General features: G+C 45.6%; 2 protein-coding genes and 1 pseudogene across 2 annotated transcripts; 1 reads left to right on the forward strand and 2 right to left on the reverse strand.

The window, feature by feature from the left end:
• Positions 1 to 6,068: 6,068 nt before the first annotated feature.
• mRpS31 (mitochondrial ribosomal protein S31) lies at positions 6,069 to 24,876 on the reverse strand. The gene is made up of 8 exons (XM_077632718.1): positions 24,795 to 24,876; positions 24,431 to 24,644; positions 21,562 to 21,659; positions 19,757 to 19,930; positions 16,216 to 16,419; positions 13,172 to 13,245; positions 8,714 to 8,860; positions 6,069 to 7,238 (listed from the first exon to the last, which is right to left on the reverse strand). Exons 1-8 carry the CDS (start codon positions 24,836 to 24,838, stop codon positions 6,949 to 6,951), a joined length of 1,245 nt encoding a protein of 414 aa, XP_077488844.1. The 5' UTR covers positions 24,839 to 24,876; the 3' UTR covers positions 6,069 to 6,948.
• A 198-nt stretch (positions 24,877 to 25,074) lies between these two features.
• spel1 (DNA mismatch repair protein spel1) lies at positions 25,075 to 110,705 on the forward strand. Its single transcript, XM_077632719.1, has 26 exons — positions 25,075 to 25,259; positions 26,000 to 26,049; positions 28,144 to 28,179; positions 30,622 to 30,709; positions 35,834 to 35,979; positions 37,684 to 37,794; positions 40,803 to 40,889; positions 41,551 to 41,671; positions 44,377 to 44,463; positions 51,122 to 51,180; positions 51,291 to 51,411; positions 56,160 to 56,279; positions 58,280 to 58,416; positions 60,873 to 60,992; positions 67,525 to 67,639; positions 70,435 to 70,490; positions 71,724 to 71,813; positions 85,560 to 85,731; positions 88,052 to 88,180; positions 93,506 to 93,601; positions 97,790 to 97,854; positions 98,035 to 98,202; positions 100,454 to 100,545; positions 100,982 to 101,136; positions 108,624 to 108,691; positions 110,578 to 110,705. Exons 1-26 carry the CDS (start codon positions 25,226 to 25,228, stop codon positions 110,647 to 110,649), a joined length of 2,595 nt encoding a protein of 864 aa, XP_077488845.1. The 5' UTR covers positions 25,075 to 25,225; the 3' UTR covers positions 110,650 to 110,705.
• LOC144096829 (uncharacterized) lies at positions 30,992 to 35,328 on the reverse strand (annotated as a pseudogene).
• Positions 110,706 to 144,179: the final 33,474 nt, after the last annotated feature.

A 144,179-nucleotide genomic window follows, 5' to 3' on the forward strand; every position in this document is an offset into this window, starting at 1 on the left:
GGGTCGTCGCCGCCCCTCTGAAATAAAGGTGGCTGCTGTGCGAGACTTCCCGCAACCGCGCACGAAGACCGATATTCGGTCGTTCTTAGGTGTCGCCGGCTACTATCAGAGGTACATCCCCAGGTACTCCGATATCGCGGCTCCCCTGACGGATGCTCTAAGAAAAACAGAGCCCCAAACAGTCGTCTGCAGCGAGACAAAGGAAAGAGCTTTTAGCGCCCTAAAGAGCGGCCTAACAAGCCAACCTGTGCTACGATCGCCAGACTACACAAAAGGGTTCGTTGTTCAGTGCGATGCTAGTGAGCGAGGCATGGGCGTTGTACTGTGCCAACGGGAAAATGGAGAAGTGGAACACCCCGTCCTGTATGCTAGTCGTAAGCTGACCTGTCGTGAGCAGGCGTACAGCGCCACCGAGAAAGAGTGTGCGTGTCTCGTGTGGGCCGTTCAGAAATTGTCATGCTACCTAGCCGGCTCGAGGTTTATCATTGAGACGGATCACTGCCCTCTCCAATGGCTGCAGACCATCTCTCCCAAAAATGGCCGCCTCCTGCGCTGGAGCCTCGCTTTGCAACAATATTCCTTTGAGGTGCGTTACAAAAAGGGGAGTCTCAACGGTAACGCCGACGGCTTAAGTCGAAGCCCCTAACGTAGGAATCCGCCTCAAAGTTGTTTGTTACTGATGTTTTCTTCCTGAGGCAGGATTTTTAACATATTGCTTTTGTTTAGTGTTTCTAAGTGATTATGTGCTTTCTAGTGCAATTTTCCAATTTGTGGACGCGTTCTGAGTGCTGCTTGACTACTGTAAGGAACTAGGCAGTAGTATAAAAGGGGAAAGAGCCTGGCAGAGCTTAGTGAGGGTTGTCTCGTGCTTGCTGACTGAGCGGTTGCGTTTCGGCGTAGTTCTAACGCTTGCTGGGAACGAGCACAAAAATGGCAACTCTCCCGAAGTCACTTTGCAGTGTCCTGTGTGATCCTGAACTTGAGAACGAGGCCTTCTCTGTGCGCTACGCTCAAGCAACGTCGAGGGACGACCGGTTTCGTTTACGAGCATCATCGAGCGACATCCCTCCGGACAGCGGATGCAGTCCCCTGACCATCGGGATCTCCTTCTCCCGGCGGGGCGGTCTGTTACGTTTCGCCTACAACGCGCGGTATAGCCGGCGCGGATGCAACGGACGCCGGGGCTTCGTTCAAAGTGGCGGTCATTTTGGGCCCGTTCATCGCTGCCGCAACGCCTCCCGCCAAACGCGTCCAGGCAGGTTTCAATGCCACGTGTCGTCGTGTGTGCGTGTGTGTGTGTGTGTGTGTGCATGTTGGTGCCCACGCTTGTCAAAGCGCGGCAGCCGGGGAGAGGAGCTCCCCAACTAGGAGGCGAGGAGGTCTGACCGGCGCCGGCCCGGCGGACGCGCCCGTCACATCTGTACATGTCCGTGCGTCGCCGTCTTGTGCGACTCATCCCAAGCCGTTCCTTCTTGCCCTCGACTCCGAGGGTATAAAAAGACAGCTGCGCCGGACGCCAGGAGAGACTTCGATTTCTTCCTTCGAGTAACGTGGTCGCCCTGACCAGCTGCTCTTTTGAGATGCCAGAATAAACAAGTTGTTCTGTTGCCAGTCGACTCATCCTTTGCCAGGACCTTCGGATGTTTCCAGTTGTGCCCCAGGCCGCCAGGCCAACGCTACCCTTGGGGCTTGCAACCCTTTTGCAACACCGCATACGAGACTTCTTTAAATCAGCCCCTAACTTATTTCTAAATTTCCTAAACTTTTTTAATGTCTCTCGATGATACGAACTTTTCAAAGAGTTCATTACGGGCTTTTATTCTGCGCAGCAGGTCTTCAGTTATCCACGGCTTTCTTCCTTTCTTGCTCTTTTTGTGTAACACCAAAGGAAATGCAGTGTCGTAAAGTTTAATCATTCGTTCAAGAAACTGGTTATAAAACGAATTCGGATCTTTCAACCGTTTAATAATGTTCCAGTCTACTAATGCTACTAAATGTCGAAAAATAAGTAATGTTGTTTTGTGTAATGTTCCGCCTCGAAATAACTGGATCGATTTTCTGGTTTCGGCATGAGGAAAAATTCGGGAGAAGGCAAAACTGTGCCATGTGATCACTGATATCAGTCATTAAAACGCCAGCTTCTAATTCATTTTTTCCATATGAAGTGGTTAGCGCATCCACCTTCCTTCAATGCAGGAGGTGCTAGGTTCGATCCCCAGTGCCAGTGTCGCCGGGTGTCCACCAGTTTTCTAATGAGTAGATTTTTCTCGGCCTGGTTCTTGGCTCTTCTGGGGTGAAATGCAAGGGAAAAGTGTCTTTGGCCAATCCCCCCCCCCCCCCCCAGCGTAGCAGTGGCCTAGTGGTTAGTGCATCCATCTCGCATGCAGGAGGTGCTGGGCTCGGTGCCCATTGTCGCAAGGTACCCACCGGTTTCGAACATGCACGCGCTTTCCTCTAGCCTGGCACTCGGCTCTTATGGGGTAAATTGCTTGGGAAAAGAGTCCTCAGTCAACCCCGCCCCCACTGCCTTCTCCTCCAGCGCAGAAGTGACCTAGTGGTCAGTGCATCCACCTGGCCTGCGGGAGGTGCTGGGCCTCATCCCCAATGCAGTCGAAAATACCTCGTGCCATGGCGCTCTTTGGCCATAGACGCCCTTGCACCATAAGAAGCCATAATCATCATGATCACTTCTAAACAGGAGTGCAGTGCTGCAGATCAGGTCCTTTACAGCGCAGTGCTTGATGACCTTCTGTATGCCTCTATATAAGTCGAATACTCCCAGTGATTCACACTTGCATCTGTGTAGTCACCAAATATGCACCACCAGCAGCCATTCTTGCCTACACTTAGAAGCGGCGCATAGGAACAATGTGTTGGTTCTTCAGAGCTGTATCATTGAAGCAAAATACCCAATTGTGCTAGATTTTTTGTATTGCACTTTGTATGAGGTGGTACGCTTCGTAGAGTTTCCCCACAGGATAACGTGGATGTGAGAACGCTTAAAAATAGCCACATTTTAACGCGATAGCATTAAAGGCACCGTTGTCCAGAAAACCCAGCGACGGCATTGAAAGCGAAAAATCATGAGCATGACACTGGCAGGTGCTGCCCAGAGAGCAACTTAGGAGGCAGGTGGGCCACATTGGTCACGTGACCTTGCGCCATCATCACAACCTGCCCATCGAATAGTGAGCAAACCACCCGCAATGGCAGTTAAATTAAGGTCGCTCAGGAAGAGCAACGTGGGTTGCACAAGGCCCACCAGTGGGAGCACCTGCCATTGCGGTGCAGTAGCACATCACTGAACTGCTGAACCATTGCGCCAGGAGGGGTATGAGGAATTCCAAGGATCTATGAAAGTAGAGAATGACTTTCTGCACATATGGGAATTAACCCATTACGCTATCGCGTTGTACATTTAAGGCGGTGCGTAAGTGTCCCCCCCAATTTTTGCAGCAATTCTTGTGTTATACTTATCATTTATGATGCTAATCAGTGCGGATAAGTTTTCACTTCATTTAGATAAGTTGTGATGTGAAATAAAATGTGAAATTTGTTCTGTATAAGCATAAACAAAATACATACTGTGTGGACGAATGTTTTTCATGTGTAATTCATCCAATCCTGCTTTTTAGGAAACAAAGATATTTCACTTTTTGTCCTGTAATGCATTACTGCTCTACGCCTTGTAACTTTTTAAGTTTGAAATTTATAATCTTGCATGTAGTCTTGTAACATGAAATACGCAAGCTATTACTGTTGACTTTGAGGGGATGGAGCGTTTTCAAGCAGTGTTCAAACAGCATTTTCGCCACCTTACCTTTTCACCTCTTCTGTGAAATACAAAAATTTCAGATTCTGATTTGAAGTGATTTGCTGTCAAAATGCCATCTTGGCAGAAGGTTGTATAAAAGTCTATTCAAGGCACGACTGGTACAGATACTGCAGCATTTCCCTAGCTCATTTCATTTCAGGCTCGTCATTTTATCGCTAGAAAGGCCACCTTAAGCCAGAACCAGCCAAACACAGCACTCTGGGTGCATCTGCAGTGAACTAGAAGCAGTATTGGGTAGTGGAAAAAGCAAAGGCCTGGGCACCCAAGCCACCTGAAGCCAAGAGCGTAGACTGTCTCTAGAGGCGCTGGCATGCTCTTCTCAAGGAGATGGAAGCACATGCATAGCTAGCTGTCCGTGCCTTGCTACTGGTGGTGGATTGTTGTTAGTGCTACAAATCAGCGTGCTTCTGTGTTTTTCCGAGTGAAGTTTCTGAAAGTGCCGCATGCGACTGTTTCTACATCCTGTCTGCATCTACTGCTGTTGGTCTGAGAGTTACGGTTGCAAGTGCCCTGTCGTGCCTCACCTATTTGATAAAGGATGTCCGCTACAGGTACCTGATAACCTCAAAGCTAAATCAGGACAAAGTCGAAAATCTATTCAGTACAGTACGACAATCAAGCGGTTGCAATCAACAGTTTATCATCACCGTGCCTTGCTTAAAAGGGCTCTGAAACACCTTCCGAGGAGAGCACATTAACTGACTTAATCACTGCACTGTGTTGCCATGAAAACCAGAGCGAAATAATATTCTCCTACACGCAGCAGACGACCCACAATCAGGCGTCAAAGTTGGCGAGCCCTTCCCTGCGACTTTTTCACACTCGCACTCTCCTCCGATCCCCGCAACTGCGTAGACATGGTGAGAGGTGGCCATTGGTTAGATTCTTTCAGACGTCAGGCAGCTACCGTGGCCGCGGCCAATAAACCGCTTAGCTCCGGCGGGTCGGGTAGCTCTGTTCCCAGAGGGTGGGTCGGTGAAGGAGCGCCTACATTGCAGCGTGCAAAAAGTGACGAGGGGAGAGGGAAAGGCGCGAAGACGCTGAAATTCAAATTTTAACTACCCATAACTCAGCTTCCACAAAGCACATTTAAAAAATCCTTGCTGGACACTATTCGTGAAGCGGCATGCTTCAATATCCCAGGCATGCCACAACTTTATTAGAGCCCCCTTCACAGCCCCTTTAAGCTTCTATGAACTTGCAAGATCTGTTACGAACGGAAATGCTGGGCCTGAGAAATGCTACATTATGCCCTGAGGGCATTTCTGTAGGGTTTTCTTTTACAAAGAAGTGATATGTGATCATGTAAAACAATTGTACAACTGGCAAGCAAAAATGTCAAATCATGGCAAATTGTCAAGGCAAAAGAAGAAAAGATTGTAAAATGAACAGTTGCAGCAAAAGTATGTGATGGGAAGGTAAGAACATAGATAATGCTCCAGCAGTATAGTAGGTAGCTAAAAAATTAAATAAATAAAAGAAACAGGAACACAATTTTCACACTGGAGCTCGTAGGCGCTGCACCAACAGAACCGGAAAACTGTCGTCGGCGGCTGCAACGAAACATTCAGGCACTCGATTATATTGGTTTATTATACATGCAGGAGAAAAATGAAGATTGATAAACTACATATGTGCGGCCAGCTATTTCACATATTTTGAAACTCTGCTGTTTTGCCGAGATAAATGTAGGCGGCATTGGCAAAGATTGTGATCAACATAAACCTTTCCTCGCGCCATTTGCTCCAGCAATGTAAGCCTGCAGCTGTTTCAATAGCTTGCCATGAAGGTGCAACTGGGTAGAAGTTGACAAAAAATTGAGAAATATTTATGTTAAACATGTGATTTGCCACTGCAGTACAGACTGCGTGCATTACGAAAAGAACCACTACAGCTGGGTAAATACCATGCGCTATGTTCCCATTGCTACAGATCTTAGTGCTGCTTACAACGAAAACATAATGATATATATAACACGAAGAAAAAATAAAGGTAGCATTCTGAAACTCCGCAACACCAAACCCGCTTGCTGCGTCTTGCTCCCGGGCTGCAACAGCTGATGCAGTAAACACAATTTGATTCAAACTCGCATTTCTCTGATTTTTTCTCTCCATATATGGCAGAGTTTGCGAAGGTTTACCATTATAGAAAGTTTGTTGCATGCTGCTTGAAAAGTGACAGCAGATTTCACGAGATGGAATTGTGAACAGAGGAACAGAGTAGCCATGAATGATGGGGATTACACTTGCTCACCTGACAAGGTTTATTCAGGACTTCCACATATATTTTTTTTTCTGTTCAATGTATACTACAAAGGCATGCAGGTATGTGCTTCCAAAGTCACCTCCAATGGTCTTGAGCCATCAGCCCCACACTTCTCCAGTCCAACACCTAAGAGCACAGCAGTCTTCTACCGGCAGTCCATATTATATTGAAATGGGCAGATGACGATGAAGAGAGATATTCGTCCCCGTCTGCCTTCAGCCTGTGGCATAGGACATTTTCGTTGTTGGCTGCTCGTGTCATATTTATCAATATGCACAGTTCCTTACTATGAGAAGAGGGCACACTCTCATAAAAACTGATGATTGAGGTGTGTGCATACCACTGCTTGTGCAAATGCAATTTTATCCGTCAAATGTCTGGACACCACTACACTAGCTTGCCTCTCTATGGATTGATGTGTATGTGACACAACGAATTGTCCTATTCATCCAGTATGCTAAGCAACAATCTCGTTCTTGGGACTGTCTTTTTCCAACTTTGCCCCACACTGTGCAGTACAATGATAGTTAAATTTCAGTGACACTACTGCCGTCATGTAGGAATGCATATCACTACTGCCACTAATACCACTTACAAGTGAATGGTATGGCAGGCAACCTAAGTATATTCAATGCATCCTCACGTAACACAAAACCTTGCAGGGCAACAAATGTTGGCATCGTGCACAAGGCCATTTGGCATCGTGCACAAGGCCATTAGTAATGACCGGCGCAGCATTTTTCCCACATGTAACATGAGTCCTTGCCACACATGCATGCTCAGTTCTCACTGGCTGTTCACAAGCATCCATTTGAGAGGCGATCTCGTGTGTCCCACTAAGGTGCGATTCAGCTGGCCTCAATGCTGCTACGCTCCTTGTCTTGACCCAAGTAGAAGAACTCCTTGTCCTCGGGTAGTGCTCCTGATGCCCGCAGCAAGTCGGCCTTGGCGCGGAAATACTGGCGGAACCAGTCGATGTGCTCGCGCTTGCGCTGCACTGAGATGTGCGGGTTCTTGGAAAGGCCCACCAGGACCAGCTCCATGAAGTGGCGGATGGGGCCCCGCTCCGGGAAGTCGGTGATCAGGTCCTCGAGGAATACGTGCTCCGCGAAGCTCACGCGCGCCTCCTCATCCAGGCCTGCAACGTTGTTCGCAAGGGTGTGCACTCAACTTTCGTTTTTCTGTTTGTTTTCATTTTCCACAAAAATGAAAGATGTAACACAGAAGTAGGAAAGAGTAGAAAGTGCTGTGTGCATGGATACACTTTGAGCCCAGGTGGTCACAATGCTTGGAAGCCTAGCTTGCTTACGATTTTGAGGATCAACTTTCCAAATGAAAGCCATTTATGTCACAACTTGTTACTACGTGCATACTCCATTTCACAAGTTGTTCTCAGTGGAGTGAAAGTGACGAGCTCGAGGCGACAACTTCCAGGCCCATCAGGTGGCTCAAGAGAGCGTAAGGAAACAATCACACTTGTGGAATCCATTACCTTGTACTCATGGCTTGCATCCAATTACGAACAGCTTGTGAGGTGGAGTATGTCACACCACCTTCACTAATGCACCCCAAGCCAGTGGCCTGCGCCAGCCGTAATTTGAAGCTTTTTACACGATCCCCAAAACTGAATTTGCCTTAACCCAAACAGCGAACAGGACCGGTTAGGGGTGACAAGTGCTGAACGCAAAATAATAAAAGGGCTGGGTTGGCTTACTTTCTTGCTTCCTCAGTGCCGAATATAAAACGAAACAAACGAGTATAGTAAAACCTCACAAATTCGGTCTTCAAGGAAGTGTAAAAACGTTTGAGTTATCTGAATGTTGAGTTATTGAATGGTCTCCATAAACTGCGAAAAACCGTGAAAGTAAAAAAATTTATTTCGTGAAAACCTGGACGATGACGATCTTCTTTTATGACGATAACTGTGCGACAATGTTGTTTTTTGCGTTCCATCAAATGCTTCAATTCATGAAGGATTAGCGACAAATCAATCATCGTTATAAAAGGTGTGTACCTATAGGCTTGGCTGGCTGAAAAGCGCAGCCGACATCTGCCGTCGCCACGGGCTGGCGGCAAGACTCCTAAAATAAAACGAAATGACCAAACTCTCTCTCATCCTATCAACAGGGGCCTGCCAATCATCAACCTGCCTGCCATTGCAGGCATGTCAGAGGGGCACGGAAACAATTCAATACGTAGTCCAGGTCTGAGGACGAATATTTGGATGGTCGCCTGTGGAGCAGGTCATACCTGCTCCACTTGGCGCCACTTCGGCAGCCCATCCGAATTAACCAATGCCAGCCCCAGGGTGTCCGAATGTACCAGCTTCCAACAACATACACTAACATGGGCATTTGGCAGGACTGTGGCGGCAGGTCCGAATTATCCTAATTTTCAAATTAAGGGGGGTTAAATTTACGAGCTTTTACTGCACCTAATTTAACAATAATACAGTACAAAACATACAAAAATTATGACCAACATCCTCATGCTGCATATAACTGTATTTGCATGAGCAGAAAACAATACACTGCTAGGTCTCGGCTCTTTTGTTCAGCTGAAAAGAAACCAAAGGGGAGCAGGAAGTGACAGCAAATGCCAAGGTCCACTGACCTGCCTCGTTGTCGATGGGGAACTTCCATAGCTTGCCCTGCTCTGTCCAGAGGATCATCTCCTCGTAGGCATTCTTGGGTGGCGGTGTCACCAGCAGATCCAGCTCCCGCTTCTGAAGTGCTTCCCACGTCTTCAGCTGTGGCACATCTGCACGCAGCCAAGTGAGAGCGAGTGAGCTATCAACTGTGTAGGCAGTCTGCATTCTTGCTACAAGGGGCACATGACTAACTTAGTTCTTCCCAGTACTTCAGTACAGCTGCCAGGCATGCATCTGTATTTACCCTTGCCGGCTGTCATCACATGCTATTGATTACGTCTAGCCTAACTTTCGGTGGAGTGATCTGCCCCCCTGTGTGGTCGTAAAGGAGCAAAAAAAAAAAAAAAGGCGTTGAAGTGGTTCCATGCAACGATAAAGAGATTCCATAAAGGGCAACGCTGACGCTGCACTGACTGCAGGCATGGCTACCAAGACAGCCTTAACATTTGAAGAAGACAGGCAATACGATGTCAGCAGGCGAGCAGCTTGCTTTCCCGTTTTACTGCTGCAAACGTGCTCCATAAATGGTGCACTTTTGACATTTCTGCAACTTCACAGTGAGCAATGCTGAAATGATAGTCTGCTACACCACAGACTGAACGTGCCTGCTGAAGTGTAATGTACAAAACGCAGCAGTGTTACATTCAGCTGATCCAGAAATAAGCAAGGTACAGTAAAACCTCGTTAATTCGAAATCGCTTAATTCGAACTTCCGGTTAATTCGAACTGACGGCCGGATCCCGGCAAAGCCCTGTGTATTTCAATGGGTAAAAACTCCCGATAATTCGAATATGCCGGTATCCACGTCGGTTAATTCGAACTAGGCGCCGATGGCTGGCATTGCTCCTCGCATATAGAAGTCACCTCGTAGCAAATACAATGCGCTGAAAATTTTAAAAAATGCAGAATGATGAGAAAAAAATAAGCCAGCACGCATGAGGTGAGACGTGAATTTCGTTGCCCGAACCAACCCTCCGGTGCATGCCGTAGCAGGTTTTCGCTGCCGGAGCGTCGAAGCATTGGCTTGTCTATTTTTGGCTGACGCGCGGTCACGTGGGTAGCCACCCTACCGCGGGCGCCGCCTATGCTCCGGCTACGGTGGCTCCGGCGCAAGCCGTTGCAGCAGGTCAACTAAAGGACTACCTTGCCGATTACTCGCTCAGCAATGTGTTCAATGCAGATGAAAACGCGCTTTATTTTAAGTTGCTGCCGAACAAGACTGTCAGTTACAAAGGCGACACGTGTTCAGGCGGGAAGAGAAGCAAGGAAAGAGTGACGGTGTTGGTGTGCGCAAACGCGACTGACTGGCACGGAACGGTGCCGCTTGCTAGTTATATGCAAAGCAGCGAAGCCTCGCTGCTTTAAAGGGCTAAAAACTCTCCCTGTTGATTATACTTTCAACAGAAAGTCGTGGATGACGCGAGCAATTTTCACTGATTGGCTGCGCACACTCGACAGGAAGTTCGCGGCACAGAACAGGAATGTTCTGTTGTTCGTCGACAACTGTTCAGCCCATTGCGACATCAGCGGTCTGAAGGCGATCCGTCTGGCATTTCTGCCGAAAAACACTACGGCTGTGCTGCAGCCTATGGACCTTGGGGTTATTAAAAACCTCAAAACACTGTACAGGCGCCACCTCCTAGAGCGGATTCTTGTGTGTATGGACAGCGGCAAATCGTACGACGTCAATCTCCTCGGAGCCTGCCACATGCTGGCAACATCGTGGAATGCTGTCAAGGCGGACACAGTCGCGAACTGTTATCGAAAGTGCGGCTTCATTGAAGGCCCAGAAGCCTGCAGCACGGCAGAGCTGGATGCTCAGTGTGATGACTCCGTCGCGCTGCACCCTGCCTACGCTGCTTTATCGGAGGGTGTTGACTTCCAGAGCTTCGTAGACTTTGACAGCGGCGTGGAGACATCGGGGCGGTTAAGCGATGCCGAGATTATTGAAGCGGCCTGCGGTGACCAGATGCCGCACAACTCCGGCGCAGCGAGCACAGCTGACAGCGATGACGAGTCCGACGGAGGCGACGATCCATTGCCACCACCGAGTGCATGTGAACCAGCGTCACCACTCGATCTGGCTGCGCGCTACTTCTCCGCCGATGATAATTCGGACGCTGCGTTGGAGCTGTTGGGCAAGTTGCAGACGATGCTTGTTGTCGAGTCACGGCAAAGAAAACGAAAACAAATGCGCATCACCGATTATTTTTCTCTTTGATATGCTTTGCCAATCTGCTGTTAATAAACATGTTTTTGAAGCATAGTGTCATATTTAATCATTAAGCTTGCTGCTTACGCGAATGCATTTTGATGTTACCTCCAACCGCATAAACAAATTAACTTTATTTCCCTCGACATTCGGGCTCTATGATTTTAATTCGCGCAATCGCCCGCCGCAAATGTGTAGTAGCGCGTAGTAAGAGATAACGATCTCAGATATGCCTGTTTTAGCTTCGGCCCGTGCTGCCGGGCGTGATGGCCGCTTTTTTTAGCGCCCGCTCGTTAATTCAAACTCCGCTTAATTCGAACAATTTTCCGGTCCCCCTCGAGTTCGAATTAACGAGGTTTTACTGTACCAAGCATGCATAAAAGCATGCAATCTACCCATTACCCTCCTGAAGTGAACCTCCAGCACTCTAGCTAGGTGAAATCACTATCACTAGATCAAGACTTTCAAAGCCTGGAAGCATGACACAAAAGAAGCACAAGTTAGCTGCAACTTGACAGTTGCCGGAGAGACCTTTAATTAGAGCTCCAGCCCACTCTTGCTTCCAGAGCACTATTACACGACTGCTATGTCCATCACTTGCACAGCGGCAAGTACATCATGCCAGTGCAGCCCATTCCTGAGGCAGAATTGGGCAGCGGTGCTGGTGCAGTGCTGGCATATTGGCAAATGGAGTGGCATATTCAAGTGCCAAGCAGCGGCATGTTTGGTTCACATACGCCCTTGCTTTGTGCTGGGAGACACACATTTGAATATCTGCAAGACTGAATTGGTGATTACCGTAATTAATCGGTTCTAATGCATCCTGTACTGCACTGGGCACCCAATTTTCATGCTTGTCAAAGCAGAAAATACAAAACGTGAGAAGCACAGTGGAATAGCTCGGCCTTACATCTACAAATATGAAAAGGCAGAACTAACTCACCAGAATGAAATGCATTCATACTAAAACAACCGCAACATACGTATACAAGAACACAGGAAAGGACATTTGCTCAATGCAAGCACTCTACTGCATTGTGTACTTTCCCGTCTGTGTTCCCATCTCTGCTATGCTTGTTTCAGCAAGAAATCTTACCAACTGCAACCACAAAAATGCTTACCCACCATCTGGTGATCGTAATGACACTGGTGCTGTTGCTAGCACGGTTTCGATTTGGCACCTGACTGCAACAGGCATACCATTTGAGGGTCGACTTGAGGGCCCATTTTTTGTTAAAAAAAGGTGTGCATTTGATCGGGTAAAATACATACTGCAAATGGAGTGGCCGGGCATACAAGTCCCTGAGCATGTGCACTGTGCCAGAAGACTTCAGCATAGCGCTGAATCTGGGCTTCTCAGAGAGGCCATGCCAACCTGGTGGAGGGCTCCTCAGTGCACAGGGAAGCAAGGGTCCAGAGCATGTTCAGCATGTCTCTTTATGTACAAATTTAGTCTTTGTATGTGCGCTCTGTACAGTACTAGTTTACATCACCTGCTTCTTAACGTTCACCAACAAGCCACATAATCTGATGCTAGAGCCATCTAAATGGCCACCTCATAAAAAGGCAAAGGAAGCTAAGGTCACCAGAAAAAAATGCATGCCCTTTTTCCTCTGCTAATGCCTAGTCGGCACTCAGCCACCAGTAAAGTCAACCAGGCTTTCTCTTCACCAGATGCCACTGATGGTATGCTTCCTCGAAGACCTCTGGTGCTTTGAAAGCAGGGAAGACCACACATACAAAAACTCCAGGCAGTTGAAACATAGTGCAAAACACTACTGCTGAGAGGCTACCAAAAAAAAGTGAGCAGTGGCCAGCTTTTTATGTTCTGCGAGGCCATATCTAGACTAGTGCTCTCTGCTGAGTTCACAACAAAATTGTGTATAGTGATGCACCTGTCCACATGTATCCAGGATTTCACTGCAATGGAGTTGAACTGTATGTTTCAGGAGTGGTCAGTGGTGACACGTCTAATCAAACACAACGATGTCAGCTAAAGATTTGACGTCTCTGCTCTCTTAGCTGCGTTATAAGAATTCACTCATGCGACATCTGTATGCACTAGTCCCAAGAAAATGTTTCATTCAGGGTCTCACAAATAAAAGAAGCTCACCTAATAGTAGTCAGATTTGAACCACTTTTTAAAGGAGGTTCTTTGGATGAGCTGGAAACCATTGGATCAACTGCAGGAGTGCGATGCCAGACGTACCTGTGTTCTCTTCGATGTCCTTGGAGAAGATGCCAAGGCGCCTGTCTGTGTCAACGACCAGCTTCTCTTCAACACTGCTCCCCACAAATACACAATAAAAGAGAACAAGCTACCATAAGGCCCGGCAACTTCAATCAGTAAAATTTTGCAACTTCAGCAAATGCTTTATCATGCATACCTAGTTAATGCTGAGCAAGGAAGAAGCGTTTCGCGGTCCCAGTGACTTTGAACTAACAATGTTTTACTGTGTTCCAAAACATAATTAGTGCAGCCACAGGTGCCTTTCAGGTTAATTGACACTGCGTAGTCTGGCAATGGCAATCATAGCAATTCAGTTAGTAACACACCGAGGCCTCTCAGAGCACTGTGCACCTCCAGAAGCAAGCAGCATGAAGCAGGATGGGTTGGCCACGACATGTGTGACAGAAAGGACACACAGAACACCTCATGCCCTGAGCTGAAAACTGCTGGAGGGGCATGTCTGGGAACCCCAGCCAGACAGCTACTCACTAAGAGGCTTCTGTTTGTGAATTGCACTACACTGCTGTGCAACTGCTTTTCTCTGACCCTACTGGCTTTGGCTCTACTGCAGCACAAAACCAGACAAAAAAGCCCTTGCATTTCAAGTGCCCCCTCTCAGCTTTTCTTCAACAAATTTTAGGCAAACTTCAGCCCAAATGGGGATAAACTTTGAAGCGAAACTCTCCCTCTGAGAAAATGTATGAAGAAGTGCACGAGGTCACACACAAATATATGTACAGACTGTCAAGAGTTTAGAAGCCCAAGGTGTTTGCTTCTGGGTCGTGTTGTGTGGCTTATTATGCAATGCTAGTGTTCCAAATCTCTTGAAAGCGAGATGAACTCTCGATCCTATGCCTCCAAAAGTTAGGACTGCTACAGATACTAGAAGAATCCCACTACATGGTTTAGAAAACCCTTTAGGCCTTTTACTTGTGACAAAAGCTGAATATATAATGCAAGAAGAATCAATGCATTTTCAACACACATGGCACTGCAACACACAAGCAGGATAATCTTGCAAGGTGAATCTCAAATTAATTCCTCAAAGCCTCCACAGTACAACGATCTCAGTGCTTCAGCTTCACATGTCAACTGCAATGACAAGCTGTTGGCAATGAAGCGGGCCCCGGAAGTTGCATTACGACAACTTGGTTTCGTAAAGCCAGAAACAAGGCACCACATATCAGCCAATGCAGCACTTTAAGCACATGTACTAATTCTTCCTTTGAACTGCCTGCTTTGTTTGAGAGGCTACTCATGAAATAAAAAAGAGATTTTTTAATACATGTTCTCACAACTATATTTACACAGCACCCAGGCGATTCTGTGAATGGGGACATTGGAAGCACAGCAGGCAATCCATCTGTGCCAAGACAGACTTGATTCGAAACTCTCATCACATCTCATGACTCATCATCAATGGTGCATCATCATCATCATCATCAGCCTGACTACTTCCACTGCAGGGCAAAGGACTCTCCCATGTCTCTCCAATTAACCCTGTCCTTTGCCAGCTGCCCGCAAACTTCTTAATCTCATCCGCCCACCTGATTTTCTGCCACCCCCTGCTATGCTTGCCTTCTCTTGGAATCCATTCTGTCAGCGGTTATCTTCCATTCGCATTACATGCCCTTCCCAAGCCCATCTCTTCCTTTTGATTTCGACTAGGATTGCGTTGACCTGCGTAGTTCCCTCATCCACTCTGCCCGTTTCCGGTCTCTTAACGTTACACCCATCATTTTTCTTTTCAACAGCTCGCTGCTTTAACTTGAGCTGAACCCTTTTCGTTAGCCTCCACGTCTCTGCCCCGTATGTGAGTACTGGTAAGATACAGCTGTTGTATTTTTCTCTAGAGGGATATATTGGTAAACTGCCATTCATGATCTGAGAGAACCTGCCATATGCACTCCACCTCATTCTTATTCTTCTAGTTATTTCCTTCTCATGATCCGGATCAGCTGTCACTACCTGAACTAAGTATACGTATTCCATTATCACTTCAAGCACCTCGCTACCAATTGCAAACTGATGTTCCGTTGCCAGACTATTGAACATTACTTTGGTATTCTGCATGTTAATTTTTAGACCCACCGTTCTCCTCTGCCTGTCTAGCTCATTGATCATGCTTTGCAATTCATCTCCTGAGTAACTCAACCAGGCATTGTCATCAGTGAATCGCAGATTATTTAGGTATTCTCCATTAACTCTTATCCCAACTGTTCCCAATTCAGGCCTCGGAATACATCCTGTAAATAGGTGGTGAATAGCATTGGCAAGATCATGTCTCCCTGCCTGACACCCTTCTACTCTTTATCACTCTGGTTATGAAGAAATCAGATTATCATCACAAGACTAACTAATACATGCTGAGTGCTTTGCAGACAGAGATGCAGCAGCTTGCAATGTAAACACCATTTTTAAAGCACTGTTGCCAACAAATTCCTTTCAAAACAAGCTGTTTCTATTGTGCAAAAAATAAATATAAAATACATACCTAAACTTCTTCTAGGTCTGCTTATTCTGTAGTGCAGTGCTATGAAAAAGAGTGCATCTGCATAGCTTGCACTTTTCTCGACAAAAGACAACTCACTGCAGCGAAATAGAGAACTGAACATGTTGGTACGACTGCATCATGATGCACAGAGTGACTTGCAAAGTAGGGACGACAAGGATATCCGTGTTATAAAAACAAGTGCTGTTAGTCAGTGCTCACTTCGTTTCTCTTCCATCATCCTCGTCTTGTGAGCCGCACTCTCCAGCAAATCCTGGCTTGTCCCTGACAGTTAGGAGGATAACAGTACGAGTTTTTCTACTTGAAGGCAAGCTTCCAGCCAGTTTACAATTCCGATTCAGAAGTAAGGATAGTTACGAATCTTGAACACAAAGCAGGCAGCAACCCGTCACTCTGGGCGAGCCCCTTATCCTCAATGGCACAGGCTGGGGCCTAAATTTTTATTTCGCTTTCAGTTCCGCCACAATATTTGCTATTCTGGACCACACAAGCTGTTGTGACGGTGACTCACCGTTGCTGGCTGCCCGCCGCCTGCCGCCGAGCAGCGGCCTTCGCATCCTTGCTGACCTGCTCAGTCAGTGCGTCGATAGTGCCCGGCCGGAACTCGCTCTGGGTTACACCGAGGTCATGGGCACGATCCCCACGTGTGTACACACCTTCTCGCCTGCCCTGCCTGGCCTTCTTGCGCTCGATCTTCATGCCGACAAACAGGTCGCTGTGCGCAACAAACAAGAGTGAGTTAGGACACCTTTCAGAGCTGAAGCAACGCCCTTGAAAGACAACAGGCCTTATTATAGTGAAGGTAAGCTGATGCAAACGTCTATATGGTTTTTGTCAAGAATAATGGCTGTCCTAGTGAACATTGTGTGAAGAAACTTGAGGTCTATCAAGAAAACCTGAAACATATTTGCCCTATGCAAGATACTTTTTGACAAGGACTGAGGCATCTTGTGACTGTTACACACCTACTTTCACCCCCTGAAATTAGGCGCTGTTGCTAAGGGACACAGCATTCACCAAAACTATTTCTGCTCAAAACGAGAGGCATTAACAGGTTTTTCACAGCGGGGTCATGAATTAGTAAGTGTATCCACAATAGGACAGAGGCCAGGAAGAAAGACAGGAAGCTGACTCAACAGACCGTCTTTTCATAAAAAATATGGTGGGAGCTAGTCTGAAGCATCTTTAGTGCAGTCACAGGAGCCAGGCATGTTAATTCTCAATGCACAGTCTGGCAGTGGCAATCTTAGCGATTTAGTTGGCGTACCCAGGCCTCTCAGAGCATTCTGTAGTCCCAGAAGCAAGGAGTATGAAGCAGATTGGGTTGGCAGTAGTGAGGAAATATGCATCAGTGAAACAGAAAGCATGTGACATACCTAATGATGATGTTGAACCAATATAATAAAGCAAAAAAAAAATACAAAACAGAGACCACAGTAAGGCTAAAATAAATTGGAAATGATGAGTTGTCCAGAAAGCTATGATTAAAGAAGAATCTCAATGACACAAACGCAGTGAGTATGAATTTAAGAACGACACGAATTTTTACAATTCCTTGGTGGAAGTGCACTGTGTGCAATGTGCAGAATTTCGGATGTTTCGAACATTCTCCCGCCCCACTGCGGACCATACGCATGCGTGAGCCACGACCGCACCGTCGAGCACTAATGTTGCCTGCACATCGCCAACTGCGCAACTGCTAGTCACACTTTGTCCGTTTTGAATTAGGTATACAATGTTTTTTATTGCAGCCCTATGAGATTTATATTATTGAGATTCTACTGTACTTGGTCATGCAATTAAGTGTAGGAAGACAAACTAGGCCCACTGTACATAACAATCATTTCTATTGAAATTACAGATGACTACCATATCAATGTGCAACTGATATTCAGACCTTACTGCTATTGCAATGCACCTGCTGAGAAGATATAATAACAGGGCTTCTAGCCGAAAATAACGTATTTCCTGGCAGACAATGACCACAATAATGATCCCATCTATCTGACCTCTTCATAAGTTTGCTGATGTGGCCTTCACTTTTTAAGAAAACTGAGAGGTCTTCCTGAAACTGGCGACTGCTGGAAGTTTACATCAGTTTTCCTTGTATAATGAGTTACACAGAAGAAATTCAATTTTATTATTTTAAACCAACTTTCACTCTTGCCCAAAATTCCACAGCTGTATTCACTTCTTCTAAAAGGCTGTACTGCTTCACAAACAACGATGGACTGCTTGCTTTCTGTCCTGCAGTTCCTTTAATCAAGGAGGACTAGAGATTTGAAATTTCAAAACAAGACAGCTACTGTAGTTACACGATTGTAATTCGCCTTGAATGTAAGCCAACCACCCCCTCTACATCACATTTCCGAAAAAAAAAAAAAAAGAACTTGGAGGTCGTTTATGCTTGGCCTATATTAATGGAACGCGATAGCACTATCCTGCGGCCTCCGCTTATCGCCAGCTGTTATTGGCTGCCGCGCGTGAGAGCGTCCATGGGCACATTCCAAAACGAAAATGTATTAATCAGTAGACTACTCGTCCACACTTGCGCCATTGTCCTCACTAGCGCTGCCATCGTGATCGCTGCTGCAGTCCCACAGCTTGTCGTTCTAACATCGTCGTGCAGCGAAATCCCACACCTCGCGAACAGCTGCACCACGACATCGTGTGGAACAGCTAAAAATTTTGCTTTGCTGCAGCTGCTACACCAGTATCACCCATTGCGAATGGCGAACTTGCGGCCCAGCATGCAGCTGTTCATTTCTTCAGCGTAAAGAATGACAGCCATCTTGAATGTAGCCGTGAACGAGCGCCGGTCGCTAACCGGACCTGGAGCACAAATGACGAAGCACTACATTAAAAACTTGTGAAACGTGGCAGGCAGTAGTCAAATGCGTCAAAGCCAAAGAGAAACTACGCATGAACAGCGTTCGCTCTTTTGTTGGCTACCGACACTGCCCGGCGCCGCTGCATTTCCGAGTGGCGGTGGCGCCACGGTTGGAACAGCGGCCCTTCCATCAACTATCGACGATCCCTTGAGCGCCGAGTACGCGGTTGAAAGTAAACAAAAAAAGACTTGGACGACGCCTATTAAGACTAGAACACGAATGCGTTATCAGCCGCTGCTGCTTATCAGCAGCCGCAATCTGCGGCCACGTGTGGGGAGTGGGCTGGTGCTGGTTTGCTGCTCATCGACAGCCACCATCGGCATCGGCTGCCATGCGTGGGGTGGGGATACTGGTTCTGTGTGTTGACATAGCAGCTGCTCAAGGTCAGCACCAAGAGCGATCTACGGAGCCGTGCGGCAGAAATGCAACCGCGCTGTAGCATGCCTCATATCTCGTTTGACTCGCCTTTATTTATGGTGCAATGCTTTGCTTTCGATTTTATGTCAACCCCCCTCCCCCACTTTAGATTTTCAAATTGTGAAAAATAGGTCGAATTACAATCATGTAAATACAGTAAGCAATTTCGAATTAACATCACTCCCGCATAGTAGTGCAGTCCAGAACAGCTGAATGCTTGGTGGCGAATGAATGTGCACAGCAACCTCATGCATGAAAAAGCCCAGCATGTCAACACAACACATTAACACTATTGGCATTGCTGTGCTCATCGAAGTAGCATCTTGGCACATTAAGGGGACACTGCAGAGAAATTGAAGTTGGCCTGTACAGACACATTACTGCATTCTAACAACAAACACACAAGTAATTACACCAGCACACTTGTCCGTTAAGTCAGGTATGAAAACGCAGAATGCAGCCTAATAGACTACTGTAAATTTAATGCAGATAGCTTTGATGTGCCTCGAAGTACATCACTGCCACCGTTGTGAAATATAATGTGCGTGTGCATGAATCCTGCATTGAAATTAAGGTGCCTGCTGTCACTGATGTCCAAGTAAACACATAGCACCGATGTGTTCGAGCCCTTTCCCCTCATTACATGCTCCACATGCACAGAAGTGATGATGGACAACTTGCATATTTTTAACAGTATTGAATGGCAACAAGATGGTGATGTAGCATAGATCGATCAGCTCCTACCTCAACGTTGCTGTGTTGTCCTTGTCTGGGACAACGTGCTGGTTACCCTGCCTTTCCTCAGCGTGCATTCTGAGCCGTGCCAACAGCTCTGATTCTGTGCGCTCCGTGTCATCGCCGAGGCTGGCTGCAACGTTCCTTGCAGCGTCCACAACTGCTTTACCCAGGCCACGGACCCTGCACCATAGCCGCAATAAAAACAGAGGTGGTGGCAAACAACTTCGTAACGTTTTGCCAAAGTCATGCTGCCCCACACTTCCCACTAGGGTGTTTCAATGCAATGTTATTTCCCACAGTCATGCCCTACAGTGCAGTAACTTCACACATAAGGAATACTGGAATGCATGCATGCATGCATGCAGTATATCTTCGTAATGCGCAGTGTATCAAATATGATACAGAGCGTAAAAATGTGAGAAATTTAATTTTTCTGCTCATGTACTACATAAATTGTTAGCACGCTCGAAGCAACGGTCTTCTCCAATATATTTATCTAAGCAAGGTCAAAGTGTTGGCTGCCAGACATGCAGGAGGCCCAATAAATGATAAATTCGTAAAAAGCTAGCCGTAATGGCAGAACAGGAAAAAAATTTCTGTAGCCCTAATGATACATTCACAGATTACGAAGATGCTTTGCATTTTGCACTGCATTTACTGTATAAGACCACGTATTTGCACACTGTTTCATGGTCCTTACACATTCCAGAGTATCCAAATTAGCTCAATACAGCTACGCTGTAATAATTTTTTCCCTAACGAATCTCAAAGTCTTACTTGTGCCTTCAAGGGGTCATCAATGATGAAATCCTGGATGTTTATAACTTTTTCAGTTCATAACATTTTCAACACCCGGGCATCAATCGACATACAATCATACAATCAGCGGAGAACTTTTGTTCAGCGTGCAAGGAATGGTAAGCAGGCAATTAAAGGCGGAACTAGGCAACAGATGATGGTTTTGAGGCCACATGCTTCTATGAATCTGGCTTGCAGCTCTGTGCTGCTCTACTTTTGTGCATGTGTTGCTTCTATAACTCGGCAACTGTAGCAAAGTGTTGCTCAGTTTGCTGGTCAATGCACTGCTTAAGCGCTCCGCATAAGTTGATGCAGAGTGTTACACAGTGATGCATCACTCTGATAAACACTTGTCACCATCCAAAATGTCAGTGAGACTGAGCATAATTGTTTTTTAGTGTGTGTCACGCAACTTACAAATTCTGGTTCTTAGTCATTTCTTGCAGAACAATTATATGTACACATTTTTACTCTGTAGACACACTCTACTAACCAATGACAACCTTATAATGAATACCATTTAAATATTTCTCCGTACCATAATATTTCTCACCTTGTCCTTAGTGAACCACTAGAATTATGGAGTTCTAAATTCATAATCACACAAGTGAACAAATGAATGCATAAGTGGTGAAAATCACGAGACCACAGCTAGAGCTACTACTGAGACACAAGCAGTGAACAAATACCAGGAACAGCACTGACTCCTAGCAAGCATTTCATTTTGGCATTTACATAAAATTGCTTATTACGAATTTGTCACATGCCCAAGTTGATTCATATTACGACATTGGTGTCATATAGCATACACCAGAAAGACTAGGCACACCTTGTGTCAGGGTCCCTTTGAATAAACTACATCTGATTCCTTCAAACTTTTCAAAGTAAATTCATTTTGGTGCAAACATGTTTACCATGCCAATTCGTTTTGCCACTCTTTGGTGATGTAGTGGCACAGTTTATGCACAGAATAGAAAAACCAATTGTACAGCTACAGAAAAAAAAGATCGCACTTTTCTGCCTCTTCTTTCAATGCTGGCTTCCTCGGCAGTCCAGGCTTGGCCATTTTGAAGGATATGCTGTTGGGATCTGTGCTTGCGATGGACTCGATCTGTGAGAACAAAGACTCCCCTGTCACACTGCTTTCAAAGACTGACAGTTGTTGGAGATTCTCAGTTAGTCAAAAGAGTAGTAGACTGGGACTTAATTTTACGTATTTATTTATTTACATATACTGCAGCCCTGCTGGGGCTACTGCAGGAGTGGGGGAGAAAAAAACCCACAGAAATAGCATAATGAACAGTTAGGAGCAAAATCATAGATTTGCAATGATAATCAAAAAGTGTTTTAATTGCAGTAAGCGTGCATCACCAATTCCAGTTCAACAACATGAGGGGAGAAACTAAATTTTAACACGTCTGTGTGTGCATGAATAGGTAACACATTCAAAGAATGATGGTACCTTTTAGATAAAGGTTTCGCAACTAGCAGGTACTGCTGCTATAGATGTGCTTAAATTATATATGGGCATCACCTGCCCGCACCTGCCCTGGAGGACAAGTGGACACACAGGGCACACAAATCAATGTGTCTGCTCCTTCACTCATTTCATATCAGGCACCCCTATGAGAAAGACACACAAGCAAACTGGCCCAACAGTGTTTTTTAACAACTCTCCCCAGCCGCTGAATTCAAAACTGACCTCTACATGTAAGCCTGGTGAACACTGTCTGCATGTTGCCTCTGCAGCTGGTACACAACACGGCAGAAAAAAAAAGGGGAAAAGAGTGGAGATGCACGGCTTGCCCACATTATCCGCCAGATATGGCTGCTCTTCAAGAAGAGTAAACATTACTTTGAGACTAGTTTCATATCACACGCTTAAATTATAAACCAGATGGAAACTTCGTTTTCGCTTGGATGTGACTGAGAAGAAGGAAATTTTTGAAGAGGAATACGGCTTGCAAGAAAAGCATGTTGGCAATGCTTTCCTGCCAATATGGAAGTTCCACAATAGGTTAATACAAGGGCTGGTTTAAGAAGTGGTACAATGTTCACAGAAGGATTATCAGAGCAAGAAGATGGTCACATAAATGAACAAACAGAACAAACCTGCCCTGGTTTGACTTCTGAAGAAGTGGGAGAGATAAGATACACAAATACACTATTTACACAATAATACATATATACAGGTTTCACGCGTGTTGAGTCCATAAAAGAAGAGAAAGCACACTCGCACAACATATGTACACTGCAGCTGGAGGGGGGCGTCCAGCTGTTGATCGTCCAAGGTAGCACACACAGAGCGTTCGGTCACTGCGCGTAACTACCTGGCGGAGAACAGACGGGATGTCAAGCCCGTCTTTTGCAGGGATGCACAGAGGCTCACCGAGGTTCGCTCACTGGTGCGCGCACTGCCCTGCGGCCACAATAGCGTCTTTAGGGAGTCTGGTAGTATGCCCAGCGCCCTGAAGGCCGCGAGCATATCACGACGAGCATCGGCAAACGCGGTAAAGCGAAGGAGCACGTGCTCCAGTATTTCCACTGCCCCGCATCTGTCACACACATCACTTGTCGCGATTCCGTGACGTATCCGTCGTTCCCCAGGCCACATGCAGCCAGTTACCAGCCACGGTGGCTCAGTGGTTAGGGCGCTCGGCTACTGATCCGGAGTTCCCGGGTTCGACCGCGACAGCAGCATTTCGATGGAGGCGAAATGCAAAAGGTGTCTGTGTGCTGTGTGATGTCAGCGCATGTTAAAGATCCCCAGGTGGTCGAAATTATTCTGGAGCCCTCCACTACAGCACCTCTTTCTTCCTTTCTTCTCTTAGTCCCTCCTTTATCCCTTCCCTGAACACCATATGTGAGACAGATACTGCACCATTTCCTTTTTAATAATAATAATAATAATAATAATAATAATAATAATAATAATAATAATAATAATAATAATAATAATAATTGGTTTTTTGGGGAAAGGAAATGGTGCAGTATCTGTCTCATATATCTTTGGACACCTGAACCGCGCCGTAAGGGAAGGGATAAAGGAGGGAGTGAAAGAAGAGAGGTGCTGTAGTGGAGGGCTCCGGAATAATTTCGACCACCTGGGGATCTTTAACGTGCACTGACATCGCACAGCACACGGGTGCCTTAGCGTTTTTTCTCCATAAAAACGCAGCCGCCGCGGTCGGGTTCGAACCCGGGAACTCCGGATCAGTAGCTGAGTACCCGCTGCTGTGGCTCAGTAGTTAGGGCGCTCGGCCACTGATCCGGAGTTCCCGGGTTCGAACCCGACCGCGGCGGCTGCGTTTTTATGGAGGAAAAAAAAACGCTAAGGCGCCCGTGTGCTGTGCGATGTGGTTAGGCGCTCGGCTACCGATCCGGAATTCTCGGGTTCGAACCCGACCGCGGCGGCTGCGTTTTTATGGAGAAAAAACGCTAAGGCGCCCATGTTTATGGAGAAAAAACGCTAAGGCGCCCGTGTGCTGTGCGATGTCAATGCACGTTAAAGATCCCCAGGTGGTCGAAATTATTCCGGAGCCCTCCACTACGGCACCTCTTTCTTCCTTCAATCCCTCCTTTATCCCTTCCCTTACTGCGCAGTTGAGGTGTCCGCCGATATATGAGACAGATACTGCGCCATTTTCTTTTCCCAAAAACCAATTATTATTATTAGCCGAGCGCCCTAACTACTGAGCCACCGCGGCGGGTTAATATTCAAGTGCTGCCGTTCGGGTCTACTGCTGAGGCGGCGGTTAGCAGTGACAGCATATGATCAGCGATTTTCCCGTAGCTTTTTGTCTTCGTGACTCGCGTTTTTTTTTCCATATTTCAAGATGAATACATGCCAAACAGCTAGCTGAAGTTTCTAGTCTTTCTGACCTTCATGTCGGAGAGCAGAGCCGACAATTTGTCTAGCGCTGCTTTCTTCTGGTCAGCTGGCTCATCGCTCTTGGCCGGCTGTTCGCTCTTGTCTCCCGGCTCGTCGGAGCTCTGGCCACTTGACGCACAGAAGGGCCTGGCAAAATGCTGTCCCCATCGGCCCGGCCTTGTACCACGAAGTCGCTGGACGCACCGCACGCCAGCAAGCATGGCTCTGCAACGGGATCACTTCTCCGGTTAAGCGCGCAACACCCACGTCGCAACAATAAGACAGCAAGAAATGCGCTGCTGTTCTATCCTTTGTTGTATTAGTAAAACGAGGGCCAAAGAGCGATGTCCATGGCCTCTTGGTAAAAATTCGCACCTGTGGCTGAAACCAACACGGGAATAACACATGGACGCCGCCATGATTGGTGTGCTACTGCAGAGCCCTTCGCGTCGGCACCAAAAACTACTTTTTATGGAAAATTTGTTGTTGCGTCATCGAGCATCTGGATTTAACATTTCTGCATAATTTATTGCAAGAAACTAAAAAAGTTTTGTGACAGAGTTTTAGCATGATTCATAACATGCATTGAGGAAGAGGACATGATCCAGAGGGTCCATGGGAAGACGCTAACAACGCTGGGCCGCTGGGCTCGCTCGCGCGCGCGCGTTAATCGCACGTGTGTCTGTTGTGTTTTTGTCGTATTTGTCATAAGCGCCCGTAACTGGGAATAAAAGTGACCGGTGCTGTTTTTTGCACTGACTGTAGCGCTCACCGTTCGCTTAAGCCTTCCGGGAAGTGCCATCGCAATGGCAGAGCTGTTGCCGAATGCTGACATCTCTGGTGAGACGTCGCCGCGATGCGCGCTCGCGCGCGATCCAAGCGCGCGCCAGTGATATGAATAGAAACTTGCGCGCTCTGCTTTATGCCCTATGCGTGCTTTAGGATTATTTCAATTCAGCGGGCAGGATCGAAACAAAGCGCTGAACTTACGGGCTTTACTAATGCGTACCTTTCTCTGGCGCTCGTAAAAGAGAGCTGCACGTCCTCACTGCGTGGGCCTCTGCGCGAAAACCTGAGTGCTGTAAGATTGCGCCCTTCTTTCTGAAACGTGGCGGAAAAAGGATTGTCTAGCGAGAAGAGCACAGAACGATACAATATGGGCCTCACGGCTTCTACTTTGCTTGGTGCTTCGTGTCGTGTTAAATTGCATCCATACTTCCATACTAGACCTGTTTCTTCACCGTTCCACTTCTCCCTGAATAATTTCTGCATTGAATGAGAATGTTCGTGCGTGCTCTTGTATGTTCCTCGTACAATTAACTGCCTTGTGATGAAGTACAACCCAAGTATAAACAAAAGAGCGACGTCCTTTATAAAAAAAAAGGGGGGTTTACTACTGGTTTAATTTAATTAGGTCGCTATGCGCAGTGTGCTTCACAAATGTGGACGTTATTTTTTGTCATAAAAGAAATAGTGTAACATAACCGCTGCATGATTGTCTGCTTATTTAATTGATATTTTATTGTGGCATACTAATGTTGGTTATAACTGATTTTTTGTTTTCTTTTCTGCCTGTGCAGAGGTGGAAAGGGACCCTGGCTTCCTGGGGTTCCTGAGATCCTTACCAGAGGTATCCCTTGTACAACGTTCTCAAACTGCTTCTTTTAGACCTTTTCCATGAAGCACAATTCCTCAAATCATAGAAGAGGCACTGCTGATATGTACTGCCCGAGACCACTGAGCTTACTACACAGTGATGTACAGCCCTTGCCGAAGCATAGGTCGAGCCCAAGGGGTTTGCTTCTCAGTCATGTAGGGCAACTCCTATAACATCTGTGTGGGGAAGGTATGGGTAAGGATGAGAGTTGGTGTCACCTTTAAGAGATTTAGAATGCTGGCAACGCATAATAAATACCTTGGGCTTATACATAGTTTTCACTGGCGTCATAGCAGCCGCCATCTTTGGGTCCGGAAAGTGCAGCAGAAGCCTGGGGCCGTGCACACTGTGGAAGCTAGCCACAGTACCCAAAGATGGCGTCCATGATGTCACGTGAAAACTATCTATAGTTGTTATAGAAGCTGTACACTCAGAAATACCAAGAGCACCAAAGAGGGTTCGAAGCTAGTCTTTCATTTTTTCACGCATTGCATGTCGTGCAAATGACATGGTTAGCAATACTAGCGTAATCTTGATTGTTCAGCTTCCAGTCTCATGACTAGGTTGTTTTTCAAGTGCTTTCTCTTTTACATTTTTACATGTGCCTTTTTCTTTTGTTGCATGGTTTCTATTAAGGCTGTCCGTGAGATTTTTGGGGAAATTATTGCATAGATTCATGGTGAAGGTTTTGGCTGGTGCTAGTCAATTGTGTTTTACGGGAACCCCACAAAGTGGAGAAAATTTATAATAAGGGAGCAATTAGTCAATAACATCCACTCAAGCGCAGCCATGCGGCTATGAAGGTAAGCTATACTGCTTTCACAGAATGTTCATAGTTCGGGAAAGAGTCGTCCTGGTCTGGGGTTCGAACCTGGAACCACCACCTTACCAGCGTAGTCGCTCTACGATTTGAGCTAACCAGGAAGTATTTTTTTCTGGGAAAGGCTACCTGCAAGCTATCACTACCTGGTAGCCGCGAGTAATCGAATGATTGCCATAAAAGTTGTCTTCTCAGTACTTGCAAATATACCTATGGTGTAAAATATTTTTTGCTTAACTAGCAGCCTGCATGACGAGTATAAAAAATGCAGGGCATGAAAGAGGCAATCCTACAGCCTTGAAGTGGATGAGAATGGAAGCAGTGTTGCTTAATTGAAAAAAAAAAATTCAGATATGGATATGCTAGAAGGAAAAATATTGAGACAGAAATCATCAAGTACATGTCAAGCACATGTGCTACATTTTGCAGTTTGCAGAAAAATAGGGATAGGTAGTTAATATAGATGTAAACTAATACAGGGCCGCTGGCAACCATTTGCTGCTCCGAGAGCCAGCTGTGACATCAAGTCAACAAAACAAAAACGGTGTAGTTAAAATGGCATTGCATGGAAAAGTTTACCTGGTAGGCAGTCACTGATGTCATTGCTATGCAGTGTGCTGTGAAAAGCATCCTACAAGTGCTACTTGCAGTGATCTGTTCAAGGAATTTTCTCCTTTTTGGGAAATTTATGGAGTAAGATTTGTGAAAGGTGAATTTTACGAATTTTTCAGGGAATCCTAAAAACTGAAAATGTCTTGCCTTTTCTAAATTGTTGGAGTTTCCAAGCTACTGCGGGTAAAAAGGGCCTGAAATAGGGATTTCTAGGTCTGGCTGAGGGAATTTTTGGTTATGGCATGGAACATAACTGGCTGGTTGCAGTACTGGTAGGGGCCGGTGCAAAGTTCAATGCTTTTCTGCATGCTGTGTTGTTGTAAAGCTGAGCTGCTAGTAATGCTGGCTTGCATCGTTTTAGGTGACATGCGAGAACTAACAGTAGTGAAGAATTTTAGCTGCTAGAGCAGCAAGTTTTTTGCGATGCAACTTGCAAGGACCTTTTTTTATATATATATAGCGTATTCTAAGCCTTTCAAGGTTTCTCCGCAAAAAAGTGCAGGGTGTCATATTCAAGTACCCGGAGTGTTCATGGTGTGCAAAAAAAAAAAAGTTGTCTTTAGATATATACCTTATGGCCTTCACTGTTTCTCTGTGTCATCACATGAGTGCATCCATGATTTTTTTTTTTTCAGAAACCTGCCACAACATTCCGCTTCTTTGACAGAAATGTGAGTTCTTGTATATTGCCACCTGTTACAGAGTCTTGCCACATACTGTAAGCAAGTTATATTTTGCAAGCTCACTATTTCACGAATTCGGCTAAAGTTGTGTTTTAAGAACATTCCTCAAGTGCAAAATTTAGCTACACAGACATAGCAGGCATCTTAGTTCTCTTATCCCCTAGGCCTGCAAGCCTTCTGACGCTGCAAAGGCAGGTGCATGACTCATGCTACATGATGTCCCATTCGCGTGGAGCATAAATTAGCAGGAACTCGGAGGCGGATAAAAAGAAGGCATACTGATTTTTGAGTACCCCACTATGAGAAACAAAAGGCTGTAACCTAGAAATGACGGCATAGTGTCTTCGAGAAGATAACCTGCCACGTAAAGTTGTCTGCGCGCTTTTGCCTTTTAGTTCCCTAATACGAAATATAGTGCTGATATCAGAGAGTCTTTTTTCTCCAATTATAGTTCACATTTTGCCGAAATTATTCATAGGCCCTTTTTTTTTTTTGTGAGCTGCATGCAATTCCCAATAACCAGGCCCTCACAAAAATTTAAACCTCTTGCAATACTTTGTTCTAGCATGTGGAGCGAGGAAGATTTGTAAAGGCTGTTCGCGTACTTTTTTTGTGTGTGCGAGTGTATGCTGAATCTTTCATCTGGCTGCAATATGAAAATGACATCGTTTGAATGACTTATTTGCTGTAATGATGCCACCTTTGCTCACTGGACACTTATATAGTTTATGCTGTAGACACGAGCTGTGGTTTCGTACTTGGGCAACCAGTCTGAGAGCTGATACCACATGCCTCTGTTCTGGTTCTCACTCTGCACAACCAGTCATTTAGAGATGCTGAAAGTAGTCCTTACTGGCACTTCTACCGGTGTCAACTGGTGTAAAACTAGGCAAAGCAGTTTAACAATTTCCCCCTAGTCAAAGGCAGTATCCGCTTCATAAGCTCCCTCAAGAAGCTTTTAGCTCGGTATCGGTCTCTGTAAGTCTTCGTGTTGTTTAAAAGGGCTCACTTAATCACATGCATCAGAATTTGATGACTTGTTTGTAGCTGTGTGAATTTGCTGACTGTGCAGCACAGTTTTCAGGGGAACATCCTTAGCTTCCCTGGACAAAGATGTACAATAGATAATAACATCGGAGTATGAGGTTAACTTACATCGTGGTCTTCTTCTTCTGAATTTAATATATGCCTTTAAAACTTGAAGCCATTCTTCAAAAATGGCCTTCTCAAAAATCAGATCATGGTAAACACGTCAACTTGTGTCAGCAGTGGTTGTGCCGGTTGCCACAAGAGTCGTAGAAAGAAGATGACACAATAAGTCCGAGGGGAGGTGCGCGATAGGACCAGCTCGTGATTGGGCGAATGGCGGCCACATCTTGGAATAAATGAGCACTGGTTCTGCATGCCTTTGGAGCCTTCCTTTACAACATCTCCCTCCCAGTTCATCAGAACACCTACTTCAAAACTTGCCATGATCACATGACCCACCACGTGGGCTCATATCTAAGAATGCCTACTCCTCAGCTTACCTGGATGACATTCTTATTGGCATAGAAGGTGTAGAGAAGAGTAAGGAAGGTCATTGTACTCCTTACTCTATGGTTCACGGAGAATGCAGTTCCTTCCAGTACCTAGAGGGTGAATACCTGGTGTACACCAAAAGTTGAAGTTTCAATGGGTATGGGTGCTGTGTTAAAAAAGAAGTGTGGTCGCTGATGGTGTCACTAGCTACTATGAAGGTGTAGGTGGAAAATGTTTTGAGGAGAGAATGAAGACTAGTGCACTGTAGGAAAGGTTGAACAGGGAGGTAAAAGGGAGAGAGAAAACAAGTTATGTAGAGATAGGAGGGTGTGTATAGGTGGAATCGATACAATTTTTCAAATTTTTACTGCCATCATTTGCTGATCTAACAACACACTCTCCAGCTTTTGGATACTGAAAAAAATGTTGAAGAGCAGGAAGTGGAAGCACAGTGGGCTGAGTTCTTGCATCTGTGGATGGCATAGTACAGTGCATTCTATTACGCTAAATATCAGGTACGTGACTAACTTTGCTTGGTAAGCTGCAGCTATGCTTTTCGATCTATGCTATGGAAAGACTGACAGAATTGAACTTTAGGATGAGCCTCTTGCTGCCCTTACTTTTTAAGTTTAAATGCAAAAGTGAGAATGCTGGTTTGCAGTGGCTGCAAATAATTAGTTCTGTAGTGTATTGAATGGTCCTAAGTGTTTAAACTGATGTGACCGGAGCAGGCTCTGCCCCGGCCTGGTGGTGGTCCAAATTTTACGGAAAGAAAAGCAGAGTACAGGCATTTCATTTGACGCTTTTTTGTATGCAGTGATTACGCTGATGCAGATGTTTGAAAGAAAAAGAAACACCTGTTAACCATTTGTTTTAGTCTGCAAATGCTCTTGTGGGCTTATGTTCTAGGACTACTACACAGTACACGGAGCAGATGCTGAGTATGTCTGCCGGGAGGTGTACCGCAGCATGTCGGCACTCAAGTACCTTGGCTCAGGTAGGCTGTGACACAAACTTAACATTCGTGGCAGGTGCTGGTAATTTTTTAGTAGACTGCACCAGGAAGTATGGAGGGAAAGAGGTGACGGAGAGTAAGGGGGATTTGATTATGAGTGTCTTTGTGCTTGCTGAGGAGCTTGTTGAGGCTTTTGCATGTTTCTTTGTTTGTATTTGTTGTGCTTGAGGGCAGTGCCAATGCAGAATTTTCTGTGACCTTGCTGCATGGTTCGCTACGTTAGCAACCTTAATGCTGTTGTAGCCAACGTTTATTGATACTTTTTTAGTTCCATAACTCCTCGCAGCGCCCATAGGGAGCGGGCGGCCTGTCGCCGTCCCCGCCGCGGCGCTGCAATCGCGGGTTGAGCGGGGAGAGCGAGAGTCGTCTGCTAGCGTGCAGCGTGCTAGCACGAGCACTCGCATTCGAATCATCGCTGCGCGACGGCTGTTTTTTGTTTCCGGCTCTTGCCCGGAGGTATTTCGTAACATATGTGTGCTTAGCGCGTATGCGAACTGAAGAGCGGTATTCTGAGCAGTGTCGCAAGCGGCCGTTTTGTACAGGCAATGACGAAATGCATGCTTCGATTCTGCATCCCGTGAGATGAACCTAACCTTGCTACTTCAATAGATTCGGATTATCCGCCGAACCACATTTTCGCGACTGGCTGTTGTGTCATGCATTTCGAGCAAAATTACTTTTAAGTTTTATTACAGCAATACTGGTGCAACTAAAACCCGCTGCTAGCTGTCTCAGTGGCTACGGCCCGCGGCTGCTTTCCCGAAAGCCGCGAGTTCGATACCGGTGTGGGCGAAATGCAAGAGTAACTCAAGGCCATTGGCATTTAAATAAAAAATTTTATTCACAAATCCACTAAACATCGTTGCTGACAAATTTGCTGTCCATTAATTTGTCAGACAAGCTTCGCCTTCTTTTGCTCTCTTTGAGCTCTAACGGCGCTACTATTTTCCAAGCACTTTGCTCGTGCAAAGAAGTGCATGCGCGTCACTAAATAAAAGTAAATTAATTGAGCTGTGAACACCTCAGCATGCTGTGGACAACCAACACCATTCGTGCCTTTTTTTACAAGAGAATCCAGCACGTTCCAAAACAGGTCGCCAAACAACTCGCCCTTTCTAGCCTGTTTTATAGTGCCCTCTACCGTGCTTACACAGGCAAACAGCTTTTCAGAAGGGTACGCGAGACTGCCACTGACATATTCACGCTCAATAATGAGCATAGCCTCACGCGGCAGAGAATCCTGCGTGCCAAGTGCGTCCGCTTTGCAGAGTTTACATTGCGTTTTCTTTTTCATTTTGAAAGCCACATAGCCTGCCAAACAGTACAAGGCTGTTTCTTCTGGTGATGGAACACTGCATCTTTTGTCGTTGGAAGCATTGGAGAGGTCCCTGAAAGGTATTGTCATCAGCTCCTGCCAGACCTGTTCTTTCATAGCCTTTTTCTGGATAAGGGCGTCGCGACGCTTTTCTCCGAGGCTCTTGAAGGCACTAAGTAATACACGATCAGTTCCCATCTCACAGTTCCCTTTCACAGCTACTTCAACAGGTGTGTAAAGAGAAAGCAGCCTAAATAATTGGCTAAACTTGGTCACTGTAGGGTGGTCTTCGTCACCTCCAAATGACCTCACTAGGCCAAAGAATCTCTGGAATAAAAAAAAAACATTATATATGAGCATTTCTAGGCTTATTCAACGTGCCAGTCTAATTACCTCAAGCGGGTCTTGGTTTAACTTCGCTGTGAGAATATAGCTGACGCCCTTGTTGTGTAGGAAGTCTATAATGGATAGCACTGACATCAATGTCACCCGCAGGGACTCAACGGTTTGATTTCATGCAATGAGTTTGATATTTCCTCTTGCTTCCGTCCGGTTCATCATGTCGAGGAATTCCTCCAAAAACTGAAAAAAATGTGTGTAGATGAAAAAAAAAATAAATATATTAAACTACAACAGAAATGGTGCATTATACTATAAAATTTATTTTTTTTTCTTCTCACATTAAGAGATTTCTGATTGATTCTTTTAAACTGAGTACACAGAAACTGATTACCTTAATTTTAGGAGAGCCTTTTCTTATTCCAGCTTGAGGAATCTTGGCATTCAGGATGTCAAAAAGATCATTTAGCAGCAAAGTAACTTTTTCATTCTCTGCGCTGTCGGCAAAGCCAGGTACTTTTAGCTGCCGGTAGACCTTTAACCCCGTCGCCACACTGCGGCTGAAAAGCTGAAAAACAGTTTCCTGATTTTACTACAGCTGCAAGTCAGCAAGCTTCGGAATATAGAAGCTTAACATATTGTTTGCCAATCAATAAACGTTGCCCACACTGGAAATATGAACTGTCTGTGGTAGGAGCGTGCATACGCAGTATTTAATCTGGAAAGAGTAATAACACGTTGGCAGGGAAAGGCATCTGAAATATCGTACTTGTGTTGCCAGGCGAACATTCATGGTCTGAAGCCTCTGCGGCTTGACGTGATACTCTGTCAGTTTTGGCACCACTTTAATCTCAGCCTTTTTTTCCTCCTCATAAAGCCGCTCGTAGTGATGGTAGTTCACTCGATGGTCCCCGATCTGCAATAAAATTGCCACGTTTGAAGGGAATAAAAGCAAGGCACACATGCTCATTCAAAAGAAACAATTCTCCACATAATAAGAAGGCGTGGTTATAATAGCTTACCTCTCCATACTTGTGCTTCATCAAATGATTTTGGACACACTTGATTATGTGCGGCATGTCGCATATGAAATGCAGAAATGCACCGTCAGGGAGGCATGGGTGTTCCATCCTGCATTGGGCCTCGCCAAGCTTTCCGCTGACCCCAAGGAGCTTCCACATTGACTTATTGTTTCCAGCACCATCACTGATTACAGCCAAGACTTGGGCGCCATGCTGGTGAAGCTGCAGAACAGAGTTTACTACTATTTTTGCCAACACCCAGCCTGGTGCTGCTCCCTTTGTGGCATAGCTTGCAATGGGCTGAACCCACGAATCGAACATGGGATTGAACATTATAACTAAAGCATGGTCTGCTAGTTGTTCAGAATTCGCTTTGGCAACATCACCATAGTCGATAAATCCATCAAATTTGCAAGATGTTCTGTTAAATTCCGTTGTTTCCCGCAACTTCACCTCATCAATTATTATACAGCCATAGGTTTGATGTTCTGCCTTTCCTGTCATTTGAAGCTGAATGCTTTCGAGAGCAAATTTGTTTAAACCGTACTCACACGGCAGACCCCTCAGCAGCTGCACGAGGCGACATGTACTTGGAAGGGGAAGAACTTTCATACTAGAAAGGGCCCTGTAGCTTTTCGGGCTTGTTAGCCGCAAAAGTAAGCAGACCATAAGCCAGTCGGCTGTGTATCTATGACCACGGGGCGACTTTGCTGCCTGCTGCATTACAGCTGCTCGGAGGGCCATTTTTTGTACCTCAGGCAAATCTTGGGTGATTTCATCCAGAGTTCTTGTCAACGCATTCTTCATCTTCTCACTGAGCCGCTTCACTTCTTGCTTTTTTCGTTCTCGCGCTGCAGTGGCACGGATTAGCCGCTTTCTCAGCACACTTGCTGCCACAGGCACCTTTTTCTTCGGTCGTGTCGATGTTGCCCTCCGCTTCAAACATTTTGCCAAGCTGGTGCACATAGCACACACTTCTTTGTCTGCACTTGTCAAAACAGTGCAGTCTTTATGGTAGAGCGTACTTCTAGCATTTTGGGCCACGCTCCTACAGCTGGCGACATCGAAGTCAGAGCAACCACGGCAAAATTGCTTTGTGTGCACGATCTGCAAAATTGCCTCTATATCTTTCAAAGAAAAAACCTGAATGTCCGCATCCCACTTGTACAACAACCTTCCATTTGCTTGGACAACGTAGGTCAGGTCCTCACGAAATACGACACTTTTCAGGATGGTATAAACGCCTTCCTTCATCCCGGCGTCATAAAAGACAACCTCTTTGTATTTTCCCGCCTCCTCCTCAAGGGCCGCCATTCTCCAGTTTCTCGGAAGCTGTATCGACGAGCTCTTTTCCACAATCTGTGCGAAATCAATGCCTTGCACGGGATCAGACAATGCTTCAGGAATTTCTAGGTGGGACTCCGCAAATGTGGCATTAGCAGGGGCCGCATTGATAGGTCTTTTTTTTGGCGACCGCCGTCTCTTGCGATTTCTCGATAAATAGCTCGGAACATTCGGGAATTGGCACGGAACTGCATCAGGCTTCAGTGCCCAACACCCACGGTCCATCTCGACAATCTGACCGTCAATGACATGCTTGTAAGTCTTCACAATGTCATCTGCCACAAAATGTACGTCACACACCTTGCAAGTCTTGCTGAGCACTTTGTCTGCACGCGGTATAGCTCGAACCCACCTTCCGAGAAGCTCCGGATCGGATGGCGGGGCAAAAAAGTGCCGTTTCTCCGGGTTGCTGTTGTACCCGCTAGTACAGCCGGGCACGAAGCAAGTTGGCATCGTCGCGCTCGAAAGCTGCTTCACGGCCAGCAGCGTTTGTTGTTCTGAGTGCACGATGGGCACCACGTGTTCGCAGAGCGCACAGGAACACAAATGAACAAAAAAAAAGGCAACGACAAACGCGTGCACGGGCTAAGTAGTAACAGCGGGAGAGGGGCCGCGCGCGCGCCGGCGACCGCGCAAACCTCGACTGTAGCGCCCTCTCACCGCCCGGGTACAAGCAGCGCCCGCTTTCAGCGGAGGAGTTTGGGAACTAAAAAAAGTATCTATAAACGTTGGTTGTAGCATTCTGGTTTCTCAAGTCTGCCTTGCTAAAATGTGAGTGGTTCGGGGCAGAATGCCAATGTTTGGCAGGCTTATTTATTATGATGCGTGCCTCAAGTGTTTGCTGGTGTGGGTCTGACAGGATTCTTCTAACTTCTAAGCTAAATCTTGTGATAGTTTATGTATCAGTGTGAGAGAAAATTTCTGTGGCTAGTTGTGTACTGGCTTGTTTGGCTGTTAAAACTTGAATGGTGTTATAAAGGATGCTCTAATTTCCTCAGCAAATGTCACTTGACTGTGTGTTTGTTTCCCATGCTGTGGGCACACTGGATGACTTTGTGTACAGGTGAGGCTATGCGTATGCTGCAGGTGATGCTAAGGTGGCGTCCGTGTGTGTAAGCCAGCGCAGCTATGAGAGCCTGCTGTCTGAGCTGCTGCTAATCAAGCGGTACCGGGTTGAGGTGTATCAGAACAAGGCTGCGCGTCCCTTCAGCGCCTGGGCACTGGTCACGCAGGTGTGTGTTGTCCAGTACTAGGAGCCAGTTCTGGCTTACCGGTCTCCAGACTGCTAGTCTAAGCCCTGGCCACAGTAGCCACGCATCAGTAAAATAAATTGTAAACTGTGGGGTTTAATGTCCCGATGTGATGCATGGGCTACGACGGACGTCACAGTGGAGGGCTGTGGATCAATTTAGACCAACTGGTTCATTAACTGCACCAACATTGTAAAACAAGCGGGCATTTTTGTATTGCTCTCCATTGAAAATTGGCTGCTGCAGTTGGCATCGAGCCCACGACCATAGGATCAGCAGCCAAGTGCCACAGGCATTGAGCCATCGCAGTGGGGCCCACACATCAGTCAGACTGAAGATGCACCTGTTGACTACGGCGCTATGTTATCAGTGACACCTCTCCTTTTAATGCTTGCAGTGTATCAATGGATTATTTTTTAAACCCAAACTGCTCAATTTGAAGATGTATTTTAATTAATGAAGTTAATTACTTGTCATGATGATTGAGTAGTTTTGATGTTGATGTTTACACGTCTACAGATTTGATTTTTGGCCACAGTAGCTACATTTTCATCATGCAGGCAGATTACAAAAACACCTGTAAACTCAAGTTCTGGCACACTAAAAAGAACCTTAGGTAGCTGAAACAATTCCGGGACTTTCAATTAGGCGGTTTTCCTCATAAACCAGGCCTAGTTTTTGGCTCATGAAACCACCAGTTTTGTGTCATATATAAGCCATGGTTCCTGCTTTGTCCAGAAGGGAGAGGGCAGAAGTTGTGCAGGAGGCATGGTTTTTTGCATCTGCATTTCTCGTGCAGTAGTCAGCGCAATGCAAATCGAATAGGAAGCTGCCGCGTAGGCTTAGTGGTATGGTGCTTGGCCGCTGACCTGAGAGGTGCTCATTTGTTCCCAGCCATGGCAGTCACATTTCGATGGAGGCAAAATTGTAGACGCCTGTGTGCTGTGTGATGACAGTGCGCGGTAAAGAACTCCAGCTGGTCGAAATTATCCAGAGACGTCCACTACTGTGTCCCTCATAGCCCGAGTTGCTTTGGGACATTAAATCCAATAAACCAAACTAAATCAAATTAAATCAAAGAGGTTCCCCTTCCTGTGCACATGGTAGATGTAACCTCTTTTATTTCCTAAATATAACACTGCTGTGCATGCAAATACCTAGGCATGCATCCTGCTGCCATGCGCTCTACTCATTTAATGACACCAGCGTCTGGTATAAAGTGTTTAAATATTTCTAAATGTCATCACTGTCAATTGCAAGGTTGTACATCAACTTTAAGGAGGAAGAGAAAGTCGATGCCTGCTCCCTTTGAGCTAGCGCACGCAGCTTTTCTCCTTTTGCAGCTCAGATTTGCTGTCGTGGTAGCTTCCTGGCCAGAAGCTGCTAAATGTTCATGTCTGAATCAAATAAAAATGTAGCCAAACAACATCCACTCTGTCATTGAATTGCCATCTGAACTCTGCAGAAATCAAATACGAAATTGTGCTGTAGCCACTAGACATATTTGGCACCGGTTGCCCTCTTGTGCTATGTGCACTAAGTATCTTTTGCTCCCATTTTTGAGCCCGACTGAGTGCACCAATTTTTGTTCTGCTGCCAAGTTCTCTTGCTTGATTACTTTTCCTGTCTTCTCATGAAGTTACCATAAGGGCAAGGTGTTCAAGTATAAAATGGAATAAACTGCAGGCATCCCCTGGCAACCTGGCACCACTGGAGGACGTTCTTTTCGGATCGACGGGTGGGGGCCTTTCAGAATCCAAGGGAGTGCTTGCTGTCTCTCTCCACTCCAACCTGCAGGTGAGGAAGCCCCCTGCTGTTGCTGTTGTATGCTGCCCTTGGCTTGTGCTTTGCACAAAATAGTGGCACGCTTCTTTGACTACCCTATGAATGCCAGTTACACCACGTCCATAAAGTAGGCTTCTCTGAGAAGCAGTTGGACCCTCACTTTCCAAGGGACGACTGTGCGCAAATTGTAAACTATTTGCCTAATCGCTTCACTAAGTCAGAGGGCATGAGTCATACAATGAAATCAAAGCAGAACGCCTCGAAGTTCCAACAAGCGCCACTCATTTATTTGTGGTAAACCTTGCTGTAGCCTGTAAACTTTCACATGCTACTCAACATGTTTTGTATGGTTTATATGTGCACTGTAGAACTGAGCATGTAAACTGCTCCATGTGCATGGATGTACATTGTTTGTTGAACTTTCACAAATGTGTTTGCGCTTCAACGACTCTAGTTGTTTTCAACTAGCTTTTATGAGTCTGCCAGTGAATCTGTGGAGCTGTGAGCAGGTGTTCGTTTTGCTGCACAGTCTGATACAGGCAGCCTCAAATGTAAGTGCTCTGCTGAGCAAGGAACCATTTAGGAATATCACAAACTCGCACACTCACAGAGAGTTGAGGCAGAGTATCCCTCTGCCCCATACCAATGCTGTCCCTCTATGTGGGAGCTGAGGACACATTAGGTAAAGTCAGTCATCCAGCATGCTGGGCACATTTATCAATGTTGGGAGGCTTGGAATTAGTTCCTGGGAAAGCCATAGTTTCGGGCTACTAAATAATGAGTGAGCAGTAACGCAATAACATAGCATCACAAGAAACACACTTCCCAGCAAGGCAATGTGAATGAAACTTTAGCAAAGCAATGTGTCTCCAGGCGAGAAATCTGAATTAGAGAAAGGTCACCACAACAATGTGACTACAGGTAGAGCAGCTACAAATTGTGCATGACAAATAAAAGAGTCTGCTTGGCGGGTACAAACAATCGCTCACATTCTTCAGGAAAACAAGAGCAAGTTCTAAAGTTTATCTCACAGCTGCCGAGAATACTATGCGACAATCCATTCTGTAGACACATGCGAAATTGCTTGGCATTCTGGGCCTGACTATGGGTGTACCTCAAGGTGTGCCCAACTGGGAAGCTAACCAGTTGATGATGCATTCTGCAGCACAGCTATGTCAGCTACACATCCTTTACAAACTAATTCAAGCCCCATGAACCATCACTCTGAAAGCAGAGATTAAGCTTAGTCGGCGAATGGCAATGAAGATCGTGTTCATTGGTCTTTGTTACCACACACCTACATTGGTGATGAACATCATTGACAAAATCATGAAAGATTTGTGAATGTGCTCTGCAGGTTTTGAAACCGGCTTTACTGGGATTCCAGCTGCCGGCAATGATAAGAATCACTCCGGGTTTGCCTGTGATTCCGCTATGGTTAATCTTCGACGTTGGAATTTACACTGTGCGAAGATGGCAACAGACAGAAGAATGTCTTCTTATGCTGTCCGTCATCGTTAGGACCTCTGATTCCCTGCAAAAATTAGGGGTCTCATTTATCATTTTCATGCTATGTCAGTTCGTACGTGCATATGTACTGATACCCGCAGAAGTTTTCAGAACACTAAAACAGCAAAAAAGCCCAATTTCTTGTCTGTACTAACATGCACCCACAAACTGAGAGGCATGCTTTTGTGTGCTGCCTGCATAATACACCTTCAGTGTTGGGCCATGCCTCCTGGCAGTGATGAAATTCAGCTCTTTTGTGGTGTCTATATTCTGAAAGCTTCTGTGGTCACCTGTAACAAACTTGCCATTCCTTTTGATAGAGTGTACTTAGTAGTGGTGGCTCTAAAATCCTGGCTGTGGTTGAATGTTTTTCTTTTTTTTTTTCCTTTCACTTTCATTTTGAATCACTTGAAAACCCACTTAATTTAAATATTTCCCTTGGTCATCTGGCCGACTTTAAAGGGACTATGCAATGAATAAAAAGTCGTTTGTAAATGTTTTCAATGCTTAGAAATGATGCTAAGAAGCATTCACACCAAGTATGAGTCTTCGGAACTGAGCCGGCAATTAATTATGAATTTTTAAAGACCGTGTTTATTAAAATTCGCGGGCCGATTGGTGTGCTCGTAGTGACCGATTTTGAAACTAAAATCGTGGAAAAAGACGTCACTGTACCCATGACGTCGCCAGGCCACCACACGCTCTCATTCGCTGGAGCCACGGCAGCCACGACGTCACGGGCACACTTCCGGTAGCCGTGAAAACCGTCTGCTCGTGCCGCCGCGCGACCCTCTCAGGCAAGCGCGAGCCAGGGCATTGCCTTCGCGCATGTGGTTTCAATTTTCCTCTGCCACCTCCTTCTGTCGGGACTCCCGGGGCCACTCGCAGTGGCTCACCGAGTCGCTACTGTCGTCGCTGACGTTCAGCCGGTGCGGCGTGAACGCATAGGGCTCGATGCCCATTGCGGCCGTAAGAGCGAGCAGCCGCGCCTCAAGGTCTGGGTCTATCAGAAGACAAGCAAAGAAACCCGACGCGCCGCAATCACGCCGCCGACGCTGCTGTTGGGGTGCTAGGAGTGACAACCGGAAGTTGCAAAAGGAACGTCAGTGGATGACGTATTCATGGGCGGGGCCCAATCCCAGAGCTGTTTTTTTTATTTTTGTCTGGTGCCCCGTGTGTATGAGTTGAGGGGGGAGAGGAGGAGCGCAATTTTTAATCGTCTATATCTTCGTTGTTATTGATGCTAGCTCAAAAATTCTTGCACTGGTGTGACGAGTGATGAAATGCCTATCTCTCGTCTGCTTTATGTAACCTCAATTAATTTATTGCATAGCCCCTTTAAATTAATGACATTTCACTGTTTTTAGTTTGAGCATGTTTGTATGCATGTGGAATTCATGTCATTAGTAGCACTGTTGATTCATAAATTTTGGTAGCAATATGTAACATTGTTTTTTGTGGATGATCAGTGTTGTTGTGGCACGTGCGTTCTCTCCCATCACATGGCACAGACCTTGGGTGTTGCCTATGGAGACTCAGTTTTGCAGCAGCTGACGGTGGCGGAGTTTGTCAATGACGAGCACTTCTCAAACCTCAGCGTGAGTCACCCTTCAGTGCACCTGAACTTTATGAGCATGCGAATGCACAAATAGGCATTGGTCTAGCTGAGTTGGACGGCTCACTCAGGGTGTGGCTCTCCCAGACTTTAATTGTTCCGTCCGCAGCTTGTACCTGCGTTGAGATGTAATATCTGCACTAGTGAATTTAAACCACCACTCAGTGGTTTCTGCTGTCACATTTGGCAGAATTGTCCCATGACTATAGTATATTAGGAATCCCTTGAGTGGAAAAAACTGTATTTTGACACTTATGCAATGGCAGTATATATTTTCAGACAAGGTAACTGTACATTGGGGTAAAATTTAAAAATTGCTTTAGCAGTTTTATGAAAAGATGAAATTATAAACAGCAAAAGGAAAATATGCATTGTTATCAAAAACATGGCCTCACAGTAAAAAAACAACTAAGGTTTAGCACTTGCTGTTACAAGAGGTGTCTGTGTGCCTTAGAGAATGAGGAAGCTGAAATCAATGTCTTCTCTTTGCTCGTAGGGAAAGGAATTTGCACTTTGTGTTAATGACGGCATCAGGTAGCCTGCATGTTGCTATGTACTGCCCCTTCATCGCTGCCTGCCGTGGCCACCTCTCTCTGTGGGATTGCTGCTGTCGATTGAGGGACTGGGGTGTGTCAAACATGCAGGCTGTGCTGGCACAGCTGAGCCCCCAGGAGTGCCTCCTGTCTGCCACTGACGCCCGCCGCTGTCCCGAGCTGAAGGCCCTCCTGGAGCGCTCGGGGGCACTGGTCACTGAGGCGAAGCCAGGTGAGGCATGTTGCGGCTACACGCTTGTAAACCTGTTTGATACATTCACTGTAGCTGCACTTCATCATAGTTCACCAGCTTTTAATGATGGTGTTGATCTCATGTGCAAAAAGTCTTGGTGAGCCCACTTTTTCGCTCTGTTCGCTCCAGTGAAATCTGCGAGGCATGTAGTACTATGTATCAAACGTAAGTAAAGCTTGCATTACTGGATCCTGTAGAATCGGGGCGAGTGGGTTTGGAAAGTCTGGGAGTTTGTTCGTGTGTTAGAGAATGTGTGGAAAGGGCAATGCTGCACTAAATGAAAAAAAAAGGCCATCAACTGGGGGAGGCAGCACCATCCCACTCTTCTGGTGGGAAGAAGCAGAAGCGCAGAAAAGTTGTGACACTTGCCATTGCGCACACTTTAGGATTGCGTGGGCAACAATGCATTATGCATATCAAGCTTGAAGAGGGTTATGTACCGTATTTACACGATTTTAAGTCGACATATTTTTCAAAATTTGAAAATCCGAAGTGGGGGAGTCTACTTAAAATCGAAACCAAAGCATCGCACCATAATAAATGCGAGACAAACGAGATATCAGGCATGCTACACCGTAGTTGCATTTTTGCTACGTGGCTCCGTCGGATTGCTCTTGGCGCTGGCCTTGAGCAGCTGCTATATCAACGCACAGAACCGGCATTCCCACACCACGCGAGTTGGCCGATGGTGGCTGTTGATAAGCAGCAAACCGGCACCAGCCCACTCCCCACGCGTGGCTGCAGATTGCGTCTGCTGATAAGCGGCGGCGGCCCGATAACGCATTCGCATTCTACTCGTAATAGGCGTCGTCTAAGTTTTTTTTGTTTACTTTCAACCGCGGACTCAGCGCTCAAAGGAGCGTTGATAGTTGATGGAAGGGCCGCTGTTCCAATTGCGGTGGCACCCCCACTCGGAACCGCAGCGGCGCCGGGGAGTGCCAGTAGCTGACGGAAGAGCCGACGCCGCTCACGCGTGGCTTCTCTTTGGCTCTTATGCATTCGACTGCTGGCGGCCTCGTTTCACATGTTTTTAATGTAGTGCTTCGTCTTTTGTCGTTTGTGCCCCGGGTCCGGCAAGCGACTGCGCTCGTTCACAGCTACATTCAAGATGGCTGTCATTCTTCACGCCGAAGAAACGAACTGCCCACCGGGCCTCAAGGTCAACATTCACAACGGGTTATACAGGCATGGCAGCTTCAGCGAGGCAAAATTTTCAGCTGTTACACGCAATGTCGTGATGTGGCTGTTTGCGAAGTGCGGGATTTCGCTGCACGACGATGGTAGAACGACGAGCTGTGGGACTGCAGCAGCGATCACGACGGCAGCTCTAGTGAGGACGATGGCGTAAGTGTGGACGAGTAGTCCAGTGACTAATACATTTTCGTTTTGGAATTTGCCCACGGACGCTCTCGCGCGCGGCAGATTATAGCGGCTGGCGATAAGCGGAGGCTGCAGGATAGTGCTATCACGTTCCATTATTAAAGGCCAAGTGTAAACGACCTCCAAATTTTTTTTTTCCAGAAATGTGAAGTGGGGGGATCGACTTACATTCGAGTCGACTTAAAATCGTGTAAATATGGTATTTGAATGATCACTTGCCATGTCGATCATACCTCGACACAGGCCCTCCTTGAGAGCCAGTGTTATTCCAAAAGCACTGGCTTAGAGACCTTCTGAAGCCATAGGCCTGCATGGACATTGTCCGGTACAATGTCGGTGTTTTGAATTAACTGGATTTCAGATTAAAGGTGGCCAAATGAATGAAGTTTTACTATGATGGTGGCTGCACTTTGCAAGCACTAGTGCAAGCTGCCCAGGTGTCTATGCCTGTGCTGTGAACTAGATGACATGTGGTGCACACAGGTGTGTATAGCTGCTTTTTTCTCTATACCACACAATTTAATGCGTTCTTGCTCTGAAAAACCTGTCAGAATTAACTGCTTGCATATCACGCAGTTTAATATATTGCAGTCATAGGCACATTCAAAACAGCAAAACATGTTTTTTAAGTGGAGTCATTTTACTTTGAGTGCAGAGAGATTGACATTTTGCATCTTGCCTGCTGATGGAGCTTCTTACAAATTCTCAACTTGTGACCAGCTGAAATTTTGTTTTTCCCCTGAAACAGTTCGGCCAGTTTTTAGCTTTCAAAAGGTTTCAAGTGTGTTCTAAGCCCTGCAAGTAAAATACCTTGTTCTTATGTCCCTAATAAGCCTGTGGAAGAGCGATTGCCGGCAATGAAGCAGAATTTAAAAGTGTCATGGCTTGTTGGTCTTGTAAAGAGAACGTAATGACCTGTCCAAGATGATCATGGTGATCCCTTTAAAAATATATGTGTACTACTTTAAAATATATGTGAGCAGTAATAGTCTTCATGGCAGGCAGCAACTTGCTGTGGGGGCACACAACAAGTGGGACCCCCTTCCCCACTTCTCCTCTAACTGCCTTGTCCAACCACTGCCTCTAAATCCGCTTGTCTGCTCATTTCTGGCGTTCATCCCACTTGCGGTGCTGCCACAGTGCTCACAGCTGCAGAGGTGTAACACCTCAGCTCTGGCTTATGTCATTTGTTTGTCCTGTGGGCTAGTAAAGCAGGCTGTGACCAAGGAGTCCTACGTTTACCTTATCATGGTGACATTCAACACTGCAAGCATTAGACAAGAGACTGTCCTTGTGCCATGCAGGTGACTTTAATTCGAAGGAAATCGCCCAGGACCTGGGCTGCCTTCTGCAGCCATCACAGCTGCCGCAGGGGCAGGCGTCCATGCTAGGTGAGTGTGATCATCCTGCTCTTGCTCGATGGGATCAGTGCAGCCTCTACAAAGTAACCAAAAATAAGCTCAGTTGGGAAGTGTTTAAGGGGGCACGTGGCTTTCAACACAAACTTTTTTCACCGCAGCGGTGGCCTAGTGGTCTGAGCATCCATCTCGCATGCGGGAGGTGCGGGGTTCAATCTCCAGTGCCACTGGGTACCTACCGGTGATACAATAGGTGCAAGCTTTCCGCTGAGCTGGTGCTTGGCTTATTTAGGGTGACATACTTGGGAAATGGGTTTTTGATCCCACCTTGAGTAGATGAAAACACATTGTGCCATGATGCTCTTTGGCCACAGATGCTCTTGCGAACATTCTTATATTTTGATGGATTTTGATTGAAATATTGCTACGCTTTAGTAATGCTGTAAAACTTAATTGCTAAAAATTTCAATATCATATCTGGAGAAGTTTTCTTTATACTAATTTAGTATTTTTTCTCTTCTACACATTGTGAAACACCTGCAGACAAGACAGAATGGGATAGAAGACCGGTTCAACATTCATTGCATTTCTGAGTACATGCTGCGGAGTCTTGGACTTTTTTTCTGCAACATGCGTTTTTTTCCAATCTTTTACAAAGCAATTGGCATACACATGTCTGAACTGTAAACAAGATGTCAGACCAAAAATCTATAATTTATCAAAATAAAATAAGCAAGAATGTCATTGCATAGAGTGGAGTTCTGTGAATGCAACAAAACAAGCAGGTTTAGCATAGACAAAACAGTCTGGAAGAAATCTGCATCTAGTTAGATAACTGGAGTGGAGAAAAGCGACGATTTTTCCAGCATTTTTCTGAATGCAATGCCACTACAGTTCACGAAACAGTTTCTTAGAGTTCTTGGTAATTTCAGGAATGGAAGTTCACCGGAAAGCATAGGAAACGAGGCATATGGAGGAGATACAATGATTTTCAAAAACCGTTGTTTTGGTTGTTTTTGTGATTTGAAAACTGTCTTTCCGCTAAGATCCCTCGTGGTTTCCAGACACCAGTGCGAAAAAAAAAAAAAATTGCACAAGTCAGAGCATGCAAATGAAAGTTACTCAACTTGCAAAATTCAAAATAGAAACATCGGATGAAATCGCATTTCACCCACCCGGAGCCAAGATTGGGTGCTACGAATCTGAACTGCACTTTGCACACAGGCAGCAGAAGCTTGCGTACCACTGTCACCTGGTCAGGGCAGCTCGCAGCCGTGCATTTTGATGGTACAGGTGTTCTGATTACGGCTACTGATTCGGAGTTCTTGGGTTCGAACCCGCGGCGACTGCGTTTTCATGGAGGAAAAACGCTAAGGTGCCCGTGTGCGATGTGTTAAAGATCTCCAGGTGGTCGAAATTATTCCTGAGCCCTCCACTGCGGCACCTCTTTCTTTCATTCTTCTTTCACTCCCTCCTTTATCCCTTCCCTTGGGGCGGTTCAGGTGTCCAATGATATATGAGACAGATACTGGGCCATTTCCTTTCCCCCAAAACCAATTATTATTGTTATTATTATTATTATTATTAGTTCTGCTTACACATGCAAGTGACAGGGCAGGTGGGACTAAAGGGAGGGACCACAGCAGGGCTCCCCGATGCCAGCTTGCAATCCCATTAGAGTTGAGGTTTTGAAAAGCTACCCCCCTGTCTGCACCCCCATCTCACTCCACCCCGCTCTCCATCTCCTGTTGTTTTCTTTCCACATTCTTGCCCGTGGTCTTTGTTGACCTTTTATTTTTTTATTTTCCCTCACTGTTTTCTTGGTGTCGGCAGTTTGAACAGCAGAGCTCTCCTCGAAATGGAAAATGTTGCCCCTAATGTTTTTCTGATTTGTTTTCATTTGCTTGTGGTAATTCTTTTCATTTTATGTCCTAGGCGAATAGCTTGCAGTACTCAGACGCAGTATATTTTCAATTCATTTTCTACGTACAAAAGAATTAAGTTTAATACTGGATGCACAGCTAATCAGGAAGGAAGTACTCAGTTTGTTTGGCACCTCATATCTGCTGCCGATAATTGTTTCTACATTTGACCAGCATCGGCCCGAAGTGAGTGCTTCAAGAGCAGAATTGAACATTAAATGCTGCGGTTTTGGCAGTCTCGCTGGGTGGGACACTGAGGAGAAATTGAAGTTGTCTTGTATCGATAAAATACCAGCTCCTGATCACAAAAATGCCGCTCTTACTGAAAACAAAGCTCTTGTAAGGTAGAAAATAGCAAGAACCAAAATACAGGTATTGCCGCCACAGGCCAATATGGCAAGTACAAGCGTGGTGACGTCATATGACAAGAGATGCCACTTTGGAGGAATTTTCCTTCCTACATGGGGCCGCAAATCTCTGAGGCTAACAAAGGAAGGTTGCGAGGTTCAATATTGAAGTAAGTTTTGTTTTAAAACAGATAGTGCACTTTTATCACACAAGGAAGGCAGACAAAAGACAACCTGAATGTTGGAAGCAAAGAAAACCGATGCATGGCGGCGCCGCAGGCGGCCAGGAGAGTTTCGATTTGTTATGGCGCTTCACGTCTATGAGGTTTGCATGCCCTGTGGTTTTGTTTTTGACGCGCCTCGATATACAAGCGCCGAACAGCAGAGGAACTCCAAGTGCCGCTTCAAGTGCTAGTTAGCCTTTGAAGGAGCCTGTTAAGGCTGGTCAGATGATCGCCACGGTCGATGAAAAACTATGATGGCACGATGGTCGGTGATCGTACAAGGCAGTTCGCAGTATAAAGAGCACTTGTGTCTTCGCACGCTCGCCCGGCGAAACATTCCCGGCTGTGCCAGTCAACTTCAAACTACTTAACGGAAATCGTTTATTAGGGATGAGCGACAAGGTACTAGGCAGTTGAGAAAAATTGCTGATGGCCTAGCTCTGTTAGGCCAGGATATACATAGCGAAAGTGCGGATACTTCTGCATCAGAAGAGTGCATTCACTAGATGCGCCTTATTCACCTTTAATCACAATCCGTTGGCCCCAAAGCCCCAGCCAGCCTCCGATGGGCGCAATGCGCCGACCTTGTCCTGGCCCCTCGCGACTCCCCGCTCTGGGGTTATGATATTTAGTTTGCAACGGCTGCTCGCGGCAGAAGGGGGAAGCGACCCATGGCGCCTAACCTAACCGTGCTCCCTCAAAAGCATCGCATGCTTTGTGGGGCTGAGGTCGCTGAAATGCAGAAAGGGGTTTTTGCGAGAACTACGTCGTCAGGTTCGGGAACGGGATCCATCGTAACGCTGGCAAGACGCAGGTGCAGACGTAAACGAAGCGACGGTAGCAACCCCCGATAGATGCTTTCAAAGTGCGGTGGCAGTAGCTTTCGTTTCGGCTGCTGCTAGACTGCACCACTAGCCGCCAGAAATCACGGAATCTGCGTTTACATCATGTTTCACGTCACTCCGTCCTATGACGCCATAAGAGTTCGCCGTGACGTCATAAGAGTTTTCGAGTTTGAGTCGGAGCGGCGGGAAAAACTTTTTCAACTTCGAATCCAAATTTCTTTGAAATAAATGCATCTTTCGCTCCCGGACAAGCGGCAACAAAGCCATGAAATGCCAAACTAAACAAAAAGAAATGATAGAGTTCTCCTCAGTGTCCCTCTAAGGCATCACCTTGCACCATGCTCTGCAGCATGCAAAGAACAAAAACCGTTTGCTTGATTTGTGTCGCAAGGTCCTTTTAACATGCATCTGAGCACTATCCTATGGTTGAGGAAAGTTATACAACTTTGCCAGATTTTCATAGTGCAAGAAAAAAATTGTGGCCTGACATGCAAACCTAGGTCCATACCATGACTGGAGTAATCAGTTTGGTCAAATGTTTAGGGGAAGCCCCCAAGGTGGAGTAAATTTGTAATAACGGAGTAATTACTCATTGGCATCCACCCAAGTGCATCCATACGGCTACAAAGGAAAGCTATACAGCTTCCTCAGAAACTTCGCAATTAAAGAAAAATTCGTCCTGGTCTGGGTTCGAACACGGGACCACCGCTTCACCAGAGCAGTCACTCTACCAACTGAGCTAACCGGGGACGGCAAGTTTGTGGTAGGGCGGGAGCAAATTAATAACTCGAAGTGGGAACAGAGTTGGTTAAATGTTTAGGGCAAGCCCCTAAGGTGGAGTAAATTTGTAATAAGGGAGTAATTACTCATTGGCCCGGGTTTGAACCCGGACCAGGACGAATTTTTCTTTAACTGCGAAGTTTCTGAGGAAGCTGTATAGCTTTCCTTTGTAGCCGTATGGCTGCACTCGGGTGGATGCCAATGAGCTATTACTCCCTTATTAGTAATCAATTTTGGATCATTTTTGCTTCACTGCGTCTGCATAGAGAGACACTCCTGAATCTGCATTGTGTTTATGGGTTTTGGCAGAGTGCCTCTTTTAAATTATGTGCTGTGCAGGCACTTCCTAATGCTTACAGTTCTATGTGTATGCTACATGTCTGTGTGATATGTGTACCTGTCTGTTATTCCATCCTTGGAATTCCATCCTATTATTCCCCCTGGAGTAATATGTGAGACAGTTTGCTAGGCAAATTCATCCAATAGCAGTAATGAGTCTTCCTCAGTTCGACCTCACCCTGCTCACTGTTAACCATTGTAGCTGTTGGCAGAGTGATCTTTTCAAGGACATGAGGTGGCACATGATCATGCACATGTAACATGGTTATCATGCGCCAACTTTGTAGCATCACTGAGCTGAAGCAAGGGTCTCAAACTCGTCTTGCCATTGGAGTTACAAGGATAAGCTTTTGTCCACTGCATACTAGTAGACAAGAAAGAAGAAAGGGCAGCGTACCCGTCACATCACCAATGGCTGCTTCAATTCTTTTGTCATTTCGGGCATAGCGAAAGTTACAAATGGACTCAGAGCCTGGAATAATGCGAAGGTAGGATACTGCTACACTTTAATTTCGATGTAGAAAGCGCCTAGCCACTGACTTACGGTAATACGTGGTAAGCAGTTGACCAGTGATGAACCGTGAATACTGATAAAGATATGTGTTATGGATGGAAAAGAGAAACCAAGATATGTTGCTGACACAGTATATTTAGAACAAAAGTTAATTCTTTAGGGCACCTAAGCCTAAGTTCCGTGGCCCATTTGTTTGAAATCCGTGTGTTAAAAAACATGTTCCTTTAGTTTATGTTCTCCTTTATAGCAAAGAATGTTTGGTCTTTTCAGGTTTCAAGCTAACATGCTTTTGTTGTTTGTTCCCACAACTGAGTAGAATATGGTTAGCAATGTTTCATTGAGAAAAAAATAAAAAATCCTGAGATGTTGCCAACCTGCTTAGGTGCAGTGCACTCAGCCGCACAGTAAATGAGTTCTTTTACAGCCAGAGCTGTTACCAGGTGTGCCCCCCCCCCCCCGTCCTCGGGAGTGGTTGTGTAACTGAAGCCTGTTGTAGTTAGTAGTTGTAGACATCCGCAAGTCAAGTCCAGCTGAATCAAGAGAGAGAAGCAGAGGAAGGAGATGAAGAGAAGGAAAAAAGGCCGCCACCATCTGGAAGACGAAGTAACGAGCGTTAGCGCAGAGGCCAAGGTGCACATCGACAGTCGCACTTGATGAGAACGCACGCATTCACTGTTCTTGGCCAAAATTTCGGTTGGGGGTGAGAGCGGAAAGGGATGGGAGGGCACAACCAATTTTAATGGCTGCCATCATGGATTCGAGAAACCGAAACTATGCCGCCATTTTGTCCCCTGACGTCATACTCGCATAGTTAACCTCTATCCACCACATTGAACCGTGACGTCGTCATTGGCACGTGTCAGGTGGCTGTTTCTACAATGCTATTGTAGATGGCAGTACTAGTCTCAATGAGAGATCTTCGGTTTTCTAGTTGCTGCCACAGATGGTGCTGCGATCTCAGGGTGGCTCATTTATCCAAGGCATTGGAGTTTAAGTACAGTGAATGGAAAGTAGATCTTAAGCCGGTAGAAGTAACCAAGCGAAGGTTATGTGATTGGTGGCTAAAATCAAGACAAGAGTAAAATTTCACAAGTTATGGCTAGGTGTCTAGGTGGCTTGAACCACCACCTGATTTAAAGGGTTCAGCCTTATCCATCCATCCATCGGTAGCAGACTCCACAAAATATCGAAATGTTATGAGTAGTTGCTGCCACAGATGGCGCTGCGATCTCAGGGTAATAGCAGACACCACCAAGTCACGAAACAGGATTTGTAAGAGCTAATGCTCTTAAAAAGAAAAGTGAAGAAGACGAAAGCCAAGAGAGAGAAGAAGGGGAGAAAATTGAGCGAATCTGGCCTCCCGCCGAGTGTTTTAACTAAGTCGTAGCCTAATTTAGCCAGTCTTTATTTGTTTTCAGTCACAGCCAAGCGAAAACAGAAATTTAACATCTGGTTTACAGTCTAGATGCACTGCCTTAAAAGGCTTTGTAGCCGTATGGCTGTGCTTGGGTGGATGCCAGTGTGAAATCACTCCCTTATTACAGTTTTATGAAACGATTATTAAACAATTTTAACTCTTATTTACATTTTTTTGGTTAATGTTGCCTGTGCTTATCAGCATTGGCGGCGGCAGCAGGTGTTCTCTCCATCCGGATGGTTCCTCAATTTGCCGTTCTAGGCATTGATATTGATGCGCTGTCGTTTCTTGCCTTCTTTGCAGCTGAACTTGACCTGAAGGTGGCTATGGATGCACTGGCAGCAGTTATCAAATATCTCAATGTGAGAACTCTTCTCTTTTAGTTTCATTCTTATGGAAAAATTTACGAGTGGCTTTAATGTAATAGTAATGGCTTTAAGAATGCATTGTTTCGGTTGCAACTCCGTTGCAGCTCACGTCAAGCCCTGAGCACCTGGGATGTCTCCGGCTGTGCACATTCGACTTTGGGCAGTTTGTGCGCCTCAACACAGCAGCCATCAAGGCTTTGGGTGTGCTGCCAGCTGATGGAGATGGTAAGCCGCATTGTTTGCCATATTTTTAAAGTTGTCCACTATAGTGTGGGGCAGCATTTCTTGAGAATGCTGCCAAGGCTGCAGAGCCGAAACACATCTCAATAATCTCTCTTCACCACATTGAATGTAGTTGCTAGTTGAAATAAATAATTTCTTGTTAAGCAAATTGAAATCATAATAAAGTTAATCCTGGATATAAAGAAATTGAGTAAAGTCGGCAATTTTTCGTTGCATGCAGTTTTCACGGCAAGTCTCGAAACCACAATGCAGAACAGAAGCCAAAATGAAAAATGTGTGCAGGTGAAATGGCCTTGCAAACATTTGCACAAATCTCCTTTCCTCTAGGTCATAAACACAGAGAAACATTTGACAGTCGCATTGATAACACGACAGTGGCAGCAGCCGCCATCTCTGCTGCGGCTCGGCTCGTACGATGCCACTATGAGTGGGGTGGGGAAAGTGGGAGAGGTGGAATAGTCGGAAGCACGTGCCTCTTCCTGCATGTCCCCTCTCTCCCTCTGCTTGGTCGCTGTTGCCCTGGGAAAGAGACCTTGTCCCCATCTTGCGTCACCAAAGCTCTGCGTCACTCCCACTTCCGCTTTGCATGTGTTACCAGTGCTGGAATCAAGCAAGCAACTGAGGAGCAGCAATGGGTGCACACTGCTCGTCCAGTGTATTCTTTGCCATGTCCTGTTGCCTTGTAGTGCCACTTGCTGTGATGCTCCAGAAGGGGAAGCTGCAGAAATGGCTGCATTTGCCTCGGAGAGATACCACTGGCACAAGCACGACCTATTGTGTCAACTGCATTCCCTTGTTCTGATTATATATGTTGCTTTATCAGCGGCAGACTTGTCACTGCAGGATGTTTTTTTTTTTTTTAGGAAAGGAAATGGCGAAGTAGCTGTCTCACATCTCTGTGTACACCTCAACCGCACCACAAGGTAAAGGAGGGAATTGAAGAAGAAAGGGAGAAAGAGGCGCTGTAGTGAAGGGCTCCAGATTTGGACCTTCTGAGGATCTTTAACGTCCACTGAAATTGCATAGCACACAAGCACATTTTTCGTTTCACCTCCATCGAAACGCGGCCGCCGCGGTCGGGTTCAAACCAAAGAACTTCGGCTCAGTAGCAGAGCGCTGTAACCAGTTAGCCACCACTGCAGGTACGCAGGAAGTGAAAAAGGATTTGTTGCAGGAGTGTGCATTATCTTGCGATAAAAGACAGGTGCTACAGACCACCACTCTGAAACAGATGGTACTCAGCATGGAAAGTGGTTTCTGGAACAATTTCTGCTCAATATCGAACCAAACACGGAAGTTGCGATAGACAACACTTCATAGCACATGGTCCAGCTGGAGAAAGTACCGTCGCCAAACACCCAAAATGTGGACGTTCATTTGTGGCTAATGGATAAAAGCAATCTTCTTTAGAATGACCATTTCAAAGCAGAACCACTGGATAGTGCACCAGCGGAAATGCAGGTTTTCTGGATGCCACATTGATGTTCTGGCCAAGAGTGCTGGTCATGAAGTAGTCCGACTGCCTCCATATCCCTGCAAATTGGATCCATTCAAACTGGTGTGGAGTCAGGTCAAAGCGTACATCACTACACGAAATACCACACGTAACTGCCACTGTGGAGGAACTGGCACGTGAATTGGCCTCCCCTGTGACCTAGAAAAATTGGTCACAGGTCTGTGCTTAGTACGTGGTATGCCTTGAAGAGGAGGTGTGGCAACGCGGTGTCGCCATTGACACCCATCTGGATAGCATAATAATTTCTCTGGTTGAGGTTCTTGCTCGTCCAGCAAAGACAGTGACACAAGTACCAAAGAAAAAGAAAAACTGGAGTGAGTACCGTGAGACTGGTGATTAATGTCTAGCCTTCGTTATTTCCATTTAAACTATGCTCTATGTATGTGGTGAGGAGGTGAGTGACGTCACCGATCCGCCGAAGTTTGCCCATGCTCTTGGATTCACGATTCACATGGGCAGCAGGGAGACGCCGATGAGCGAAACGGCTGGGCTGCAGAGGCACAGGGGTAGGGGTCGAAAAGGAAGGAAGGGGCCAAAACAATGCCCTCTTGCGGGGTTGTGGCAAAAAAAAAAAAAAAATATGAGGGGGGAAACAGAATAGATGCGCAATAGCAGGGGAGATAAGAGTAAAGAAACCCGAGGGGGAACAGCCAAAAAAAAGAAGGACGGCAGCGGGCTGCACCCCACGCACGCCACGGAAGGCCACATCTCCCGGGGAGACAAGGACTGAACATGCAGGCCGAACGAACGGTCCCCTCCTCGGTCGGCTACGGCCGCCGGAGCAAAACCGGAAGCTGCATCGGCGCGAGCACTCTCGAAGGCGTGACGTGTACGCAGCCGCCGTCACGTGGGGAGGGATTACATCGCCCGTGTCAATACTCCTTTAGGAGATCTGACAGACGAAAATGGGTGCCTGAATTGAGGGCCCTAAAATAAAACATAATGTTGTTTTGAATGTTTTCTCCTCTTCACTCATCAGTGCATCTACAGTTTTTGTTATATTGTGTTGTTGAAGTTTTATTCGTTTTTTTTTTCGTTCAGTATGAAAGCATTAAGCTATTTATTATACCTTTTTTAAAATATTTGACTGAGTGATTACTGCAAGAGCCGATTATTGATTACTTATCCTGTAAGCTTTCCGAACACAGTCTCAAAAGCATTAAATAATATAAATCGAGGCACAGGATGTTTTTGGTCAAAAGTAATAAAATCGAATCATGCTTCACAGGACATTTGGGATTGACTTGTGGTGTTACACACCCAAAATTCAGCTTTGGAATAAAACCTTCTGTCGGTGAGAATTATGCCTGTATTCAAATACCGTAACTGGTTGCTTTGCTGTTGCACTCTGCTGAGTTCCTTACACGCATCGAAATACTGTAGTGCATGTCTTCCTCAAACTTCAGATCAGTGCAGATCGCACAGAAGCTTGTGTCATTTTCATTGAACACTTTGATGATCAAAAGTGGCACAAAGAAAAAACAAGACAAAGGGAGAGAAGACGTGACACAAGTACTGATCCTTTGTCCTCTGTGTGTTTTTTGTGCAGCTTTCATAATCGTTGAATAACCAACTAGCTCAAGATTTGTGCATCATGTTCATTGAAAACAGCTTCTATTGAAAGAGACCAGGTCTACCAGGCACACCTTTTCCTGATCATGAAAGCAAAACCAAAACTGAAATCAACATTGAACTTCAAGCCACATAGCCATTCTACTTGGCGGAATGACATTTGTAGGTGCTCTTCCCCCCACACCTTTCTCTTCATTACAAAGAAGAGTTGTCTCTGATTATAGTTGCACTGGCGTGAGGCCTGCAGTCAGATGCACCGTTGCTTCATATATGCAGCAGTTAGCTTATTACTGATCATGAGTCTGTGGCTGAATTTATGAAATGCAGTTGAGTGCCTTGAAGACGAACTTGACGAAACTATGATAATATGTTTGCCTTATCTTAAGTGCCCCCCAAAAAAAGATATGAGGGCATACTAGGCATGTCTAAATTTATTTTGCATGAAAACAGTGAATAAAATGGCCTTTCAGCAGGAGGATAGTTACAAATAGGGTGTTTATCGAACTATGCATGAAGTGAGATGAAGAGTGAGGGCAAGAAAGAAGGTTATATTATCCCACTTGAAAACAACACTGGTGTAGTTTTCTTTTCTCACCGTTTGATTTTCACTCTCTGCTGTGACCAATTTGTTTGTTTATTTATTTATTTACCCACAGTGCAAAACTGCATTAGGGGCTCCTAGCTTTCAGAACATGCCCAGTTTGGTAGCCGTGTATGTCTTTAGTGCCATCTGCTGCACAGCTTTTAACTCTAAAAGCAAGAACACCACGCAGCATTTCATCCGCCGCAGACATTGCACACGCTGTTTTATCTAGCCATCTCTGTGCTGTGATAACATTGTGTTGTGATGCTATGTCAGTTGAAAATTTGGTGCCTAAATTTTAAGCCTCAAGACAACGAGGTGTTGTACACTGCACCTACGCCCCTTTTAGTCTGCAAGAGGCAATGTGCAGCACGCGATGCATATGCAATGTCGAGATCTTGCCATGTCAGATTTCTACGCCGAGTACGGGCAGGTAAGAAGGTGCCCTGCCTTTCCCAGAACAGCAAGAAAGCTTCCCCTCAAAAAAGTGCTCTCCCACAAGGCATTTTCCCCACACTTTTGATCTACGGTGTGCGGAAGCTATCTTGTGGGGGTGCGCTTTCTTGCATTGAAGTGTTGTAGTTTTTATATCCTAGACAGAGCCACACGGATGCCCCACGAATTCTGTTGTGTGGGGTCACCGTAGTTTGCGGCCACTGCACAAGTTCGTTTTAACCAAAGAACACACAGCACTTTGTCTTAGTGGGTTTTTTTTCACGTTTGATCCTATGGAAAACCAACCAAATGGTCTTGGATTGTTAATCTTTTCTGAGAACTCATCTTAACCAAGCTTCTTTAAGGGTAGACTACTGTATCCGGAAAACTAAATTCTAGAAATTCAGTTTTTGCATCAAACTACTCAAGACAGTATTCTAGTTGGTTGCTGTCATGTATATTAGTAGTACATATTTGCACACCCCAAGATTAGAGGTAACGAATGTGTCAAGTGTAAACAAAAAGAAAACAAAAATCATAATCACTGTTCAAAAGGTACATTTTTATTTTTTAAATCGAAAGTGCAGTTATAGGCTAAGCACAACGTTGGCATGTGGCACACAGGTAGCAAGAGCGCCTCTGAGCCAAGCCTGCTGCGTCTGCTGAACCGCTGCCGCACCATCGGAGGCCAGCGCATGCTGAGCCAGTGGCTGCGGCAGCCACTCTGCGACCTTAATCGCATTGGTGAGCCACTCTTTTTTCCCCTCTGTATTGGGTACAGTGCATTTGATGAAGTTCCGGTCACCCCTCTCTACCGCAGAAATAGTAGCATGTTGTTCATTTGCAGCTTAACAGTTAGCTCAGTGTCTAGTAAATGTAGTAGCTCAGTAAATGTGCTGCAAATGTAAAGGGCCTGTAAACTTGGTAATCACTTGCTGGGCATCGAAGAATACAGAGTCTTCAATCATGGCAGACTTTCTTGAAACCATAAAGAAACTAGGTGACTGCAGTAAACAGGTTCTGGTCACCACTTAAAGATGGAATCACTTGTCTACATTGGAGGCCAAGCAAGAAACGATATAGTGCATCACGTGAGTTGGGGAGAGCAACTTGTTGCGGGAGTTGGCAAGCATGTCGCTGCACAAGTGTACTCGCTTGCGTTTCAATAAATTGCTAGCACCGCAGCAGTGGCCTAGCGGTTTGAGCGTCTGCCTTGTATTCAAGAGGTGTGGGGTTCGATCACCAGTGGGGCTGGGTGTCACCGGTGGTGCTGTGGGCACAAGCATACCTTTGGCCTGGTACTCAACTTATCCGAGGTGAAATGCTTGTAAAATGGGTCTTTGACGCCACGTTGTGTAGATAAAAAACATCTTCGTGCCCTTGCACGTTGGAAGTAGGAAAGCTCAGGAGAGGCGCTCGCCATCTGAGCTGCATGCCAAAAAGTGGTCGGGAAGTCATGCGCTTTCGGAAGAACTACTGGGAGTCTTTGGCCGATGGGGCAGCCAATAGTAACGGCGTCGTCTGCTGCATCGTATGCGCAGTTGCACTGAGAAGGCGACTATGTAAGGGGAGGGGAGCAGGGGGAAGCCTTCACGTCCGGCCTGCATTTTTTCACAATATGTGGCACCATTTGTTGCTTGCACCTGTCACTAAAATGAATTTTACATGTGCAGTAGAAGCTGGCAGTTTTTTTTCAACCAGCGGAGCTTGAGGAGGAGAGCATGTGCAGAGCAGTTGTGTCAAAAGAGCGGATTCAGCATCGTCAGTAATTTGCTATGAGTCGGCAAACATCTACAAGGTGCCTACAAGCACTTGTATTTTTCGAAGGGTGAGAATGAGAAGGTTTTTGTACAAAGAAAGGTAGTGGGAGTTGGCAGGAACTGTACCTCTCTGTCTTGCTACTCTGCGCTGGGGAGGGGAGGGGAGGAGGAAAGGGGGCTATGGCGGGTGGCAATGAAGGCAGAAGAGGTGCCAAGGTATGCAAGCACACAGTGATTGTACCTAATCACAGGTGTGAGTTGAAACTTGCACTGTTGAGGAAATGAAGGAACACCCAAACTCCCTGAATTTTCAGATGCCCTGCATAACGTCTGCCTGAAGTCTGTGAGGTGCCCATGAACTGTTGTTCACAGCCTGCATTTTGGGCATGCTTAGTTTATGTACTAGGGTAGCCTCGAATGGGTCGGCTAGGAAAATGCTACTATTGGGGCATAGTTTTTTTTTTTTTTTTCTAGCCACAGTCAAGGCATAGAGGGTGTGGGCAGTATGCCAGTAGCACGAGATTCTTGACCACAGCACAAAGCTTTATACCATGAGGAAAGACTCTGGAATATCCTTTGTGTTTCGCTGCGATTCCTTGCAACTAGTATAAGTTTATTTGGGTTTAAAAGGTTAAGGCAGGTATTGTACCAGGATGCAGTTTTAAAGGTGCAGTTGCACTCTGACATAGTGCATGTGATGTTCCAGTCAAAGCAGGACACCATTCGTTACTAGAGAGGGGGGATTTTAGCTAGTGAAGTCAGCTGTCACTCTAATGCATGTTGAGGACATTGGGTTATGAGCATGGTTTAATGATGGCAGAACAGGGTCCCACTTTTTTTAATCGTGGCTTGAGGAGAGGCACCGGACGTGCAGCTACCTCTGACTCTGCTGCAAGCATGTTTACCATCGCAAGTGCTGGCATCTTGAGTCTGCAGCCTTCCTTGCACCCAATACCCTGTGGATCACTGTCTTCGTCATCCCAGAGGAGCGATTGGAGTTGGTGTCCCTGCTAGTAGACGACTGGGAGCTGCGGCAGGGCCTGCACGACCAGCTGCTGCGCCAGTTCCCAGACCTGCTGAGGCTGTCGCGCAGACTGCACCGGCAGCGCGTCTCCCTGCAGGTTTGTAGAAGTCTTTAGCCCTGCAACCTTTGATTAGTCTAGAGGTTCTCAATCTAGCCTCTGCAAACCCCAACGGTTTTCAAAAAGTTCCAAGGAAGCCCTCATGTCTTGGCTTCCATCCCTTCCTCTCTATTATGCATACAAAAAAGAGTGTGCAAACATACTACATCTTGTCAAAATATGCCCAAGTTCAATTCTGAATGATTCGCTTTATAGCTAAACAATGTCGTGCTGGCAACTACAGTATGAATAGCCCAAATATAAAGTAGGTAAAAAGAAGGGCTGAGGTATGCATTGATTCAGGTGTTTGGGGAACCCAAAAAGCCCTGCAAGGAACTCAAGGTTCTACGGAACCAAATTTGAGAACCTCTGAAATAGTTCTTTAATTTCAGTGCACTGTTGATCAGTCAAACTTTGCATGCAGTTACTGATATTTGCACTGCTACTGGAAGAAACATTTTGAAATTTAGTGCACAAAGGTTCCATTAAGCAATGAACATTAATACCAGACTGTATTTTATTATCTACATGTCTTGTCTAGCATAGCAAATAACATACATAATGCCAGACGGAAAATGCAAAATGTCAGAACTCTAGCCTCTCAAGCAACGTTGTGCCACCAGGTTTCCTTGAGCATCAACATTGATGCATGGCCAGTTGTTTTCCCACTTCCTTGCTGAGTTAAGGCTTTTTGTGTCCTCATTTTCTTGCAAAAGAAAGGCAGGACACTGTGTGTGCAGTTGCCACCTTTATTTTGTGTAGTGTACCCTCTGCAACCATTCGATTGCGGGGGATTATTGAGCGGCCATGACCCCGTATTTTTTACTGCATGCTTATTTGGAAGCAAGGCATTGGGAGTTGTTTGGTTATATCTTTTAAAAGGAGCTGGAACGCTGCCAGGGCTGAAGAGCATGGTAAATCAGGTCCTAGCCCCAAAGGAAGAAGGTTTTTATTTTTCATTTATGTATTTATTGATACTGTTAGCCCTAATTTTGGGCCGATACAGGGTGGGAATTCAATGACTTTTTTGTAGCAACACAAACACAGTGCAGTAAATACAACATAAGTGCACAATTCAAGCAAGCACCAGTTTTCTATACATACAATTTTCTTCACGGATACACTTTTAGTCAGCTCGCCGTACAAGAACACATTGTAGGGAAATAACATCAAAAATTGGGGTTACAGAGCTATCAAAGGTACTGCACTTCAGGTTACAGTGCACTTCATAAATAAAAATAACTGTAAAAGGAGGAAGGGATACCTGTCTGACTGCTGTACGGTTAGTGTATCAGTGGCGAAGTGGTGGAGGATAAGTTGTTCGAATTGCCCAAGGGAATTAATTTCTATTATGTCGTACGGTATGGTGTTCCCATGTTCAATTGTTCTTGGAAAAAACGAAAACTTAAATGTATCTGTCCTTACCCGTAGAGGAAAAAACTGTCTAGGATGACTACTGCGTGCAAGACGCGATGATCGTTTTTTAAGGTGCCGTTCTGTGTTGAAATTGAATTGGCCTTTACTTATTAGATACATAAACTTTAGGCTGGCTATTTGTCGTCGTTGGGAAAGTTGCAGCAAGTTTAATTTATCAAGCAGTGCGGTGACCGAGTCTGTTGACCTGTATTTTGAGAGTATGAACCTTGCAGCCCGTCGCTGGACCTTCTCAATTTTATCTATTTGGTTTTTCTAAAAGGATTCCATACAACACTTGCATATTCTAACTTGGGGCGCACTAGAGTCGCGTATGCAGTGAGTCGGACATCTGCGGGTGCAAGTCGAAGTTTGCGTTTCAAATACCAAAGTTTTTTCTCAGCTGATGCACTTATCTTATTAACATGCAATTTCCAATTCAAATCCTTACATATGGTCATGCCTAAATATTTAAAATGCCTGACACGTGTTATAGGCTTGCTGTCTATCTGGTAATCAAAAGGGAAAACATTTTAGTGTTTCAGTGCTCTTTGCCAGGAAAACAAAGCACCTGCTTGTCTTGTGATGGTCTTGTCATTTGGCCAGCATTTTGCCTTGCATTCTGCATGCCGCCATGGCTCTCTGCTCTCAAAATGTTATGCCTTTCCAAGGGAATCTGTGAATCTGTAGTGTTTTTACAGCGACAGCTGTTGAGTGCATGTTCCGCTATTCTGTGGTGTTGGCGGCGTAGCACTTCACTACACTAATTGTCAGTATGTAGTGGTGTCACGCATGAGGTCACACAATTTGCCAACACTGATTGGTTCACTGAGGTCATGCTAGGCATGATGCCATAGTGACCTAACATGCACTCTGCCTGAGAAGGCAAATAACGAATAAAAGATACCAGTGTATTCACCTCCGCAAAGAGGTGTCACTAAATCTCATGTTACATAGTGGTAACCATTCTATAAGCCTTTTTTTTTTCTTTTGTTCTGTTTTTTGCAATATTAAGCTCTCCTGTTTTCTCCCTTTCTTTATAGGAATTGTACAAGATGTACCAGTGCCTGCAGACACTGCCGAAGCTTCGGGAGGCCCTGACAAAGGCAGCCGAGTCACGCCAGTCCACACTGCTGACCTCCCTCTTTGCAACTCCCCTCGAGGCAGGCATCTTGCTCTTCACCCCATGCAACTGTTTGATGTTAGCTGCGGGAGATCTCCCGCTCAACATTGATGCGATACAATGGGGAGGAAGTTCCGTCAAAGGGTTGCGCACATTTAACTGCTGCTCCCCCCCCCCCCCCCCCCCACCTTTTGTTCCATTGGCTACTATGCACTGTATAAGGATGATAAAGGAATTTGGAGGGAGAGAGAATGGAGCATGCTTAAAGCACATGCATAGAAGGGCGCACATGAAGCCGGTGAATGGTCCGAGGGCTGTCAACTTTGGTGCCACAGCAGCGGCCGAATGCCTTTGTACGCTGTCGAAAGGCCCCTAATCGAAAATTTCCTGTACTGTAAATTTTTTGATAAGACTCATTAACAGCAAAGTTGCAGCCACCGTAGTTAAGCAATTAAGCCGCGCTCCTTTCGCTCTCCGGGTCGGTTTCTGCCACCCACCCAAGGGACAAGGCTTTGCAACCCAAACTCTGCATCATAGTCTTGCTTCGCCAGGCTTTTTTTTCTTTTTGCTTCTTGTTGCATTTACAATGGTGCTATTACGTGCTTGTTGATGTGATCCTATCGTCTCGAGACAGCATGTCACAATGCAGCACAGTGTGCACAAAACGATATCATCAGTATTGTAGAGTGGGGACACAAAGACATGAGCAGTTTTGTGTCAAGATGGCGCACTCGCCTGCATGGCAGAATAGGAAGAACTAGGTGAACGATAAATGAACGGCAGAATACCCATTCTATGCAGAGACAAAAATGGGCCAGGCCAAATTTAAAAAAAAAAAGCGTGAACAACTAGCAGATGATAAGAAGTTGCTTGCTATTCGCCCATGAATCAGAATGATGGACTTACGCTTGTGTGTGAAATGCAGTGTTGCTGTGTCGTCGTCACATTGAAGCCTTGGGTGCCAATGGAGTAGACGAAGAGATTGGCTTTATTGAAAAAGAATGCAAATGGGCCTTGATTTGAATTTTCACCACCTTTCAAACATGCATGACTCTAATACAGTAAAACATAATTGAAACATTTTTTCCAGTCCCTTGAAGTACGAATTAATGAGCTTTTATTGTGGTATACAAACCGCATCAACAGCAGTGCAGTCCACTTATAACGATATTGAGAAAACTGGAAAATTCGATCATTATAACCGATTATCGTTATATCTGGACCCACAAAGAAAAGCAGAAAGAAAACACCCATGTATTCCCTTATGCATGTAGCCTGCCCCCTTCCCTCCCCCACTCCTGTCAAGGCCGCACAGCCTCTTGGCGCTCTTGCAAGTTCACATTGCGAGCCAACCCTGCCAGTGCTCACCTCAAAAAATAAGCGGGCGGTGATGTTATTGGTGCGCAAGACCTTGGTGCACTGCCAAGGTCTGTGCTGGGCACAGAGCAAAAAGGAAGAACACGCTCAGAAATGCTAAGCTTAAAAAAGCATTAACGACAAAAGTGGGGGGTTTAGGTTTATCGCCTGGGGCTTAGTCACCGCCATTTTTACCCAGTTCACGAAACAAAAATGGGCGGAACCTGCGGAAACTACGTTTGTGTGAGAAAGCGTTGCACTAGGGCGGCCAAGCAAGCTCTTCCCTCCTCCCTCCGGCGATTGCAACGATGGTAGCACTTGGTTCCTAAGGCAGTAAGCAAGGCCCCCCTTAAGGATTTCGCCACGCCAGTCCATAATCAGTCTTTTCACACGATTTGCTTCAAAAAATTTTATTTGTATCAAGCTTCGAGACAAATTTTGGGGGTAATTACACCTTCCGGCCAGACAGGATCCTATTGTTGTATTCGTTGTTTTGCCGGTAATGTTATCGTTATAAACAGTTTATTTTTACATAGGGGCAATGGAAGAATCGGTAAATCTAAAGAATTTGATATTTATAAGCGATATATTGTTATATCTGGGATTGTTATAAGTGGATTACACTGTATCATGATTTAGAAAGGATTAGTGTATACTCTGAACTAAGGGCCACCCTTATGTAAGGGTTGCTGAAAATTAAAAAAAAAAATTCATGATAGAGCAATTTTGTTCCACGTGTGTATAGTTTTCTCAAGTGGCACATTTTGTGGGCAGCTACCAGCAGTTCAATAACACATGCTCACATTAAAATGAACACACAATTTACTACTGAAATGCTTTTGGCAGCAAAGCGAGCAGGGAAACAAGGCAGGTTAGAGGCACCTTGCATCGGTGGCCACAGGTCTTGCACATGAATTGTCATTTTTAGCCATCAGGCAAACCATCATTTCAGCCGAGCACCAGATCACATTGGTTTGCACACATACTGTAATTATTACTCGCAGTAGGGTGGGGTTGGATGGAATCTGCCAATATCCACCAACCAGTTTTATTCTGGGAAATTCCCGTCAGCTGTCATTCCATTCACACTCTGAATATGTTAAGTCTATAAAAGCCCACGCTATAGTTCGGCTTAAGATATGGGTCATTGCACAAAGGGGGCAGGCATGATCTGGGTGATAGTCTACAGTTGAACCTCGATATAACAGGCATACTGGCAGGCAAAAAATTAATTAAATCGCAAGTTTCGTTAAGTTGAGGTTTCATTCAAGCTCCCAGGTTCGAGGTTCCAACAGTCGAAATGAAGTTACAGATTCTTGAGCACTCCTGGTATGTGGCACCTTGTAAATACAGTAGAATCTCATGATACTGTTGCGATTGATCGGAATTTTGTGATGGCACAAATTTGAAAAATGTCTCGGCCAAAATGCATTACAGTATAATGCACTTACAACGATACCAGATATAATGGTATATTGCTTATAATGATCAAATTCAATAGATTTATCAATTCTCCCATTGCACCTATGTAAAAATAAACCGTATACAGTGCAGACCGTTTATAACGTAAGTCGCGGGAGTCGCGAAAATCCGTGCTAGAAGCGGTACCGTGTTATAACCAAAACATCGTGTTTTTAGGCTCTTACTCGTGCCAAACGGGCAACCTACCTTTCAAACACAATTTATTGCACATATTGCACATGCACACACATACAAAATAATCGCAAATTGAACACAAACAATGTTTGCATCAAAAGTGCATCAGCGGAAGAATGCGGTGATTTTTGTCTGGTGTTTTTTCACTGCACTTCGAATGATTTCGTCCTCAACAACGCTTAAACATTGAAGTGTTTTGTCGCTCAAACTGTTTTTCGCGCTATACATTTTCATTCTGCTCAGGTATTCGAGCGCAACTTTGCACGGCACATCTGGCATCGGGTCTACGACTCATCGTCGATCGCAAGCTCCACACCACTGTGCACCGCTGCGACCATCACATCGTCCGTGCTTGCTTCCTCGCAGACAGCCAACTCATTTTCATCAGCATCGGCATATTCTTCAAAAGTGTCCGCTGCAGAAACAATGTTACTCTCAACAAGGCCGGACCACACGTCATTGGCGTTGACTGCTCCATCGACGGCAACGTCGCTCTGCTCATCGGCTTGAAGAGCCTCATCATGTACAAATCCAGCCTTTCGAAAGCACTTACTTATTGTTTTGGCTTTCAACTGCCACCACGAAGCAACAACCATGTCGATGGCACCCCTTAAATGTACCTTAAGGGGCTGCTGCTTCTGCATGTTAAGCAAAACTCTTTTGCAGATGCGCTTCTTGTAGAGCGCCTTTATAGTGGCGATGACGCCCTGGTCAAGGGGCTGACCTTTAGCGGTAGTGTTTGCTGGCAAAAATTTCAAGTTGATGCAGCCAACTTTGGCTGGACGTTATGAGCAGTGCAATTGTCAAGGATAAGCACAACCCGCCGCTTCTCTGCCACCATATCCTCGTCAAACTTGCAAAGCCAGCTCGTAAACATCTCTTGCATCATCCACGCTTTTTTGTTTGCTTTGTACGTCACTGGCAGGTACTCTCGCTTTTTTTTCCAATGACAAACAGGCGACGCTTGTTGCTGCCGTTCATATTTGCGCAAAACAGCACAGTTATGCGCTCCTTTGAAGACTTCCGGCCAGAGCAGGGTTCGCGCGCACAGAAGACAACAAAGAGACTGTAGTGAAAAAAAAAAAAAAAATGACGACGGCTGCGTTCTGCTGCGTTGCTAGTTCTACCCTGCACTCTGTGCAGCGCACGCCCGGATTGGGCGCTGCTACCGTGACGTATGCGCTTGCCTTCCCTCGGGCATCGCATCGGGGCCGCCTGCTCCTTCTCTCTCTCTCGTCTCGTGGCGCGCGTCCGCCGGTCCGCCATGCTCTCTTTTCGCCGCTGCCTGTGCCTCCACGCATATATACTCCGCTGGTAAAACGGGGAGTGAAGCTGCGCTCCGTGCCCGAATTTCATGGTTGCGCTGCGACCTTCAACCTTCAAAAAACCGCGCTATAACCGGTATTCTGGTTCGCACGTCTGCATATTAAGCGGTCCGCCTATACGTTGAGTTCTATGGCGGGAACACCAGTGTTCAGAGAAACCCTCTAAAAGCGGTTACGTTATAAGTGGTCTCCACTGTACAATGATACAATTATCAGCAAAATAATAGGTACAGCAATAGGATTCTGGCTGCCTGGAAGGTGTTTGCGACCAAAATTTGACTGAAAGTTTAACAAAAATTTAAAATACTTTGAAGTGAATGACGTAAAAACTCAGCGAACAGACCGGCACATAGTTAAATCTGTAGGGGAGCGTAGCATACGGCCTTGGGAACCAAGCGCTATCGTCGTCACAATCACTGGAGGGAGAGCTTGCTTGACAGCTGCTGCGCAACGCTGTCTCACATAAACGTAGTTTACGCCCGTTTGTGCGTTCATGAACTGTGTAAAAAGTGGCGCCAACTGAGCGCAAGGCGGTATCTCTGACCCCTCTCCTCCACTTTTGTTGTTGAGATGCTGAGAATTTGCTTTTCTTGGCATGTTCTTCCGTTTCGCGCTGTCCACAGCACAGACCTTGGCAGCGCGCCAAGATGCTGTGTGCCAATGACATCGTGACATGTTTATCTTTTGATGGGAGCTCTAAAGGGGGTGGGGGTGGCTCACCTGGTGAACTTGGCGGAGTGCCAAGACAGTGTGCGACCTTGACAGGAGTGCCTGTGGTGGTGGCTACATGCATGGAGGAATACGAGGGTGTGTTCTTTTTTTTTTTTTTTGCCAGTCCAGGTATAACAGTAATCGGTTATAACGATAGGATTTTCTGGTTTTCTCAATATTGTTATAAGTGTATTGTACTGTATATTCGATACGTTGGGGTTCAGGATGATGCGAACAATTTCTCAACCCGTGGCAGATAGTATGAACACATGAACTACCAGGTGCCTGGCAGTGGATGCCCGGCAATAATGATGCCGTGCAAAAGGGACTATTTGACGACATATCGGAGCGGGGGGAGGGGGGGGGGGGGGGAACGAGCATTGTGGCATTTTCTAGCTGAAAATAATTGTGAAAAAAAAAAAAAAATGGATATATCGAACCCCAAGCACCAAGCGGTGCCTGCACCAGTGACAGGCGGCAGGCTTCCCCACACTGCACAAATGGCTGATGGTGGAGTGCGCCCACCACAGGTTTCATACTTACATGCCAGATGGCACAGAGCTATTGTTGTGCTGTAAGGCTCCTCTATTTTTTAAAGGTAGTGACAACTGCATGTGCACCCTGTACTTTTGGGGCATAATGTGTAGGCAAAAGGGCACATGGCGCTAACTGATTGGTCTATCACAGGATGTGGTGACTGTATCAAAACCAGCCGTTGTGCCGTGCGATAGGCTAACTGCCCAATCACGGTTCTGCTCCTTCACGCTCCTCCCCAAGGGTCCAGAGCACGCATGCAGTTTCTACCTTTAAAAATAAAGGAACCTAATACTGCTCCTCTTGTGCTCTTCTAATTGAAGCCCACCGGCGACATTTGTGCATAAAAGGGCGCGAGGAAATCGTGGCCTGTCTCAGCAAAAATTTTCATTTCCATGTGTTCATGTCAAGGAGGCTCATGGTATATGGATGCAATGCACAATGACTTCATTAAATCAAAAGTGCGGTATAAAATTACTTCATTAAATTGCTAAAAAAATACATGGCTTTCAATGGGGCAGCGATTGGGAAAGAAAACCAGATGTGTTACTTCACGAATTTTGTTAAATGAGGTTTGTTATATCAGACCACACATTGTCAAAATCTGAGGAAAAAAAGTTGCTACTATACGCACTCCTTGCTACTGTATGCACTCCTTACAAGAAGGAGTGCGTACAGTAGCCTAGAACCCACCACCACAGTGTGCTTCATATGTACTAAGCTTTGATGTGTGAACATTTAATTAGCTTGGTTTTTATGTAGGTTTTTATGTTCAATTAATATTGTTTTCGCTTGGTTTAAGGTGACTTAATTAGGTTTCCTGTGTTCGATGTCAAACTGCAGCATTTTCAGTGACTATTTTTTTGTATTTTAGGCATTTTATTTCGAATGCAATAGCAGGTATGATTTTTTTTTTTTTTTTGTCGTCAGATGCAGTAAGGAATATACTTAGAGGGAGGCCTGCAGATGTGGCTTTTTCACTCGTTCCAGGGGCTGGAAGGGGACTTCAGCAATTACCAGGAGATGGTGGAGAGCACGCTGGACTTCGAGGCCGTAGAGCAGGGGGACTTCCTGGTCAAGCCAGAGTTCGATGACGAACTACTTGGTGACTGCTTGATCTGTGTTCCTCTTTGATCTGGAAGGGTCTTCTAGTGGAAGTAGTTTGGCCAATCCAGTGGTCAGAACCTTGACTAGCAGCAACCAGTCTTGTACTCTTTCAAATACTTATGATGCTTGCTTCCATTCCTGGCAGTGGGCATCACTACCACAGGCGTTGTTACTGACACTGCATCCTTCTGGATGAAGTGTTGCAAGCTGATAAAGATGGCAAATGCACACGATAAGAAGCAAGTGTTATGGAAAAAACAGTCAAAAGAATGTTGCAGATGATTGAGAGAACATCACATTGTAACCACATACATTGAAATGTCTTGAAATGCTTTGAAATGGGTGGGTGTTTCAAGACAGATGAGTAAACTCTGGTAAAGAAGCACATTGTCAAGGAATGTTAACTTTTGCGCCGCTTAGCAGTGCACTACAAAAGCAATAACTGCAGAGGCTGCTTCGTTTTTTTTACGAGCAATGCTGGAGTGTTGCACGTTGGCTCAACTATGTTCACTTGCTGGTATTGTGGATGTTCCTCTCATGGCCATTCATGTTTTATCATTACAGCGGAATCTCAATGATATGATGATGTAAGTAAAATAAATTAAATTGGTTTTTCAAAAAAAGGAAATGGTGCAGTAATTGTCTGGCATCTCAATGGACACTGGAGCTGCATCATAAGGCAAGGGAGGAAGGTGAGAGTGATGGAAGAAAGGGAAAAAGTGGGGGTGTCGAGGTGTCCAGAATAATTTTGACCACCTCGGGATCTTTGACGTGCACTGACATCATACAGCACAGGGGCGCCTTCTTTTGTTTTGCCTCCATCGAAACACAGCCGCCGTGGCCAGGTTCGAACTCAGGAACTCCAGCTCAGTAGTTAAGCGCCCTAACCACTGAGCCACCGTGGCGGGTATTATGATCATGTACAACTTAATTTTGGGCTGAAGGGCATTGTGTGCAATGTGGAGTGATGTGTGAAGTGTTCGCATCATTCTCCCACACCACTATCAATGATACAAATGCAGGAGCCATGACCGTACCTGTGGGCATCAAATGCTGGCCTCGCCAGTCGTGAAGTATGCACTGCGAGCATAACTAAATACCGCCAGCAGTGAATATATTTGCGTGAATTCACTTCTCTCCCTCTCTCATTTTTTGTGGAATCAATACATACTACAAACTTGATTGGACCCATAGCCAGCTTGCAGATTTTGCTCGTTTTTGATGATGCAGTCGCTCATCAATTTTTCGGACTTGGCGGGACGCAATCAGTGGTCCGAATAATCTTAACAGCCCTGAATATTTATGCTTCGAAACAATCACTTTGTTGAGAAAACAGACTAGAAAAATTGCTACTTTGGCCATTTCCAATGCTCCGCTTGCAAGTTATGTCTTAGTCACGTCCACACCACACCCAGGGGTGCCTTTGATAAAGCACGAACTGCCATGAGAGGAACATCTACAGTGGCAGTGACCGAACGCATTTGACACAATGCGCTGTGCTCCAGCTTGATTGACGCCTCTTCGTGGCAAATGAAGCAGTTTCTGCAGATTTTGCTCTTGTACGATCACACCTAATGGTGCATTTCATTTTCAAAGCCAATGCAAAACAACAGAATGTAAAAGGGAAGGCACAGGATGAGCAGTGTTTGCCCATCGCCGTTGTTTGGTTGCTCACGTGATTTCAATGCTGACAGCAGACCGTGAGGACGGCGAAGAGCGGCGGCAACACATTGTGAAGCCACCAGTCTGTTTCCTAGGGCAACAGTCGGTTGTGCAGACTGAGAGAGGGGACACGCGGGAAGAGGCAGATGGTTTAGACTCCACTGTTTCCGTTATTCTCCCCACCCCACGGGTCCAGGCGTCATGTGAGCTGCAGCAGAAACGGGGGAGATTGCTACCGCAGCTGCATTATCAACGTGATCACGAAATGGTTCTCCGTAGTTACGACTTCAGTGTCATAAAGCCAGTGTACTATGGACTTTTGCAAGGAAGTTTTGTCTACATTTAACTTTCATTTTGGTTTCTGTTCTTCACTGTCCTTTCATTTTGAGTCCTCATGGGAAAACTCCTGGTAACGAAACGAAAAAGTGTGAACTTTTTCACAGTTTTGTTATATACAGGCGTAACTGTATCTAGCTGCACTTTGCGATGCAGGCTACACTGTGCAAACTGAGCACCTCATTGTAATAAAAGTCCCGCGTAGCAGCACAGCAGCTTAAGAAATGCAGCTGTCAGGGAAGATTGCATGAGCATGTTGATACGGTGGGTACCACAATCTACGCTGTAATGCACATGAAGCCACTATCGGTTTAGAGGCGTGAACTCCATCCCATGTGCCCCTTCTCTATAGTTACGTTATAGTTAAGTTATAGGTATAGTTAAGTGGATAAGAAGGTACTGAGTGCCCTCATATTAATACAGGGTGTGCATAATGCATAGTTGAAAAACATCTTCCAAGGAAAGATAGCAGCTTTTGTAAAGTAGTGAATTTTTCATGCTTCTGACGCAATATTAAGTGTTTTAATAAAATTTCAGAAATTGCTGCCTTCTTGGTTCTTGGGGACTCCATTAAATAGGGTCTGAAGTGTTTACAAATTCCGGTGGGTCACTGACGTGTCTGCGGTCTCTCTATAATTGTGGGATGCGATTCTGTTGCAAGTGAGCTGACTGCAAGCTTTCTCCTTTGTCTCTCACCACTTCTGAATTGGCAGGTTTCACCTTGCAACAACGATTTGTTGAACAAAGGGCAGTGCAGAGAGTGCTGGTGGCTGACTTCGATGTGATCATTTGCAGCGCTTCACGAGGAGTTGGAGGCGGTGAAGGTTGAATGTGGGGACTACCTCAAACATGTGAGTGGCCAAGCTTCAGCAGCTCCTGTTAGCGTGATGTCACACAAAGAAGCCTACCAGCTTGAGCAAACTAATGAGATAGCTCTCAGTGCCACTTGGTGTACCTCCACCCTGGTATATACATTTACTGCATTTACACCTAGTGGAACCTTAGTGGCATCATTGCTGCCACCTGAATTGAAAACATGGCTGTTAGCTTACTATAATGGCTTCTTCCGGGATCAGCTTAGCAGGTGGTCACAGCATATGTAACTATCACTCACAGAAAAAAAAAAAAGATCCCACATTTCTGTTGGCTTCCATTAGTCATATATGGAAGACGCTTGATGGTTACAAGCCCTTAACGGGAGGAGCACCTGTGCTGTTGTAGTGGTTTTCTTGCCCTTGCTCGGCCTGCCTTGCCACAGTTGGTGATGACTGATAGTTATTGAGCAGAATTCAGTTGTGTTAATCACTTCTCATAAATTACCTTAGGCCCTCTGGCAAGCAGTTTAGTCTGAAATATGTCTTCTTCATGTATGGTACTCAACTTTCCTAAAGGCTGCAAAAGTTCAGAAATAAATAATATGTCTAGAACGAATGCTTGCCCTGAAGCTTGCGTCATTCAGTTGGAGCGCCATGCAAGATTGCAAGGTTGGAATGTGGCCAAGTTCTCCATTGTGGGCAGTTGCGGGCAGTGTATCTCCATCACCCCAAACAGCATCAACTTCTTACCACACCTTGTCCCACAAAGACCTGTGGAATATGTGACTACATTGCGCAGGTGATGTTGACAGGGTGGCACATCACTACATTGCAAAAAATTGTGCTCGTGCCATATTTGCTTGCATTAATGGATGCACCTGCAGAACGAATGCAGTCAGTATTTTGTCATAATATAAATGTTTGCTAACATAGTGTTGCCTTGCTTACTGCATGCAGTGCACCCCAAAATTTATATTAATTTGGGGGACAGGAAGTGTGTCATGTAATGAACACTTTATGGGACTAAATAATGTAATTTTGGCCTGGAAGCATACCATTTGATTGTTCAGCCATAGTCTGTGCTTCAGCACTCAGTATTTTGGATTGCCCTCCGTCCACATTATTTTCTCATTTTTTCCTTCAAGATATGATTTTAAGGATTGGCTCACTAGGCAATCGGCCGCAATTTCCATTGGCCATTCTCTTTATGTCGCGTTCTGTTGCTCTGGTGGACAAGTCAAACAAAGGGGCCCTTCAAATTTTCTGCAGGTTGCCAACGACCTTTGCCTAGAAGCTGGCAAGACTATCAAGCTGGAGTCCAACAAGGAAATGGGCTACTATTTCCGTGTGACACGCAAGGTTAGAGATGTTCGGTATTTGCTGGCTCCCCTCTGGTGGCAGGTGCACAGACCAAAGAAAGGATTAGTGACAGGCAAGGAGTGCACATCTCAAGAGCACTGCTGGAATGTCTGGCATCTGCTGTCTAGGTGTTCGGTACGGATACCAGCAACTTTTGTTGGCAATGAAAAGGAAGGCGCAGGGGTGCAGCGTCTCTAACTGTGTCACTCCACCAATAGTTCAGTCGCAGGATGGCCACCTCGCATGCTGCTCGCTGTGTGGTTTTTGCTCTGTGCCTGGAGCAGCCGACACTGTCTGTGTAAGCTACCTGGAACCGGACATGCCTAAACAACTTGTTCTAATTGAAAAAAAAACTGTTCTTTCCATGATGCCCTAATGTTGAAAATGCACATTTATGTTAGAAATATGCCTTACATGATGAGTGGTACCAATATATACTACCGTATTTACTTGCGTAATTTGTGCACCCCCCCCCCCCTCCCCCCCAGCCCCACACACAGCTTCAGAATGTGCAAATATCTGCTGACCGCTTCCTCCGGCATATTGGGAATAAGTTAGTGATTTTTGGCTGTGAAATTTGATTTTTTGGATGATTTCACGGTCTCTAGAGAGGCCAAAAAAACTGTCTTCGACTGTATGTGGATATATTGTGTGTTATGACTAGGTGTGTGCGAATATTGACATTTTCGAATACAAATATGAAGAAAAAATGGCTTCGAATATCGAATATATGTTCAGTACAAAAAAAAATTCAGAAGATGATAAACAAGCAAAATGTTGTTGCCGTTATTTTTTTCAAAATAGTGTATGGTCTTTGGCACTAAAATAAACAAAACTAGACCGCCTCAGTACCGTATAAAAAAACGTGCACAGAAATGTATACTACTTGAGTAGACATCATAACAGTATCCAAACTTTAATGAGGTCATGCAAAACAATATCTATAAAATGACAAAACTGGCAACAATAAATAACATGACGACTACTAAAACCTCGTTCATTCGGAGTTTCCGAAGGCATGGAGGAAAAAAAAAACTTTGGAGGGAGCGCGACGCCAGGCAGCCAGCCTTCGCAAGCCAAGTGCTAGTGAAGCCGCTCCCTCCCCCGTTTTTTCGCTCTCCCAGTTAGCCCTTAGTATTTTGGTGTTGGTATGTTTTAGTGCGCGCGTCTGCGCGGCCCGTGGCACAGGCGTCTACAGCAAGGAGGTTGATCTACAGTCAGTCTGCTGCGCTAGTCTGCACATGCACGTGCCTTGCGGCGCTAGATATCACCGCACGCTATCATGTGGTGTGGTCACGGGGGACCAACTCTCTTCTTTTTAAAGCATTTTTACTTTTTACAACCAGGCTTCAAGTCTCTCGCCAGGTGCTCCCTCCTCAGTTTTTTTTCCTCCATGTCCGAAGGCCTCGGTTTATAAAATTACCCCCACCCCCCACCCCCCCCCCCAAAAGAAAAAAAAGCTGCCGAAAATGCTAAGATGCAGTGAGGCCTTATGGGGCGGCTCCATCGCGCTAACACCTGTAAGCCCGTGACGAGCCGCCCGTTTTGGAGTGCTGGATTAAGAACACAAATGCAAGCATGGGGCCGGGGAACACATACTGGGGTCGGAGCGGGACAGTTTCTAAAAAGAAATAACCTTCGACGCGCCAGTCGGCGTCCGAAAGCCGCGCGGAGCTGGGATTGGACTACCGGTGAATGCGCGGGCCGACACTCTCAGTTGTCGCGGGGCAGCGGCGAAGCTCAGAAACCGGAACTAAGCGGCCAGGCTATTTTTTGACCTGCGATAGAGGCCTTCCGATCGTTGTCACGCCTGCCGTTACGCCCACTAAAGAGGTGCGCGGGTTACAATGCACCATGCAATAGGCGAGATTTTTACAGGATCGCTTGCCCTATTGTGACAACTCGACGCACCTATTCAGTAGGCTCCCGCGACATTCCGCAAGTAGGCTTTCCCGCATAGCGTAGTTTACAAAACGGGATGGCGGAGTTCGCGCTCGGAGAGTTATGAAGGCGACAGGACGCATTCTTCGGATGTGGGCATTAAATTTGTAACGTATTACGGAAGGATTAAAAAAAAAAGCGCGATTTTGCGTTGCGATTGTTCGTAGCGGGCCGTCAGCCATCATGTTCGCAGCACGTGTGATATGTGGGAAAGCCCACTTGCGGAATTTCTCACGAGGTCAAGCCTAGCAGCGTCGGAAATTCGATCGGTCCGCGTAATAAACGGCGGAGAAGAAAGCGGACAGGACCTCTGTATTGTTTTCCTGGAATTTTTAACTCGATCATCGGCTAATTTGCCCAGATATTGTGATTTTGCCACGGTCGAATTTATGAAAGTCTGCGCACTATACGATCGTTGGCGAGCATTCGGGAATTTTCGAATATTCGAAAATTCTCGAATATCAATTCCTCGAATACGAATAGAATATCAAACATATCCGATTTGTATTCGAAATTTCGAATATCCGCACGCCCCTAGTTATGACCTTGCAGAGTTTTTTAGGATGTATTGAGAAAATTTTCGCTTAATTTGTAGACCCCTTTTTCTGAAGCCCTAGTTTAAAAAAAGGTGTGCAAATTACTCAAGTAAATACAGTACATGTTTTCAGAAAAACAAATAACTGCAACCGGGTACTATATTTGCTGCATAGGTGGAGAAGGTGTGTTTCAACTCTGTAGCCTTGGCTACATTGACAAGCAAAATAGTCGCAGTGTGTAGTGAGGGACCAGTCAACAGACTGGAGTGTTTTGTTCTTTCTTGCGCCATAACTGTTACTCTTGGACTGAGTAGCAAAAAGAGACAGTGAGGGCAACTGCGCCAAGTTATTTTCTTAGTACAAACTGATTCTGTGGTGTGGCTCTTTCGCAGGCAGAGATCGCTATTAGACAGCGCGTGAAATATTGGAAGCATTTCTTAATAGAAAAAGGGGAGATAGATGCGTTAGCGATATGTCTGTGAAGCTCTTGAAGGCAGAAATCAACTATCTTGAATGTTTCTTGTAAGCTTCTTTTGGTGACTGCATTGCACTCTTGCACGAAATGCATCAACTACACCAAACCAGATTAACTGTGCCGTCCTGATAGAAATCGGGAAAATTGCACCAAACTGCTCCAACCTCGCTCCTTTCAAATTTGGCGGCGCCTTGAGCTGACTATCTAGGCGAACATAACTGCAGTTCTCGATGCTGTTTCAAAATGTCAAGGTCTGATGAAGCGCACTTATAACGAACATGACTGTCACACCATCCGTACCTTATGTCCTGAAGTTTGCAGTAAATGGACTATTAAAAATGGACATTGCATCACAGGCTTCCATGGTGTACTTATGCCATATATGAACGAGCCGCCTTCAGTCCGGCGAAGTTTTGGCACGCGTTTTCAAGCTGCTGGCCGTTTCTTATAAAACACGAGCAGCACATGTGTCAAGATGGAGGCCGATCGACATCCTCAGGCTTGCATGTCTTTGGAGTCTATATTGCCGCGAATCTTTGCAGTGTTAGTTCATTCTTCAAATCTGCTGCCACGCCGCTTTATCGCTTTGTTTGCGACGCAAGACGCAACCAGATTTATCTTGATTGATCGCATCCATGCAGAGCTGATTCTACGTTGTTCCAGAATGTTCTAGTAACTCTGCACGTTTTATCTCGAACGTTCGTTATCAGCTTTAAATTGACCACGGCTGACAGCGGTGGGCATTCTGTTCAACGACCGCCGAACACGCTTGTTGCTACGCCGCCGCCGAGTGATTCAGTCCATTGTGGGCTCAAGTCAGCCCAAATAAAGAGTTTTGTTTACACACCATTTTCGCAGCCTTTCTGCTCTCTGGACTGCAGTCACCACTTCGTGACAATATTTCGTCGCCGTGATTCCGACTGGTTGGCCAATTAGGCTTAGCACGAGTCAAACAATCAAAGGTTGCATTTAATTATGATGCAAAACTTATTTGGTGGTACAACTAATGCACGCACATATGGCAATTTCTGCTCATCGCATCTGCCAGAATGTCATCATTGGTGAGCGCTGATGAGAAGCAGCCGTGGAAAAAGCCCACTCCGTGCAGGCAGTTACAGTATTTATACGATTGTAAGTCAACCTATTTTTCAAAATTTGAAAATCCGAAGTGGGGGGTCGACTTACAATCGAAGCAAAAACATGGCACTGCAAGTAAAGGTGAGACAAATGAGATATCAGGCATGCTATAGCGTGGTTGCGTTTTTGCTGCGCGGCTCTGTCGGATCGCTCTTGATGCTGGCCTTGAGCAGCTGCTGTGTCAACCTGCAAAACTTGCATCCTTACCCCGCACGGGCGACGGCCGATGGCGGCTATCGATAAGCAGCAAACTGACACCCCACACGTGGCTGCTGACTGCGGTTGCTGACAAGTGGCGGCGGCCCGATGACGCAGTCGCGTTCTACAGAAAGCTCAAGCATCCAGCACGTTTTCTTTTTATTTCAAATGCACGCTCGGTGCTCAAGGGAGCGTTGATAGTTGATGGAAGGGCAGCTGTTCCGAGGCGGCACTCCCACTCGGAATGGCAGCGGTGCCGGGGAGTGTAGAGAGCCGACGGAAGAGCCGACACCATTCACACTTAGTTTCTCTTTGGCTCTGACGCATTTGATTACTGCTGGCCGCGTTTCACAAGTTTTTAATGCAGTGCTTTGTCAGTCGTCATTCGTGCTCCAGGTTCGGCAAGCGACTGGCGCTCGTTCACGGCTGTATTCAAGATGGCTGCCATTCTTTGCGCAATCGAAAAGCTGCGCGCCGGGCCGCAAGTTCAATGTTCGCAATGGGTGATACAGGTGTGGCAGCTGCAGCAAGGAAAATTTTCAGCTGTTCCACGCGATGTCATGATGTGGCTGTTTGCGAAGTGCAGGAATTCGCTGGACGACGACGTTAGAATGACGTGCTGTGGGACCGCAGCAGCGATCACGACGGCAGCGCTAGTGAGGACGATGGCGCAAGTGTGGATGAGTAGTCCAGTGACTATAATACATTTTCGTTTGGAATGTGCCCACGGGCATGCCCGCTCGCGACAGCCGATAGCGGCTGGCGATAAACGGCGGCCACTGGCTAATGCTATCGCATTCAACTATTCAAGGCCAAGCCTAATCAACCTCGAAGTTCTTTTTTTTTTTTTGGTAGATGTAATTAGGGAGGGGGGGGGGGGGGGGTCGACTTACATTCGAGTCGACTTACAATCGTGTAAATACGGTACTCTTGTGAAGTCCATTTGTGGAAATCTTACACACAGCATGGCCAGCGGTGAAACTGGCTGCGAGGCAAAATCTGCTATGCACTTTAGGTTAAGAGCCATGCAGTTGCGCAGGACTGTCGGCAAAATTTTTTTTACATGATGTAACGTTTCATCTCAGTTCCAAAACATTCGCAATCGATGCTTACGTCTCGGGCGATATCTAGTGGTACTGACAAACGCACTGCAATGCAGAATGATATCGCGTCACTTCGCGAGTTCAGGTGAAACGTGATATTTTTTTTTTTGCCCGCTCTCATATAGTACATAAATTTCTCTCTTTAAGCCTGGAAGGGCAGGGCCATAAGGAAAGACAACAAGCGTTGAAAACACATTAGTGTGTGTCGCTCCACTCGTCATCTGTCCCACGAGATTCACACCTAAAGGCAGTTTCACATGCATGCGACTGAGTGGCACGGTGAGGCGAAAAATTTCCATCCTGTTGGAACCTCGTCGCCGTGCCAACTCGAGCTGCTATGGCTGCTTGAATCAGTTTTTTGCGTTCGGCGGCAGAAATTGTGTGCGAGACAGGACAATGCAGTGTTTGCATGGAGGATTTTTTGCTGCTTTCTGTCACATACTTATATCGCCCATCATTTTTACATTGAGCATGGGAATTTTTTTACGCATATGTTGTACGTTCACGGTGAAGATAGTGGCCACGCGGTGCCCTCTCGCACGCGGGCTTCTGGTCTTTGCATCTTTGTTGCCGTTTGATCTCTCTGAAACTTAATGCCATAGCCATATTGCGCATTTTACTGCTGTATTGATCTCATTCGTACTAGGTCAGTGTTCGTTATAAATGGGCACAACTGCATGGTGTTGCTACATTTGCGCTTAGCCATTCGTTACAATTGTGGAAAATGCTGATGGTGACTCTGGCGCTCCGTCGTTTGTTTAAAAAAAATGAAGAGCTATACATTATGCAGGATTAGTGCGATACTTCAGCAAGAAGAGGGACTGATCATGACTGGCCTGGCTTACAAGGATACGGAGGCGATGAGTCTTATTGCTTTCGACTGAGGATAGTACAAGTGCGAAGGAGAACATGACAGAACCGGTGACATTACTAAATAACTGGGGAGGTTTTAATGGGAAACCAATTTAATAAGGAATAAAGAAAAGTGGAGAGCCATTCATCAGCACATTTGAGCTACTGCACCTGCGAGCTATGCAGAGTATGTGCTCTTCAATTGACAAGTGTATGCCGTATTTCGTAAAGTAGAATCTCTTCAGTTATACTGCATAAAGCAGAATTGAACACAGCTCAGATTCGACTCTATGCCAATAATGACAAACTTAATGGTATAGCACATCTTTACATCACACTCAAGCTTTTCCAGCATTGTTTGCCAAGCTAAGCGATTTGGAAACTGAAAACTGCATGGTGTAGAGTGCTTCTAAATAGATGTTTTATTGCTCCAACATGCTCCCGGTCAGAAATACCTATTGGTGCTCTAAACTGCTCCTAAATTGACTTTCCTCTGATCGAAAATGCTCCGAATTGGAAATTTCAGTGCTCACTAATTACTCCAACTTGGATTTTGCCAGTAGCATCACTAATAGGTCCGTACCATGCACGCCTTGGTTTCTTTATATACTTGATGGCCTGGCAATATGCAAGTTGTCCATCATCACTTCTGTGCATGTGGAGCATGTAATGAGGGGAAAGGGCTCGAACACATCGGTGCTATGTGTTTACTTGGACATCAGTGACAGCAGGCACCTTAATTTCAATCCAGGACTCATGCACACGCACATTATATTTCACAACGGTGGCTGTGATGTACTTCGAGGCACATCAAAGCTGTCTGCATTAAATTTACAGTAGTGTATTAGGCTGCATTCTGCGTTTTCATACCTGACTTAACGGACAAGTGTGCTGGTGTAATTACTTGTGTGTTTGTTGTTAGAATGCAGTAATGTGTCTGTACAGGCCAACTTCAATTTCTCTGTAGTGTCCCCTTAAAGGGACTATGCAATGAATTAAAAGGCGCTTGTAAATATTTTCAATGCTTAGAAATGATGCTAAGAAGCATTCACACCAAGTACAGTAAAACCTCGTTAATTCGAACTCGAGGGGGACCGGAAAATTGTTCGAATTAAGCGGAGTTTGAATTAACGAGCGGGCGCTAAAAAAAGCGGCCATCACGCCCGGCAGCACGGGCCGAAGCTAAAACAGGCATATCTGAGATCGTTATCTCTTACTACGCGCTACTACACATTTGCGGCGGGCGATTGCGCGAATTAAAATCATAGAGCCCGAATGTCGAAGGAAATAAAGTTAATTTGTTTATGCGGTTAGAGGTAACATCAAAATGCATTCGCGTAAGCAGCAAGCTTAATGATTAAATATGACACTATGCTTCAAAAACATGTTTATTAACAGCAGATTGGCAAAGCATATCAAAGAGAAAAATAATCGGTGATGCGCATTTGTTTTCGTTTTCTTTGCCGTGACTCGACAAGCATCGTCTGCAACTTGCCCAACAGCTCCAACGCAGCGTCCGAATTATCATCGGCGGAGAAGTAGCGCGCAGCCAGATCGAGTGGTGACGCTGGTTCACATGCACTCGGTGGTGGCAATGGATCGTCGCCTCCGTCGGACTCGTCATCGCTGTCAGCTGTGCTCGCCGCGCCGGAGTTGTGCGGCATCTGGTCACCGCAGGCCGCTTCAATAATCTCGGCATCGCTTAACGGCCCCGATGTCTCCACGCCGCTGTCAACGTCTACGAAGCTCTGGAAGTCAACACCCTCCGATAAAGCAGCGTAGGCAGGGTGCAGCGCGACGAAGTCATCACACTGAGCATCCAGCTCTGCCGTGCTGCAGGCTTCTGGGCCTTCAATGAAGCCGCACTTTCGATAACAGTTCGCGACTGTGTCCGCCTTGACAGCATTCCACGATGTTGCCAGCATGTGGCAGGCTCCGAGGAGATTGACGTCGTACGATTTGCCGCTGTCCATACACACAAGAATCCGCTCTAGGAGGTGGCGCCTGTACAGTGTTTTGAGGTTTTTAATAACCCCAAGGTCCATAGGCTGCAGCACAGCCGTAGTGTTTTTCGGCAGAAATGCCAGACGGATCGCCTTCAGACCGCTGATGTCGCAATGGGCTGAACAGTTGTCGACGAACAACAGAACATTCCTGTTCTGTGCCGCGAACTTCCTGTCGAGTGTGCGCAGCCAATCCGTGAAAATTGCTCGCGTCATCCACGACTTTCTGTTGAAAGTATAATCAACAGGGAGAGTTTTTAGCCCTTTAAAGCAGCGAGGCTTCGCTGCTTTGCATATAACTAGCAAGCGGCACCGTTCCGTGCCAGTCAGTCGCGTTTGCGCACACCAACACCGTCACTCTTTCCTTGCTTCTCTTCCCGCCTGAACACGTGTCGCCTTTGTAACTGACAGTCTTGTTCGGCAGCAACTTAAAATAAAGCGCGTTTTCATCTGCATTGAACACATCGCTGAGCGAGTAATCGGCAAGGTAGTCCTTTAGTTGACCTGCTGCAACGGCTTGCGCCGGAGCCACCGTAGCCGGAGCATAGGCGGCGCCCGCGGTAGGGTGGCTACCCACGTGACCGCGCGTCAGCCAAAAATAGACAAGCCAATGCTTCGACGCTCCGGCAGCGAAAACCTGCTACGGCATGCACCGGAGGGTTGGTTCGGGCAACGAAATTCACGTCTCACCTCATGTGTGCTGGCTTATTTTTTTCTCATCATTCTGCATTTTTTTAAATTTTCAGCGCATTGTATTTGCTACGAGGTGACTTCTATATGCGAGGAGCAATGCCAGCCATCGGCGCCTAGTTCGAATTAACCGACGTGGATACCGGCATATTCGAATTATCGGGAGTTTTTACCCATTGAAATACACAGGGCTTTGCCGGGATCCGGCCGTCAGTTCGAATTAACCGGAAGTTCGAATTAAGCGATTTCGAATTAACGAGGTTTTACTGTATAACTCTTTGGAACTGAGCCGGCAATTTATTTGAATTTTTAAAAACCGTGTTCTTAAAATTCGCGGGCCGATTGGTGTGCTCGTAGTGACCAATTTTGAAACTAAAATCGTGAAAAAAGACGTCACTGTACCCATAACGTCGCCAGGCCACCACACGCTCCCATTCTCTGGAGCCACGGCAGCCACGACGTCACGGGCACACTTCCGGTAGCCGTGAAAATCGTCCGCTCGTGCCACAGTGCGACCCTTGCGGGCAAGTGCGAGCCAGGGCATTGCCTTCGCGTATATGGTTTCAATTTTCCTCTGCCGCCTCCTTCTGTAGGGAGTTCCGGAGCCACTCGCAGTGGCTCACCGAGTCGCTTCTGTCGTCGCTGGTGTTCAGCCGGTACGGCGTGAACCCATAGGGCTCTATGCCCATCGCGGCCGTAAGAGCGAGCAGTCGCGCCTCGAGGTCTGGGTCCATTACTGCTAACTACAACAGACGACAAGCAAAGAAACCCGACGCGCGCCGCAATCACGCCGCCAACGCTGCTGTTGGGGTGCTAAGAGCGACAACCGGAAGTTGCAAAAGCAACGTCAGCGGATGACGTAATCATGGGCAGGACCCAGTCCCAGAGCTGTGTACTTTATTTTTGTCTGGTGCCCCGCGTGTACGAGTTGAGGGGGGAGAGGAGGAGCGTAATTTTTAATCGTCTATATCTTCGTTGCTCTTGATGGTAGCTTAAAAATTCTTGCCTTGGGGTGACGAGTGATGAAATGCCTATCTCTCGTCTGCTTTACGTAATCTCAATTAATTTACTGCATAGTCCCTTTAATGTGCCGAAAAGCAGCTTTGATAAGCATAGCAATGCCAATAGTGGTAAAGTGTTATGTTGACGTGCTGGGCTTTTTCATGAGGTTGCTGTGCACATGCATTAGCCACCAAGCACTTGGCTCTTATGGACTGCGTTACCATATGGGAGTGATGTTAATTCGAACTTGCTTAATTTGAGCTACCATTGTTAATTTCAACTAATGCTCCGACCCTGTTTGTGTCAAATGTATTAAAAGCGCTCCCCTCAAATTGTTTTCCGCATAGTTGGAACAAATTTTCAGTTCCTTTTGAGTTTAAATTATATATATATATATAAAACTGACTTTCTTTTGCTGTTTCTTACCATTTTGTTTTACATAATTGCCTTGCACTAATGTAAACAGCAGGATATTGATAGGAAATGTAATACATATATATTGAAAATGCGTGATCTTGGCCTTATGTCAAAATACTGGAAGATATGTATAGCAACTGCACAGCTACTATAGTCCTCCATAAAGTCAGCAATAAAATTCCAATAAGGAAGGCCGTCAGGAAAGGAGACACGATCTCGCCAATGCTATTCTCCGCTTGTTTACAGGAGGTATTCCGAGGCCTAAATTGGGAGCAGTTGGGAATAAGAGTAAATGGAGAATACCTAAATAATCTGCGATTTGCTGATGACATTGCCTTGCTGAGTTACTCAGGAGGTGAACTGCAAATCATGATCAATGAGTTAGACAGGCAGAGCAGAACGCTGAGTCTAAAAATTAACATGCTGAAAACCAAAGTAATTTTCAGCAGTCTAGCAAGGGAACAGCAGTTCACAATTGGCAGCAAGGGCCTGGAATTGGTAAAGGAATATGTCTACCTAGAGCAGGTAGTGACCGCTGATCCGGATCATGAGAGGGAAGGATAAGAATGGGGTGGAGCGCATATGGCAGGTTCTCTCAGATCATGAATGGCAGTTTACCAATTTCCCTCAAGAGAAAAGTGTACAACAGCTGTATGCTACCGGTACTCACCTACGGGGCAGAAACGTGGAGGCTAAAGAAATGGGTCGAGCTTCAGTTGAGGACAACGCAGCGAGCCATGGAAAGAAAAATGACAGGTGTAACGTTAAGAGACCGGAAGCGGGCAGAGTAGGTGAGGGAACAAATGTGGGTTAACGACTTCCTGGTCGAAATCAAGAGGAAGAAATGGGCTTGGACAGGGCATGTAATGCAAAGGCAAGATAACCGCTGGTCCTTAAGGCTAACGGAATGGATTCCAAGAGAAAGTTCCTTGGCATAACGATCAGTTCGAATCTAAGTTGGAGCCCGCACATTAATAACATAACCTCAGTAGCATCTAAAAGACTATGGCTTTTAAAATACCGGCTAAAACATGCTTTCACTAAAACAAAGCTTGTGGCATATACTTCCCTAGTGCGTCCATTACTCGAATATGCTGACGTAGTATGGGACCCCCATACGAAAATGGATGCCAAATGTATAGAGCGTGTCCAAAAAAGAGCACTACATTTCATTTTCAACGCCTACAGAAGACAGGTATCGATATCTGATCTTAGCCGTTCCGGTTTACCCACCTTGAAATCTCGTCGCAAAATGCATCGCTTAAAAGTGTTATTCGACATCATCAATAATCACACCAGAATAGACTTTGACAATTATATGCAGTACAACAGAACACAACAAACTCGGCACAAACACGATAAAACAATTGTAGTGCCCAAATGCAGAACCACTGCATACAGGCTGTCGTTCTTGCCAAGAACAATAGCAGATTGGAATGCGTTACCTCGCGAAGTGGTCACCTTATCTTCAGCCGAAACATTTTTATCTGTAATCAACCCCAGCCGGTCAAGTTAGGGTGTTTGGTTCGATTCTGGAGTGTTGCCCTAGTCACACTTTGCTTTTAATTTTAATGTAGAGTGTTTGTTACTCGTCCATTATTTGAGTTGTTCGCAGAAATTTTGCTGCCTGCCTGCAGGCCATTTTTTCCCCTTTTTTTGTTGTTGACAAAGCACTGTGCAATTGTATCCCCACTCCATCCTTGGCCACCAAAACGTGGCTGGCAGTATTGAATAAATAAATAAATAAATAAAAACTAAGCGTAGCAGGGGGCGGCAGAAGGTTAGGTGGGCGGATGATATTAAGAAGTCTGCAGGCAAAGGATGGATGCAGCTGGCAAAGGACAGGGTTAATTGGAGAGACATGGGACAGGCCTTTGCCCTGCAGTGGGCGTAGTAAGGCTGATGATGATGATGATCTTGGCACCATAGAGTTCCACCTATGACTCAACAACTAGTGAAACATATCAGTGGCTTCATCAGTATATGACTGGTTCCGCACACAACTGAGTGGTGTTAAGGGCAGTTCATTTTGTAAATGCACACAATGGGCAAGGGTCACAAGGTTGCCTGCTATTGTAGTATTGTTCTTGTACAGTGGAATCCACTTATAACGATATTGAGAAAACTGGAAGATCGAATCATTATAACTGATTATCGTTATAGCTGGACTGGCAAATAAAAGTAAAAAGAGCACGCCCACGTATTCTCCCCTTGCATGTTGCCACCACCACCGGTGGCCAACAGCGTCTTGGCACTCTGCCAAGTTTGCTGAGCGAGCCACCCCCACCCCCTTCCAAGCTCCTGTCAAAAGATAAACAGGCGCAGCATCTTGGGGTGCTGCCAAGGGTGTGGTGCACGGAAATGGGGGAATGCCAAAGAAAAGTTAACACTTAAAAAAAAAGTAAATTCTCAACAATCTCAGGAAACTACATTTGTGCCAGACAGCCTTGCATTGCGCAGCAGCAGCCAAGCAAGCTGCTCCCTCCAGCGAGTGTGATCACGATAGCAGCGCTTGGTTCCCAAGGCTGTAGGCAAGGCTCCCTCAGGGATTTCACCACGCTGGTCCGTTCCAGGAGTTTTTACCTCATTCGCTTCAAAGTATTTTATTTTTATCAAGCTTTGTGACAAATTTTGCTGGTAAAGATCATCCGGGCGGCCAGAATCCTATCGTTGTATTTGTTATTTCGCCAATAATTGTACCATTGAGGGGAACGAGGCCGGTCACGCGGCTGCCTGAGCTTTCCTTGCCGCGGGTTCCACTCAATCCCCCGGTTCTGCTATGGCAATTATAAGTCAGCCAACTAGTGAGGGCTGGGAGGCGGCCCTGTCCAGCTCGGACCTGGAGGCCCAGCGGGCCCTGGTCTAGAGAGCACGGGCAGCAGCGGCGGCCAGTGGCATCCAGGGACTGCCACCCAGTGCAACAACCATCCCCACTTCCCATTCCCAATTTAGCACAGTGCAGCAATAAATGTTTTCTCCTCCTCCTATCGTTATATACTGTTTATTTTTACATAGGGGCAATGGGAGAATTGATAAATCTAAAGAATTTGATCCTTATAAGCGATACATCGTTATATCTGGTATCATTATAAATGAATTGCACTATACTTCTCTTGCCAAGTTGTCTGCACCTCTGATCAGTTCACCTATTTTTGGAAAGACAAAGGCAGTTTGCTAGTACCTTCTTCAGCGTTAGTAAATTCAGTGTGATGTATTCATTTGCTGGACCATTTTCTTTACTCCATGGATAAAAAGCAACTCAAAATGAATTAGCAGCTACAGTTTCGCAGGTGGATCTATGCCCCCACTTTTTGTTGAGAAAGTTTGACTGCATTTTTGACGCCCTGGCGTATGGACACACAGCATCCAGGAACTTTTGGTGTTGAGTGCAGGAGGAGCCTGCGCTTCGGTCATGCAAGAACTACACGACCATTGACACAAAGCAGAACGGCGTGCGTTTCCGCAACGAGGATCTCGCAGCAACCAATGTCCGCTTCCTGGAGGCCCGGGCTGCCTACGACCGTGCCCAGGAAGGCATCACCAAGTTGATCGTCGAGATTGCTGGTGGGTACACATGCCCCCTGTGACCTGCTTCTCCTATTTGTCAGCGCTTCAGTGCATTTTAACGTTGTGTGTCTGATTTCAGTCACATTCTTTTTTGATCTCTGTTTTGATTTCTGCGCGACCTTTATTGCAGTAACTGGTCTCATGTGATGAAAATGCACTAGCCTAGCTTCTATGCAAAAGCTGGTACTCTTATATTTCTGGCATGTCAAGCGGTTGACTGTGCCAGCCAGATAAAAACATGAACAGGTGGAGCTAGGAAAAAGGGATTACATTGGCAGCTTACGGTAGGGTTGGTTGCATGTGTGATGGCAGCTGTGATGTGTGATGGCTATCGCACATCACACGTGTGATGCCTATCGCGCATGTAACAATGATGCTGTAAGGCAATTTGTTGCATTGTCTCACGACAGTTTAAACAGTGCAGCCTTGTTAAAGCGGGTTAGAATATCTACTGCCATTTTGTCTTATTTGCAAGGTTCTTGCAAATGCCTCAAAAATCGCTGCAGGTTGTGGGCATTTGTTGTGAGCATTACAACAGGCCGCAGTATGGTGCAGTATTTAATCTTATATCACTAAAGCCTCAAGCTGTGTATAAGAAATTAGATAAAAACTGGCACAGCTGCCTTGCTGCAGTTAGTTACAATTGTTAAATTCTCAGCTGTGATCTCTGGAAAATAAAAGATGATTCTTTCATTTTGTAGCATGTTTGGAAGAGCTCTCACGGCAGAACATGTTAATAGAGAGCTGTCATGGTAGCTCAGTGGTTAAGGCGCTCAGCTGCTAACCCAAAAAACGTGGGGTCGATCCCAGCCGTAGTGATAATGTGCGGTAGTTTGCAACCAGTAATACGGTCATGCAAAATGAAATCCATGGCTGGCACTTAAAAATAACATGATGTCTATTAAAACCTTATTAATTCAGATTTCTGGGGCCTTGAAGAAATTCCCGGATTATCCGAAAGTCGATTGATAAAAAAAATTCTAAAAATGCGGGAAGCATTATGAGAAGGCTCCATTGCACAAACACCGAAAAGCCCGTGACAAGCGCACAGTTTTGGCATGCTGGAAGGACAACACGAGACGTGGGCAAGGGAAACGCACATTGGTGTTGGAACAACGAGACCGCTTTTAAAAGAAATTATGAGCGACATCGACGTCTGAAAGTGACGTGGAGCTGGGTTCGGACGACTGAACCCAGCTCCAGCTGCTGTCACAGCTCAGAAACAGAAACTATATGGGCAGGCAATATTTGGCCTGGCGACAGGGGCTCTCCTGCCGTCACACCTGCTGTTAAACGCATTTGAGAGGTGCGCGGCTCACAGTGCACCATGCAGTAGGTGGGATTCTTACACCATTGCTTGCCCTGCTGTGGCACCTTGACTCGCTCCTTCACGAGGCTCGTGCAGAGTTCCACAAGTAGGCTTCCCGCGTACCATAGTTGACCAAAACGAGATGGCGGAGTTCAGGCTAGGAGAGTTATGAAGGTGACTGGACAAATGCCATATGTGTGGGCATTAAGCGTGTAGCACATTATGGAAGGATCAAAGAAAAAACAGTGCGCTTTCTCTTGTGATTGTTTAAAGCGGGTGGTCAGCCGTCTTGTTCAATTCAGGTGTCTTATGTAAGAATGTTGTTGTTGTTAGTGGCTATTTATTGATAAAATAACAATGGAAGGAAAAGATGTTGCTAGCCGCGGCATCTGCCATGGAAACCTGAAGCACCTGAGCTGCAGCTAGCGGGAATAAAAGGACAGGGAGTGGAAAAGAAAGGGGGGAGCGATAGTAAGAAAGGATAGAGGCATAGGGCGGCAATATACACTGTGCACAAATACAGGATGTGTGTAAGAAATCGCACTTGCGGAATTTCGCATGAGGTCAAGCTTAGCAGTGCCCGAATGCGATCGGTCTACGCCAAGGCAATGCATTTTTATTGTTTTCCTGGCACTTTATGCTAGATCACCGGATAATTTTCCCAGATATTGTGGTTTTGCCATGTTCGAATTGATGAAAGTTGCCGCGGTATACGTTCGCTGGTGAATATTCGTTCGGAAATTGTTGAATATCAGCTTCTTGAATGTGAATGTGAACCGAATATCAAACATGTTCTATTCATATTCGAAATTTTGGATACTTTTAAACTGTTGTGTGAGTGTACAAGGAAGGTGCATTTTAGTTAGTCTGGAAATAGAATGTGTGTCAGTAAACAAGGCAGTAAGTGTTGTACTTTGAGAAGCCATGCCGGCTCGCAGCCTCCTTGGAATGGGCGGGCTCTTGCAGACACGATGTCCTTGTCTCATAGCTGGTTTGCCTTTCATGCAGCTGGCTACTGGGAGCCTCTGCAGCAGCTCTCGGAGGTCATCTCTCACCTGGACGTCCTGGTCAGCTTTGCAGTGGTGGCTGTGTCAGCCAGTGGCAAACCCTACGTGCGACCCACCATGCGACCAAAGGGTAAGTGGATCTCTGACAGTTAGGGTTATGTCGGTGGTGGTCTACAGTGCGTTGACCTTGTTGGCCGCTTCTTGCCATTTCTCACCAGGAACTTTGTTTTCCACCTAAATGGACTATGCTAGTCCCAAGAAAGTCAGTCATGTTTCCGGTGCAAAACAGCAGCGTTCTTTCCTTGGGGCGGGGGGCGTGTACATACAAATTTTATACAAAGCGTCACAATCAGGGTTCTCCCCAGAAATTCTTGAGAGGTGGGCATTTGTTAACTGGGAGGAAGAGGAAAGGGGGAGCTGGTCCGGAAACCTAGGCACCTTACTGATGCTAAAATTATGCAAGAGCGCAATTTCTCGTTAAAAACAACGATAATAGAGTAGAACCTTGCTATTATGTTCTTCACGGGACGTAGGGGGAAAAAGATACCTATGAGCTCAGAAACCTAGTAGCTGAACATATTTATAAGTGAAGTTGCAGTGGAACCCGAGCTCATTTGGAACTCAGTGTGTGAAAAAAAATCATACATCAGTGTCTCCCACTTTTTGTACTGCCATATAAACCTATGTAAGGGTTTTTAAGATCGGGGTTTGCATATTGAAGGTGCGGCCCATGCAGGAATTTAAAAAAACATATATAACCATATATTTTTCCCAGTTATCGAATCTTAAACAGGGGGTGCAGCCCATACACGAGATTATACAGTATGTATTTGCTGCTAGTGGGAACATGCTTCTCTAAAATTTCCGATACTTTCTGTCCCCAGGATTGTCGGTCACAATAGTTCTGCATGCACGAAACATCCTGTACGTGGTGTAATGGCTATCTGAGTCTGCTGGAGCAGCTGTCCTTAGAAAGGTGGCGGCAAGGAGGGAGCGAAGCTGTAACACACATGCGCTGCTGCACTGTTGTCATGGCGACTGCTTTAACGCAACACAGTTCTCAGCTATCATTATCGGGAATCTCATCTAAACCACAGAGGACGAGAAAAAGAGCAGGCTGTTTAGAATGGCTATGCACGAAATATTGTGCAGTTACTAGTTAGGATGAACACTTAAGGTTTTTACTTGCTAAAGGCCTTCACTGTGAAGGCATTTACCGTGAAGGCCTTCAGCCAGCGGTACCCTTCACCTAGGCCTTCCCCATGTGAACGCCTGCCAGGTGTACACACTTGGCAGGTTGCCTACAACCCGATCGGCAGATGGGCTGCCCACCACACAGCAGGCTTCAAGGAGGTAAGTACAGTCTTTGCCAAAAGTAACCAGGCTAGACGGTTTGCTTCTCAGCTGTATATTGAAGCTATTATGCCAGCCCTCAAGCCCTAAATCTCTGTATGGTAAGGAGAACCCTTGTTCTCACCTGCCAAGAACTTTTTCTTTAGGGAAGCCGTAAGGGCCCCATTATTCGAAGGACAAGCAAACCATGCAGCCTGGTCACTTTTGGCAAAGGCTGTACATATGTACGCATGCCCGAAATCAGAAAATGCGCCTAGTAGTGCTACCGTGCTGAAAGTGAATGAAAGAAAGAAAAACCTCTGAGCCAACTCAAGACACATCATCTCGGACACAGCGGTCCCAACGCCTGCCTTTCACAGTGTAGTCTAGTTTTTGCAGAGAGCTTGATCACTGCTTTTGCTAGGTGCCCTCTTGTCCAGCCATGACCTAAGCAAGCGGTGGGTGGTGGTCGTAGACATGGGTGGCCAGGCGAACTGGTAGGTGGAAAATCGACTGCCGCCCACCATGGGGAGATTCTTGGTCATATATTATAGTTGACAAAACCCATCTACCAAAGTACATCTTTTAAAAGATGTGCTGCCAAGCTGACTGTTCTGAGAATTGTTATTTACTGCATGTGGCAGCAAGTAAGAAAAGGTACCCTAGTTGCCAATATGAAGAGCGGGGAATTCATCTTAAACAAAGAAATCGCTGCTGACTGTAGCACTGTCCCAGAAAAAATCTGCTACTGTGCAATGTACACAATTGCGTACCTAGCATCTGGAAGTGTTAACATGAGTGTGACATAATAAAGAGGACAGAATGGCTGCCTGAATGAAATGATGGGAAGCTAGCAGAGTTTTGGCTCTCCGTTGAGATAGCATATCGTCCCTTGTGGTGAAAACATACTACCTACCAGATGAGAGGACTTTCGCTCCTTGTGCAAGCTGACTTATTCTATTTACGTAAAAAGAAGGCCTAGCTATGCAATAATTGGACATTTTCGAACTTTAATTGCAGGCCACTCTCTCCTTGCCGAGAGAATGGGATGGCAATGTTGGGGTTGCTGAGGAGAGTCTGAAAGGGAATAAAAACATGGCAGTGCATTACAGTTGGGAACGACTGTCGGACTGCTTCGGGCGTTGCTAACAAGGCGTGGAAGTAAACTGCCTGGCAGTCTGGCATTGTTCATGAGTGTTGTATCCACATTATGCTAACCATATGCACTCAAAGGGGAGAGAGAAAACTGAACAGTGAAGTGTGACTTGCTTTTAACTTTGCTAAAGTTATTTTTACCCTTGTCTAGATTGTACTTTTTGAGTGAAGTGTTAAAGCTCATGCATGACAGCAAATTGAAGATGCTTTAAGGGACCCTGAGAACAATTCCGTTAAATTTTTATTTTTAATAAAGATCAGTTACTCTGCTGTTTCTGGCAGTGCTGTTTTTTTCAGCACATTTTTCAGCAAAAGACACATTTATGGTGGGAAAATTGGATCTGATAATGGGATATAACATATGGTCAACTTCAAGTGCATTTTTTTTTAGTTCCATATTTTTGGTCGATCCCCTCAGCCTTATGCCGGATTTTGATAACTTCATTTTGTCTCACAAGAATAACCTTGGTACCATTTTTTCCCCTTTTATAATTCCAACTCGTGATGGGAAGAACGACAAGAGATCCATGGCCCCCGTTTGGTAGTGAATGGTGGTGTAGCGGATCCACATGCAGAAAATGTCTTCGGCGTCATCCAGTTTACTTGCGAGGATGGCTGGTGGTGTCATCTCCGTATTTTATTTTGTGGTCTCTTATAGCTTTTAAAAGCTCCTCTCTCAATTAAAGTAGCTTCTTTTTCGTTAGAGCGCTGTAACCTGTACATACAGATCGGCTTTAAATTGTCCTCACCGTCTCTTTAAGACAGGTCGCTGCCAAGTCAGGTTAGCTTTGCAGTGATGTTGCAGTTCTGCTCAGTGACTTTCTGACAGAAATATTATTGTATAAGCGCATGTAAGGGTCGCACTTTTTTTTCCAGATTTGACGGCCAGTTTTCAGCGTGCGGCCCGTACACTCGATGTGCAAAAAATATTTCTTTAAGTAAAAACACCCCATTCGGGGAATGTGTGGCATTTATTCTACATTCAGTTGTCACTCACGGAGTATTCCGGCTCCGAGCTGGTGCTGTGCTCTGGTGCACACTCATCCCACAAGTAGTCACGAAGAACGTGTAGCCCTTGTTCTGTGCTTCCACTTAGCTGAGCAGCTTTGAAATTAAATTGGTTTTTGGGGAAAGGAAATGGCACAGTATCTGTCTCACATTTCGGGGGACACCCGAACCATGGTGCAGTAAGGGCCATAGGGGAGGGGATAAAGGAGGGACTAAGAGAAGAAAGAAAGAAAGAGGTGCCTTAGTGGAGGGGTAGTGGAGGGCTCGGGAATGATTTGGACCTGCTGGATATCTTTAATGTGCACTGACACTGCACGACACATGGGCACCTTAGCTTTTCGCCTCCATCGAAACGCGGCCGGCCGCAGTGGTCGGGTTCGAACTCGGGTACTGCAGATCAGTAGCCGAGCGCCCGAACCACTGAGCCACCGCTGCAGCTCTTCTTCCAGTTCGAGAATCTTGCACGGCTTTCCTCGGTAAGCGCACTTTTTGCAGCTTGTGTTCCTCAATACATCCTCTTGGTTTCACTATCGATTCTTGGATGCAGTTCTCAGCCATGTCGAATTTCCTGCCCGCCGCATGCTTGCCGTGTTTGACAGCAAGTTCCCAGCCGTATAGCTATTAAGGTGCTTGCCCATCGTGCTAAAACTGCAACGCTCGACGGCAGTGTGTGAAAGCCACAACTACAGTGAACTAACACGCTACCACAACTCCTGTGCCTTTGACAGCTACAAAAGGCCAGAGCTGGTGATACTGATGCCAATATGGATAGCGGGAGCTCGCAGCAGAGGAAAAAGTTGTACGATGATAATGATGAGTTGCGGCCTCGGGCGCCATCCGTGGGAGGCACCTGAAAGCTCCTGTGCACGCACACGTGGCCTCCGCGATCAAGCGCACTGTTGCTCGCAGCCGGAGCCGATTGTGGAGCCCACGGCGCGTGCATTTCGAAGGCTATTCTCGCGTGGGTCGTGAAAAGTTTGGGTGCGGCCCTTGCACGGATATTTTTTTTAAAATACTTTTTCGGGAAAACAGGGTGCGGCCCTTACACGCATTTATACATTATTTCTGTTCCATTCAAATAATGCTGGGTTACTGGTGTCCAATTCAGTCCTTTCAAGATGAACATGATGTGGCCTGGTAAGCCAGTGTGCCTTATTGGACACTTAGCCTAACAGAAGTGACCGATATTTCAAGTTATATGTGAGTAAAGTCATAATGAAATAAACTTGCAGATGAGAGAAAAATAGCGAGCAAACTATTCAGCACTTCAAAAGGTACGTAATCTGAGGAGTCCTGCACATAGTGCCTTCCGCCAACCAGTTTCGGCCTGTTGTGTGAAAAATTACAGGGGCGCTTAATTATCATTATGTGGTGACACTGTGTTAGCATTAGGTCTTTGCCTTGCTTTTAATTGCTTTTCTTCTACTTTATATTCTCTTCATATTTTTTCATATACACTGCCATATATTTCTTTTCTGAGCCATTCGTAGTCTCTGTCATTCTTGCCAATTCATGCTTAGTCACTGTCATTTTTGCTGAGTCATTCTTAGTCATTTTCTTGCTGACTTATTTGTGGTCATAGTTAGTCATTTTTAATTTTCTATTGTCACTTTTTGGGGAGGATTCTCCCCATGGCAGCCAGCTCCTAGCCTTTCCCCGCTCTTCACTTGGCCACCTTCAAGCCGTGCCAAATGGCAAGCGTATACAACACTGCGATGCCGGCCACATTTTCTTCACAATGGAGCTTTTAATGCTATAATGCATTAAAACTGCTTTTGCATCATTTGAGAGAACATCAGCCCAACACATGCTGAAGGTATTCACAACCCGTATGCTCCTGGCGAGCCTGCTGGTTTCAAGGGACAGATTGTGCCTGGCTGCATTCACATGTGGGGCCAGTTCATGCTCTTGGCTTTACTACGAGCGACAAGTGATGACTGAATGTTGTGTTTTCATGCAGGTACAGGCGTGATAAAAATGACAGCCCTACGGCATCCCCTGGTGGAGGCCCAGGAAGATGTTCTCTTCATCCCAAATGATGTCGAGATGTGCAAAGGTGACAGATCTTTTCTCGTGTCTGCACCATGCAAATCGCTATATATTGCCACGTATAAGCCTACGTTGTTTTTACAAAAACAGCTCATCTGAAGTCGGCGGTTCGACCTGTGCATGAAGCTGATATATTTGAACAGTCTAAGGTAGTTTTGGCCAAGTCAGTACATACATTTGGCTCGCGATAATTCAAACTCGGATAATTCGTACTTTTGGTTCATTCAAACAGATTTCCAAATTTTGGTTGACCCGATATATTTTAAGTTTGTTTAAAGCCGCCTTATCCGTACCGCAGTTCAGACTTTTTATCTTACTCCAACGCTTGCGGCATGCAATAGAGCGGCGGCCGAGGTCGGTTACATCAGGTTTTCGGCGCTGCGTGAGCTGAAAAGACGGCCCCTCGCACCAGTTAACTTGGACGTGCTGCAAAGGAGGACTGCGTAAAAGTCTGATCGGCACTGCAAGCGATTGGAAGCGCCCCATCGCCGCATAGTTTCGTTTTCTGATTCTGAGCTTTGCTACCAGCCCTTGGCTAGGGTGATTACCACGGCAACAGTGGTTGTCGGCTGCTCATAAGCGAGCCAAGCCAAGCCCAGCTGAATACTGTTCCGGATGTTTGTTGCACGTTGCTGGTCTTTTTTCTTTTTAGAAGGTGCCGCGCTATTCTGGCGCAAATGTGCGTGGCCCTCGCTTCCATCTGCATGGTTCTTCCTGTGCACCAATCACAAGCTGCTCGCTGTTTGTATGGTGGAGCCTCCTTACATTGTCACCGCAGCATGTGAGGAAGCTCCACAGCTACCACTTCGCACGTACCAGTGGAGGAAGCCGTGGAAGGCCTATTTGGACTAGTTTCGCTTTGATATTTCCGACAGTTGGCATGCAGTACAGCAGGACAGAATTGCAAAATATCGCTATTGCCACGCAGGTTTTTTACAAACGCAGGCGACCACTGCTTATTTTTGATGAATTTTAAGTTTTTTTGCAGGCATTCGACGGTTGGACCTTCAAATATTTCGGACATTTTTTCCATTCCCTTGAGGTCCCAGTTAATGTGGTTTTACTCTGTTAGGAAACTTTTTTTCAACTGCACAACCAGCTGGAGACTTCTGGTTTAGTAAAGATATCAGTGCTTTTTACCCAAATTTTATGTTGTTCTTAAAGCTTTCAGCCTCGTTGCATAGAGAAATATTCAGCCTTGTTGCATAGAGAAATAATTTGAAAATACTCTCATGCACACAGATATCCATAAAGAAAATTACAGTTATTCTTGAATCATATTAATGCGCTCTTCTGATAATTTATACATTCTGATAAGTCAAAGAAAAATTGCTGGTGCTTTAGCTCTGGTTAACCCTGGTCGAAAACGAAAAGTTGCATCTCTCTGGCTACGGTTGTGATCGAGCGACTGGCGGTCTCCACGGCAGGCGTCACATCGAACACACCTAGCGTTAGGCTCAACGTATCAGAGTTCTCCGGCGTTTTATGCAGAACCCACTTTGATGCCCTGCACATGCGATTCCAGCAGATGCTTTCGCGCTCCGCTCAGTCAAGGTGTATGATGTCATGGAGGGAGTAGGTAGCACACCAGGGATGCCTCCTTTCCTGCTCTCCACAACACGGTGACGAAGCACACATCTGCCGGTCTCCACGGCAGGCGTTGCATCGATCACATCTAGCGTTCCGCTGAACGCATCAAAATCCACTGGCGCTTTATGCAGAACCCACTGTCATGACCTGCGCATGCGATGCCGGCAGACGCTTTCCCGCTTGACAGAAGGTCAAGGTCAAAGTCGAGATAGTTGGTGCAACAGCCGCTGGTGTCGCTGCTGTAGCTGACGTCATGTGTCAAACCTGACTACCACCAGTTATGCTCATGGTTTGACCTCTAGCTACTTCCCGCTGACGGCTCAAAAACCTGGTGTAGTGAAGCTTTTTGCTTCAAAATCTCTGGTTCCTTGAAGTTTGAATTAATGAGCGACTTCTGTACTAGTATGCATCTTGCATGGATGCCCTTTCTGGGCAGGATGTATAGAGGAGAGCTCCATGTGTCAGAGCAGATCTTGAATTCGGTTCCGCTGACGAAAATTGGAATTACGCTCCCTTTACCCAACTCTCTCAGTGTTAACAGAATAAGAGCAAACTTTCGTTAACACCTGAAGCATGTAGTATTTCGCCTATATGCAAAACTGCAGGATCATCAGCAGTTCGGTTTGCTGCTAGTCAGCTGGGCTGCACGCAAGCATGGAAGGCAGGATAGGCTGCCTTTTATTGCCTTTGATCATTATTTGCAGCCAATTGCTATCCTTGCAGCTATGTCTTTATGCGTGTCTTTATTGTAGGCCTGTGCAAATATTCAATACTGTCGAATATTCGGTCATTCGTTATTCGATTTGAACCGAACATTTGGTATTTGAAGTATTTGTCCCGAGCTAGAGACGTTTCTATAACTCTTGTTTCGTACTCCGGGATTGCAACGCGGAACCAAAGCCCCGACTTCACGTCGTGTGCCTGTGCTCCCGCTCATATGCCAGAACCGGTCTTCGCATGCTTGCGGCAACCGATGCGAGTAGGCGGAAGCCTGGTGACCAGATCTGTACTTGTCAGGTGTCCATGGCCACACTACATGCGGTGCGCACTTGCCATAACCATGCTTGGTGGCGTGCATCAGTAGAGAGATCTAGCATAGCGCGATCCGCTTCTGCGCGTCGCTAGTGCGCACACACTGATTGGTCCCTAAGGGGCAAGGGTGCGAACATCTGGCTGGTGCCTTGTGACGTCCTCGGGGCGATCTGTGCATGCACAGTGGCTCCCCGCGGAATTGGATCGCCCTCTAATCAAAGGGCGCGCGTTTCTCTTGATCTCCGCGAAATGAGTTTGAGCAGACTCATCTCCACGTGAAATTTGCGAATCAAACGCGACGACCTGAGCACGAGAGGAAGCTAGCGGAAGCTAATCATCTAACGGAGGTGCCAAGCTTCCCCCATGCATTAACTCTTTTGGACCTGTCCCGTCGTTTAAAGCCCAGGGTTATGGCCACGCAGATTTTCTTACGATACTACTAAAGACTACTGCTCAATAATATTTTGTACATGTTGCAATACCATCACACTGAAATAAACGTTTTATAACCATATGTCATCTTTGCGCTGCGTTTTGACTGTAGGGGCCTGGGTGGGAGGGGGTTGGGAAGTTGGGAGGGGGAGCGCTGCCGTGAAACTTGGCTACCACTAATATAGAACCTTGCACACTCGCCTAGCAGGTGTTCATGGACTCATCGCTTAAAAGCAATAGCCGCGCAACGATACAATCGCAATTAAGACCAACACTCGGGGGGGTCTCATAATAGGTCTCACACCCTCCAAAATGTGCTAGCTCCGCATGTAAGCCGACTCCCCAATTTTCAATGGCCCCTTTTGAAGGACGTCGACATGCTTCAGTGAGTGCAATGATCGAAGTTCAATGCATTCTCTTTTTTTTTAGTAATGGCTTGTGCATTCGAAAAATACATGATTTTTAAAATGCTTATTGTGCCATTCAACTTATTGTGTGTGCTAAAATTATTCAAGATATTCGCTTCGAAATTATTTGAAGAAAATTACTATTCGATTCGAGTTCGCTTTGAACCAAAAAACCACTGTTTGCACATGCCTAGTTTATTGCTATGAGCTGTGCATGTGGTGCGATTCATCTACACAACAAAGTGAAGTGGCAAGTTGGAAGGGGAGGGGAGGGTATGCGTAGGCTTATGTTAGGAGTCAACTTTTGTTTGGATAGCAAAAGCGGTAAATTGTGTGCTCAACTTATATTCGGAGTCAAAGCGGTGATATACGAGATACTTGGAACGTACATGAGGATGATTTGCAAAGTGTAAGTCAGGTCGCCTCCACTTAGGTTACTATTTCTGCAGCTCCAAAAGGATGAGGGCTAACTAATTTCTGTGTAAGTTACCTAATACATGTTCTCTCATGTAATGTGTGACAGTGGTTCAAAAAAATATGCTGCAGCACCCTGCAGATATGAAAAACAATATTCCTGGTGATGGTTTAAACCACTTCTTGTTGCTTTGTTCTATTACAAATTTGTGGAAGTTTTGCAGCGTACAAGGTAGCGAAGATGGTTTGCATTCCATGCATAATCTTCACAGGAATTGCTTTTGAATTTTGTTCTTCTTTTGTGTCATTTCTTTTTCCAGGTTCTAGTTCATGCTACATTATCACTGGCCCCAACATGGGCGGCAAGTCTACTTACATCCGATCAGTGAGTACTCCTGTTTCAAATTGGACCCCGAGACCTTTAGTAATTATGTACAAATGCAACTTGTCCCGAAGCTTTTCTCGAAGAGCCACTTGAGAAGATTTGTTTTCAATGAGTGTGGATGGTCAGTTGAGCCACAAGCTCGCCCGTGAAGGTGGCACCTTTTTTCCTGTGTTTTTGCAGGTGGCTCTGGCAGTGCTGATGGCACAGGTGGGCAGCTTTGTGCCATGCGACTCCGCCGAGCTGTCACTGGTGGACGCTGTGCTGACGCGCATTGGAGCCGGCGATCAGCAGCTCAAGGGTGTCTCCACTTTCATGGCCGAGATGCTCGAGTCGTCCCACATCCTCAGGGTAAGGTGGACTTTCCCTGGATCGGACCGGCTGCTGTTTTTAAGGGCATGAGTTCGGGGCTTTGAGCTTTTCCTGTTTTTTAACTCTGTCCTCTTGACATTTTCTTTTCGGTGTTTTATCTCTGTTCATTCATTCTTTTGTTCATATTATGCCTGCGACAGCGTTGGCATTGTGGGCTTGCGTTTTACTTTGATTTACATCTTAACCTGACAGAGACTGCGTATGTTTACAGGGCCCTTGAACTCTTTGTAGACAGTTTGACTCTTTGAAGCTCTTGTCCTGTCATACGGGGCTGCTGTCTCTTTAGTAGGCTGACACCTCTACTGGCCATCTTTTGCCAAACGATTTAAAAATACCTATATATGCGATAGAGGTTCAACTTTGCATACTTCATGACATCATGACACATGGGGCATTGCCTAATGAGCAACTCGCAAGCTTCCAGGATTTTGTGGAGTCATTGCAGTGTGTCTGGAAACCAGAGGAGTACAGTCGAGCCCATATATAACGGCCCCACTTAAGACGAACTTTCGCTTATACGAACGAGACCTGTGCGACCGTCAAAATATACATTGTTTTAAAGGCACAAAATCACACGTATAACGAACGTCATTAAGCCCTGCTGATCGGTTACAGCGAACGGACGGCGTAAACCCGGCGCCGCGATGTGAGACAACCTGCCTCCGACCCCTTTGTGCGCCCCCCGCGCATTGTGTTTTCCCGAGACTCATTGCAGGCCAACTGCCCGCCCTGTTTCGCGCCGCTCTCGAGCGAGCTACCCTTCCCCACCGACGCGCCTTCCAACGTTATTCTTACACCGTGCTTCCAACATTGCCCTCCCGCCTCTCCTCGCAACTCCGCTCCGCTCGCTCTCTTGCAAATCCAGGCATGGCCTCCGCGATCAACCGCGCCGTCGCCGGTGCCGATCGCAGAGGCCACGCTCCGTAAAGCAGGCCCTTCGTGGGAGCCAAGAGGTGGCTGCACTGATGCTCACGGACGCCCCTTATTGGCCTTTCCACTGGTGCTGTGCGTCTGTATCTTTAGCTTGATTGGCTTGATTGCCGCCTGTGCACGTTGCGCGTCTACCCCATCATGCGCTTTTGTCACTCTTGTTGCGGTGCGGACGTTTCGATGGCTTCGTTCAAATCTCGGGTCCTGGCTGTAATTTGGGATGGTGGATGGGAACACCGTGCCCATTTCCATTGTATTCAGCGGTAGAGATGATGAAAGCGGCCTGGGCAGAGGTGATGACCAATGGCGAGCGGAACTGCTTCCAAGCAAGGCCGGCATCGTCGGCACAGTGTCTGGTGCCGAGCCTGATGCTTTGGAAGATGACCAGCCCGGCGACGATTTGTGGCAGCGCGTCGCCGACTCCGACATGGGGTGTCATGACATTGGTTGGAATGATTTTATTTTTGTCAATGACGACGCCGACCTTGCGGAACCGCGCACGGACGAGGGCATCGTTTCTGGGACGAGAGTGATACGGAGGAATCGGATGAGGATGAAACTTCGGAGCCAGCACCCATAAGCGCGCCTGTAGCAATGAGCTACATAGAGAGGCTCAGACAACTTGTCTATACCAAGGGCCTCGGCGATAGCACGCTTCTGCTTTAAATAAACTGGAAACCCCCTTCATCGGATCTGCGCTGTAGAAACAGACGTCCATCACAGACTTGACTTTTTCACAAAAAAAGATTGTGTTTTGATAAGCAACTGTCTTTAAAGCTGTGGTCCACTTACTACGAACTTCAGGATATAACGAATGAACACCGCGTGACGCTCGTGTTCGTTATAAGTGGGCTCAACTGTATAGATAAACTGAAAATATATTCAAAATTATTAATAGAATCCTTCTTTAATAGTTAAAAACATAGTGACTGTTTGAATCGTATACAAAATATATTTCGGACATGTAAGGTTGAGCAAGGGTTTTTGTTATTGTAAATGTGAGTGAAAAAGAAAAAAATTCAAAAATACTTCATGCCTTTTTCATTATTCAATGGGCCTTTTCTAACACATAATGGGCTCGTTGTGACAGGTTCCTGACAACCAATCTCAATAATAATATTACAGGGCAAAAGAAAAAAAAACCTTTTTTGCTAGATTGTATTGCTGGCACTAGACTTCAAAAAGTTTTGTTTCTATGTTGTTGCTAAAAGAGAGACAGTTGTGTGAGCTCACACCCATGCTGCAGGAGTAGATTGTTTCATGCTTGCAGAGTGAACCGTGTTTGTGTGCTGCCATGCAGAATGCGACAGCTGACAGCCTGGTGGTGATTGACGAGCTTGGCCGAGGCACCTCCACATATGATGGCTTTGGGCTGGCCTGGGCCATCTCTGAGTGAGTTGAGAGTGCGCCATGCTTGCACTTCTCTGTCTTGTCTAAGTCTCTGTTTACTGTATTTTTTTGCTGACTTCTCCGCACGCACTTGAATGTGGAGGCTTTCTCTGTGCTATGGAATTTGAATACCAGCTTTCTCGACTGTATGTTCACTGTGTAACTGAGACCTGTGTCCGTGGTTGATATTTCTGCCCAAGACTCAACGTTAGTGCCCTAACGTGCATTGTGATGGTCACATCGCCTCCATTCTTACTAAACAAGCGTTATAAATGGAGCCACCCTAAATGGGCGGGGCTTTACGTCTGCTTGCGAAATTCAAAGGACGCTGCATTGTGTTCTGTCCTGTTCCTTACATCCTGTCCCTTGCATGATGCAGCTGCAAGTAGTATTCAGTTTCTGTCTGTGTTGGCTGCTGAACTATGAGGTGTTCTTGCAGGCATCTGGTGAAGGAGGTGGATGCCTTCTGCCTGTTCGCCACCCACTTCCACGAGTTGACCGAGCTGGCTGACGAGGTGCCCTGCGTTCGCAACGTCCATGTCACAGCCGACGTCCGCGAGGACAGCTTCACACTCCTGTACAAGATCAAGCCAGGTGGCTCTCTCTTTTTCACTTGAGCAATGGCATTGTGTTCAACGCAATTTTAGAGGCCTTATAACTGGCATACTAACCACAATGGACCAAGCTGACCTGCCGTGTAGCACATGAACTTATAAGTTGGGTTGTGTGAATATTTGAAATTTCTAATGCAAATCGAATGTGTTTGTTTGTTGTTTGTTTATATTTGATTCAAGAAATGGATATTCGAAAATCTTTAAATTTTCAGCAGTGACTGAACACCGCTGACATTCATAAATCGGACTACAGCAAAACCACAATACAGTAGAGCCCTGCTATAGTAAACTCGGATATAGTAAAGTGAAACTGCGGTCCCGTTTCACCTCTTATAGACGACTGTATATTTTTTTTTTCAGTTATAGTAAAGATTTCTTTCAAGTAAAATAGCTGTAGTAAAAAGGGTTTGGCCGTGGCGACGTGACCACTAAGCTTGGAAGCTCTTAGGAGAAGCCAACTTCTTAAAGCCCTTGGGGCCGTGAGGCAAAGCGCGCGGCGTGCTTTGAACTCAGAAAGAAGGAGGCGCGGGTCGTCTAAAAAAGAAAGACATTAAATATGCAGTGAAGGGAAGAAAAGGGCGGCAAGAAACATACGGGTGGCGGCACCGCACAAGCAGTGCGCTTGTAATAAGCAACTCTAAGGCTGCGGAAAATGACGTCATGTTTTCGCGAAACTTTTGTTTTCACGTGAAATCAAACTCGTTATATTCGTAGCCGCATTGTATTTGTGCAAATGCGGTACTTCCTCAAGACATAAACAAAATCTAAAATGTTTGATAACATGAAATTTGATGACTCAAAATAAATAATTATCATATAAAGGGACAGTAAGATCTGGATGGAAGGTATCTGTGAGTGTTTCTTTCATAAACCAACGCTGCGTTTAGTTAGCAGTCAGTGAATTACCAGAATGCATCCTCAGAACCATGCCATCACCAATAACTGATATAGTAAAGACCCTAACATAGTAAAGATTTTTGCTGGTCCAAGTCATTTTACTGTAGAGGGGCTCTACTGTATCTGGGCAAGTTATCCAAAGATCAAGTTTCAGTGTCAGGAAAGTAGTACAAAGGTGTCCTCTCCACTTTATTGCGTGGAGCAGTCGCATTCTGAGGCTGCTAGGCTTGTACCTCGTGCAATTCTGCAAGTGGGCTTTCCCACATGAAAACTAGGTACTGACCACCACTTCAAGCAGCAACAACACAGAATTGCGCAGTTTTTTGTTTGATCCTGCCGTAATGTGTTTCGTACTCAACATCCACAGCCGTGGCACCCGCCCTGCTGCCTTCACAAAACTTCCAACGTGAGCTCCGCCATCTCGTTTCGGTCAGCTGTTATATGGAGGAAACCGACTTGGATGTGCCTCCAGCAGGACAAATGGTTGTGTAGAAATCCCGCCTGCTGTATGATACATTGTACCTTCTGTGCACGTAATTTTTTTTTTTTTTTATGCTGCCGAGTCAGTTTAGTTTTGTTGAATTTTGGTTACAAAGGCCTACAGTAGAACCTCGCTACTACAATACTGACAGGACGAGCGAAAAATTTTGTTGAAGTGGAAATTTCTTTGCGGTGAAATCAGCCCCAAAACACTGTCAGAGTAGACGACACACTTCACTAACATGATTATTTCCGAAAAAAATTAGTAATCTTTGTTTGCCTTCAGGCTTTTGGACATCAGTGCTGCGGTATGATATTTGCACTCGGTCAGCAGCTGCATCACGACATCATTATCGTGGGTGCCAATTAAATTACAAATGACATCCAGTGCAGGAGGCAGGTCCGATGCCCCTTGTGCATCACTCTCATCGTCCAATGACGCACCTTTATACCAAACCCCTGCAGTTGTGGACTCGTCATCTAACTCTTCATGAGTCACTGTTGATGTATTCTCCTATGCTGACATCCATTGGCACATTTCCAGCATCCCGAAGGGCTGCCCAGCTCCTCTCTGAAACGGTCATCTCCCTCATTCATTGTCAGGTCACTTCAGCGTGAGGCTTAAAAAGCCGGTGTGGGCAAAGCAATTTTCGATTATGCTTCGTCAAATCGCCATCCATGCTGCAGCAATCATTTGTAAGGCCAGGAATAAGCCCACTTTGGTCAGCCGCCCGGTGTCAACATTCAGCAGCAATTGCTAAATTCAAGCAAGGAATAATGCGTCGGTCTAACTGCTGCATCAAAGCCGTACAGTTTGGCGTGAAAAAACGACTATGCATTAAAGAGGAAAGATGGGCTAGTTGGTGCTTTTGATTAACTGGCTGAAACCTGGCAACTAGCGCTAAAAAACGCAAGGGGCAACAAAACGACACCGACGGAACACACATTTTGCCATGTTTCAGCCAGAAAAACCCAACACATTTTCCAGCTCAATGTCCTCAACATGCTGAGCAATTATCAATAAGCAAGCACACCTTATGGTTTTAGGCCTTCATATCACACTTGAAAGCTTGATCCAATCACGGAAGATGGTCCACATCATTCATGATTTAAAAGTTTTCCAACTAATTTACTGGCAAGCTCTTGCCGCCTTTGAAGCATCGAGGCCTTGCTTGCGCTCTTGCCAGTAACAAGCGGGCAACGATTGTCGGAGCCGCCCATGTTGGTGCAGAGACCCAGAGTCATGTGCTTTTTGCTGTCCTCTCCTCCACTGCATTGTTGGCCCTTCGTATCCATAGTTTTTTGGGCAAGAGTTCATAAAAAATTCCTGTCTTGTCCGCATTATAAGTGTCGGATGGGGCATACTCTCTCATTATATCCAGGTAATATACAGTAGAACCTCGTTGATACGTTCCCGGTTCGTACGATTTCCCGGTTCATACGATCAAAATCGAGGGCAAGAAAAAATGCCCCATAGAGTTACGTGTATTTGTTTCCCGGTTTATACGTTCCCGGATCACACGATTTCCGGGTAAATACGTTCAGACTTTAGCGAAACAATACGTTTTGCGACGAAAAGAAGAAGAGTTGGCTGAGATCAGGCACACGCGACTTCTTCCTCCATGCTTGCGTGAGCATGGCGTAAATCGCCGCCGCGGCGGTTTCTCCGCTCGGCGCGGTGGCATGTCAACGGCGCTGCCCCACCTACTCCTCCAGTCTCTCCGATTCCTAGCAGGGTTGGTACGTTCACTATATGCAGCAAACAGGAAGCGCTCGCGATATCGCTTGGTTTCCGCCAGTCAAGCGAGCGCCACTCTGGTTGCTTTATAGCCGGTAAACAGGGTGGTTCTGCTCTCTGGTTGCGTAATCGGGACGCACAAGCCCGTCAAAATTTTTATCTCCTAATCTACCGCAGATTTGACTATGCAACTTTGTTTTGGTCGACGCGGGTTTATTTTGATGATTGCCTACTTTTAAAGCTCCCAGACACCATCATCATCAGTTCCCACCACCCTGCGTCGGACGAATAGCTACCGATTCTCATTTCCACCTTCTTCCTGCGTCGTTTGCTGGCTGCCATGGCGTCTCGTAAGCGTAAGCCGTTGTCCTTGAAGGAGAAGTTGAACATCTTGGCAGTCGTCGACGCAAATCCCAAAAAGAAGCGAATCGACATTGCAAATGACCTCGGACTGCCAGCATCAACTGTCAACACGATCGTGTCGAAGCGGAAGGAGATCGAAGGCAACGCATTGGTGTTCGGCGCAGGGACAAGCAGGCCCGTGGAGCCAGGCATGGGGAGCTGGAAGAAGCACTTCTGAAGTGGTTCAAACAAGCGAGAGCGTCCGGTGTCAACTTTGACGGAAGTATTCTTCGCGAGAAAGCAATGGAAATTGCAGATGTGCTTGGGATTGATGACTTCACCGCCTCGAATGGCTGGATTAGCCGATTTCGAGCTCGGCATGCCATCGCGTATCGGCAAGTGAACGGCGAAGCTGCAAGCGTCAATCCAGCTGACATCGAAAACTGGATTTCGTTGCTGCCCGGAATTTTGAATGCACACGATCCACGAGACGTGTACAACGCCGATGAACTGGGACTGTTCTTCAAGGTACAACCGAACAAAACGCTGTGCCTGAAAGGCGACGATTGTCACGGCGGCAAACTAAGCAAAGACCGCGTGACGGTCCTTTTATGCTGCAATGAAGATTTGAGCGATATGCTCAAGCCTTGGGTAATTGGGAAAGCAAAGAACCCGCGCTGTTTGCGCAATATTGCACATTTGCCTTGTGTTTATAAAAATAACACAAAGGCGTGGATGACCTGCAGCATTTTTGAAATGTTCCTTCGGTACCTCGACGGACGACTCGGATCGAGAGGACGGAACGGGCTGCTGTTTCTAGACAATTGCGCGGCCCACCCGAAGGACACTTCTTTTCTTCGAAACGCCCGCGTCATTTTTCTTCCGAGCAACACAACGAGTCATCTACAGACCTTAGACGCTGGGATTATAAAAAACGTGAAGCACTTGTACAGAAAGTGCATTGTGCGACGATTCCTGGCTCGTGTCTCACGACAGCAGGACCCGGGGAAGTTGTCGTTGCTAGACGCAATGCACTACTTGGTCAGTTCGTGGGAAAGTGTTACGAGCGATACTGTGCGTAACTGTTTTCACAAAAGCGGTTTTCGGCGCGTGCCAGGGGCCGAGGAGACCCAGGAGCCGAGCGATGACTATGCAGAGATCGACGAAGAGTTTCGGTCAACCGGTGCCGATGGCTTGTTTTCAGAGTTTGTTGCCGTCGACGACAACGTGCTGACCTGTGAGCCGCAAAGCGTAGCCGAAATAGTGGCCGAGGTACGAGGCGGCGAAGCGTCTGATAGCGACGAAGACGACGTAGAGGACATCCCGACTACTTTCGCCCAGGCCGCCGCCGGACTAGATGCGCTGCGGAGTTTTTTCCGCGACAAAGAGAACAGCGCTGCAGATAAGAACATTCGTGAGCTAGAAAAGCAGCTCTACCTTTCTAATGGTCGCACCCTTCATCAGCGAACGCTGGTCGACTACTTTAAGCAGTGAAAATGGAAATAAATGCCCTTGCACATCGTTCTCGAGTCTTGATTTTCGGAAATCAAGGTGAGTTTGGATCATACGTTTTCCCGGATAATATGTTTTTTTCTCGCATTTAAAAAAAACGTATCAACGAGGTTTTACTGTATACACAATTAACTCACAACTGGTCTGAAGCAACAGACTCGCTGCACAGCGCTTTCGCAGCAATGTCATGCTGGGTCTTAAAACGGGTCAGCCAATCTGTGCTTACCTTAAATCGTCGATATTGAGCATGCAAGCATAGTTTAGTGCCTTCCGTTGCAACACGCTTCTGCTGACCGGCATTTTTTTGGCACGCATGTCGAGGAACCATGTGAACAATGCCTTTTCCAAAATCCTCGTGTGCCACTTGCATCAACTTCTCGTGCTTATCGGATGTCTTTGAAGAAAGAGCACTGGTGATCGCATCCTTCGACTTCAAAATCGACTACAGCGTGCTCTTGGAAATTGCAAAATCCACTGCAATGTCTCCTTTTTTTTTCCGCTTGAAGTCTTGCTGATGATTTATGCCATCGCCTCCAAAGAAGGGAACTTCCGCTTTGTCACCACGCTGGCGTAGAGTCGACCGCACAAGCGCAAATGAAAGCATTGGGCGAATCGGGCTAATGCTGCATCACAGCGTTGCACATGCAGTCACATGATCTAGAATGGATACGGATTACCTATGGCTCCGGCTTGGCAAAGCAAGCCTGTGCCTTGTCGCAAGGCGGACAGCCACATCGTCATCAGCACCAAAGAATGGCAGCCCTCTCTCATTTTGTTTATGGGTGATGCAGTGGGTGCACGTTTTCGGTCAAACTAAGCAGCATGGATGTATGAAAAGTTACGGGTGGTTGCCGTTATGCTTCCTTCATTGTAAAATTTTCAAGCTCAGCTCCACCGAGTGAAAAATTTTTAAAGCGAAAACAAGCCCGAAAAAAGGTTCTTTGTGGCAAGAACTTTGTTGCCTTGACTTCTATGGCTAGCTGATGGGAAGTTAGAAATATTTTGTTGAAGCAGAGTTCAGCTCCATCCTGTTCTGAAAAAAGGAAAAACATTTGCCAATTTATCTTTTTGAATTTTTTTTCATGCTGAACAGATATTCGAAGGCATTTTTTCATTTATTCTTCAAAAATATTCGCACACCTTTACTTAAAAGCAGTGGTCAACGAGGAAGGCAACAAGTAACATCACTCAGGTCTTAAGCACCTCTTAGGTTTGGTTTCGGCTTTTATGCTTAACTGCAGGCATGATTCTGTTCTCTAAATGATACAGCCCGACAACTTCTAATTAAACAGAGGCTCCTAGTAGCAAATATGCAAAAATTTTGAGTATAGATAAGAGTGTTCATTGCCATCTGTTCTGCGGCATGATGTAATGATTAGTGCTGTATTTTTTAATGCATTAGCATGTTGATTCCCCTTGCTCAAAGTACATTTGTTTTTGTCTTTTCTTTTTTGCACCCAGAATCAACTGCACACAGATTATTCACCATCATCCTTATGTATGTAATATGTTTTAGGTTACAATCTGAGATGCTTTCGAGCTAAAATCATGGTTTAATAATCTGCGAGACAAGCTTGGAGACAAAGCTAGAAGTTGATGCATTGTACCGCTAATAAAACAAAATTGCACTAACTGCAGCACTTGCAAAATGTAAGGTGCTGCTAAGGCAGCGATTTTATGGCAGGAGTGAGAAGAGAACGGAATTAATATCCTAAAAACTGGATACATGTGTATGTTGGTTGTACTTAGATGTTTAAAATGGTTTTATACTTCAAACAATGCAGGTATTATTTAATATCCTAAAAACTGGATACATGTGTATGTTGGTTGTGCTTAGATGTTTAAAATGGTTTTATACTTCAAACAGTGCAGGTATTCATTTAAAACTCACATTTGTGCAAGCTTTCAAGCATTGCTCAGTGAACTTGTTTGCCAGTACACTTCACCTCAATAGATAAGCCACACTTAGTCGCAGCAATATAAAATCATTCCAGTGAATTTTTCTTGCAGTTTAAATTTCTAGTAAAGTTTTCTGTGGTCTCAATGGTTTAACAACATGGAGAGTGGATGTTCCTGCAGCTATGCCATGCGTAGCTAGCACCAGCATATGATAGGACAACTACATGGGCAAAAAAAGAGTGTTAGGTGAAAGGTAGATGAACTGTAGTGAACATTTGCTTGTGATGGGTGCACAATACAGGAAAAGCATTTCCACAGCCCAACATTCGGCATTTCTTGGCTGCATCAGTGTTTTGTGAACATTCCGTATTCTGGAGTTTGGGAGCCATAGGCAACAAACCTAGAAAATGTGAGATGCACAAGGCGGCCTTTTTAAAACCACGTTAAACCTTCAACACCATTGGGCAATTCTTCTTCAAGTGTGTGTGGGGTATTCATGACTGACTACTGAAATGTCAGCCTGCTGATAATTAAGCCTTGCTAGTGGTGAGGCTTATTCATTGGAAGGAGCACGGCTATATGGCCATACTTTTTCACAGGTGTCTGCAGTCAAAGCTTTGGCCTGGAAGTTGCCCAGCTGGCCCGTTTTCCTGATCATGTTATTAAGGTACGTGTGTCCATCTTGTCGCATGGTATACAGAGTTCCTATCATTAACTGTGTTGCGTTAAGTTTTGTGACATATAAGCTCCTAAGGCTATCATGCACCAAACACAATCCTATCATTAAATTACTTCTCATTGTTGTTTTCTTGTACTAAGGTTAGAGATCTTGTTGTGATGTTCAGGTGGCATTTTAAGTTGGAATAAACTTTAGTTGTTAGTCTGCGTTTCTGTATTGCTGCTTCTTCATTTCCCTGTGTGTGTCCCTTCGTTGTTGTGGGCAGTATTTCGCCATAGATCGTTATCATCCTGCCCATCCAGCGATTCAGTTTTAAGGTCTAGTTTCAATTCATACTTCTTTTTGCAAAGCCAGGTAATATATACACAATTAACTCACAATTGGTTTGAAGGTTCGAAAGTGGTTTGCAGCTAACAAGCTAATTGGCTGATTGGCTCACTTTGTTTCCTATTAGGTGTTGACTATTTTTATGCTCTGCCTTTTCAAGCATTATTCTAGATGCCTAGCTTTAAGTCTCTTCAGGTTTATTTATTATTTACTTATGAATACTGCAATCCCTCAAGGGATTTTCGCAGGGTGGGTACATGAATACATAAACTCGAAAATTACAAGTACAGGTGTCAAAAGTTCAGGCAAAAGGCTCAGTCATAAAAGTAACAATATTAAACAACCGCTCATTGGCAATAAACAGAGAAAATAATACATAGTACAGCTATTACAACCAGTCAGTAACAAAACTATATTAAACCAGATGAGAAAATAGAATGCAATACAACAAAGCAGATATTAGAGAAATTCTAGACTTCTACTAAACGACGCCACAGATTGCTGTAAAATTTCATCATTGGTAAACCGATTGCAGTCCGTTAATGTTCTTGGGGAAAAAACAATATTTGAAGCAATTATTACGAGGGCTAAAAGGGGTAATCATGAGATTGTGCTGCTGTCTAGTGTTGTAATCTGAAGAGAAAGAGATTACTTCACCAAGCTTAATCTTGTAATGACTGTTTACAAGTTGGTACAAAATTTGAGAGGAGAGACGCGATTTCTTTCAGTTCACGGTATCAAACCAGCCCTATGCAACAGTCTGTAACTATTGTAAACAAAACGGACTTTTTTATCTTCAGTTTTATCAATATTTGTTTTCATGAACGTGAGGTTACATATGTAGTCACTTAGGCTCAGATGATTGTGTAAAGGTCGACATAATCTTTGTTGCAGCATGTGCTAGAGATCATATACATGAGTCATATATTTAGGGCGAAATTAAAAAGAGTGAATGTATTGGTTGGAGCATTGGGATTGGTAATACACAGAATTGACAAACTGTCATCTGTTAGAGTGACAGAGCTAATGCCAAGAAGAGCAGAACTTGATTGAGAGAGGCTGAGAGTCAGATGGAGCAAGAAGGTTGGGAAGCTTGCTGGGGAAAACATGCCCTTGGCAGGCACTAGACAGGAGTCATTGCAGGTCACTATAAGGGAACTTTACCCTGCTGTGGACATAGTTTGACATTATATTATCGTGATGACCTAATAGTGATGTATTTAATCTGTAGCTGGAATTACAGTAAACCCTCACTAATTTGTGAGTTGTAAAAATGGAGGATTTCAAAATAAGCAAAATACAGAAATTTTTGGTGTACTAATTTGTAATGAAAACTCTACAATGGAAACCGGACTTCTAGCTGCAAAAAGAAATGTGCAGAAGCATGGAAACACAAGAACAAAGCTAACAAAGTGTGCACAACCACTTTGATAATGCAGACTTCATTGTCATACATATTGAAATTAAATCAGGATTTCTGTATGACTTGTGAACGTTGCGGTGCAATTGAATTGCCTTTGAAGAATCATTTGAAACATTTGGTGCAGGAGGCCAGGCAAGTCCTGTCGCAGTACGAAGACACTGCAGCAGGAAACGACGCTGTCTCTATGGAGCACTAATTTTTTCTCCTCTGTGTTTGTTGTTGTTTGATCGTAAAAATAAAACATCTTTGTCACGTACTTTTTGTTTGAGGGAGATGACGGTGCTTGGTATATGCACCGAAGTGTAACTCCAGAAACAAACGATATTTGTTGGCTAAAATGTCAGCCAGCCCTGCAGAAGAAGTTGACAGAGGTTGCAAGTGACTGAGCGATTGAACAGTGTGTCGTGGGGAAAAATTGCTATAACTTGGAACCTCGACGCTTTGGCCGCTCAAGCTGCCGAGACGAAACAGGTTTTTGTGTCGCTCGTCGGTTCATGACTCAACACCATCGATCGGCTGACCATTGGTAGTCGGCAGTTTCTGCTTGGGAGTCCCATGCACTTTCTTCTTCATTCAGTCACAAACGGGCAATAAACTTCATTGGCTGAGTGGGAGGGGCGGAGTCCCTCAATGTAGCAGCTCAACCATGACGGATGGCCAAGAGCTTATGCGCCTCGGCGACCCACTCTGCTCGTTGGACAAGCCGAGCCTAAAGGCCCTGCTCTGAGCTGCACAGCGTGGTCTTCCACAGCTCCTCAGTAGTGGAAGGGGGTGATGGGGCAGGCCCACATGATTTGGGTATAGGGTAGCATACCCACCGCAGAATCTGCAGTTGGGAGAGTAGAGGGTGGGGCAGATATGGGAGAGATCTGCAGGACTTGCAAAGGCATGCATTTGAAGCTGGCAACAGGAGATTTCGTGTGCGCAGGCACACCCAGTCAAAAAGCATCGGAAATTTCAGTTGGAACCAATTGGGCATTCCAATCGGTTCCAGTTGTGTTAGCCACCCGACCAATTGGACCCATCAGGTCCTAGGCAGTTATTGCATATAGAAAATATTCACAAAATGTACGGGCACGGACAAAAGTAAACGGAGCACGCTATATGTATTGGCTTCTAATATTTTTCACGCGTTGCCTAATTCAAATTCCAAACTATTGCATATGCATGCTGTTAGTGGACACTAGTGTGTTTCATCATGGATAAACAATGTTTCTTTATCTCCGACAGGGAAGGCGCGATTGCATTTAAAACGGAATAGCATGCTCTGTTTACTTATGGCCGCACCTGTACCTCACAATTAAGTTGCACAAAATACAACTGAACATATTATTAATGTGCAAAAGGAGAACTGATTTATGAGGACTGCAGGGAGAAACTGCCTGGTGCCAAACAACATTTTTACTATGGAATTGAAATTCTCATGCTTTTGTGAAAATCAATGCCAACAGACATGCATACATCACACACAAGAGAAACACTGCATATTCAGATACTAGTATCATATATTAGCTCAATATGTACATCCAGAAAACCCACTTCTGCTCCAAACTATACACCTCATTTATGGGGCTCATGCTGGAGCCAGTGGCGCTTGCCCACTGAACGTGGTTACTTAATGGACCAATTGGTTGGAAACTCAAGTGGTCTAACTGGAACAAGTTGCAAAAAAAAATTGATCCAATTGGAACCAGCTGAAAATCCAGCTGGTTCCTTTTTCTTTTTTTTATTGGGGCAGCAGCAGCAAGCACCAAGAGCAGCGGAGTTGCGTGCTTGAAGACTGTTAGCCTCCCTGAACCTCTGTGTTTTCGGGATAGTGAAGGCAACATTAGCACAGCAATAGTAGAGTCAAACAAGAAAATACTGAGGTACTGGAGGCTTAAAGTTATAACAAAAAATGTGCTCGCTGACACATATGAAAATATTATAGTTTAGAACAAAATTTACCAATGGCCTAGATATAGACTAGAATTGAAACTTGAAAGGTAAAAGAAGTACACAATAAATAGATCAGAAAGGGCTCAGAGCTGTCACATATATAGCTCAGGATACGTTGGAGCTCGACATGTCAGTCTGCTCGAGCTAGTGATGACTCGAGACAAACTTTATTTCTTGTGGACATTGGTGCTAAAAGAACCATTGACATCTAAATTTAGTTGCATGTTTTGCTTTTTTTTTCAAATGATCTGCTCAACTGAGGCACGAAAAAAACTGCAATACAATGGTCTATATGTAGTTTTAATTCAGTACAATGCTTAAGACTGCTTTAAGAGCTTGAATGATAATAAACAATGCATCAGGGGTCATACTATGGTGTTTTCTTCATGTCTCGAATGACCTAAAAACTTGTGCGTCACAGCCAATGCTCGACTGATGAGCCCGAAACAGCATCAAGGGAGACGCTGAATTATAAATTATTTGGCAACCGTAGGCCAATACCATGTAGTGAACTAGTTATTATGATTTCTGGTGCATCATTTGAAAAAAAAAAATTGGCGGTGGTCTAGCTCTGGTTAAACCTGGAGTGACATGATAGCTACAGCTGGCCGAGCGGAACTTTCTCAGTTGAATTGTAAAGTCAGTCTCGTTGCTCGTTTCACTGGGCGTTCCTTCTTCATCTTCGTCCCACTTGACACGGCGCATGTGCACAGCTATTGCAGCTCGGTTTCGCCGGCGTGCCGCACTGCCGGCAGCAGCAGCTGCACCGCACCACGTGGTGGTGGCAGCGCCGCCACCGTCACGTGCCGCCGCCACGCTGAAGGCTCGAATTGCTACCGTAATGTAGCTATCACTACAAAACATGCAATTAAACTTATGTGTTTTTGCTCCTTTAACTAAATCGATGCTTAAATTTGCTGGGCATTCGACTCAATCCGTGTCACCGCTCCACTTAAAGGGACACTGAGGAGAAATTGAAGTTGGCTTGTATTGATAGAATAGCAGCTCCTGCACAAAAACGCCACTCTTACTGAAAACAAAGCTCTTGTAATGTAGAAAATAGCCAGAACCAAGATACAGGTGTCGCCGCCACAGGCCAATCTCACAAGTACAAGCGTGATGACTTCCTAGGACAAGAGGCGCCACCTTGGAGGAATTGTCCTTACCTCATGGAAACCACGAATCTCTGAGGCTGGCAAAGGAAGGTTGCGCACCGCACCGCTAGCCGTCAGAAATCACGGAGTCTGCGTTTACGTCACGTATCACGTCACTCCGTTCTGAGACGTCATAAGAGTTGCCGTGGCGTCATAAGAGTTCCCTGAGTTTGAATCAAAGCGGCGGGAAAAACTTTTTCATCTTCGAATCCAAATTTCTTTGAAATAAATGCATCTTTCGCACCCGGACAAGCGGCAACAAAGCCATGAAATGCCGAACTATCAGATTTTGCTAACAAAAAAAAAATGATAGAGTTCTCCTCAGTGTCCCTTTAAGTCAAAGGGGATGGCGTTAAAGTCACCGATCCGTCCACCAATTTTCCGGTTCGAAATATTCAAACATGGCTTGTGGAAGTGAGTGGCCGGCCGCCAGTCGAAACCTTATGCCAGAATCAAATGGGCGATTGTGTCTAGAGCACTCAACACAACATCGCATGATCGAATCCTAGATGCAGCAGCCATATTCAGGTGCAAGCGAACTGCAAACATGCCCCTGTGTTTTCACATTTCACATTTCATTTATTCCACATTTATCCTGTTACAGAAAAAATGTGAGGGCAAGGACTAAAAGCTGCTAGTTAAGCAGCTTGACTAAGGCCCTTGCCCCCTTTGATGGCAGCGTACAGCGGTTTCAAATCACACAAAAATTTACACACAATGATTAGATTAGTTTCTGCAGAAGTTCTTGCACTACAGCACAAAATACGATCAAATAATATTTTACGCGCGTACACCAGAAAACATTATACCGAGTCAGCACACGCACACACACACATATATATATAAAAACTCTATACACAAAAATTTATACATGTGCATACTTCAAAAATGATATCTGAAACAAAGACAAATGTATTTATACAGAAATGTTTCATTAATTACAACATGGAAATGCCAATCCTTAATCTATTGCTTCATACTGTTAGATTCCTAAAATATTTAACGAGTGCGGGTTTTGACGCTGTTCTTATGTCCATGTCTGTGTCTTGAAGTGTGTTTAATAATACTGGCAAGCGATGTTCCAATCTATTAAAACCGTTATTTGTGCGCGAAAAGGGGACTAGCCAAATGTTTCTGTGTCTTATGTTGTAAGGAACATCCCAAGATTGTCTGAGATGGCAAAGCGAGAGAAAGCATGTATTGGATTTTGCCAACGAGATTTTATACTTCATACTTAAGTTTAAATTGTATAGATGTACTGCAGGGACTATATTATATGTTGAGAAAAGCTCTATTGTATGGCCATCATACGGTAAGCCTGCAATGTGACGGATTGCTTTCTTCTGCATTAAAAATAGCCGGTGTATGTTCGCCTTTGATGTCGTTGCCCAAACAAGGCTACAGTAATTGATGTGTGGGGTAAATAAGGCATTATATAACATTAGCTTTATCTTAGGTGGGACAATGTAACGAAGTCTGCACAGAACGCCACAGGCCTTGGCCAAGTTGCGAAGCACATTTGTTACATGTGCATCCCAATTTAAATGTTCATTAAATACTACACCTAAGGTTTTCACCTCACGTACAGTATCTATTTTTTCTTGGCCTATCTTTAAACAAATACCGTAATCAAGAATTTTTTGTGCAGGTCGAAATAGGACAGCCTTGGTTTTTTTCGTATTTATTTCTAATGAATTTACTTTACCCCATTCTAACAGTTTACTAAATGTAATATTACCTAAAGACGATAATTCACTAGCGTCCTCTGACTGAATAAAGAAACTTGTGTCATCGGCATAGACTACAAAGAATGCCTGGTTGCTTATTGTTACTATATCATTTATATAGATAGTAAAAAGAATGGGTCCTAATATACTACCTTGTGGCACTCCACAAGATATATTGCGTAGAGCTGACGACTCCTCTTTTAGTGAAACGCTTTGTTGTCTCGCGGACAGATAGGATTGTAAAAGGGCAAGAGGTATTCCACGGAATCCGTAATGTTCAAGCTTAGAAAATAGGGTTGTGTGGTTAATTCTGTCAAATGCCTTGGAGAAATCTACAAAGGCGCCTAGTGTTAATTTTCGTTGTTCGAAACCTTTAATAATAAATTTCTTTTGTGTGAGAAGGGCCAGTTCTGTTGACATACCTTGTCGGAAACCAAACTGCTGGATGGATATTATAGAATGCTTATCACAGAACGATACAACTCTTTTGCAGATGACTTTCTCCAATCCTTTTGATATGACAGGCAGCACAGAAATAGGCCTATAATTTGAAAACTCATTTTTGTCTCCCGACTTAAACAGAACAGTGACTCTGGCTAGCTGCATTTTTTGTGGGAAAACACCAGTAGTCAAACAGCTATTGAAAATATGTGTGAGAGCAGGTACCAGGAGCTCGAGCACAAACTTTATGGGGCGGATAAGAAGGCCATCAATATCACGCGCTTTGCTATTCTTCAAAGACATAAAAATAGAATACACTTCATCTGGAGTAACTGGATCAAAAAAAGCAGTGTGGGCATTCGGTAGACCCAAGTAGGACGATGCTTTATCATCATGGTTACTGTTCGCTAAACTCGTAAAGTATTCATTAAACTTATTTGCTAGTTCTCTTCCTTTAAAACTTTGATTATTGACACTAATTTCGAGGTCTCCACTTTCGTGCGTATTGCGATTTAAAAGTTTATTTAATTCACGCCAGAGAGCGTCTCCCCGAGTTGCAACGCTACCAAAAAGATTTTCAAAATAAGTGTGTTTGGAGTTGCGTAGCACTTTTGTTACGCTGTTTCTGTATTTCTTAAATGATATGAAGTCATTGGGGTCTTTTGTTTTCAAGAACTGAAAATACATCGCATTTTTTTCACTAATCATTCTAATACATTCGTCAGTGAGCCATGGTTTCCGACATTTTTTGCGTTTTTTGACAGATTTGTACTTAAAGCAATCTGTGTAAGCACGTTTAAGCAAACCCAAGAATATGTCGTAGGCATCATCAGCAGTAGTACACTCAAGCGCAGATGTAAAGTCAATTTCCTCAACTGCAGTTCGGAAACGTTCAAGCGTTTTTTCATTAATTTCTTGAACTACAAATGATTCACAAGGCTTTTCGAAGTTTTTACATAGCTCACCGGGCTTACAAAACATAAAAATAGGCAAATGATCACCCAGAGCTGCCGTTATAATGCCGGCTTTGATACAGCCTCCCGGATTATTTGTGATGAATATGTCAAGAAGACTTTCAGAGTGACAAGTGATGCGTGTAGGCTCTGTTATAACGGTTGAACAATGAAAAGTGTCCAGAAGCAGACACATACGTTGCGAGTTTAGAGTAGGCTGAAGCATGTTAATGTTGCAGTCACCACCGATGGTAATGTGCAATTTATTCAAACACGCGAAATTCAGGAGCCTTTCTAAGTAGGCAAAAAATTGATCAGTATTCCCATCCGGCGGCCTATAAGTAACGACAAATATAGATTGCTTGCATTGGAGCGTCAGAGTCTCGTAATCGGGAGTAATAGCTGTGAAGTCGGGGAGCACTACGCATGGCAACTGTTCTGATATCAACTGCATTACTCCCCCACCACGCCTGCAGGGTCTGTTTAGGTAGAAACTCCTGTAGCCTGATAGACAAAGCACTTCTTCTTGCGTTTTATACCATGTTTCGGTTACCATTATCATATGAAACTTGAACCTAAATTCATCAAAAAATGTTGTTAGTTCATCGTATTTGTTCCTTGCAGACTGCGCATTAAAATGTAGAAAGGCAAGGTGCGCACTGTCTTTCGGGCAAGCGATATTTTTCGGTGTGTTCATCAGCACGGGGAAAGAAGATGCACTGAGTAGCGCAAGAGGTGCTTACACAATCTTTTCCAAATCAGCTTCGCATGAAATCCGGATGACACGAGATGTCTCCGTTTTCCGCGCGAAAACTTTGCCGCCTTTTGCACATGCAAAACGCCAGCTCATTGCCTTCTTTTTTGCGATAGTCTTTCCTAGCAGAAACTTAAGCTGAGGACAAAGGTGTTCGTTCACAAACACCGATGCCTTGGTTGAAAATCCTAGGTCTTCGGTGTTTAGTTTCTTGCTGCGTGCCTTGTCAATCACTTGGTTTCGTTTCGCACGGCTGTTGAAAACGGCAACCATGTTCTTGCTTTCGGCGTCGTTCCAAACAGGAACACGATGACACACCTCGATATCCTGCCTATCTATAGGCTCACCCACTGCGTCGCCCACTTTAGCAAGCAGCTCTTCTAGGTTTTCATTATCCTCACACGGTACACCCTTTATTTCAATGTTCTTGATCCTAGAATACTGATCTTGTTCAGTTACTCTAACAGAGTTGCCGTGCACCTGTTTTCTCAGATTTTCAAGCTCCTGTAGCAATTCTTCATGAGATTCTTTAAGTGCAGCATTTTCCTTTTTTATTTCGGCGCACTCTTGTTTCATTTCTTCGTAGTCTTTGTTGATGTACTCTAGGCTATTTTTTAGCTCCCTCAGTTCCTTTCGGAATTCACGCTTTAGGTCAGCAATTTCTGTCATGTCGCAAACAGCACGCAAAGCACTACACGTATCAAAAACGTCGCCGGCAGCAGAGGCAGGGCAGAGGACAGTGCAAAAGAAAAGATACAAAAATGACAGCTCAAACCTGCGATTCAAGATGAAAGAATAAGCGTTGTTGCCGGTCCACTGCCTCCGCTGCCAAATGACCAGGATGGCGATGTTGCAGTCCTTTTACAGCCAGGCGACGTAGCAGTGCTGTGATGCAGTGCCGCGTGATGTCCACCACGTGATGTCGCAGGTATGCAGGGGTCCTTTTGTTGGCCGGAAATCAGCCCAGGCAGTCCGGTGGTCCACACTATCAGCTGATAGCGCTCGGGGCAGTAGGCGTCTGCGATTCAAGATGAAAGAATAAGCGTTGTTGCCGGTCCACTGCCTCCGCTGCCAAATGACCAGGATGGCGATGTTGCAGTCCTTTTACAGCCAGGCGACGTAGCAGTGCTGTGATGCAGTGCCACGTGATGTCCACCACGTGATGTCGCAGGTATGCAGGGGTCCTTTTGTTGGCCGGAAATCAGCCCAGGCAGTCCGGTGGTCCACACTATCAGCTGATAGCGCTCGGGGCAGTGGACGTTAAAGAAACCCGTGTCACTGAAATTCGTAGCACTTCACAACAGCGTCTTTCACAAGACCGTTTATGAAGAGGAGTTCACACTGTGCACAACAGGCACCGCTACTAGGACGGCCGCCATTTCCGGCCTCCTGAGCCGCCGCTAAAGGGTAACTCCGAGTCTTTAATATTTTGAGTTGATCTGATCACATTCTTCAGAATCTCTAGCTCTCTCCAGTACAAAAACCGTTTTCCAATATACTGAGTAAAATTATTTTAAAGCAGCAGAAACCAGGAAACTGCAAGCCAAAATGGGTTTCAGGCAAATGGTGACATCACGGTATACCAATTGCCTATGACGGATACTGTCCAAAAACTTATCGTGTAAGCTTTGATTGGCTAAACTAGTGACTGTAAATGACAGCTTGGCTCAGTATTTGTCTGAAGGGACCAAAAATAAGTGTGAAATTTTGTCCTCCAGCAAATGCAGAGCGAATATCAACGAGCATTTCAAACTTGACATCACGCACAAGATTGCCTGTAGAAATCACCGCAGCTAAGGGCGCAGCGAAATGGGAAATCTTTATATTCATTGTGCTGCAACAAAAGATGTCGTCCGGCTGTGAAATTTGGCACATATGACCAGAAAACTGCAGAACTTATCCTGAAAGCTTCAGTAAAATTCGTGGAGGTGCAAAAAACACTCGTTTTGCCCTTTGAAGGATTATGACACCAAATTTTCGCTTTTGTTTTCTTGTGTCAAATGATTTTTTAGACACATACATGGAGCACCCCGTAATATTCTCCTACGGCCATTAAATAATTTATAATTGAACTTCTTCTTGACGCTGTTTCAGTTTCATCAACCAAATGATGTCTGTGACATATAATTCAACTTTAGGTTACGTGAGGCACACAAAAAAGGCAATATAACTGCTAGCACACACGTCATTTTTTGTAATTCTAGCTCTTGAAACAGGCTGGTTTGAGTGCTGCAGTGAGTTAAAACTACGTATCAGCATTTATATTGAATTTTTCGGTGCCTCACGTCACCTAAGGGTTAACTGCACGTCACAGCCATCGTTCGGTACATAAAACCAAAACAGTGCATTTGAGAAGAAATTAAATTATAAATTATTTAGCGGCTGTAGGCGAGTACCAAGCGGTGATACATGTATTCTAATGTCTAACGCATCACTTTAAATAAGAAAACATGCAATAAATTGGAGGACGCTTAAGCTTCGCCTTTAAGAGTGGAAATCGACAGCGTGTTGCAGCACTGCCAGGGAGTCCACGGAACACCATCGCCCGTTCGACGCGATGCCTTGCCCATTGGAAACACCTTTGAACGCATTTCTAATTTTTTTTAATTGTTTCAGTTAATCAATTGATCTACTACACGCTCTAAATTTCCTTAATTACCATCATCAAGCAGTGACTTTTTCATTCTGAGAATTTTGACACCTTTGAACCCCCTTTCCCACTTTTCATTTATAATTATAATAATATTCTTTATTTCCACCGAGATGATGGAGGAGGTTGTGGGTAAAAGCTGCTCGTAAACGGCAGCTTGACAAAGGCCCACAGCCCCCCTCCACAGGGCAACAGCAGCAAAGCAGGGAAAGATACACACAAGTATACATATAATCTCTTCGCAATTTAGCAGAGCCAAAATAACAGGATCATTTCATAAATAAAATGAAATAGAAACAAAGAAAATAGAACAACAATACAATAAATACAGAGGATACAAAGCAGTACAATAAATGAAGGATTAAATATACACATTATAGGAATACAGGTGCAGTTTTTAAGAATGTATGCAGTGAAGCTGTCTTAATGCGTGTTAAGATATTTTAAGCGGGTCAGTCCCCGATTTTTTATAGTTGTTTAATAGTGTTGGAAGTGTGAAGGATAACTTTTCCATTGCGTATTTGGTTCTAGGAGTTGGTACAATCCACTCCTCTTTATGACGGGTAGGGTAACAAACAGTGCTCTTTTCCAATAATGACAACTCATGCAGAGATTCAAAATGATATTTTAGTTTGCGTTGGAATGTAACTGCTAACTCATGATTGTAAAGATTGAATAGTTTGCTTTGAGGAAAAGACCTTGCGAGTGAATATTGTATGGTAGATTAAAAAGTATTCTGATAAGCTTTTTTGAAGTATGAAGATCTACAAATTTGTATACGTGGTTGTGCCCCATATCAGGAAACAGCAGTTAAGACGAGAGTAAAACAGGGAATTATAAAACAGGATCTTTACTTGATACGGGAGATATGCTCTAGTGGGAAATAATGCCAACTGCTCGAGCTAACTTAGTTAAAACTGCATCAATGTGACTATCCCATAGCATGCTCTGACAAAATGTAACACCCAGAATTTTAATATTATTTGTGATTTCTATTGGTGCACCACTATAAATTAAGCTGACATGAAAATTTAACTGCCTCGATTTAGGTCTAAATATTACAGCTTTTGTCTTATTAACATTTATGTTTAAATGATTCACTATTGACCACGTTTTAAGCTTGCTAAGGAGAGAATTTGCCTCGTTGTGTAAGATATGGCAATCTAGAGCAGATAGAAATATGCTAGCGTCATCGGCATACAAAACATATTTAGGCTTAGTAGAGAGGTTAGTGAGGTCATTGATATAAATGTTAAAAGAAGCGGACCAAGAATGCTGCCCTGAACGAAATGCTGTCGAAAACTGAGATATGATTTGATAAGTTCAAAAAAAATATCCTCCGATTCCATAAATTTCTAGTTTCTTCAGCAAAGTGACGTGATGAATACAATCGAATGCTTTAGAAAAGTCGACATATATACTTAGTATAAAGTTCTTTTTTCCAAATTCGGACAAAATAAATTCTTTCTGTTCCAGCAAAGCTAATTCGGTCGATTTGTTCTTCCTAAATCCATATTGAGCATCTGAAATAAGTTTGTGTAAATCAAAGAACGAGTAGAGCTGATAATGCATAAGCTTCTCCAAGCCTTTTGAAAATATGGGTAAGATGGAGATGGGTCGGTAATTATTCAGATCATTTTAGGATCACCCTTTTTAAATAGCATAGTTACTTTAGCGATTTGCATTCCTTTTGGAACACATGCACTCGTTAGGCAAAGGTTAAAAATATGGGTTAAATATGGACATAGGACATCCAACATATTTCACCGGACATGTCTGAACTCCTTCAGTATCACAACTTTAACTATTAATTAAAGAACAAAAAGTGATGTAACTTGATCCTCTGTTACAGGGCTTAGAAAAGCAGATGAATTATTTCTAACGGGCATGACATTGCAAAAATCTTCAAGTATATCATGATCAGAATAATGAAGTAAATACTCATTAACAGAATCTGCAAGGGCGCAGCCAGACACTTCCCAGCCATTTATTGACAACTTCTCGATTCTAGGTGAAAGTTTCGTGCGTTTAAAAACAGTGTTCAACTTTTTCCATACGAGGTCACCTTTCTTTAGGCAACTCTGTAATTCAGAGTAAATGTAGCCAGATCTGCTTATTTTAACCTCCTTGTTTAATTTATTTCGGTACACCTTAAATTGCTTTAAGCTATCAGGATCTTTTGTTTTAATAAACTGATGGTAAAGCATATTTTTATCGTTGATTTTTCGGCGCAGTTCTGGAGTTATCCAAGGCTTGCAGATTTTTTTACCTAGCTTAAAAGTTTTTATTGGAAAATGTCGCTTGTAAATGTGCAAGAACTGGTTCATAAGCTTTTCTTACCCTTCATCGGCATTTTTTACCTCCATTACCCACCCACTGAAAACGACTTCAGTAGTTCAGCCCTGAAGCTGTCTAAATTTGACATAGTAATAGATTGAAAAAAAAAATGGGTGGTCGAATTTTGTAGCCTTCTAAATTCAGCTTCTTTACCGTAACAAGTATTGGAAGATGGTCGCTAAGACCATATAATACAGCTCCCGCTGTGATGTCAGTATTATCAAAATTTGTCACAAAAAAGTCTAGCAGTGTTTTTATTCTTTCGTAATTCGGATCGGTAATGTGATTGCATTATTACAACCGTTTGATGTAATAAGCATTTTCATGTTTCTTTGTTTGTTATTGTTTGCCAACATATCTTTAAAGTCGCCGGCTGACGTGACAGAGTAACTATTTGCAGAAACAAAATCGAGAAAGTGCCCGTAAAATAAGAAAAAGTTTGGCACATTTGCATCTGGGGGCCAGTAACAAACAGAAAACGCACGCTTATTGACACGAACTGACAAAAGTTCAAAATCATCACATGGCACACAAAAAGAAAGAAGCAGTTCATAGTCTACATTCGGCTTCAACAATAGCATGACTCTACTACCAAGACGATTTTGGCAATTTATGCAGGATTGATAACATGAAAACTAAAAGTTATCCTGATCGTCTTTGCACCAAGTTTCAGTTAACATGACAATGTCGAACAAAAAAGAAAAACGAGATAAGACAATCCATTTCTGCCTCCTTGTTGGAAAGTGAGGGAACGTTTAAATGAAGGCATTTTAGTGAATTTTGGTGGTGGTTCGTTGCAACTGCATTTACATCCTTTGGAAGAAGGTAATTATCATTAGCCATTTTAAACTCCAACAGTACATTTTAAACCCATTTGTTGGACACATTGGAACATGTTATGATGGAAGGTCAGGCATATTGCACACTATGATTGCCGAATGACCATCTGTTTTGCGCATGAAGACTTTTTCATTCCTGTGCCAGACATACTGATATGCATTTTGCTTTGCCCAGTCCTTCGTCAGTCGCAGCAGATGCCGTTTATGACCAGTCATATTTTCCATAATGGCAATGTTGCTCTTTTGGTCCCTCAGTTGATTCCTTTTCTCGAGCCATTCATCTCTGACAGCTTGCTTGGTGTATCTAGCTATTATTCCTGGGATCTTATCAGGCTTTGCAGGTAGCCGGTGAATTGCATCGACATCTGCGCTGGACAGCCTTGAAACTCATATCGTGTCGGCCACAGCTTTACTTTATCTAGCAGATTTTCAGGTTTAGTGGACTGAATTCCATGGAATTCAAGGTTCAGCTTTCTGCTCCTCCATTCAAGATCACTGACTTCATTTCGTAGCATTTCATTTTCTTCTTTTTTTTTTGGACCTTTCCAAAATTTCCAATCTCTTTTGAATATCCTTTGTGTTTTTTTTTCCTGGGTAGTTAGCCTTCTAGCACTTCCTCATACTTTTCTGACATTAGCTCTACAGCTGTTTTAATGCTAGCTCGTCTAATTTTCTATTTATAGTAACGAGTAGGGCTTTAATGTCGGCTATCTCGTCACCGGCCAGCTTTTGAACTTGTCTCCTTTGCCGCTTGAATTAATCAATTAATTACAATGATTTAATTAACTAGTAGCCGCCGCGGTGGCTGAGTTATTATGGCACTCGGCTGCTGGCCCGAAATATGCGGGTTCGATCCCGGCCGCGGCGGTCGAATTTCGATGGAGACGAAACTCTAGAGGCCACTGTACTGTGCGATGTCAGTGCACATTAAAGAACCTCAGGTGTTCGAAATTTCCGGAGCCCTTCACTACGGCGCCGTTCATGACCATAGCCTGACTCACTTTGGGACGTTAAACCCCCTAACCAAACCGATTAACTCACCTATCACACATCTATTAAATCACCCATCACGCACCAGTCAATCACTATATAGAACCACAAATTGCCATGATACGTACGATTCTTTTACGCAGCCCTCGATTATTTCCGACACGCAGTGCCGACTACTACTACACCGACGGCTTTTGGACCCATAGAGCTGTCGCGTAAAAATTAGGTGTCTATAGACCGTTTACAGCGCGCAGTTTTTCCGTTTCAAACCAGATGGCGCCACAGACACGATAGGAACCCGGCGCCATTACGGGCCTCGTAAGTCGCCAGCGTGTATGCCTCGACGCAGCAATGAAAATATCGCGGGTGGCTGCCAGATGTGTTCTTTCTGCGAAGATGCGGAACGGCAGAGGAAATACATGCTGTGTTATGGATTGCAACAATTGTGAGAGAGAGTTAAAGGTGCGGGATGCGATCGTTTGCGATCATCACGGAACGGAACTGCACAAGGACATGCTGCCCCTGTCGCGCCCGTTCGGCATGCACACTTTCCGAACGGGCGAACACTACAAACACATTCGCCAGCGCTAGATAGCCGATATAGACAGAAAGGTTATGACCTTGGAAAATCTACGAGGGTAAGTGCACAACATAGCCGCATAAACAAGCTGTTCCGCCTCCGAAACCGTCACTTCGTGCTTTCAGATGCTGTGCAGTTGCGTCCGCGTGTGTAGCGAGACGCCATTGCTCGTAAGTTAAGGTGTGTGGCCATTAGTAACAGGAGCGCCCGAGGAAGAATTAGGTACGGAAACGAAGAACGACTTAATTACGCTCCTACATACCGCTACTGCAGATTATGCAGTGCACTGCCGCTCGAGTGGACAACGCTTACCGCCAGTCCGTGTATTACATGACGTCTTGGTGCTACTGTTGAGCTTCGCTCCTAGTAGCGTGGTTTTTTATGCACTATATTCGGAATAAAGCATTTGCGTACGTTACGGCTGGTGTGCTAGGTGGTTGTCACTTTCTAGCGGTTCATGCGAGACAGTCGATCACTAAAAGTGACTCCGCAGGCCAACGCTCAGAGTGAAGCCTCTTACTTATCACCAACGAGACGTCGAGCATTTTCATGTCCGCATATCGAGCGTAGAGCGTACCACAATTTTATATGTGAGGCTGACATAATTGTGAACTTCGTGTAGTATTAACGCATTTCCATGCGCGCATTCTAACAATAATATCACAAAATCCTTCGAAACGATTGCACGCCAGCTCGTGAAGGCTGCTTTATGCATGGTATAATAGTTAACATTTGTGTGTCTATTTATTTTTGTCGCCTTTCTGTATTTAACAAACCAGCAGAAAATATTTTAGGTTTCCTAAGCACCACTAACAAGTTGCAAACAAATGCGTATGATGGGCATGTGAGCGTTTTAGAGCGATGTCTGCATGCATGCATGTACACAACACGACAACGACCTGCGCTGCCGCAGGAGCATTAAACCCTGCCGTTTTAGACAATAACAATAGAAACATTCAGCAAAGCCTTCATCAGATGTAAAAACAAGCATTCAGGAGATCCATCCCTTGGCTCAAAGAGGGAGAGCTGAGCGGCTCTCCGCGACATGAAGCCCGATCATGTTTTCACCCATCAAGTGATCAAATTAGGGCTCTCACATCTCCTTCGAAGCTTTGGCCAAACTATAGTGTCGTCTGCCCACTCCTTTACTACCGTATCAGCCGAAACACTTGCTGTCGGAACCAAGCCAACAGGCGCAGCAGCCGTCGCAAGAGCCGCGCGCCGAGCAGTCAGGAGGCGTGTAATGGCGGCGTGCTCACATGATCGAAGATGGCAGCCCCCACGATGCGGCGCAGTAAAGCCTGTATATATAGTTACGCATTATGTGTGCAACTGAATAGTGAAAGTAGTCGTGTCGCCATGCGTTATCATGAGTTGTTACTAAGAGTTCGTGAGCTGAGCACACAACGTGTGGTATACTGCCTGCAATCACTTATCATGCTGCAAGCAGTTAGTATGCTTGCAAGCAGTTGAGAGAGTACGCCAACAAGGTGGAAACTGCCCATGATGGATGACTGCTTTGTAGTACCTGTGGGTGCAGGCCTTTATTCGCAACTGTTTTGCTCTAAAAAATATAAAGTGCAACTGACACAGTAAAATATGGAAGCTGAGATGACAGCAGCAGGGGGTGAAGACTATGTCATTGTATGCTCAGTTTCTCTTTTATCAGAAGAGGCCAGCAGTTGCGGCAAGATGCGTTGAACAACTTTTCCTAGACTGCTTATTTTTTGTTTCGCCACGAACAAATGGAGATTTCCTGTACGCCGAATAAATGTTGTTGCAAGCCAGCACTATGTTCATCTGGCCTTCTACTTTCCTTTTTGTGCTCTGTTTACGTACTCCAAAGGCGTACAAGACAAGCATGTCGGTACTCACGTCCGGGTCCAGGATGAACACAGACGGCATCTGCTTAAGCGTAGCAGTCAGCATGCGGTTGAGCAGGTGACGGCGGTTCAACCAGTGACGGCTCGCCTCGGCATCCGCGGTGATGAACCAGCGTGGCAGGACCTTCACCACGAGAACCACAGGGACTACGTTGCGTAACAGCTGCAGGACGAGGGTCTAGGATGCAAAATGATAGTTCAGAACTCGTTACTGAAATCGGCAGAAGTTCGACACGTTGTACCACCACGTAGTACATACCTTGATGTTGTCGCAAATCTCCTGCGGACTTGTGTTCGGCCTCAAGAGGTCATTGCCTCCCACGAACACAGAATCTGCGCGCAGCAGGTTGATTCGCCGCACAGTGCTTGCAATGCGCACGGCGTTGTAGCCGCTGAAGCTGAATGTGCAAGTCTCGACCGACGGGCGCAACCGTAGACGAGACCTGCACAAACACTTCAGTTGACTATCACCAACGAAAACTCCTCGCAACACCATGATGGATCGTCACTGGGGACGACTGAAGTTCGCGCGCATAGAAAACGTGGAAAAATGCACACCTCGCAGTCACAAACATTGGTTGGGGACATCTAAAAGACTACAGGGAACAGGCAGCGTCAAGTTTGGTTCAGCTAGGGACAGCGTAGGGACGGCTTGAAGTTGGGTTCAGCTCGGTATCTATTAGGACGCATAGTTTAACGACACTGGTATCTATACTCTATTTCATAAGTTCCTTGCAGCGCTCTGGAAGGTAGGAACCTCAGCCAATCAGGAAAGCGTGTCAAATGTGTTCCTCCGCGACTAGTCGTCTGCTCGAGGCACACAGATGTGGTTAGAAAATAGCCTAAATCGACGCTGCCTACGTACCTCAAGCGTATGCATGTAACATTCTGATTACATTGGCTGCTGTATAGATTTGTGTAGAACTCATCTGCTATTTTACCTATCTTATTCATGTCGCTAATGATACTGCCGTCTGTGTCTCTTAGCGCATACATCTGGTTGTTACCTATGCCTAGTTTTCTCTTCACTGCTTTTAGGCTACCTACATTCTTTAGAGCATGCTTGATTTTATCAATGTTAAACTTCCTTATGTCGGCTACCTTGTGCTTGTTCATTAACTTCGACAGCTCTGCTAGTTCTATTTTGTCTCTTGTGCCAGACGCTCTCATGCTATGACTTTTCTGAATCAGATTTTTCGTCTCCTGAAATAGCTTGCCAGTATCCTGTCGAATCATCCTATCACTTACTTCTACTGCGCACTTTGTAATGATAGCTGTGAGATTATCGTTCATGGTTTGAACATTAAGGTCGTCTTCCTCAGTTAGAGCCGAATATCTGTGCTGCAGCGATATCCTGAATTCTTCTACTTTACCTCTTAACGCCAATTCGTTAACAAGGTTCTGCTTCACTAGTTTCTTCTGTTCCCTCTACAAATTCGAGACCTTACCATTCTGTGGTCGCTACAAAGCACCTTTCCGAGGACCTCCACATCCTGCACGATACCAGTATGAGTGCACAGTATGAAGTCTATTTCATTTCTAGTCTCACCATTGCGGCTCTTGCACATCTACTTCCTTTTCTTTCGTTTCCGGTAGAAGGTATTCATTATCCGTAAATTATTTCTCTCGGCGAACTCTACGAATAACTCCGCCCTGCTATTCCTGGAGCCAACGCCATAGTCGCCTACAGCCTGATATCCGGCCTGCTTCTTGCTTACTTTTGCATTGAAATCGCGCATCAGTACAGTGTACTGTGATTTTACTTTGTTCATTGCCGATTCCACGTCTTCATAGAAGCTTTCAACGATCTGTTTATAATGGCTGCATGTATGCGCGTAGGCCTGCACCGCCTTAAGTGTACCTGTACCTCTCTTATTTAGCTTAATTATGATAGCTGCGAGCCTCTCGCTAATACTCTATGTTGCCAGATATATGCTGATTGATGACCAATTTCACGCCTAGTTCTCGTCTGTCCGCTAATCCACGATAGCACAGTACGTGCGCGCCCTTTAGTACTGTGTACACCTCGATATGTCCTCCTAACTTCACTAAGCCCTATGACATCCCATTTAATGCCCGCTAGTTCCTCGAACAGCACTGCTGGACTAGACTCACTATATAAGGTTCTAGCGTTAAACGTTGCCAGGTTCACTCTCCAATGGCGGCCTGTAAGGAGCCAGAGATTCTTAGCACCCTCTGCTGCGTCACAGGTCTGTCCGCCGCCTTGGCCAGTTGCTCTGCAGCCGCTGGGGACTGAGGGTCGAGGGTTATTTGGTTTGATCATAGAAGGTTGTGGCCAAGCACTACACCAGGGTGGCCAAATCCTGTTCTGGTGAGGGAGTGCGTGGTCGGTTCTGGTCACCGAGGTCAGGCCGCACCCCAGGCCTGCCTATGCAATTCCATTGGCACGCGTTTTTTCTTTATTATTTTTTAAAACCCGGTGGAGAATTCCGTGGCACCGTGATTTGAGCCCCAGTCCTCTTGCATGCGAGGCGGATGCTATACCTCTACGCCATCGCTGCGCCAGTTAAACCAAGAGTCCACTAGTACACTTCAAGGAGAAATAGAGTGCATCCCAGCGGTAAATGCTGATGGCCACCACAAGTCAGTCAGGCAGCAAGTAATCCCATAATGGCGCAAGGGAATGAACACAGGAAGACACAGAGACAGAAAGAGCGCTCTGTGTCTTCCTGTGTTCGTTCCCTTGCGCGATTCAACCTTACGATGAACCAACTAGCCCAACAGCAAGTACTTCTTCAAGTAACCCCCAATGTAACAGCTACAACACAAGAAATGAGCCTGTTCAATACTGTATGATTTTAAGGTTTTTAACGTTCTGAAGTGACTTGGGCTTTGAGGAATGCCATAGTGAAGGGCTCCGAATTAATGTAGACCCACTGGTGTTTTTTTATTGTGCACTGACGTCGCACAGTACAATGGTGTTTTGTATTTTTCCTCCATGGAAATACGGCTGCCAGAGCTGGGATCGACCCTGCGACCTTGGGATCAGCAGCCGAACGCCAAAGCCATTCAGCCACAGCGGAGGGTCAGAAATTTTATCATAAATCAACAACTAAATACATTTGCACAAAATTGCACCCAAAGTGCACCTGTTATAGTATTCTATATATCCGTGAAATGATGCGTACAGAAGAGGGCAAATTATGTTTGAATGCATTCCTTAACTTCATTCAACATAGTTACCGTCATCCAGCATGTCTTTTTGTGGTGTGCTCGTGTCAGGTCCTAAAACCACGAAAGTTGTAGGAAAAATTGCATAATGCATTCTTATCTTGTGTTTGTCCACAAATATACTTAAATCTACTTGCATAGCGAAATGATATCGTGATGCAGCAAAAAGAAATACACTCATCTGTGAGAACCACTGAGTCCGCATCAGTATAATAAAAATGACAAAGTGCCACAGCAACAACTACCATTAAGCATAGATCTTTTTGTTGAATGAACAGTAAAAACATCCCCTTCAAGACTGCATGTAAATGTGCTTAAGTGTTGTACACTAGCGTCAAATACTCATCCACCAGCCTTCGAAAGGCTCAATGGCACACAACGCCTGCACAAACACGAGGCAGGCACTGAATGGGCTAGAGCTGAATTTTGGTACTTTTCGATAAGGGCAAGGCATCTACATTGAAAAAAAGAGGAACTACATCTGGAAGTTTCTGCATATTACAAAGTGACTGCTGAAGACCTGTACAAGCCCAAAATGGCAGTACTGCCCTGGTTATATAACTTCAATGGGTAACTGGTTCTGCGGTACGCGAGGAGTATGCAGAAGCGTGCAACCATCCTCCGGTAATTCAGAGTATCCTTCACCATGATGCTTTAACACCTTAAGGAGAGCTGTTAACGCTCTTTTCTTGATTCCATGATCTATGGCCCAACTCCACAGAGCTTCTCAGCGGCTCTCCCGGTCGTCTACGCTGCTGCCAGCACTGTCTTCTGTAGCTCCAAAATACAGAGCCCAATTCAAGCCCTGAACACGAATTATAGTCGTGATCGACCTCAGCTTGCGCGGGAACAACAGGACGAAGCTCGTTAGCAGAGATGCTCGGTATTGAGGCATGACTGTAGTGGCCATTTCCACTACCGCTATCTTGCAGAGAGCCATATACAGGAGTCCCTTGCCTTGCAGGTTTCACATCACACGCACGTACGCTCTAACTCTTCGTCCGCATTAGCACATCCAAGGAGCTGTAAAGTTGTTTTTTATTGCCTCCCTCGCAGCCTTTTCGCGAGCGTAAACTTCTCGATCGCGGTAGCGGCATAGCACTCAACACGCAAGAACTGAACTCGAGAACAAACTATAGTTTCGGAATTCTGCTACTCTGTGTCGTTAAACAGGCTTCAAATGGTTAGTAGCAAAAGGTGCACTTACCAACAAGTTCCACGCGCACTCCCGAGGCCCCTTTTGTCTCAAGCAAAAACCCACACAGCATCAGCGACGCGGCGACGCGCTGCGAGACAAAGATCGCAAGAACCGCGAAGCGCGCGTTTGTGTGATGATGATGGCGATTGGAGGTCGGAAGGCAAGAGCCGGCGCCGCCAGCGTCTCAGCTGACGGCTGCTCCTCTATGGGCTACTCACGGGAAACTGCGGAAAAGAATAGTACCGCTTTCGCGCGCACTCTTGCTAAAATATCTTGTAAAAAATCATTTGACATCGAAGGTGACGAAATATATAATAAAAACACCGTTAAAGAATTGTAAAGCAAGAAATTCGACATTGGTGGCAGCTGTCATTACCTGATTTCAAAGGAGATGCTCCTATCATCCGTCCACTTATCGTAGGCCAATCGCGTCATAAGTGGCCATGTAGGGATCTATCTGCACTGTGTATTACTTTTTCTCGGTGCTTATCGTGCCATTGTTTCTTTATCATGCCCCGGGTGCATGTTCTTAAGTACATTGGCAAGGGGATTAGCTCTGCAGTATACAGAGCTAATCCCCTTGACAATATACCTAAGATAAAGATAAAGAAAGGAGAAGACATAGAACTCGAACAATAATCAACAATCTTGCCAGGGATCCGCCGGGTAACATAGCCTTCTGCGACGCAGCCTGTGGGTCCGATGGCGCCTACGTCATTGCCGCCGTTGATGGGGATAGGGAGAAAGTGACTGTAGCAACGATTAACACTAGGAATGCGTTAGTGGCAGAGGAGGCTGCTATTGCCCTAGCATGCGTCAGTACCAAAGACAAGATCATCTTGTTTGACAGTAAGGTAGCTGTTCACAACTTTTGTAAGGGGGTGGTCACCAGTCAAGCCGCCAAATTACTAAGAAGGTACCCCTCAAGCAGAGAGGTCTCCCTCATATGGGTTCCTGCTCATGAGGGCATTCCGGGGAATGAGGCTGCTCACAGCTTTGCTCGAGATTTATACATCCGAGCTGCTCTGGAAGTGCCCCTGAGTGGGAATAAAGACCCTCTAATAACGTATAAAGAAATAACCGAAACACCCAGACTGGAGAGGAGAACACTCTCACTTCCGGATAGGTAACTCACTCCAAAAGAGTTCAGGGCCTGGAGGAGGCTTCAGGTCAACATATTCTTTCCGTACTCTATACTACACGATGAAGACACTGGAGAGCCTGAGCTCTGCAGTAGCTGCCAAAGAGTGACTTCGCAAAATCACTTAATTTGGGAGTGTCGGGATTCTCCTGAGGCCAAATCACAAAGCATCCCACACCTTGCCACCTGGGGAGAGCTGATCCGGAGCCACGACCCGGATCAGCAAAGACTCCTCATCCGTCAGGCGGAGACAGCTTACTACAAGACTCTCTCCGCGGTCTCCGGGGCTGAGAGCCGGCCAAGAGGCACCCCCTCCGAAATTGCAGCGCGCCGACCGTGAGGCCCCATGATGACAGAAATAAAGTTCATTCATTCATTAATTCGTGCTATCGTCGAGGAGTCTAGCGCGGACTGCTGCGTCGTTAACTATGAAATTCTTTTAAGGGTTGACCGACGGAAATTCAGTTTGTCAGTTTTGTATCACTGCCATGTTTTTCCATCGCCAACCACGTGTGCGCAGCCGGCGTACGGTAAACCGGTATACGTCTACGCGAGAACTTATCTGGTATGGTAAATGTTAATATTCGTTGACATGTACTACGCGTATGTACATCTCTTGTTTGCATGCAGCACGCATGCATAAACGTCATTTTATTGCCGATTTTTCCTTCCTTAATTAATGCTGACGGAACTAAAAACCAGGCGATGAAGCGTCCGAAGATCTGCAGCTCGACATGAACTTCGTGCACGCCGCCGTCGTCGACAGGACCGGCGTTTCATGCGGCATAATGGAGCATAAAAATCGCTGCTATTACTCTGCCTGACCAACCTTGTGCCGCGTTATATGCTGGAAGTCAGCTGTATTTAGGCACGGAGCGGCCTCCACAGTAGCTTGCACGGCAAGCGCATTAATGACGGGGATAGGTCTGGCATTGATTTAAACAGCGTACAGATTGCATTATCAAAAACCGACTTGAAACATATTTATTGCTGGTGCTACAAAACAAACCTCGTTGAAAAGACACCCAGTGAGGACGTCCGGAGTACATTTGTTGCAGGATATATATCGGACAGCCGTGTGCGGACTCCTGTAGGACGCCGCTTGCTCCAAAATAAATATATGTTGGTGATGCCCGAAAGTCAATGTCTTGTGTTTGTCGCCTAGCCCTCCTGTTCCGGTTCTGGACGTTCGCATCTAAATTGGATGTCTGCCGAATATTCATGGACCATTGCGCACTGCGGCTGACCGTGAGGCCGCTTTCCCAAGGCGTTGGTTTAGAACCCATCTACTGTGAACCCACGCGCGGACCTCGTTTCTCCGGGACCCCGGCTGTGGGTCGTTATACAGTAGCTCCCCACCCCCACCCCCATTTTTTCCCCTTTTTCCCACCTACGGGTGGTAAAATTATCATCGCCCAAAGCCTCTTGTATTTTCTAATTGGATTAAGCCTGGAATACATCAGTGGTGCAGGCAGGGGCTTATTATTTTTCTATCTTTTAGGTTGCCCCAACCTACTATATATCTTTATGGTAGTCATTTCCTTTTCTTTTTTTCAGGCGGGACAAGACCTTGAAAATTTGGAGGACGCTTAAGCTTCGTCTTTGAGAGTGAGACGCGACAGCGTGTTGCAGCGCTGCCAAGGAGTCCACGGAACGCCAACGCACGTTCGGCTCGACGCGTGGCCCGTTGGACAATTTAAGGAAATGACGCCGCCCCGCCGCGGTGGCTCAGTGGTTAGGGCGCTCGACTACTGATCCGGAGTTCCCGGGTTCGAACCCGACCGCGGCGGCTGCGTTTTTATGGAGGAAAACGCTAAGGCGCCCGTGTGCTGTGCGATGTCAGTGCACGTTAAAGATCCCCAGGTGGTCGACATTATTACGGAGCCCTCCACTAAGGCACCTTTTTCTTCCTTTCTTCTTTCACTCCCTCCTTATCCCTTCCCTTAAAGCGCGGTTCAGGTGTCCAACGATATATGAGACAGATACTGCGCCATTTCCTTTCCCCCAAAACGAATTATTATTATTATTATTATTATTATTATTATTATTATATTATTATTATGACGCCTGTCTCGCATATCTCGGTGGACATCCTAACCGGGCCTTAAGGGAAGAAAATTGAAAGGAATATTGGTTTTAAGGACAGGAAATGACGCCTCTCTCACAATTCTCGCTGGGCACCCGTACCGCGCCGCAAGGGAAGGAAAATCCCTTCCCTTACGGCGCGGTTCAGGTGTCCACCGAGATCAGCCATTTTTCGCTCACGGCCAAAGCTCACGGCTCACCGGCTTTTCTGCGACACGGGCCCCTTAACGCTGTGACGTTATTTAGCGGCATGGTCATCTTCGCAGTTTGCGCAGCGTGGAACAGCATCGCAGCCATCGGAATGGTGATCGTTTGCGGCTCGTTTGACACAGGTATCACGGCCGCGGCAGCTTTGGGAGCCGTGGCCAAACTTCTGTCATTTGAAGCAGCGTCTGGGTTTGGATATGTACGAGCGGTCAGAGATTTTCGCGTACACTACCTCAATTGACTCAGGCAGGGCTCAGGAGACAAGGGTGACCAGGTGTTTCGTCGGAGTTTGTTTTCTTTGCAGCTTGTAATTCTATGTACATTAAGTTCCATTTTGATCTGATAGTCTTTCCAGCATTTCTTCTTCTGTAAAGTGCAGTGCAGAAAGTCGTTGTCCGAGACGACATCACGTACTGTATTTAACGATCTGTGCGGTGTCACAGAGACAGGGATATTACCAAAAGTTTCGATGCTTGCAAGCTTCGATATCTGAGTGTCGCAAAGTTCGTGCTTGCTAGTCCGTCCTTTACTTTTACGGCAGAGGCAGCCAAGGCGCCTCTGTTTTTCAGAAACATGTCGCGGCGCGACGGCGGCGATTTTGACTCCCTTCCCTTCCCCCCGCGTGGACCGCTGACCCCTCGCGCCTCTAGAGGGACAGTCAAAGCCACTTCGCCCCCTTCTAGTATTGTCACCAGGTAGCAAGCACTTCCACGTCGTAGGGATGGGGAGATGTCGGTTGTATGCCCCCGGCACCCTTCGCGACCTTCGCAGACGCCTCTCGTTAGGACCATGGCTTTCTGTCGCGTTCTTTCGCCATATATTCGTGTTTTTTTTCCTTTCAATAACTGCGTCTTGTTTGTACGCGGCGCCTTAAGAGTTCCTTTGTTTCCCACGAGAACGTGGTGGCGGGAAAATCGCGAGCTGGGCAGTTGGCTTGGAGAATTCGGTGCGAGCGGACGTGAGTAAGGTCAGCCAGGGAAGTGGTCGGCAGGCGAGCCTATGGGCGGTGGTCTGACGCGTAAAGCACGGCGACGGCGGCCCCTAAGACGCGTGGCCCCATGTGCGCCCGTATCCCCAACACCCCATCAGCCCCGCGACGAGCATCCGCAGCTCGACGCTCCCTGCGACCGAACTTTGCCATCCCGCCGCTAAGCCACCGTTGCTCCCCACTCGCTTGAACTCTTTCCTTTGTATTGTTGCTCGCTGTTTCTCGTCTTAATCTTTTGTGTAGCGTTTCTTTCTCGTAGCATTGGTGTATAATAATCGGCCTGATGTTTCCTTCTTTGTGTTAATTGTAGTGTTCACGCGGGTACTCATTTTGTGCTTGTCATTTTCGTCGCGACTGTGTACGCGTGCGTTACTTTGTTGGGTTTGGTTCTGAAACCTTTTGTTGCTGTTCTTTGGCCAAGTAAAGGGGTTGTTTGCGGAACGTGTCTACGCCTCATGCCTCCGGTCAACGGCTAATCAGGCGTGGCCCCTATCGCCGGTCAGCTGTCGAATCTCATCTTTCGCACGCGGTGTGGAGAAGTTTGTCGCTCCTCCCCCTCCAGACTTACGGAGAGAGCAGTGGTGGGCAGGTTGACCCGATTAACAATAATTTCGGCGTCAACCAACCATCCTGCCGCCCCAATATCATGACACTGAGTGATGTAGGGGAGTTCTAGTAAGAGGTCTCCATTAGCCAATTTTGTCACACTGTATTTCAGGTCCAAGGAGTTTGTGAGAACTTTTGAAACTATGAATGGGGATACTAGTCTAGCCGGGTTTTCTTTTGTTCACTATGAACGATATGGTACTTTGGAAAAGTCGGTTTGTTTATGCTGAAAAATTTTGGAGTCACATCGGTCTGCCCTCTTTTCAGAGGACGATCATTTCAAAGAGAAGAGGTAGCCATTCGAATATGTGTTCTTCGGCCATGGTGCCACCCAACCACCATGAAGCCCAACTAGGGGACGGGACAGGAACTTAAAAAACAAGTCCTGCCCACGCCAGCTTTACATCACTGCTATAACCAAATATGGGACAACTCAGGGTAGTTGCACCACACAAGGTTAACCCTAGGCGTCAGGAATTAAAGAAGAAACAAAGAAGAGAGGAGGAGACAGGAAAGATTTGAGAATTAGAGATAGGGAAATGAAAGGTGAAGGGGAGGACAGGAAAAGGCGACTGCCGATTTCCCCCGGTCGGGTCTGGCCGAAGGGCATGTCTACAGGAATCAGGGGTGTGTTGCCTCCGCCGAAGGGCCTTAAGGACCAAACGCTCGGCATCGGCTCAACCCCACCAGGGTCCCCTTTTCCCCGGACACGGCGATGCCACGCACGGCTAAGCGTGGGTGCTCGGGCCAGTGGTGACGGGCCCGAGCACCCACTTTTCTTGCTATTTTTTGTTGCTTCTTTTTCTTGACGATGTCACTTTTGAAAGAGCGTTATTTGTTTGCTTTTCTTTGTTATCTCCCTGTCCTTTGACCCAAAAGTTGTCAATGATTGCATGCTGTATGTTTTTTCTATACTCTCTTGTGATGTCGTAGTTTTCACATTGAAGCTTTTTTTCCTGCTTATTTACGTTGCCTTTTGTCTTTTCTTTCGATTAAAATGAGCAGCGTTTATCTCGGCCTCCTGCGCTAATGACAAAATGTATAAAGCGTGTCCGGAGTTTCGTCAAGCTGTCAGTGGGCATATTTTACTCCCGGCCCCTGTCAGCATGTACGGCATGATGGTCGAATATAAAGAATATTATCACACGCAAGGTGAGTACACACAATGCGAAGTGAGACTGAATGCTCATGGTTGTGGCTCGTCTTTCTGGCCGTCGTGCGATTTGCGCTGCTTTAATTATGGGACCCTTCGCACGCCTGGTTAACAACCAGGCAGACCTCTCCTGTGTTCATTAAAATTTCTCTCTCTCTCTCCTTCGCACTCTTTTCTACGCTCGCCGAGCTGCTTTCCATGCGTTTGACCATTTACGGCGAAATATCGTTGCGCGAGGAAGTTATGAACCAATCGTTCGTGGCCGGCGAATAAGTCACCTCAACAGGCGCTTTTGAAGGATTCTGCGAATGGTGTCGTCACGTGTACTTCTATTTTAACGCAATTTACTGGGTTATCAAAGCTCTATTAAACGTGGCAGTGCCCATCATGCACAAGTGAAGGAAGCAGAAACACCTGTAGTAAAGAGAGAGATGGCTCTGAAACAGATGTTAAACTTGCACTCATGTCGATTAACCAAAAATTAAAATTGCCGATGCCTCAGCAGGAAAAAAAAAATTGAGCATGGAACAGTTCCTTAACTTCATATCTACGAAGTTCGATGAATTTGAGCAAAAGTTCTGAGGCTAAACTTAGGCTGAACTTAAAGACCTAAAAAAGAGGATATCAGAGCTTGAGAAAAAAGATGACCTGAACAGGTAGCCCAAGCCCAGTTGGAAAGAGAGATACATGACTTTGAATTCCGAAGCAGGCAGCTGAACTTGGAAATTCACGACATAAAAGAAGTACAGGATGAGGACCTGACAGTCATATTAAATAACGTGGCTGATAAACTTCGAGTGCCTCACTTGATGGATGTACAAGACATGCAAATGTTCATCGGCTTCCCGCCAAACGTGACAAGGTGCCAGGCATCATTGTGCGTTTACGAAGCAAGCGATAAGAGAAAACTGGATCAAGAATAAGAGGAAGTTAAAGGACAGAAGAAAACTGAACAGACCGCAATAAAGAACTCCTTCAAGCAACCAAAGACTGTGCCAAAGATAAAGCCTATAAGTTTTCTTGGTATATCAACGGAAAGGTTTTCGTCAGGAAAAGTGAGGGAGTGAGTGCCATTCGTGTGAAGGGAAAAAGCGACTTTGATCGGTTATAGCAGTATTGACCTTATCTGTTATGTTTATTCTTGAAACGTAACCAAAATGTGTTATCTGCCCAGCTACCTGAACCGCACTGCTTAGTGTGTTGCGCCAACTTCGCTTAAAGCTATTCACCTGAACGCACGCTCTGTAAAAAACAAGACAACCTGTTTAGAGGAATTCTTTAGTCAATTTTCGTTTCCTTTTCTTGTGATCATGCTCAGTGAAACATGGAGCCCTAATGATTCTTACATTTTCAGGACGACCAACTATACAACTTGCTACTTGAACCGCTCTGGCCTCCGTGGCGGTGGAGTGTCTTTATTGGTTCCTAATGTCATTGAATGCAACAAGCTGTACTCGTATATTCCAATTTAATGATTTTGAGATCCTATCTGTCTGTACCGACAGGTTCTTGTTTTGAGTTCGCTATCGCCCTCCGAAGAGAAATGTGGTTAAGTTTTTGGAATTTTATGACTGCTTTCTTTCGTTTATAACAGATGGCAACAGATGGATTTTAATATTGATATGTTGAAGGATAATTCTTCGATTAGAGATTTTAACACCGTCTTGGCTTCGAATGGATTCATTAACCCTGTTACCAGTCCAACAAGTGTCACACAAGAAAGCGCGTCTCTTCCCGATCTACTGATTACGAACTCCTTCCAACCAATAGCTGAATGAGGTGCACTATAATGTGAAGTCAGTGACCATCTTCCAGTGTTTGCATGCATAAATAAGACTGGACCAGTAAGGTACCGACAGACAAAAGCTATGTACCTGTGGGATGTCGTTTCTGCCGAAGGACGAATCCCAAGATGAAAACGTAACAAGGGTTTATTCGATTGCCGATGGCATACCGACACCACGCTCGTCTCGGTAGCGGAAGGAAAACAGCCGCTCTTCCCAGCCGGGCAGCCTGTTTTTGTAGCCCCCGTTGGTGACGCGTGCCTTGGGTGACGCAGAGGTAGCGCTGTGCTTTATCGGTAACGCAGTCCAGCGCGTGGCCGTGTTACGCTGGGCCGGATGATAATAAGGTGGAGGCTGTGCGGAAAGGTGCGCAGAGTGTGTCGCCACATACATAGTTCGCTGGCACAAGTGGGATAGCTTTGACAAAACCACATTAACTCCGCCGCTCAATTTATTATCTTAATATCTACGCTGATGATATTAGCATCTTTTTTACTGGAAACGTCTTGATCTCCTTCTTCAGGAATGCAATGACACCTTGAGTGAGTTACAAAATGGTCTGAATCCAAATGTATGCGTATAAATGATAATTAAGAAAACACAAGCTGTCATATTTCATCCTAAAAACTAAGTACTTCCATCCTCCCTCGAGATTAAACTGAAGTGAAGGCGTAAAGACTTTGATGAAGAATTTAAATTCCCCGGAGTAGTTTTTTTTTCTTCCAGCATGTCTTGGGAACATCACGTGGACCATATAGCCACAAAGCTGGCTCAAATAACCTGGCTGCATAAGTCGTCTCAGATACATTATTCCAAGCCAAATAAAGCTACTCCTCTATAATTTCCTTTTATACTCCTATTTAAACTACTGCCACTTAGTGTGGGAATATAGCCACGGTTAGCTGTCTTCGGCGTATCATATTCTTAAGAAAAAGTTCCATCGTCTTTTTTACAATGTCTCCTGCGACTCGCCAAGCATGGATCTCTTTCTACGAAGTGGTGCGCTAAAAATTCACAACTTGTATAAATATCGCTTGAGTGTGCGGTTTAAACTCGAAACGCGAAGGAATGTAAACTGCATACGTAGCCTTGCTGAACTACATGCCCGAGAAGCAAACTACACGAAAAATGTGCGGAGACTTGGGTAGTGTCGACCCCTCGAAAAAATTCACGTAGAGAACGCCTGCAATTCACTCTTACTTCCCTGTTAAATACGTATGCATATAATAATTTTGACTTCTTCGTCAAAGAAATCTTTGCTGCTATGTACGTTGAAATTTAGGACATCTTTATCCTTTTTCTTTGCTTTCGGTACCTGTGTTTACCCAATGTGAACATCGTTTCAATATTGTATAATGCAGTTTAGTTTTTGTGTTTGTTCATTATTGTATGCCTGTTATTACACTGTGAAATTGCCTGTGTTTTATAAGCCTTGCTGTCAAGTCGCTGCCAAACGAAAGGGGCTGCGGCTTCGTCAAGCTTTACCTGACAGGTTTTTCTGTGCCTCCGCTGTCTGTACCTTTCCAAGACAGAAATAAGTTAAATGAATTTTTTTCGTTCTGTTTCCAATAAAATTGCATATTTGTTATCACGTGACGTTAACCTATCAATCTAACTTGTCCTTTTAACTTTATTTCAAGAATTCGTGTTACATATCGTGTTCATTTAAACTGGGAACAAATGTTCGCATGTGTTAAGAGCACTCCCGCCAACTACGAGGCAAGTGCTACGCTGTGTGCTAGGCCGCCGTGATCGCCGCCCGCTGACGGACATTATTACCTCGGATGGTGGCCACACCCATTGCCACTCATTGCTGAAGGCTTGTCAGGCGCTGCTATGGACATGGGGCTTCGCGCTTGTTGGGCGATTTAGGGCAGCATGACATGCTTCTCAAGACTTTCATCATGTCTCAAGACCTTCATCATTTTCCCTGGACACTCCATTATTTATTCCTCCCTATCAAAGTAACAAACCATAATCTCTTCAAGTCGACGAGTTCGAGTGGGCTTCCTTTTTTTCCTGTTCTGCAAACTTCTTGTCTTGTCGACCAGCCGCATGCAGCGACTGTTAACTTGAATGAAAATAATATCGAAGGGCCTTCGGGTATGAAAGGCGTTATTCTGTCCGAAGAAGCTATTCTGTCTCTTTTAAAAAATATAGACACAAAGAAGACAGCTTATTCTAATGGCATTTCTATATTTTTAAAGCACAATTCAGGAAGGATTGTGAGGTATTTTTTCGTTATTTTTCACGCGTCTCTAGAACAGTACAGTTTGCCGATTGACTTCTTCCGAGCACGAGGGGTCCCTATCTATAAATCTGGGACAAAACAAAATGCCGAACATTGCAGATCAATTTCAATAACTGGAATATGTTGTAAAATCATGGAGCACATCTTATCAAAAAAGGATGTTTCGCTTCTTTGAGAATTCTGCTACTTTCACTTCGAATCAGCATGGGTTCAGACAGCGCATTTCAACGGTAGCACGGCTGACTGAAATCATTCATGATTTTGCGTACGCTGTTACAAAAGAAGCCGGATTGACGCTATATGCTTGGACTTATCGAAAGCGTTTGACCTGGTTGCACATTCTGAGCTTCTCACAAAACTGACTTATCTTTGTGTTAACAAAAAAATTGTTATTTGGATTCAGTCTTACCTGGCAGACGAATGTAGTTCTTTTGAAGTACGTGGCGCAAAATCTGCAATGTTGCCAGTAACTTCAGAAGTTCCCCAGAGATCCGTATTGGGTCCAGTCTTATATTTAAGTTACATTGATGACATTGCTGAAAGGCTCAACACCAAAATTACGTTTCGGCTATTTGCATATGATTGTCTCGTTTATTCAATAGTTTGAGTAGTGAAGATCAGGTCTTGTTGAATGCGGGTTAAACACTATCCATGGTGTTCTAGATGGAAAAATGGAAAAGGAAAATAAATCATGCTAAACAGTCTTTGCAAAGGATTGCTGAAAACTCTAAAAATGTTTTACCTCTTGACTACGCGTTAGACGGCGAGCCTATAGCACACGTCGATCATTTCAAATATAGTTAGGTGTGACGTACCATATGCGAGTATTTGGATTGGAAACTGCACATAAATAATATTTGCGCCATCAGATGAGCGAAAACGCTGGTATTAAAAGCGTAAGGTTAGACTTGCACCCGCGAATGCCGGACTTACTGTGTACAAGACTCAAGTGCGCCCCGGGCTAGAGTACGGAAGCGTTGTGTAGGAACTGTACTGAAAAAAAAAACAAATAGGCAAAACTGAGAAGACCCAGAGACATGCAGCTAGGTTTATTTTATCAAAATGCAGATCGACAGACTCAGTCACTGAACTTCTTGGTGAACTAAACTTGTTCCAACTTTCGCAGCGAATAGAGATAGGTTAAAATTTATTTATTTAAGCAGCAATGACCAGTTTAACTTCAACACAGCGCGGTACTTCAAACAAGATAATCGCGTCCTTTACTACGTATAGTAACACTGGACAGTTCCTATCATCATGCATTTCCGGCACTGGAGAGGCTTCGGGACGAAAGGCCTAACTAGATGCCGAACAACATGCACAAAGGCCTAACTACACGCCCAACCTTCACGTACGTTGGATGCAGGCCCCTTGGAGGGTCAACTTGATGCACTTTGTCCTCCCAAGGCGCTGAGCTTGGAGTATGGCTACACCGTCGGTAGGTGGTTTGATCAAAATCGGAAGATCGGGGTCGCGGATGGCTACGTCGACGTCGCAAATGACGCCTGCCGTAGTGCCATTGCCTAGAAGGACATGGGAACGAACGCTGACGCCGCCGAGCGTTTTGATAGTGCTCAAACTATCAAGCGCGCTCCGGTCCGTGACATCAATTGCGACGACATTCCTAAAAGGACAGTGTGTGCAATTTCTCTATCGTGTGCCCACGGTGTACTCAGCCACCCAGCGGCGATTCTTGCCGGGCAACAATCGTTACGTGTGCCAATTGCCGCGGCCCTCATGACGCTGCCTCAAACGGTTGTCCTCGCCTGACGATACTCAAACAAATGACAAGAGACAATTCCACGCACAGAGAAGCCGCCGCTAAGGTGCGACGACGTTGTTACCCTCGTAACAGGCATTCTGAGAATGTAGTGAGGATTGGAAAGGATTGTCCAAGAATTTCCGTAACGCGCTCCCTCTCCGCATACTATTTTAAGGAGCGGGAGCCATATCACTGGCGAGGCAGGGACGGCTGTCGCAGACGGTCCTTGGACATCCCTGCCTGAGCTACACGCACCCGCAGTGACCAAGCAGGTATTGCGCACCCAGAGCCCTGAGCCTATTGCCATTCAAGAACAAGGCCCAACCCTGGTATAAGACTGGGATCGGCAAGTGACTTGGCTATCGCTCCCAAAGCACTGCACACCCTCAATGATAGAACAGTCACCGCGAACCCAGTGTGTTGAGCCTACTGCTGGTCGGGTAGTAAGTCAGGAACCGGCCCAAGTCGCAGGCAAGCAAGTGACTGCAATGCTGAAGCCAATAGTGAATGCCATATGTGTGCTGCTTGCCAGCTTGCACATGCCAGCTGCACAGAATGCACTGCAGATGCTGGATGTGTTCAATCTTGTACGTGCTTGCAGCTCTCCAATAGCTGGCACAACTAATCCTCCTGCCTCATTGTTCCGAGAGGTCGGGATGTCTTACGTTGTCACCATCATTATCAGCCGCAACGGCAAGCAGTCTTTCTACACAGTGGACCGTCTGCGCTGCTTGTCCTGCCTCGTATTAGTGATGAAGGACTGTAGATCTGTTATACTCAGCTACGTAGCATTCGGCAGCCCTCAAAGGTGTGCAGGCTATAGCCGCGGCGGCCTGTGACTTTTAGTGCGTTTTTCATTTTTTGTCGTGCTAGATACCGACAACATTGCTCTACTGCTTATTTTTTACGGCCCCCGCTCATCCCTCTCCCCCAGTGCAGGGTAGCCAACCGGAACATTCTTCTGGTTAACATCCTTGCCTTTCTTCTACCACTTTCCCCCTCTCTCTCTCTCTCTGGACAGTTCCTTCGTGTACGAGTAAGAACAGATACGTTTAAGCATTTTTTTTCAACAACGATTGAACACTGGAACTCCTTAGCGCGCGACGTACTAGA

The sequence above is a fragment of the Amblyomma americanum genome, chromosome 7 (assembly GCF_052857255.1).
Source record: "Amblyomma americanum isolate KBUSLIRL-KWMA chromosome 7, ASM5285725v1, whole genome shotgun sequence".
Lineage (NCBI taxonomy): Eukaryota > Metazoa > Arthropoda > Arachnida > Ixodida > Ixodidae > Amblyomma > Amblyomma americanum.

Excerpts from the sequence above, each read along its gene's own strand:
- spel1 (XM_077632719.1), top strand. The coding sequence starts at position 25,226 with ATGGCAGAGCTGTTGCCGAATGCTGACATCTCTG. Across the intron at positions 40,890-41,550 it reads AGCACTTCTCAAACCTCAGC|GCTGTGCTGGCACAGCTGAG; the intron begins GTGAGTCACCCT and ends TCAAACATGCAG. Across the intron at positions 70,491-71,723 it reads GTGGGGACTACCTCAAACAT|GTTGCCAACGACCTTTGCCT; the intron begins GTGAGTGGCCAA and ends AATTTTCTGCAG.
- mRpS31 (XM_077632718.1), bottom strand. The coding sequence starts at position 24,838 with ATGGCGGCGTCCATGTGTTATTCCCGTGTTGGTTTCAGCCACAG. Across the intron at positions 19,931-21,561 it reads TTGAAAGAAGAGGCAGAAAA|GGTCCGTGGCCTGGGTAAAG; the intron begins GTGCGATCTTTT and ends GCTATGGTGCAG. Across the intron at positions 8,861-13,171 it reads GGACATCGAAGAGAACACAG|ATGTGCCACAGCTGAAGACG; the intron begins GTACGTCTGGCA and ends GGCTGCGTGCAG.